Source organism: Pseudophryne corroboree, chromosome 10, assembly GCF_028390025.1.
Source record: "Pseudophryne corroboree isolate aPseCor3 chromosome 10, aPseCor3.hap2, whole genome shotgun sequence".
NCBI lineage: Eukaryota > Metazoa > Chordata > Amphibia > Anura > Myobatrachidae > Pseudophryne > Pseudophryne corroboree.
In genome coordinates, this window is record NC_086453.1 from 356197977 (window position 1) to 356342155 (window position 144179).

The following is a 144179-nucleotide window of genomic DNA, read 5'->3' on the forward strand; positions in this document are numbered from 1 at the left end:
ACCGTACTGCGTCTGCTAGTATAGAGATGATAATGATATAAAAAATATATATATATCACTACTGCAGGTATATATAATATATAATGACGGACCTGCTGGACGCTGTCAGCAGACTGCTGAACTACTAGTATGAAGAAGATAGAAAAAAAAAACCCCACCACAGGTAGGTATACAATTATGGACGAGCACTGACGACACAGAGGTAGCCACAGCCGTGGACTACCGTACTGCGTCTGCTAATATAGAGATGATAATGATATAAAAAATATATATATATATCACTACTGCAGGTATATATAATATATAATGACGGACCTGCTGGACGCTGTCAGCAGACTGCTGAACTACTAGTATGAAGAAGATAGCAAAAAAAACACCCACCACAGGTAGGTATACAATTATGGACGAGCACTGACGACACAGAGGTAGCTACAGCCGTGGACTACCGTACTGCGTCTGCTAATATAGAGATGATAAAGATGATAGAGATGAACAAAAAAAATATAACACTACTGCAGGTAAATATTTATATAATATAATGAATGACGGACCTGCTGAACACTGTCAGCAGAATGCGTTTATAGAATAAAAAAAAAAAACACCACAGGAGTGTTTGTTTAACTTTTTCAGGCAGACAATATACTGGTGGTCAGTGGTCACACTGGCAGCAAAAGTGTGCACTGTACTCCTGCTATAACTGCTCCCCAGTCTCCCCCACAATTAAGCTGTGTGAGCAGCACTGGCAGTGAGCACTCAGCACAGTCAGATATAATACATACATAGATGATATATTATCATTATCATATTATCATGCAGCACACTGAGGCTGAGCACAGATATGGTATGTGACTGTGTATCGTTTTTTTTCAGGCAGAGAACCGATTAAAATTAAACTGGTGGTCAGTCACACTATCAGCAAAACTCTGCTGCACTGTACTGAGTACTCCTCCTAATGCTCCCCAAATTAGTAAATCAACTCAAGTGTCTCTGACTCTCTAATCTAATCTAAACGGAGAGGACGCCAGCCACGTCCTCTCCCTATCAATCTCAATGCACGTGTGAAAATGGCGGCGACGCGCGGCTCCTTATATAGAATCCAAGTCTCGCGAGAATCCGACAGCGGGATGATGACGTTCGGGCGCGCTCGGGTTAACCGAGCAAGGCGGGAGGATCCGAGTCTGCTCGGACCCGTGCAAAAAAGTCTGAAGTTCGGGGGGGTTCGGATTCCGAGGAACCGAACCCGCTCATCTCTAATAGAATGTAGATGGATAGTATACTTAATGGATGACGAGTGACGACACAGAGGTAGGTACAGCAGTGGCCTACCGTACTGCTATATATAGTATACTGGTGGACACTGTCAGCAAACTGCAAAACTAAAATGCACCACAGGTATAGAATGTAGATGGATAGTATACTTAATGGATGACGAGTGACGACACAGAGGTAGGTACAGCAGTGACCTACCGTACTGCTGTATATAGTATACTGGTGGACACTGTGTCAGCAAACTGCAAAACTAAAATGCACCACAGGTATAGAATGTAGATGGATAGTATACTTAATGGATGACGACACAGAGGTAGGTACAGCAGTGCACTCTGCACTTTACTCCTCCTATATAATTAATTAATTATACTGGTGGTCCCCTGTCCCCACAATAAAGCAGCACACTGAGCACAGATATGGAGTGTTTTTCAGGCAGACAACGTATACTGGTGGTCACTGTCAGCAAAACTCTGCACTGTACTCCTGCTATAGCTGCTCCCCAGTCCCCACAATTAAGCAGTGTGAGCACTCAGCACAGATATATTATGCAGCACAGATATGGTATATGGATCGTTTTTTTTCAGGCAGAAAACGGATAAAAACTGGTGGTCACTTATCAGCAAAACTCTGTACTGTACTCCTCCTAACAGCTGCTCCCCAGTCCTCCCCACAATTAAGCAATAAACCAATCAACTTCTACAATAAACGGAGAGGACGCCAGCCACGTCCTCTCCCTATCATCTCCAATGCACGAGTGAAAATGGCGGCGACGCGAGGCTGCTTATATAGAATCCGAATCTCGCGAGAATCTGACAGCGGGATGATGGCGTTCGCGCGCGCTCGGGTTAGCCGAGCAAGGCGGGAAGGTTCGAACCTGCCTCGGACCCGTGTAAAAAGGGTGAAGTTCGGGGGGGTTCGGTTTCCGAGAAACCGAACCCGCTCATCACTAGTTAAAAGGAAGATGGCGTTGTTTGATGAAGCGCAATGATGTGGACCTAAAGACTATGCCTAATGTAGTAGCTGCGTGCTGTATACTGCACAACATCTGTGAACTGAAAAATTAGGTATTCCTTCCTGAGTGGACTGTGCAGGACCCTGAGGTTATAAACCCACTTGTGGAAGGTGCTTTGTTTGGAACTGCCTCAAACTCCGCTGCAGAACAAATACGTCACACTATTACGTCCAACCTTGCAGCACTGGTACAATAGTGTTTAAAAATCAGAACAATGGTGAATTAAAAATGTTTTATTTTGTATTCCACCTTTGATCTTTGGTTTCAAATCTCAATATTAATGATTTCCCCCCAAAAAAAACACATTGCAAGCAACTGTGTATATATGGAGAAACAATGTAGAAAACATTGAAAACATGGGGGTATATTTACTAGAGATGAGCGGGTTCGGTTCCTCGGAATCCGAACCCGCCCGAACTTCAGCTTTTTTTACACGGATCCGAGCGACTCGGATCTTCCCGCCTTGCTCGGTTAACCCGAGCGCGCCCGAACGTCATCATGACGCTGTCGGATTCTCGCGAGGCTCGGATTCTATCGCGAGACTCGGATTCTATATAAGGAGCCGCGCGTCGCCGCCATTTTCACACGTGCATTGAGATTGATAGGGAGAGGACGTGGCTGGCGTCCTCTCCATTTAGATTAGAAGAGAGAGAGTGAGATTGAGACAGAGACACTTGATTTACTGGAGCTTAGGAGTACTAGAGAGTGCAGAGTTTACTAGTGACTGACCACTGACCAGTGACCACCAGTGCAGTTTTATTTAATATAATCCGTTCTCTGCCTGAAAAAAACGATACACAGTGACTCAGTCACATACCATATCTGTGCTCAGCCCAGTGTGCTGCATCATCTATGTATAATATCTGACTGTGCTCACACAGCTTAATTGTGGGGGAGACTGGGGAGCAGTTATAGGTTATAGCAGGAGCCAGGAGTACATATTATTAAAATTAAACAGTGCACACTTTTGCTGCAGGAGTGCCACTGCCAGTGTGACTGACCAGTGACCTGACCACACTGACCACCAGTATAGTATACTATATTGTGATTGCCTGAAAACGTTAAACACTCGTCGTGTGACTTGTGTGGTGTTTTTTTATTCTATAAAAAACTCATTCTGCTGACAGACAGTGTCCAGCAGGTCCGTCATTATATAATATATACCTGTCCGGCTGCAGTAGTGATATATATATATTTTTTATATCATTATTTATCATCCAGTCGCAGCAGACACAGTACGGTAGTTCACGGCTGTAGCTACCTCTGTGTCGGCACTCGGCAGTCCATCCATAATTGTATACCACCTACCCGTGGTTTTTTTGTCTTTCTTCTTTATACATACTACATCTCATTATCATCCAGTCTATATTAGCAGCAGACACAGTACAGTACGGTAGTCCACGGCTGTAGCTACCTCTGTGTCGGCACTCGGCAGTCCATCCATAATTGTATACCACCTACCCGTTTTTTTTTTTTTCTTCTTTATACATACTACACCTCATTATCATCCAGTCTATATTAGCAGCAGACACAGTACAGTACGGTAGTCCACGGCTGTAGCTACCTCTGTGTCGGCACTCGGCAGTCCGTCCATAATTGTATACCACCTACCCGTGGTTTTTTTTTCTTTCTTCTTTATACATACATACTACATCTCATTATCAACCAGTCTATATTAGCAGCAGACACAGTACAGTACGGTAGTCCACGGCTGTAGCTACCTCTGTGTCGGCACTCGGCAGTCCATCCATAATTGTATACCACCTACCCGTGGTTTTTTTTTTCTTCTTTATACATACTACATCTCATTATCATCCAGTCTATATTAGCAGCAGACACAGTACAGTACGGTAGTCCACGGCTGTAGCTACCTCTGTGTCGGCACTCGGCAGTCCGTCCATAATTGTATACCACCTACCCGTGGTTTTTTTTTCTTTCTTCTTTATACATACTACATCTCATTATCATCCAGTCTATATTAGCAGCAGACACAGTACAGTACGGTAGTCCACGGCTGTAGCTACCTCTGTGTCGGCACTCGGCAGTCCATCCATAATTGTATACCACCTACCCGTGGTTTTTTTTTTCTTCTTTATACATACTACATCTCATTATCATCCAGTCTATATTAGCAGCAGACACAGTACAGTACGGTAGTCCACGGCTGTAGCTACCTCTGTGTCGGCACTTGGCAGTCCATCCATAATTGTATACCACCTACCCGTGGTTTTTTTTCTCTTCTTTATACATACTACATCTCATTATCATCAAGTCTATATTAGCAGCAGACACAGTACAGTACGGTAGTCCACGGCTGTAGCTACCTCTGTGTCGGCACTCGGCAGTCCGTCCATAATTGTATACCACCTACCCGTGTTTTTTTTTCTTTCTTCTTTATACATACTACATCTCATTATCATCCAGTCTATATTAGCAGCAGACACAGTACAGTACGGTAGTCCACGGCTGTAGCTACCTCTGTGTCGGCACTCGGCAGTCCGTCCATAATTGTATACCACCTACCCGTGGTTTTTTTTTCCTTCTTTATACATACTACATCTCATTATCATCCAGTCTATATTAGCAGCAGACACAGTACAGTACGGTAGTCCACGGCTGTAGCTACCTCTGTGTCGGCACTCGGCAGTCCATCCATAATTGTATACCACCTACCCGTGGTTTTTTTTTTTCTTCTTTATACATACTACATCTCATTATCATCCAGTCTATATTAGCAGCAGACACAGTACAGTACGGTAGTCCACGGCTGTAGCTACCTCTGTGTCGGCACTCGGCAGTCCATCCATAATTGTATACCACCTACCCGTGGTTTTTTTTTCTTTCTTCTTTATACATACTACATCTCATTATCATCCAGTCTATATTAGCAGCAGACACAGTACAGTACGGTAGTCCACGGCTGTAGCTACCTCTGTGTCGGCACTCGGCAGTCCATCCATAATTGTATACTAGTATCCATCCATCTCCATTGTTTACCTGAGGTGCCTTTTAGTTGTGCCTATTAAAATATGGAGAACAAAAATGTTGAGGTTCCAAAATTAGGGAAAGATCAAGATCCACTTCCACCTCGTGCTGAAGCTGCTGCCACTAGTCATGGCCGAGACGATGAAATGCCAGCAACGTCGTCTGCCAAGGCCGATGCCCAATGTCATAGTACAGAGCATGTCAAATCCAAAACACCAAATATCAGTAAAAAAAGGACTCCAAAACCTAAAATAAAATTGTCGGAGGAGAAGCGTAAACTTGCCAATATGCCATTTACCACACGGAGTGGCAAGGAACGGCTGAGGCCCTGGCCTATGTTCATGGCTAGTAGTTCAGCTTCACATGAGGATGGAAGCACTCAGCCTCTCGCTAGAAAAATGAAAAGACTCAAGCTGGAAAAAGCACAGCAAAGAACTGTGCGTTCTTCGAAATCCCAAATCCACAAGGAGAGTCCAATTGTGTCGGTTGCGATGCCTGACCTTCCCAACACTGGACATGAAGAGCATGCGCCTTCCACCATTTGCACGCCCCCTGCAAGTGCTGGAAGGAGCACCCGCAGTCCAGTTCCTGATAGTCAGATTGAAGATGTCAGTGTTGAAGTACACCAGGATGAGGAGGATATGGGTGTTGCTGGCGCTGGGGAGGAAATTGACCAGGAGGATTCTGATGGTGAGGTGGTTTGTTTAAGTCAGGCACCCGGGGAGACACCTGTTGTCCGTGGGAGGAATATGGCCGTTGACATGCCTGGTGAAATTACCAAAAAAATCAGCTCTTCGGTGTGGAAGTATTTCACCAGAAATGCGGACAACATTTGTCAAGCCGTGTGTTCCCTTTGTCAAGCTGTAATAAGTAGGGGTAAGGACGTTAACCACCTCGGAACATCCTCCCTTATACGTCACCTGCAGCGCATTCATAATAAGTCAGTGACAAGTTCAAAAACTTTGGCCGACAGCGGAAGCAGTCCACTGACCAGTAAATCCCTTCCTCTTGTAACCAAGCTCACGCAAACCACCCCACCAACTCCCTCAGTGTCAATTTCCTCCTTCCCCAGGAATGCCAATAGTCCTGCAGGCCATGTCACTGGCAATTCTGATGATTCCTCTCCTGCCTGGGATTCCTCCGATGCATCCTTGCGTGTAACGCCTACTGCTGCTGGCGCTGCTGTTGTTGCTGCTGGGAATCGATGGTCATCCCAGAGGGGAAGTCGTACGCCCACTTGTACTACTTCCAGTAAGCAATTGACTGTTCAACAGTCCTTTGCGAGGAAGATGAAATATCACAGCAGTCATCCTGCTGCAAAGCGGATAACTGAGGCCTTGACAACTATGTTGGTGTTAGACATGCGTCCGGTATCCGCCGTTAGTTCACAGGGAACTAGACAATTTATTGAGGCAGTGTGCCATTGTTACCAAATACCATCTAGGTTCCACTTCTCTAGGCAGGCGATACCGAGAATGTACACGGACGTCAGAAAAAGACTCACAAGTGTCCTAAAAAATGCAGTTGTACCCAATGTCCACTTAACCACGGACATGTGGACAAGTGGAGCAGGGCAGGGTCAGGACTATATGACTGTGACAGCCCACTGGGTAGATGTATGGACTCCCGCCGCAAGAACAGCAGCGGCGGCACCAGTAGCAGCATCTCGCAAACGCCAACTCTTTCCTAGGCAGGCTACGCTTTGTATCACCGGTTTCCAGAATACGCACACAGCTGAAAACCTCTTACGGCAACTGAGGAAGATCATCGCGGAATGGCTTACCCCAATTGGACTCTCCTGTGGATTTGTGGCATCGGACAACGCCAGCAATATTGTGTGTGCATTAAATATGGGCAAATTCCAGCACGTCCCATGTTTTGCACATACCTTGAATTTGGTGGTGCAGAATTTTTTAAAAAACGACAGGGGCGTGCAAGAGATGCTGTCGGTGGCCAGAAGAATTGCGGGACACTTTCGGCATACAGGCACCACGTACAGAAGACTGGAGCACCACCAAAAACTACTGAACCTGCCCTGCCATCATCTGAAGCAAGAAGTGGTAACGAGGTGGAATTCAACCCTCTATATGCTTCAGAGGTTGGAGGAGCAGCAAAAGGCCATTCAAGCCTATACAATTGAGCACGATATAGGAGGTGGAATGCACCTGTCTCAAGCGCAGTGGAGAATGATTTCAACGTTGTGCAAGGTTCTGATGCCCTTTGAACTTGCCACACGTGAAGTCAGTTCAGACACTGCCAGCCTGAGTCAGGTCATTCCCCTCATCAGGCTTTTGCAGAAGAAGCTGGAGACATTGAAGGAGGAGCTAACACGGAGCGATTCCGCTAGGCATGTGGGACTTGTGGATGGAGCCCTTAATTCGCTTAACAAGGATTCACGGGTGGTCAATCTGTTGAAATCAGAGCACTACATTTTGGCCACCGTGCTCGATCCTAGATTTAAAGCCTACCTTGGATCTCTCTTTCCGGCAGACACAAGTCTGCTGGGGTTGAAAGACCTGCTGGTGAGAAAATTGTCAAGTCAAGCGGAACGCGACCTGTCAACATCTCCTCCTTCACATTCTCCCGCAACTGGGGGTGCGAGGAAAAGGCTCAGAATTCCGAGCCCACCCGCTGGCGGTGATGCAGGGCAGTCTGGAGCGACTGCTGATGCTGACATCTGGTCCGGACTGAAGGACCTGACAACGATTACGGATACGGACATGTCGTCTACTGGCACTGCATATGATTCTCTCCCCATTGAAAGAATGGTGGAGGATTATATGAGTGACCGCATCCAAGTAGGCACGTCACACAGTCCGTACTTATACTGGCAGGAAAAAGAGGCAATTTGGAGGCCCTTGCACAAACTGGCTTTATTCTACCTAAGTTGCCCTCCCACAAGTGTGTACTCCGAAAGAGTGTTTAGTGCCGCCGCTCACCTTGTCAGCAATCGGCGTACGAGGTTACATCCAGAAAATGTGGAGAAGATGATGTTCATTAAAATGAATTATAATCAATTCCTCCGCGGTGACATTGACCAGCAGCAGTTGCCTCCACAAAGTACACAGGGAGCTGAGATGGTGGATTCCAGTGGGGACGAATTGATAATCTGTGAGGAGGGGGATGTACACGGTGATATATCGGAGGATGATGATGAGGTGGACATCTTGCCTCTGTAGAGCCAGTTTGTGAGTTTGTGCAAGGAGAGATTAATTGCTTCTTTTTTGGGGGGGGTCCAAACCAACCCGTCATATCAGTCACAGTCGTGTGGCAGACCCTGTCACTGAAATGATGGGTTGGTTAAAGTGTGCATGTCCTGTTTTGTTTATACAACATAAGGGTGGGTGGGAGGGCCCAAGGACAATTCCATCTTGCACCTCTTTTTTCTTTTATTTTTCTTTGCGTCATGTGCTGTTTGGGGAGGGTTTTTTGGAAGGGCCATCCTGCGTGACACTGCAGTGCCACTCCTAGATGGGCCCGGTGTTTGTGTCGGCCACTAGGGTCGCTTATCTTACTCACACAGTCAGCTACCTCATTGCGCCTCTTTTTTTCTTTGCGTCATGTGCTGTTTGGGGAGGGTTTTTTGGAAGGGACATCCTGCGTGACACTGCAGTGCCACTCCTAGATGGGCCCGGTGTTTGTGTCGGCCACTAGGGTCGCTTATCTTACTCACACAGTCAGCTACCTCATTGCGCCTCTTTTTTTCTTTGCGTCATGTGCTGTTTGGGGAGGGTTTTTTGGAAGGGACATCCTGCGTGACACTGCAGTGCCACTCCTAGATGGGCCCGGTGTTTGTGTCGGCCACTAGGGTCGCTTATCTTACTCACACAGTCAGCTACCTCATTGCGCCTCTTTTTTTCTTTGCGTCATGTGCTGTTTGGGGAGGGTTTTTTGGAAGGGACATCCTGCGTGACACTGCAGTGCCACTCCTAGATGGGCCCGGTGTTTGTGTCGGCCACTAGGGTCGCTTATCTTACTCACACAGTCAGCTACCTCATTGCGCCTCTTTTTTTCTTTGCGTCATGTGCTGTTTGGGGAGGGTTTTTTGGAAGGGACATCCTGCGTGACACTGCAGTGCCACTCCTAGATGGGCCCGGTGTTTGTGTCGGCCACTAGGGTCGCTTATCTTACTCACACAGCTACCTCATTGCGCCTCTTTTTTTCTTTGCGTCATGTGCTGTTTGGGGAGGGTTTTTTGGAAGGGACATCCTGCGTGACACTGCAGTGCCACTCCTAGATGGGCCCGGTGTTTGTGTCGGCCACTAGGGTCGCTTATCTTACTCACACAGCGACCTCGGTGCAAATTTTAGGACTAAAAATAATATTGTGAGGTGTGAGGTATTCAGAATAGACTGAAAATGAGTGTAAATTATGGTTTTTGAGGTTAATAATACTTTGGGATCAAAATGACCCCCAAATTCTATGATTTAAGCTGTTTTTTAGGTTTTTTTGAAAAAAACACCCGAATCCAAAACACACCCGAATCCGACAAAAAAAATTCGGTGAGGTTTTGCCAAAACGCGGTCGAACCCAAAACACGGCCGCGGAACCGAACCCAAAACCAAAACACAAAACCCGAAAAATTTCCGGCGCTCATCTCTAATATTTACTAAGATACGTATTTTCCCGTTTGAGGTCAAAGTTCAATCACGAATGACATCGAAAGTGTAAAGTTGCAACTTTTTGAATTTAGTACGACTAATTTACTAAGCTGCCGTATTCTGCATTTTCGGATTTACCGATGTCGATGTCATTCGTTTTTTTTGGCAGTGTTTTACGTGAGTGACTTGTAAAACACTGCCGACTTTAATACAATGAATCTCGGCCGGATCTGAGAGATCCGTGCTGGGCTTCATTGTGCACCTTTGTAAAAAATGAAATCAGTGTTAAATTAAAAATAAAAATTGCGTGGGGTCCCCCCTCCTAAGCAAAACCAGCCTCGGGCTCTTTGAGCCGGTCCTGGTTGCAAAAATATGGGGGAAAAAATGTCAGGGGTTCCCCCATATTTAAGCAACCAGCACCGGGCTCTGCGCCTGGTCCTGGTTCCTAAAATACGGGGGACAAAAAGCGTAGAGGTCCCTGTATTTCTGAAACCAGCACCAGGCTCCACTAGCCAGATACATAATGCCACAGCCGGGGGACACATTTATATAGGTCCCGGCGGCCCTGGCATTACATAACCAACTAGTCACCCCTGGCCGGGGTACCCTGTAAGAGTGGGGACCCCTTCAATCAAGGGGTCCCCCCCCTCCAGCCACCCAAGGGCCAGGGGTGAAGCCCGAGGCTGTCCCCCCCATCCAAGGGCTGCGGATGGGAGGCTGATAGCCTTTCTGACAAAAAATTAATATTGTTTTTAGTAGCAGTACTACAAGTCCCAGCAAGCCTCCCCGCAAGAGAACCACAAGTACCAGCATGCAGTGGAAAACCGGGCCCGCTGGTACCTGTAGTAGTACTACTACTAAAAAAATACCCTAATAAAAACATAAGACACACACCTTGAAAGTATAACTTTAATGCATACATCCACACCTCCATATACACATACTTACCTATGTTCACACGAGGGTCGGTCCTCTTCTCCATGTAGAATCCATGGTGTACCTGTTGAAAAAATTATACTCACAAAATCCAGTGTAGATGGCTCCTCTTTTAATCCATTTGTAATCCACGTACTTTGCAAAATAACAAAACGGATACCCAACCTCGCACTGAAAGGGGCCCCATGTTTTCACATGGGACCCCTTTCCCCGAATGCCAGAAACCGCCTCTGACTTATGTCTAAGAGGGTTCCATCAGCCAATCAGGGAGCGCCACATTGTGGCACCCTCCTGATTGGCTGTGTGCTCCTGTACTGTATGACAGGCAGCACCCGGCAGTGTTACAATGTAGCGTCTATGCGCTCCATTGTAACCAATGGTGGGAACTTTGTGGTTAGCGGTGAGGTTACTTTCGGTCAACCGCTGACCACAAAGTTCCCACCATTGGTTATAATCCACCTACACACTAGCTACTCTGCAACATTGAACTATTTATAAAAAATACAAAGCCCCCCTGGGTGGGGGCAGAAATTGCAAAGCGTGCCAGCAGCGTGGCGAGCGCAGTGATCCTGCAAGGGGCTCATTTGCGCTCGCCACACTGCCGCCACACTGGCCACTCATACTACACACATAACCGGATGATTAACAATTGTGGATTTGTGCTATGAGTGTTAATTTCTAAACATGTACTTACTGTTTTTCTGTAAAGTTGGGGTGACGGTGACGGCACTTTGTACAGTCCCACTGTCACTGGTCTGAGCATCCACGACGTCTTCAATGGTTGCAGTTATGCTGTCGTCATTTCTGGATGTGTTTATGGACGGCTGGGAGGATGTGTCCTGTCCTCAGGTGTGTCGTCAATTAACAACGGTGATGACGGGCAGACGTCACTGCTTGTCTGTGTCTCTTCTGGAGTGCCTTTTGTAGCAGTGTACTGTGAACTGGAAGACAGACTCACCGGAGTGCATAAAGCTGTGTTTCCAAAGATATTGGCGCAGATGTCATAGTACTGCCAGTCGATACGGCCAACACCGCTCTTTTTCCTGTTGTTGTCATGCACCTTCAGGAACTGCTTTTTAAGAGTTTTCATTTTGATTAACACTTGCGCTCTGTGTGCGGATGATTCCTCTGGCTTCCAGCATCATGGAGATGTTTTTATAAATCACTGCATCTTTAACTGTGCCTGTGATCTGCCTCATTATTTCCTCCTCTCTCTAATGCTCAGCAACTCTCTAACCTCCTGGTCTGTCCAGGTCGCCATGCTGCCTTCCTCACACGCATCCAGGACGCTCCCCTGGGCTCTGAAAGATGACATCATCTTTTCTGAGCCCAAGAAAGCTCCAATCAGAGGCCTTTTAACAGTGCCGGGTAGTAAATCCCGGGACGGGCCCTTTCACACTACCCAGCTTCCCGGGACGGTCCCGGATTCAACCCAGGTCTCGACCTGGGTTGAAATCCCGGGATGCTCGACCCGGGAAATTGTCCCTGTACCCTTTCACACTGAGAAAAATCCCGGGATGATGCGCGTTCACGTGCAATATCCCGGGATTTTCATGCGAGTGTAAAAGGGGTATAAATGTGCAAAAAAGGGGACTATGCTGCTGTACTGTGTAAAAAAGGGGGACTACACCACACAGGGCAAACCCTGTAACAATTATTTGGATTAAATATTAATAACCCCTTTAGTTGGAGTAAATAATATACAGCACATGACAGCACCACTGACCTTATATGGTAGCACCACAGGACTGGACTTGTACGGCAGTACCACTGGACTGGATTTATACGCCAGTACCACTGGATTTATATGGCAGTATCACTGGATTTATACAGCAGTATCACTGGACTGGATTTATATGGCATTACCACTGGACATATACAGCAGTATTACTGGAATTATATGGCATTACCACTGGACATATACGGCAGTATCACTGGATTTATACGGCAGTACTGCTGGAAATATATATGGCATTGTCACTGGACTTATACAGCAGTATCACTGGACATATACGGCAGTATTACTGGACTGGATTTATACACCAGTACCACTGGACATATACGGCAGTATCACTGGAATTATTTGGCAGTACCACTGGACATATACGGCAGTATCACTGGAATTATATGGCAGTACCACTGGACATATACGACGGTATCACTGGACTGTATTTATCTGCCAGTACCACTGGATTTATATGGCAGTATCATTGGACATATACGGCAATATCACTGGGCATAATCAGCAGTACCACTGGACATATACGGCTGTATCACTGGATTTATATGGCAGTTCTGCTGGACATATATGGCAGTATAACTGGACCTATACGGCAGTATCACTGGACATAAACGACAGTACCACTAGACATATACAGAAGCACAGGGACACCACCACTGGACTGATGCAGGATAACACAGCACCATGGCAGTATCACTGGAATTATATGGCAGTACCAATGGACATATACGGCAGGATTACTGGACTGGATTTATATGCCAGTGCCACTGGATTTATATGGCAGTACCACTGGACATATACGGGAGTATCACTGGAATTGTATGGCAGTACCACTGGACATATACGCCAGTATCACTGTATCTATACGGCAGTACCACTGGACATATACGGCAGTATCACTGGACATATTTAAGCAGTATCACTGGGCATATACAGCAGTACCACTAGATATATACGGCTGTATCACTGGATTTATACGGCAGTACCGCTGGACACATTAGGCAGTATCACTGGACATACTGTATACAGCAGTATCACTGGACATATACAGCAGCACATATACAGCAGCACAGGGACACCACCACTGGACAGATACAGGATAACACAGCACCGCTGCAATGGACTGGACTTATACAGCAGCACTGGACATATGGCAGCAGTGGACACCACCACTGTTACTGGACTGATGCAGCACAAGACACCACCACTGGACTGATGCAGCACAACACAGCACCACTGTACTGGACTTATACAGCAGCACTGGACATATGGCAGCAGAGGACACCACCACTGTGACTGGATTGATGCAGCACAAGTGAATCTGCAACCTAGAAAGGAAAAGAGTCACGAACTGGAGCCATCGCCAACTCATTCACAATTAGGTTCACATTTGTGACTTACAAAACACAAATAAGAGGCACATCAAAGCTAAGGGTATCCCAATAACAAAGCAGACTGGATACAGCAGTAGGAATTCAGACTAGAGATGAGCGGGTTCGGTTTCTCTGAATCCGAACCCGCACGAACTTCATGTTTTTTTCCACGGGACCGAGCGACTCGGATCTTCCCGCCTTGCTCGGTTAACCCGAGCGCGCCCGAACGTCATCATGACGCTGTCGGATTCTCGCGAGGCTCGGATTCTATCGCGAGACTCGGATTCTATATAAGGAGCCGCGCGTCGCCGCCATTTTCACACGTGCATTGAGATTGATAGGGAGAGGACGTGGCTGGCGTCCTCTCCATTTAGATTATAAGAGAGAGAGATTTACTGGAGCTTAGGACTAGGAGGAGTACTGTAGAAGTGTAGAGAGTGCAGAGAGTTTACTAGTGAGTGACCACCAGACAGTGCAGTTTATTTAATATATCCGTTCTCTGCCTGAAAAAAGCGATACACACAGTGACTCAGTCACATACCATATCTGTGTGCACTGCTCAGGCTCAGCCCAGTGTGCTGCATCATCTATATATATTATATATCTGTCTGACTGCTCAGCTCACACAGCTTATAATTGTGGGGGAGACTGGGGAGCACTGCAGTGCCAGTTATAGGTTATAGCAGGAGCCAGGAGTACATAATATTATATAGTGAGTGACCACCAGACAGTGCAGTTTATTTAATATATCCGTTCTCTGCCTGAAAAAAGCGATACACACAGTGACTCAGTCACATACCATATCTGTGTGCACTGCTCAGGCTCAGCCCAGTGTGCTGCATCATCTATATATATTATATATCTGTCTGACTGCTCAGCTCACACAGCTTATAATTGTGGGGGAGACTGGGGAGCACTGCAGTGCCAGTTATAGGTTATAGCAGGAGCCAGGAGTACATAATATTATATTAAAATTAAACAGTGCACACTTTTGCTGCAGGAGTGCCACTGCCAGTGTGACTGACCAGTGACCTGACCACACTGACCACCAGTATAGTTAGTAGTATACTTATATTGTGATTGCCTGAAAAAGTTAAACACTCGTCGTGTGACTTCACTTGTGTGTTGTTGTTTTTTTTATTCTATAAAAATAAAACTCATTCTGCTGACAGACAGTGTCCAGCAGGTCCGTCATTATATAATATATAATATATACCTGTCCGGCTGCAGTAGTGATATATATATATATTTTTTATATCATTTATCATCCAGTCGCAGCAGACACAGTACGGTAGTTCACGGCTGTGGCTACCTCTGTGTCTGCACTCGGCAGGCAGTCCGTCCATAATTGTATACCACCTAACCGTGGTTTTTTTTTCTTCTTTATACATACATACTACTACGACATCTCTTTATCAACCAGTCTATATTAGCAGCAGACACAGTACAGTACGGTAGTTCACGGCTGTGGCTACCTCTGTGTCTGCACTCGGCAGGCAGTCCGTCCATAATTGTATACCACCTAACCGTGGTTTTTTTTTCTTTCTTCTTTATACATACATAGTTACATAGACATCTCTTTATCAACCAGTCTATATTAGCAGCAGACACAGTACAGTACGGTAGTTCACGGCTGTGGCTACCTCTGTGTCTGCACTCGGCAGGCAGTCCGTCCATAATTGTATACCACCTAACCGTGGTTTTTTTTTCTTTCTTCTTTATACATACATAGTTACATAGACATCTCTTTATCAACCAGTCTATATTAGCAGCAGACAGAGTACAGTACGGTAGTTCACGGCTGTGGCTACCTCTGTGTCTGCACTCGGCAGGCAGTCCGTCCATAATTGTATACCACCTAACCGTGGTTTTTTTTTCTTTCTTCTTTATACATACATAGTTACATAGACATCTCTTTATCAACCAGTCTATATTAGCAGCAGACACAGTACAGTACGGTAGTTCACGGCTGTGGCTACCTCTGTGTCTGCACTCGGCAGGCAGTCCGTCCATAATTGTATACCACCTAACCGTGTTTTTTTTTCTTTCTTCTTTATACATACATAGTTACATAGACATCTCTTTATCAACCAGTCTATATTAGCAGCAGACACAGTACAGTACGGTAGTTCACGGCTGTGGCTACCTCTGTGTCTGCACTCGGCAGGCAGTCCATAATTGTATACTAGTATCCATCTCCATTGTTTACCTGAGGTGCCTTTTAGTTGTGCCTATTAAAATATGGAGAACAAAAATGTTGAGGTTCCAAAATTAGGGAAAGATCAAGATCCACTTCCACCTCGTGCTGAAGCTGCTGCCACTAGTCATGGCCGAGACGATGAAATGACAGCAACGTCGTCTGCCAAGGCCGATGCCCAATGTCATAGTACAGAGCATGTCAAATCCAAAACACCAAATATCAGAAAAAAAAGGACTCCAAAACCTAAAATAAAATTGTCGGAGGAGAAGCGTAAACTTGCCAATATGCCATTTACGACACGGAGTGGCAAGGAACGGCTGAGGCCCTGGCCTATGTTCATGGCTAGTGGTTCAGCTTCACATGAGGATGGAAGCACTCAGCCTCTCGCTAGAAAAATGAAAAGACTCAAGCTGGCAAAAGCAGCACAGCAAAGAACTGTGCATTCTTCGAAATCCCAAATCCACAAGGAGAGTCCAATTGTGTCGGTTGCGATGCCTGACCTTCCCAAAACTGGACGTGAAGAGCATGCGCCTTCCACCATTTGCACGCCCCCTGCAAGTGCTGGAAGGAGCACCCGCAGTCCAGTTCCTGATAGTCAGATTGAAGATGTCAGTGTTGAAGTACACCAGGATGAGGAGGATATGGGTGTTGCTGGCGCTGGGGAGGAAATTGACCAGGAGGATTCTGATGGTGAGGTGGTTTGTTTAAGTCAGGCACCCGGGGAGACACCTGTTGTCCGTGGGAGGAATATGGCCATTGACATGCCAGGTGAAAATACCAAAAAAATCAGCTCTTCGGTGTGGAGGTATTTCACCAGAAATGCGGACAACAGGTGTCAAGCCGTGTGTTCCCTTTGTCAAGCTGTAATAAGTAGGGGTAAGGACGTTAACCACCTCGGAACATCCTCCCTTATACGTCACCTGCAGCGCATTCATAATAAGTCAGTGACATGTTCAAAAACTTTGGGTGACAGCGGAAGCAGTCCACTGACCAGTAAATCCCTTCCTCTTGTAACCAAGCTCGCGCAAACCACCCCACCAACTCCCTCAGTGTCAATTTCCTCCTTCCCCAGGAATGCCAATAGTCCTGCAGGCCATGTCACTGGCAATTCTGACGATTCCTCTCCTGCCTGGGATTCCTCCGATGCATCCTTGCGTGTAACGCCTACTGCTGCTGGCGCTGCTGTTGTTGCTGCTGGGAGTCGATGGTCATCCCAGAGGGGAAGTCGTAAGCCCACTTGTACTACTTCCAGTAAGCAATTGACTGTTCAACAGTCCTTTGCGAGGAAGATGAAATATCACAGCAGTCATCCTGCTGCAAAGCGGATAACTGAGGCCTTGACAACTATGTTGGTGTTAGACGTGCGTCCGGTATCCGCCGTTAGTTCACAGGGAACTAGACAATTTATTGAGGCAGTGTGCCCCCGTTACCAAATACCATCTAGGTTCCACTTCTCTAGGCAGGCGATACCGAGAATGTACACGGACGTCAGAAAAAGACTCACCAGTGTCCTAAAAAATGCAGTTGTACCCAATGTCCACTTAACCACGGACATGTGGACAAGTGGAGCAGGGCAGGGTCAGGACTATATGACTGTGACAGCCCACTGGGTAGATGTATGGACTCCCGCCGCAAGAACAGCAGCGGCGGCACCAGTAGCAGCATCTCGCAAACGCCAACTCTTTCCTAGGCAGGCTACGCTTTGTATCACCGCTTTCCAGAATACGCACACAGCTGAAAACCTCTTACGGCAACTGAGGAAGATCATCGCGGAATGGCTTACCCCAATTGGACTCTCCTGTGGATTTGTGGCATCGGACAACGCCAGCAATATTGTGTGTGCATTAAATATGGGCAAATTCCAGCACGTCCCATGTTTTGCACATACCTTGAATTTGGTGGTGCAGAATTTTTTAAAAAACGACAGGGGCGTGCAAGAGATGCTGTGGGTGGCCAGAAGAATTGCGGGACACTTTCGGCGTACAGGCACCACGTACAGAAGACTGGAGCACCACCAAAAACTACTGAACCTGCCCTGCCATCATCTGAAGCAAGAAGTGGTAACGAGGTGGAATTCAACCCTCTATATGCTTCAGAGGTTGGAGGAGCAGCAAAAGGCCATTCAAGCCTATACAATTGAGCACGATATAGTAGGTGGAATGCACCTGTCTCAAGCGCAGTGGAGAATGATTTCAACGTTGTGCAAGGTTCTGATGCCCTTTGAACTTGCCACACGTGAAGTCAGTTCAGACACTGCCAGCCTGAGTCAGGTCATTCCCCTCATCAGGCTTTTGCAGAAGAAGCTGGAGACATTGAAGGAGGAGCTAACACGGAGCGATTCCGCTAGGCATGTGGGACTTGTGGATGGAGCCCTTAATTCGCTTAACAAGGATTCACGGGTGGTCAATCTGTTGAAATCAGAGCACTACATTTTGGCCACCGTGCTCGATCCTAGATTTAAAGCCTACCTTGGATCTCTCTTTCCGGCAGACACAAGTCTGCTGGGGTTGAAAGACCTGCTGGTGACAAAATTGTCAAGTCAAGCGGAACGCGACCTGTCAACATCTCCTCCTTCACATTCTCCCGCAACTGGGGGTGCGAGGAAAAGGCTCAGAATTCCGAGCCCACCCACTGGCGGTGATGCAGGGCAGTCTGGAGCGACTGCTGATGCTGACATCTGGTCCGGACTGAAGGACCTGACAACGATTACGGACATGTCGTCTACTGTCACTGCATATGATTCTCTCAACATTGATAGAATGGTGGAGGATTATATGAGTGACCGCATCCAAGTAGGCACGTCACACAGTCCGTACTTATACTGGCAGGAAAAAGAGGCAATTTGGAGGCCCTTGCACAAACTGGCTTTATTCTACCTAAGTTGCCCTCCCACAAGTGTGTACTCCGAAAGAGTGTTTAGTGCCGCCGCTCACCTTGTCAGCAATCGGCGTACAAGGTTACATCCAGAAAATGTGGAGAAGATGATGTTCATTAAAATGAATTATAATCAATTCCTCCGCGGAGACATTGACCAGCAGCAATTGCCTCCACAAAGTACACAGGGAGCTGAGATGGTGGATTCCAGTGGGGACGAATTGATAATCTGTGAGGAGGGGGATGTACACGGTGATATATCGGAGGGTGATGATGAGGTGGACATCTTGCCTCTGTAGAGCCAGTTTGTGCAAGGAGAGATTAATTGCTTCTTTTTTGGGGGGGGTCCAAACCAACCCGTCATATCAGTCACAGTCGTGTGGCAGACCCTGTCACTGAAATGATGGGTTGGTTAAAGTGTGCATGTCCTGTTTTGTTTATACAACATAAGGGTGGGTGGGAGGGCCCAAGGACAATTCCATCTTGCACCTCTTTTTTCTTTTCTTTTTCTTTGCATCATGTGCTGATTGGGGAGGGTTTTTTGGAAGGGACATCCTGCGTGACACTGCAGTGCTACTCCTAAATGGGCCCGGTGTTTGTGTCGGCCACTAGGGTCGCTAATCTTACTCACACAGTCAGCTACCTCATTGCGCCTCTTTTTTTCTTTGCGTCATGTGCTGTTTGGGGAGGGTTTTTTGGAAGGGACATCCTGCGTGACACTGCAGTGCCACTCCTAGATGGGCCCGGTGTTTGTGTCGGCCACTAGGGTCGCTAATCTTACTCACACAGCTACCTCATTGCGCCTCTTTTTTTCTTTGCGTCATGTGCTGTTTGGGGAGGGTTTTTTGGAAGGGACATCCTGCGTGACACTGCAGTGCCACTCCTAGATGGGCCCGGTGTTTGTGTCGGCCACTAGGGTCGCTAATCTTACTCACACAGCTACCTCATTGCGCCTCTTTTTTTCTTTGCGTCATGTGCTGTTTGGGGAGGGTTTTTTGGAAGGGCCATCCTGCGTGACACTGCAGTGCCACTCCTAGATGGGCCCGGTGTTTGTGTCGGCCACTAGGGTCGCTAATCTTACTCACACAGCTACCTCATTGCGCCTCTTTTTTTCTTTGCGTCATGTGCTGTTTGGGGAGGGTTTTTTGGAAGGGACATCCTGCGTGACACTGCAGTGCCACTCCTAGATGGGCCCGGTGTTTGTGTCGGCCACTAGGGTCGCTTATCTTACTCACACAGCGACCTCGGTGCAAATTTTAGGACTAAAAATAATATTGTGAGGTGTGAGGTATTCAGAATAGACTGAAAATGAGTGTAAATTATGGTTTTTGAGGTTAATAATACTTTGGGATCAAAATGACCCCCAAATTCTATGATTTAAGCTGTTTTTTAGTGTTTTTTGAAAAAAACACCCGAATCCAAAACACACCCGAATCCGACAAAAAAAATTCGGTGAGGTTTTGCCAAAACGCGTTCGAACCCAAAACACGGCCGCGGAACCGAACCCAAAACCAAAACACAAAACCCGAAAAATTTCAGGCGCTCATCTCTAATTCAGACATTATGTATTAGCATGTATGGCCTCGCAGCTGACTGCAAATTCATGTCCTGAAAAAGGGTCATGACACGCCTGCATTTTTCCTACCCCTCCTCGATAATGACTCCAAACGGTTACTTCCTGTCAATATATTTCCCCTTGAATCTTCATTGTGAGAAAGATCCCAGCAGCACCTTGGCACATGGGCATTGTGATTGCAGCACATGCACAGTCTGCCGATAATCACTTCATTACATGAACATCGGCAAAAGCATACAAACATGAATTAGGCCCCATCTCCTGATCATCTTGCACTGACACAAGACTATAATTGAACATCTTCTATTTACATCAGATCATAACCTTATTATCGCATACTGACTCGAGAGCAGCTGCTGCTTATCTCATATGAATACAAGACCATCTCATAATCATCTCATATGTAGAGAAACCTGTCACCTGATAATCTCACACTGATAGAAAATAACCTCCTGATCATCCATCTGATGCTGACACAAAATAACCTCAAGCTTATCTCATAATTACATAGGAAAATCATCAGATCATCAGACACTGACACATGATCAACTCCTGATCTCTTGGTACATATTTGTGTGTTTTACAATATCTGTTGTGGTGAGAGGGGTGGTCTCTCACCTGAATTGCCCACATTTCTGTGGGATCAGCTCTCTTCAAGGGAGAGGAAAGCAAATCCTGTGCACTCTTCAGCAGCAATGGTGGTTTGAGACTCTGGGTTTTCCAGGCTGCCAAAGACAGCTGGGAATAATCACCAAAGAACAAGAAGAGCTTAAAACTCTCATCAGCCCAGTGTTCTGGGCACTGATGCTGGATAGTGGCCAGTGAGTAGGCCAGAGTGTGCTAGGAAGCATGGCAGGAGATGGCTGCACTCCAGGGCAGCAGAATGATCTCTAGAGAATCTGGTGCTGGGTTGTTTGAGTACACCAGTTTATTTAATTACTATGCCTGTTTTGAAAGCTACTGTCTGTATTTGATGAAGTACAGTGTCTGCTTCCAGTAAAAGACACTGTTACACCAGGAATGTGCCTGTGATGTGTTTTTATTTCCTCAACCCTGTTATACTATATAAATGACAGGAATCCCAGGTTATTGAGTAATAAAGATACATTGTTACATAATATATCAGAGTCTTCATCATTTCAAAATAATGGACACCAGCTCTTGTAATGAGAATGAGGTGCTTTCTGATCCTTTTTATAAAATATTTACAGGGTGGCTCAAAGGTAGGTATTACACTACTGATATTTCTTAATTTCTTCTTTTTTGATAGAGAATTGGAATGATGGCAGGGAATCCAAGTGAAGTAGAACAAAATACACTATGTAGTGTAAATATACAGCAGTATAAATATCTAAATACAGATGGAGCTGCGCTCATCTGAGGTGGCTCCATCGCAAGCGCGCACTCCCAGGGTGACTAGGCAATCCATCTGCCTAGCCCCGCCAGGAGTGCACAGATACGCTCTCCAATTCACTAGAATGGGGCGCGTTTCCGTCTCCGGACCTGCGCGCGACCCGGATGGAGACACTCTCCCATTCTAGTAAATGGGGCACATCTCCATCACGGGCACATGCGCCTGCCCGGACGTAGATACTGTAGTCGATAGGCACAGATGGAACCACAACTAACGTGGCACCATCTATATTAATAGAAGACTGACAACTATTATGAGTGACATATTTCTATTATGGCGTTGTCTGAGCAGGTCACATCAAATATCAAATTAAAGGTCCTGGTCCGTAGATTAGCAGAAAAATATCGGCATGGTAATTGGTTGCTTAATTTCGGAGATATGTGGCAAAACGCCCACCTGCCATTTGCAAACTTCACCATTGTGCTCTGGAAAATGTGGCAGTTGGTGAACTCTCCCTGTGCACCTACTGGTTGACCTGGAACATGTGACCTGCTGAATGGTCTGAAAACTGTGTCAGCTATTTGCAGCCACCCAATAAACAGGGATTGAAAAGGGAAGGTGGTGAAAAGGGATCAAATGTTTTGCCCAGCAAATCTTTGCCCAGTTGAAACCAGGCACATCAGCCAGTAGTAATATAATTATACACGGGGGTCAAGTCACATTATTATGACCACCTCCTACATTTTACGATGGCAGTACGTCATATAGAGTTATAGTGATGGTATCAGGATCCCAGTGCTTGGAATGCCGGCAGCCATATTAGGAACAGCAGCATCCAAACGCTTAGGATCCAGACATCTCGTAGGTAAGTTAAAACACGCAGATTTTGACCACGCGCTTATCAGCTTCATTCCTGTTCTGCTAGTAATATAGGGGTTGCCCAACCCTACAGATTGTCAAAAACAAAGAAAGAAATATTGTACAGCACTCAGGAATTACTTTATACATTTTATAAAAAAATACAGTATTTATAAAAAGTTTATAAAAGAAAAACATAAAATCCACCGGCCGGTTAATTAGCTTTCAAAAAAACTGCAGCTATTTCTGCAGTCAGATACATACAACAACATCAATTTCACAACGTAGCAAAAGGTTTTCTTCTCTGTAGCCTAATAATATGTGGCTTCTTTTTCAATAGTGCTATATCATCATCAGAAGTTTCATTTGTCTCATTTGTAACAGATGTTTGTAAACACTGCTGCAGCAATCAATAATAAAGGGCCTAATTCAGAGTTGATTGCAGCAGCAAATTTGTTAGCAGTTGGGCAAAACCATGGCCCTCATTCCAAGTTGTTCGCTCGCAAGCTGCTTTTAGCAGCATTGCACACGCTAAGCCGCCGCCTACTGGGAGTGAATCTTAGCTTAGCAAAATTGCGAACTAAAGATTCGCAATATTGCGAAAAGACTTCTCTGTGCAGCTTCTGAGTAGCTCGAGACTTACTCTGCCAGTGCGATCAGTTCAGTGCTTGTCGTTCCTGGTTTGACGTCACAAACACACCCAGCGTTCGCCCAGACACTACTCCGTTTCTCCAGCCACTCCCGCATTTTTCCCAGAAACGGTAGCGTTTTTTCACACACTCCCATAAAACGGCCAGTTTCCGCCCAGAAACACCCACTTCCTGTTAATCACATTACGATCACCAGTACGAAGAAAAAACCTCATAATGCCGTGAGTAAAATACCAATCTCCATAGCAAATTTACTTGGCGCAGTCGCAGTGCGAACATTCGCACTGCGACTGCGAATCGCTGCGATGCGAAGAAAATTACAGAGCGAACAACTCGGAATGACCACCCATGTGCACTGCAGCGGGGGGCAGTTATAACATGTGCAGAGAGAGTTAGATTTGGGTGTGTTGTGTTCAAACTGAAATCTAAATTGAAGTGTAAAAATAAAGCAGCCATTATTTACTCTGCACAGAAACATAATAACCCACCCAAATCTAACTCTCTTTGCAAATGTTATATCTGCCCCCCCCTGCAGTGCGCATGGTTATGCCCAACTGCTAACAAATTTACTGCTGCGATCAACTCTGAATTAACCTCAAAGTCGTTACACAGACTCCTCTGTATTCAAAGTCTGTAGGAATCCAGTAGCAGGATTAATGACAATTATTGTATGTCTGGCCAGACAATTTAGAGAGCTGTATTCTCACCACTCCTGTCATGTAAAATGTCTTCACCGGCTGCTGGTGCTAATTAACCTTTGAATGCAGACATCTCTGGGAGACAGATGAGCAGAACAGTTGACAATGCTCCAGCTTGCTTAGCAAAAGCACTCTCCAGCATAGATGGTTTGTAGTGCAGAAATAAAGTGCTTAATGCATTTCCCCGCCTCCTTGAGGTGTCAGCGGCTTCCTCAGAAGTATCTCACTGCCACCTTGTGCCCTCCTTTTAAAGTCTGCGGTTAGTGGTGCCGTGTTTCCTTGTAGGTAAGTGTTCTATCCCTAATCCATAACCTCCCTAACCCTTCATTTTAGCAGCATAACCCTAACCCTCCCCAGTGGTGTGTAACCCTAACCCCCTCCCCAAAGCCTAACACTAACACTCCTGGTGGTGTGTAACCCTAACCCCCTCCCCAAAGCCTAACACTAACACTCCCCCCCGCAGACAAACCCTAATCATCCACCACATCCTGAACCTAAACCTCATCCACCAGCAGACCTTCATTCAGTGCCAGGATTGTATTCCATGTCAGGATTCCAGCATCAGTATTCTAACTTCCGGGATCCCATGTGTCGGGAATTTGGTAATTTGGTGCCGTCACCCATGTCTCTGCAGCAGCCTGTGCCCCCCGGTTGTCTCTACAGCACAGCCTGTGCTCCACCTTCTTATATCACTGCAGCAGCCTGTGTCTTCCCCCATATCACTACAGCAGCAGCCTGTGTTTGTGCTACCCCTCCTCCAGCCACCACTTACTGTACCTGGATCTTCTCCTTGCTCCTCCTTGAGGCAGTGACAGCAGCATACTCCTTACACACTGTTCTTCAGTGCATGTGATATTATGACACCATGTGCATAGCGTACATAGGAAAAAAAAATATTGTGTCAAGTGATCCCAGTCCCTTTATACCTACGCTCTGCTGATTAGTCCAGAGGTGAAGGTATGGAGCCTGGTTACAATCATTAGACAGTACGTCAGCTAAAAATGGGTTGGGGTGCTTCGGCCAGTGGGCCCCCAGAGAGAGGGAGGCCTGGGGGCCCTTACCTCCTGTTTGCCCACTTAATCCAGCCCTGGTCTACCTACTAAATCATACCCCCAGCACCAAGGCATGCTTCTGACACATCACAGGTTTCCTACTGTTTTTCTTCGACCATCTCAGCAGCCCCTCCCCTCCCATTGCAGAGTAGTTTTTGTTTTAGGTTTAGAGTCTGCATAGCAATGGACTTATAATAATGCATACCTGCCAACATCCGGAGGTCGGCCGCTGAAAAGGGGGTGCTACCTGTTGGAAAGGGTGTGTGGTTTCACATGAATGACACGATCACAAGCCCCACCTCCCATTTTTGTCACAGTGGGTGTACAGCCAGCGCTCTGTGAGCTGCTGGCCATGCCCCCAGTCCCTCTGGCTCACTGGAATAGATGCTGTGCACAGAGCAGCAAGTGATAGGGAACCTCCTAACTGCCTCCGCACTGTGGGACACTGCGACCTGTGGGAGGGACAGCAGGACAGACATAAAAAAGGGACTGTCCTGCAAAAATTGTTACAGTTGGGAGGTATGATAATGTATCTACTGTATGTATGTTCATATGTATAGAGATGCCCTGCAAGAGTACACAACCAATAAAATTGTCCTTGAGATCTCAAGTTTTTCCTGAATTCCAATTAGTCAGAACCAATTTACAAACATAACAGGGAACATGTTCGCAAGACATAATGTCAGTGTTGGTTAAACACATTCTATTGGTCCTAGATGAATGTAACAAGGAGATTGAATTACTGGGCGAAAAAATTGAAGTTTTGCAGATAGACCAATGTTTTCAGAAGTGTTTTGCAAAACTAAATCAGATTTACAAGAAAATGAACTGATGATCCCTTAGAAGAAAAGGCAGAATTTCGCTAGAAACAAATCGAACTTCACGAGTAGAAAGATTTTCAGACAGAGTTACAAATCCAACAGTGAAGCCCCAACACCCTGCAACAATCAGTACTTGGCTAATCTAATGCAGAGGAAGCAACAAAATCCCACTCTATCACCTCAGGTCTATCTTCTTTAGAGATTCCTCAGGGATCCAAAGGAAGGTATCGAACACTCAGAAGCTGTGCATTAGGAGATCCAGTCAGGATCCTGGCGGTCAGGATCCCGCCAGTCAATACGGATGCCAGAATCCTGGCACTACATGGAATGCTGACACCGGAATCCCGAATAGAGTTGCCAGCCTGCTGCCAGGATACCAACTGCTGGGATCCCGAGTGAGCATCCACCGGCCACAGGAGAAGTAAACCGCAGGGCAGGGAGGGCAGAGTTAGGTTTAGGATGCAGGGGAAGGTTAGGGTTAGGCTTCAGCCCAGTGGGGTCGGATTAGACTGTGGGGATGGGGGCTTAGGTATAGTCACCCCCAGGGACGGTTAGGGAAATTTGAGGGTTAGGTTTAGGCAGTGGGGAAGGGAATATAGGTCTAGGCACTACCACGGGGGTTAGGTTTTGGCTGTGGGGAGGGAGGTTAGGTGTAGGCACCCCCATGGAGGGTTAGAGTAAGGTTGCAGGGGGCGAGGGTTAGGTTTAGGCAGTGGAGTAGGGAATATAGGTTTAGGCACCACCACAGACTGAGGAAGCCGCCGAGTACAAAGGCGGAGAAACGCGTAACCAAAGAGCACCGGAGTTCCGCTGAGCACAATACCCACATCATCTACACACAGCACTGACGTCAGCGAAGAGAACGGGACCACGGAGCACAACGGGTAAAATCACCCTCCTCCATTGTTGTAACACGCTGGCAGGTCCAGTAGGAGTATTACAGAGGTGAAGCACCAGTGCCGTGGGACCCAGGTAACTCTATCATAGAGACTGTGTATTAAGGATTCCTTTTTTCCAAAGGATACTTCATTCAGCTGGATCCGTACTGCTACAGTGTGATATATGTGGACGATACCATATCAAATTATATAAATCTTCATGAAAAATGAAACTATGTTTCCTTTTGGCTAACAACTAATAACCATCTGAACTATTCCAAGGGACTTTGCTATCAAGCGAGGACATTGTGCAATATTAATCTAGCCTGCACAGGTTTTACAAATGTTTCAAGTCAATTAGATCAAATTATCATTGATACATATCTTTTTCTGGTATTCCATCTCAGTACTAGTTTTTAACATTGGTGTTATTAATACTGCTTTATTTATTGTTATCTATTTTTCATTTTTCTTTTTTCCTTTTTACTTTTTCATTTTTGTTTTTTCATGTTATCAATTAAAAGTCTATTGATTATTTATACCGCTAATGAGTATTAATTATATGATTAAAGTAAGTTTTATTTTCAGGGTTAGAGTAAGGCTTCAGAGAAGAATTAGGTTTTGGCTGCAGGGAGGGGGGTTAGGTTTAGGCACCACCATGGAGGGTTAGGCTGCGAGGGTGGAAGGGTTTAGTTTATGCTGCTAGAATGGTGAGTAAGCTTCAGTGGGTCAGAGGGGGAAGGTGAGTATGCAAACCTTTCCCTTTCAGGAATCTGATCATTGGGATGCAGAGTTCGGTATTATGACCACTGGTATCCCAACCGCTGGCATTTCAATCCCAACCCATGCATGAGAAGTGGAAGGAAGAACAAGTGAAGAAAGGCTAAGGGACACACCAATTCCCCTGCACCAATAACAAGGGACCAACAGGAGAGAATAGGTGACAAAAATAATTTACAGGTGATCAATCTTACTAGGACTGTGTTTACTCCTGACCACATGGAGAGAGGCATTTGTCAGGGATGCCAGACACAGTAGTAGAAGTTTACAGTAGTCCAATATGGAGATGATCAGTGAGTGTATAAGGGTCTTAGTGGTATCCTAGGTGAGAAAGGGTCTTATCCTATAAATATTTTTGAGATAAAAATGATTTTGAGAGAGGTGCTGAATGTGTGGTTTGAAGGAGAGGGAGGAGTCAAGGATTACTCCAAGAAAACATACTTAGGGGCTAGAGGAGATAGTAGTGCCATCAATAGATAATGAAATTGTGTGAGGTGAGATAGTGTGAGAGGGTGGGAAGATGATCAGCTCAGTCTTAGATATGTTAAGTTTAGGAAAGTGCTGGGACATCCAGGAAGAGATAGCAGAGAGACAATTGTATACACGAATGAGGAGAACAGGGTAGAGGTCAGGGGAGGAAAGGTAGACTTGAGTATCATCAGCATAGAGATGATATGGTAAGTCAAAAGAGGTAATGATTTCACCTGAAGAGGATGTTTATAGAGAAAAAAGGAGCAGACCAAAAACAGACACTTGGAATACACCTACAGTCAGTGGAAGTGGTGGGGAGGTGAAGTCATGAGAGGAGACAGAGAACAAATGGTCAGAGAGGAAGGAGTATAGCCAGGAGAGGCCTGTATCTCGCAGACCAAGGGAATGACAATTTTGCAGAAGGAGCTGGTGGTCCACAGTGTTGAAAGCAGCAGAGAGGTCAAGGAGAATAATCAGAGAGTAGTGGCCCTTGCATTTAGCAGAAAGGAGGACATTGCAGACTTTCATGATGGCAGTTTCAGTGGAGTGGTGAGGATGGAGGCCAGACAGAAATGGGCCAAGCAGTGAGTGGGAATAAAGTCAGTAAGGTGGTTGTAGACAATACGTTCAACAAGATTTTAGACAAAAGGGAGGAGAGAGATGGGTCTATAGTTGGAGAGAGTGTGTGGATCAAGGGTAGCTTTTTTAAGAATAAGGGAGATGAATGCATGCTTAAAGGCAGGGGGAACAGTGCCAAATGACAGGGTGAGATTGAGGAAGTGGGTAAGATGGGAACGAGCAGAAAGATAGAGGAAGCGGAGGAGGTGGGAGGGGATAGGGTCAAGTGGGGAGGTGGAGGGGGGAGGAATGGATAAGGGCCATATCTTCCTCACCAGATACATGGGAGAAAGATGTCAGAGTTGGTAAGAGGTATGGGGATAAGTGTCAAGGGAGAGGAGGTGGCTGGTTGCTGTTGGTTTGGTTAGATGTGATGTCCTGACGTATGGAGTCAATTTTGAAAGTGAAATAAGTGGCAAAGTCAAGAGCAGAGAGTAAGGAGGGGAGACGAGGTGGGGGAGGGCAGAGGAGGGAGTTGAGGGTGGCAAAGATGTGCCAGGGGTTTGAAGACTGGGAGGAGATGAGGTTCTTGAATTATTACAGTTTAGTAAGGGAGAGTGCAGCACCGAAGGGTGAGAGTATAAGTTTAAAATGGAGGAAGTCTGCCATAGAGTGTGACTTCCCCCACTTTCACTCAGCAGTACCTAAGCATTTTACAAGATGTTCTGGAGCATTTGGTGGTGGTTTGTGGAGCGACAGAGTTAAGAGCAGAAGTAAGGGAAACATTGCATAGGGAAGTGGCATGTTCAGGGCATGAGAGAGACAGTATAGGAGAGAGAAGGAAGTCGAGCAGGAAGGATAGGAAAGTGGTGTCGATGTCACTTCTTTTTCACTGTTTTATCACTTGTCCAGGCTGGGTGTAGTATGGCTGACCGGCGGTCAGGAGACCGCTGGTCAGCTTACTGACGGTCAGGAGACCGCCGGTCAGCTTACCGATGCCGGGATCCCGGCAGCATACTGACGCCGGGATCCCGGCGGGGAGGGGCGAGTGCAGCAAGCCCCTTGCGGGCTCGCTGCGCTCGTCACGCTGCGGGCTCGGTGGCGACCTACGGTCGCCACGGGTTCTATTCCCACTCTATGGGTGTCGTGGACACCCACGAGTGGAAATAGTCCCTGTTGGTTGGCATGCCGACCATCGGGGTAGTGAGGAGTCGGGATGGTGGAGGAGGTCATGTGACTGTCAGTCTCCCGACCGCCGGTCACATGAATCCCACCCGTCCAGGCTTAATACATCTACCCCTACATTAGCCAATTAACAATTGATTATTGGTTTTCTCGTTCAGAATCTTCTACTCATGAATTATTCACTTCTGATGAGCAACTTGAAGACCTGGATGAATTTGGAGGAGCTTCACTGACTTTCTGTAAATGCAAAAGAATTTTCCCATTGTACCACCCAAACAAACATCTGATCAGAAGTGAGTATATTAATTTAATCTTTACAGAAATAATATTCTAATAAATAGGACTAGGAGATCTTGAGCATATATGATTCACAATATTAATGAGGGGACCTTTAATTAAAATCAAACAATGGCCTGATGTTGTGATAAATCCTTCAGATAAAGGGTGCAATGTTGTATTATGGCCAACAAAACTATATCTCAAAGAAGCCTAATATCAATTAGAGGACAAACTGTATTACCGACACATTAACTTTAACCTCACTGAGTATTTCTCCATCCTCTATAATCAGATCATCAATAAGGTCAAGGTAGACCACATTATAACAAAACCTGAAAAATTATTTCTCCATGTAGCCCTCCCAAAGATACCCATGTTTTACCTCCTGCTAAAGATGTATGGATATCTCACCGGCCCACTGGATAGGACAATTGTGTCTGGCATAAGGGGAATCTCAAAACAGGTGAGCGTCCTTGTGGATACACATTTCAGGCATGATATAACCACCTTATCCTTTAATGCCCAGGATACTGCATACTTTCTGAAGAGGATTAAAACCTAGTACTGAACAAAGATTACATGCTAGCCAGTATAGACATCAAATCTCTCTACACCATCAGCATTTATTTACTGGGAATGGAAGCCATCAATTTTTTTCAGGATAGAAAAAAGGATATCGGACTTCCATAGTTAATTCTGAATCTACAGGAATTCATACTAAACATGAATTATTTTGTTTTCAATAACAATTTTTTCCTCCAAACCAGGGCATTGTATGCTCACCCACTTATGCAAATCTGTTCATAGGGTGGCAGGAACATGTCTTCAATGATGAATTAACCACTTATACCAATATGGATTCATTACATCAATGATATTTTACTGATTTGGAATTGAACAGAAATTCCATGACTTCATGATGAAGCTCAACAATAAAACTTGAACATGAAATTCACATATGCCATTCATTTTCTAGACCTTAATCTTACAATTTATGAAGAGGGCAATCTCTTTTCTGATCTATATAGGAAGCCAACTGCAACAACAGTCTTCTCCACAAAAGCTATCACTTTCCACCAATACAAAATGCCCTGAAGGGTGAGTTTATAAAATTATGAAGAAACTACTCCAATGATCTCAACTTTAAAATGCAAAGCAAGGACTTAGCTAAGAAATTATGCAAGAGGGGGTATTATAATATACTGATAAAAAATAAAAATAAAAATACATGGTTGCCAAAACAGCAAGTGACTCACTTATCTTCACTCATAAAAAAGGCTGCTGAGAATCAAAATTAACCCTTATTGATAACTACTGTAACAAGTGGCAATATTTGAATGACTATGATTATCATCACCGTGATCTCTTAGGTATTTTTTTTCTATATTGTTTGAATATCCAATTATTCTTCTTTTCTTTCTTTTCTTTTTCTACTTTCTTTTTTCATCTTCCTTCTCTTTTTCACTTTTTCTTCTTTTTGTATTCCCCACGTGTTTCCCCTTTCTCTCACAATTATATCCTGGTTGGCATACATCTATTATTAGTATTCTACTGTCACTGTTCAAATGTTATTTATTTTTTTTAAACAAATGACTATGGCTTTAAATTTTGATTCCACTATGACATGCCCAATATCTGTATACAGTATGTGTTTGCGCTAGAAATATTTTAATTAAATTGCTTAAATATTTGACAATATTTAAATATAAAATTGAAAGATAATTAATATGAGGAATTGTTCCACTAGATGATCACACTGTCACCAGCATTCCCATGACAGCTCATGAGGCTGATAAACCACCATGTGATAACACTGATATCCTGGTTACTGATGAATATACATAACTGGATCCTAGTGAATATAAGCAGTATTCCTGAGCCAGTAAATTAATAGACGTGAGAGTCAGCCAGTCTGTGACACAGTCATACAAGATGGATTCCAGCTCACATAAATTCTATCCTGTACACGGCTTTGATTCTAGAGAACATCTGGAAACATATTTTTCTAACAAACCAGACATGGCCTTTGGAGACGATACAATGAAATTTCCAATGGAATGTTTACACCGTGTATTCAGTGAGGGTATGTATATTATACTGACAGTGTGTATACTGTACTGACCAGCTTACCCTAGTGTGAGTAATTGCATGTACATGATTGTGTGTAAGGGAATTTAGACTGTATTCTCTAATGGGGCAGGGACTGATGTGCATGACAAATATATCCTCTGTACAGCGCTGTATATAATGCTCAGACTATATAAATACATTGTAATAATGATACTTTATGATGGATCTAAGATTATATATTTCTATGCAGTTGTTAAAGTGAAGAATTACTTTTTTAATTTACTAAATACAATGCCTATGACTCATTCTTTGATGACGGAACATGACTGTGTACAGTACATACTGATTGCCATTGAGTGTTAGGAATGTGCATTACATCATTAGATCTGCCCACTTACATACTGTAGTTATAGTGTATTGAGCGAGGATTGAAGAACCCTGTGTAATCACACTGTCAGGCAAAATGAGCACTTGAAATGGCCTCAGATATGACCAACTAAAAAGTAGGTGGAGTTGACCAGGGCCAAAACTAGATTTTGTGTCACCCAGGGCAAGGCAGCAATTTTACACCCCTCCCCCCCTTTTTCTAATATAAAATTAATATACATCCCCCTCCCTACCACACTTTATAAAGTTCAGAGCGCACTGCAAAAAGAGGGGTCTTATCATATCCCTGGCAGCGATGATTCCTCCAGGTATTACAGTAGGGTGGGAGGATCCCTGGCAGCCATGAGAATTCCAGGTCTTACTCCAGGATCACAGGATCCCCGGCTGCACAGCACCAGACCCCAAGACATGATGCAGGATCTCCTCACCTATGTGTAGCCACCAGCCCATGTACAAGCTACTGTAACTCACCAGCTGGTTCCCTTGTCAGATGTAATTTCTGGTTACACCATCTGGGTCCCCCCTCAGAGGTCAAAGTCAGGGCAGTGGCAGGAACAGGGCCACCATGATGCTACCAGAGCAGGATGTGGGACTGTACCATCGCTAGGGAGTATGGAGTAGAAGACAGTTTAAGTAAGAGAAGGAAAATCACATGAGGGTAGAGGGCCCTGCTCATGAGAGCTTACATTCTAAATGGGAGGGGCAGATAGACAAGGGTGACACAGATGGGGTAAACTGTGGGTGTGGGAAAGAAGGCTTAGGAGGGGAGTTTGCTGGGTTTGGTAAACAAGTCAAGAAACGGGTGCAGGGTGTACAGTTTTATCCCCCCTTAAGCTGCATAGTCCTCATAACAGAATGTAAAACAATGCTCAAAAATCTTCCTACCTAGAGTAGAGCTGAGATGGGAAGGGCTGGGAAAACATATGTGGGTAAAGGAAGTTACTGTGGGGGGGGGGTGCTGCAAGATCCTGGATGTGTGGCCATGCAGCTCTAAAAAAATGAAAGAGGAACACTATGTATACACTATAGACAGGGGCATTCTGCCCCCTCACCAGCTGGACCAGGTCTCTGCCAGTACCCTCAGACAAGCCTGGGCCCTTGTAATGAGTTTCTAAAATTGTTTACAAAGTGCTACAATGTAGCAGAGACAGTTTATTTCCATGCCAAGTTCTGGTGTGCTTCACATACAGACTCATTTGCATACAGATATACATAGTGTGGGTGCATATACAGGTTGAGTCTCCCTTATCCAAAATGCTTGGGACCAGAGGTATTTTGGATATGGGATTTTTCCGTATTTTGGAATAATTGCATACCATAATGAGATATCATGGTGATGGGGCCTAAATCTAAGCACAGAATGCATTTATGTTACATATACACCTTATACACACAGCCTGAAGGTAATTTTAGCCAATATTTTTAATAACTTTGTGCATTAAACAAAGTGTGTGTACATTCACACAATTCATTTATGTTTCATATACACCTTATACACACAGCCTGAAGGTCATTTAATACAATATTTTTAATAATTTTGTGTATTAAACAAAGTTTGTGTACATTGAGCCATCAAAAAACAAAGGTTTCACAATCTCACTCTCGCTCAAAAAAGTCCGTATTTCGGAATATTCCGTATTTCGGAATATTTGGATATGGGATACTCAACCTGTATATAGTGTTAGATATCATATTACTCAGCACAGTCTCCTGGTACAGGCTAAGTGCATTGCATTGTAATAGACACTAGCAGAGGGAACTGGTAACTCACACACGCCAGGCATCAGTGATATGTAAGTGTGCATGTTTCCTAAGAGATTACTTTATGGCACATGCAGGAAAAGTGAATCCAGATACTGGAAATGCTGCCACTTACATACCTCATACATTACAGTGAAGCAGCAACAGGTGTGTTGTGAGGAAGTGGCTTACCTGTATCTAGGGATGTGCGGGTTCTCACTTCTTTTGGATGACCAACAACCTAAATCTGGAAAAATCCGAACTTGAAATAAATTTGGCAAAAAGAACCAAGTAAATACGAGCCGGCACATCTCTACCTGTAACTGGACATTGCAGAATGATGCATAGTAGAGTACTGTAGATGCTACATATTATATTGCACTCTGTAATCATTGGAATCTTTCCCTGCAGGTCACATTAAGGGAGACCTTTTGATTGACATCAGTTATGGATCCTTCATTCATCTTCTCTATACAGCCAGTGGATATTTCAAACAGATCCTTGTGCTGAAGTGCTCTGAGCAATGTATTATGGAGCTGAACAAATGGATTAACACACATACCGGAGCGTTTGATTGGTCTCACATAATGGAATATATTAAATGTCTAGAAGGAAACAGGTAAGAAAACTTATTGTCCAAAACATCTATCAAGAGTAAACCCAGTGTCAGTACTCAGTAAACTTTTCCAAATGCTTTACACTGGGAGTCATTTAGCCTGGGCTGAAAGAAATACCTCTCTTGTACAGCACATGACATGGTCTCCTGTTACATGTAGTTCAGCAGACTTAGCTAATATTACTAAACCCCTTACTGTTTAAATCTTTCATTTGAAACATATTATTAAGTTAGATTGGTTAAAGTGCTGGCATCGACTTTTATAGATGGGATGCAGCCAGTGGAGGGCTGGGATGGGGGGCAGGGTGCCATCTGGCATCTGAGCTCCTGGGCCACGTACAGCCACGCTCTGCTTGCACATGGCCAGCTGTGGGAGGCAGGAAGGAGGTAGGTAGAGATGATGCTTCCTGCCTGGCTGCTCTGCACTATAACACAATAATAGTAGCTGGCCGGGCAGCTCCGCCTTCCTGAGCTCCTCTCTCACTGACAGTCAGGTGTGGCTATGCATGTGCATTGGGCTGCTGTGTCCCACTTCTGGGGAGCTTTTCATCATCAGACAAGAAGAGCTGAGCAGGAGACTAGGCCAAAGTAGAGCAGGTAAGTTTGTGCTGCTAAGGGGTGGTTATTGGACGTACCAGGTAGATTGCTGTGGACTGGGTTGGGGAGAGAGAGTGTGCTGTGGAGTGGACACTGAGGGGGGCTGAGTAGGGTGTTGATATGTTGTGGTTGTTGAAGGGAGATGCTATGAGGTGGACAGTGAAAGAGTTAGGGAGTGATGTGAGATGGACATTGTAGGGGGGTGCTGTGTGAGGTGGATAGTGAAGGGTGAGTTCTGTGATAGCTGGACAGAAAAAGGGGGAGGGGTGCTTTGACATGGACATGGAAGGAGGGTGAGTGCCAGGTAGTGTGCATTGGAAAGGCAGGAGGGGCTGTAAGGTAGTTATTAAAGGTGGGGAGTGCTTGGGATGGACAGTGAAAACTCCAGTGGGAGTGCTGTGAGGTCAATACTGATGGGGCTGGAACGCTGTGGGGTGGTTGTTAGAAGGGGCAGGGTAAGGTGGGATGCTGTGAAATGGATAGTAGAGGAAAGGGGAGGACTTTGAGGTGAACTTTGAAAGGGATGGAGGTGACTAGAGATGTGCACCGGAAATTTTTTGGATTTTGTGTTTTGGTTTTGGATTCGGTTCCGCGGCCGTGTTTTAGATTCAGACGCATTTTGGCAAAACCTTCCTGAAAATTTTTTGTCGGATTCGGGTGTTTTTTGGATTCGGGTGTTTTTTTTACAAAAAAGCCCTCAAAAACAGCTTAAATCATAGAATTTGGGGTAATTTTGATCCTATAGTATTATTAACCTCAATAACCACAATTTCCACTCATTTCCAGTCTATTCTGAACACCTCACACCTCACAATACTATTTTTAGTCCTAAAATTTGCACTGAGGTGTTAGGATCTCCTGCTCTGTGCTGCCACGTCGCCATGGCAACCGGGAGGCAAGTGTTAGCGAAGTAACCTGAGCGCAGCTGATACTCCGGTCCGGGTTTTTACTGTGTAGTGGTTACAGGCTCTGTGCACGGCAGGGAATCCGGCGCTGGTTTTGTGCTCACACTCTGTGAGGTCTGAGTGGGGCGTGGACAGCACCTGCTATATAAACCATCCTCTCAGGCTAGGCAAATGCTGCTGAATCTTTGTTTGTTAGTCAGTTCCAGAGAGTTAGCTAGTACTGTGTGACTTTGTATTTACTTGTTGCTTACTGCGAATAGGCCTTGGGATTCGGTACTTCATTCTGCCAATCCGGACCTAGCAGTAAGACTGGAGTCAGTTGTTTGACCTGCTGGGGTTCTTTTGCTATTCTGTGAACCCAGCAGGTTTGCGGCTGTACTCTCAGACCTGCTTGCTTAATCCTCCCTCACTGTGCAGGGCGTTCAGGTGTCAGTTTAGTGGCAGTAAGCTGAACCTGTACCCTGCAAGTGGGGGTTAGGATTGTAGATACTCTCATTGCGTCTATATTTCTATCTCTGACTAAGGAGTTTATTCCCACACCCGTTGGTAACCCTTTGGGGTTTTTTCTGTTGCTCTTAGCAACATCATTTCAGGTGCTCCACATGTTAAATCACTACACATCGCTTCATTGTCCGCTCTATTCCATCTGAGCATTCCTGACACTAGGGAGACACCCAATTCCTGAGCCTTTGGGCTTCTCCGTTCACTTTGTGTTTATTAGTTATTCCATCACCTCCTGTGTATGTTATGTTATACTGTCTGTGAGTTCGTTTGCTTCGCTTCCCTCTCTGTTTATACACCGGTATACTCCTGTTAGCACTGGTGTGCGTAACATATTCAGCAGCCCTACTCCTGTTGAAATTTTGTGGGAATATGGAGCATACCCCTCAAAATACTTTGCAACAGGTGGTCGATCAGGTGCAGGTCCTGACTCGACAATTCAATGAGATGTCCATTAAAATGAACACCCCGCAGGCCGCCAGCGGAGCTCCCGCAGCAGGAGCGGCAAGTTCAGGGGTTAAGGAGCCGAAAGTAAATCACCCGGATCGTTTTTCTGGAGATCGCTCGCAGTTCTTTTGTTTCAAGGAGAGCTGTAAGCTATATTTCAGGCTTAGGCCCCAGTCTTCTGGGTCGGAGATTCAGTGGGTGGGCATGGTGATTTCATTGCTACAAGGAGACCCACAGGTCTGTGCATATGGGTTACAGCCTGACTGTCCGTCGCTTAAAAGTGTTGATGCTTTTTTTACGGCACTGGGCATTTTGTATGATGACCCTGACAAGATGGCTTCCGCCGAGGCTCAGATTACGGTTCTTAAGCAAGGGCGACAGCCAGCTGAGGTTTATAGTCCGGAGTTTCGGAGATTGGCTCATGATACCCAGTGGAATGACCCAGCCCTGAGAAACCAGTACCGAAGGGGCCTTTCTGACCAGATAAAGGACCTACTGGTACAATATCCCTCGCCTGATAGCTTAGATCAGCTCATGCAGTTATCCATCCGGGTGGATAGACGGCTGAGAGAGCGTAGGCTTGAAAGGGAGACCACAGTTTCCTTTTTTCCCAAGGGAACCTCAGACTCTGAGGAATATTCCGAGGAGCCTATGCAGATTGGGGCTACCCGCCTCTCCTCGCGTGAGAAGACGCGGAGGAGACAGCAGGGTTTGTGTTTGTACTGTGGGAATAAAGGTCATGTTGTAGTATCATGCCCAGAAAAACCAGAAAACTTCAGGGATTGAGGGTAATGGGAAATATCCTGTCAGGCCAGAAGTCAGAATTTCCTAAAAAGACTTTTCTCATTCCGGTGACTTTGGAGATCCTCGGTCAAACTGTCAAGACTGAGGCCTTTGTTGACAGTGGGGCCGATGGGGTTTTCATGGACCGTCAATTCGCCCTGGAACACTCTGTTCCCTCAGTACCTTTGGCATCAGAGATTGAGATCTGTGGGTTAAACGGGGAACCATTGTCCCAGGGTAAAATTACCTCCTGCACCAGCCAAATTCCTTTGTTTATTGGAGCCACACACTCTGAAAAATTGTCTTTTTATGTGACTGTCTGTTCTTTTGCCCCATTGGTTTTGGGGTTACCCTGGTTAAGGGCCCATAACCCTCAATTTGACTGGGTCTCTGGGGAGATTCTTAGTTGGGGTAGTGATTGTTTCAGGAGTTGCTTGAGCCTTCCAGTCAGGCTCTCGCAGCTAAGTTTGCCAGGATTGCCAGGATGTTATGCAAATTTTGCGGATGTGTTCTCCGAAAAAGTTGCGGAGGTACTACCTCCCCATCGCCCCTATGACTGTGCCATTGATTTGTTGCCGGATGCTAAGCATCCCAAGAGCAGGTTGTACTCCCTGTCACGTCCTGAGACTCAGGCTATGGCAGAGTACATTCAGGAGAACTTGGCTAAGGGATTTATCAGACCCTCACAGTCCCCAGTTGGGTCGGGGTTCTTTTTCGTGGGTAAAAAGGACGGTTCGTTGCGACCCTGCATCGACTTCAGGGAATTGAACCGTATCACGATTAAAAACTCGTACCCACTGCCTCTCATTTCGGTTTTGTTTGACCAGCTTTGTACTGCCACCATTTTTTCTAAGATTGACCTACGCGGTGCTTACAATCTAATCCGAATAAGAGAGGGGGATGAATGGAAGACTGCCTTTAATACCCACTCAGGGCATTATGAATATTTGGTGATGCCTTTTGGGCTCTCTAATGCCCCGGCAGTCTTCCAGGAATTCATGAACGATGTGCTCAGGGAATATTTGGATAGATTCTTAGTTGTTTATCTAAATGACATCCTAATCTTCTCTCATTGCCTGGAGGAACATCGGAAGCATGTACGCTTAGTCCTCCAGAAACTCAGAGACCACCAGCTTGGGGCGAAGCTGGAGAAGTGCGAGTTTGAAGTCCAGCAAATCGCATTTCTAGGGTATATTATCTCCTCAGAAGGTTTCCAAATGGAGGGTTCTAAGGTACAGGCAGTCCTGGATTGGGTGCAGCCCACTAGTTTGAAGGCGCTTCAGCGTTTTCTGGGCTTTGCGAATTTTTATAGACGGTTTATCGCTGGATTTTTGTCTATAGTGGCCCCCTTGGTGGCACTCACTAAGAAAGGGGCGGATGTTGCTCACTGGTCTTGTGAGGCCAAAGCGGCCTTTGCCCGTCTCAAAAGGGCATTTGTCTCGGCCAAGGTGCTGCGACACCCAGATCCAGAGCGTCCTTTTGTGGTAGAAGTGGATGCCTCTGAGATAGGTATTGGGGCAGTGCTCTCTCAGATGGGGGTGTCTGATAATCGCCTTCATCCCTGTGCTTACTTTTCCCGTAAATTTTCGTCTGCTGAGATGAATTATGGTGTGGGTAACCGGGAATTGTTGGCTATAAAGGATGCACTCGGGGAGTGGAGACACTGGCTTGAGGGGGCTAAGTTTGTGGTCTCAATTCTCACCGACCATAAGAATCTGGCTTATTTAGAGTCAGCGAAGCGGCTCAATGCCAGGCAGGCACGATGGGCTTTGTTTTTTGCTCGCTTTAATTTTTTGATAACATATCGCCCTGGGTCAAAAAACATCAAGGCTGATGCGCTCTCGCGGAGTTTTGCTCCAGTTCAAGAGACCACCGAGGAGCCATTGCCCATTGTGTCCCCATCATGTATTAAAGTGGGCATTACCCAGGACCTCTTGTCATTAGTCCTTAGAGCACGGGAGCAGGCTCCTCCAGACTTTCCGGTAGGTCTCTTGTTTGTGCCTCCTAGGTTAAGACAGCGAGTGTTCCTGTAATTCCATGCCAAGAGGTCGGCAGGGCATCCGGGTATTGCCAGAACTCGGGAGTTGCTGTCTAGGGCAGTGTGGTGGCCCTCGGTGGCTAGGGATGTGGATCAGTGGGTTCGGGCATGTGACGTTTGTGCCCGAAATAAAACTCCTAGAGGGGTTCCTGTCGGCCCATTACATCCACTCTCTATTCCGTCTAAGCCATGGACCCACATTTCCAGCCATTTGGGTTGTCGTTGACAGGTTTTCGAAGATGGCGCATTTCGTTCCACTGGTTGGGTTGCCATCGGCCAGATGCCTGTCTGAGTTATTTATGCAGCATGTTGTGCGCCTCCATGGGTTGCCACTTGATGTGGTCTCTGACCGTGGATCCGTGGATCCCAGTTTGTGGCCAAATTCTGGAGGGCATTTTGTTCTGATCTCCAGATTTCTGTGAGCTTGTCGTCAGGCTACCATCCACAGTCAAATGGGCAGACTGAGAGGGTGAACCAGTCCTTGGAGCAGTTCCTCAGGTGTTATGTCTCCAAGTGTCATACTGACTGGGTTGCTCATCTGTCCATGGTGGAGTTTGCCTATAACAACGCGGCTCACTCTGCTACAGGGATCTCTCCCTTCCTTTGTGTGTATGGGCATCATCCTAAGGCCAATTCTTTTGACCCCCTGGATTCCACGTCTGGTGGTTCCTCTGTTGTTTCAGTCCTTAGGGGTATTTGGAGGAAAGTGAAGAAAGCCCTTGTGTCTGTGTCATTAGTGACCAAAAGGGTTTTTGATAAGCGGAGAAGACCCTGCAGCTTCAAATTAGGAGACTTCGTCTGGTTGTCCACCAAGAATTTGAAGTTGAGACAGCCATCTCATAAGTTTGGCCCCCCGGTTCATCGGCCCTTATAAGATCACCAGGGTTATCAATCCGGTGGCATTTCAGTTAGATCTGCCCCGTTCATTGGGTATCAATAAAACATTTCATTGTTCCCTTTTAAAACTGGCGGTTAGTAATCCTTCTTTCAGTGGAAGACCTTCTCCTCTTCTGATACGGGGTCAGAGGGAGTTTGTGGTTGAAAGGGTTCTTGACTCCAAGATGGTTCGGGGTCGGCTGTCATTTTTGGTGCACTGGAAGGGGTATGGCCCGGAGGAGCGGTCGTGGGTGCGCAGTTGTGATCTTCATGCCCCCAGACTGATACGCTCTTTCTTCTCGCAGTTCCCCGATAAACCCGGTGGTAGGGGTTCTTTGACCCCTCGTCAGAGGGGGGGTACTGTTAGGATCTCCTGCTCTGTGCTGCCACGTCGCCATGGCAACCGGGAGGCAAGTGTTAGCAAAGTAACCTGAGCGCAGCTGTTACTCCGGTCCGGGTTTTTACTGTGTAGTGGTTACAGGCTCTGTGCACGGCAGGGAATCCGGCGCTAGTTTTGTGCTCACACTCTGTGAGGTCTGAGTGGGGCGTGGACAGCACCTGCTATATAAACCATCCTCTCAGGCTAGACAAATGCTGCTGAATCTTTGTTTGTTAGTCAGTTCCAGAGAGTTAGCTAGTACTGTGTGACTTTGTATTTACTTGTTGCTTACTGCGAATAGGCCTTGGGATTCGGTACTTCATTCTGCCAATCCGGACCTAGCAGTAAGACTGGAGTCAGTTGTTTGACCTGCTGGGGTTCTTTTGCTATTCTGTGAACCCAGCAGGTTTGCGGCTGTACTCTCAGACCTGCTTGCTTAATCCTCCCTCACTGTGCAGGGCGTTCAGGTGTCAGTTTAGTGGCAGTAAGCTGAACCTGTGCCCTGCAGGTGGGGGTTAGGATTGTGGATACTCTCCTTGTGTCTATATTTCTATCTCTGACCAAGGAGTTTATTCCCACACCCGTTGGTAACCCTTTGGGGTTTTTTCTGTTGCTCTTAGCAACATCATTTCAGGTGCTCCACATGTTAAATCACTACACATCGCTTCATTGTCCACTCTATTCCATCTGAGCATTCCTGACACTAGGGAGACACCCAATTCCTGAGCCTTTGGGCTTCTCCATTCACTTTGTGTTTATTAGTTATTCCATCACCTCCTGTGTATGTTATGTTATACTGTCTGTGAGTTCGTTTGCTTCGCTTCCCTCTCTGTTTATACACCGGTATACTCCTGTTAGCACTGGTGTGCGTAACATGAGGTCGCTGGACGACTAAGCAAAGCGACCCAAGAGGGCGGCACAAACACCTGGCCCATCTAGGAGTGGCACTGCAGTGTCAGACAGGATGGCACTTAAAAAAATTGGCCCCAAACAGCACATGATGCAAAGAAAAGAGAAAAAGAGGTGCACTGTGGTCGCTGGACGGCTAAGCTAAGCGACACAAACACCTCAATATCACAGGAATTATTCGTTCTAATCAATGGTATTATTGGTCCAAATCACTGGAAGAAAATGACAAAATCACTGGAATTATTCATTCTAATCAATGGTATTATTGGTCCAAATCACTGGAAGAAAATGACAAAATCACTGGAATTATTCGTAAACATTTGTAGAAAGTCGCTGCTTTCTGATTACAGAAATGCTCAGATATTCCTGCGAATCCACAATCCCTTCCCAGAGGAAAAAGAAATTGAGAAACTGTTGTTTGAGAACGTTTGTTCTCTTTCCCTTACAAAGGAACAAACCACTTTCCAAGAAGACTGACGTTTTTGGGATTATGGAAACATAATGTTTTTGAATATAAATCCTAAAGCAGGTGGTGTATGTTACTGTATTTCATAAGCACTCATTCCTAACTCTGCTAAGTACTGTTTGGTATACTGTATCTGGCTTCCATGAGGGAGTTGTCCATTATTTCAGCTTCCATTGACCTTTTTGAAAGTGGTAAAAGTTATCGATTCTTTTTTTTTTTTTTCCCCTATTTTTAATTTTCTCCTGCATAGCCCAGTAAAATGTTGCAATGTTAAGTATTGACTTGTGCCTTCTGGGGGCCCACTTCTTCACCAAACCCAGCTAAATCTCATCCTAACCCTCTGTTCCACGTTCTCTATGTGCCCCATCTGTGTCACCCCTGTCTGTCTACCCCTCCCCTTTAGATTGTAAGCTTTCACAGCAGGGCCCTCTTCCCTCATGTGCTTATCCTTTGTCTTACTTTAATAATCTTCAACTGTACCACATCCAGCAGTCTTCTGCCTCCTGATACTTATTCCAGTGTAATCTGCTGATGTAGCTATGTGTATGTACCCTGTACTTGTCCTATACTGTCATCAACTGTAAATTGCTGTTTTCCTGTTTGATTATTTATGTACTCTGTAATTGGGCACTGCAGAACCCATGTGGCACCATATAAATAAATGATAATAATAATAATAATAATAATAATAATAATAATAATAATATAGGGTGTATAATCCCCAGGTGTATCTCACACATCACACAGTACAGTATATAGGGTGTATAATCCCCAGGTGTATCTCACACATTGCTCAGTACAGATTACAGGATGTATAATCACCAGGTGTATAACACACGTCGCACAGTTCAGTATACATACTGGAGACAACAATGCAGCAGATATTGAGCACTTATCAGGATACTAGAAGTGACACAGAGCTGCAAGATACAGCAATGGCCTACTGTACTGTACCATATATGTATACTGCTGGTCACCAAAATGCTGCACTGTCCTACTATATACTGCTCACAATAATGCAGCACAGATATGGAATGGATACTTGCAGTGACACAGAGCTTCAGGATACAGCAATGGCCTACTGTACTGTACAATTATATACTGTTGGTCACCAAAATGCTGCACTGTAATACTATATTTACTGCTTACAAAAATGCAGCACAGATATGGAATGGATACTTGCAGTGACACAGAGCTGCAAGATACTACAGCAATGGCCTAATCATGTACTGTACAACAATATACTGTTGGTCACCAAACTGAAGCACACTGAGCACAGATATTTGCAGCACACTGAGCACAGATATGGAGCTTTTCAGGCAGAGAACATAGATATTTTCAGTACACTGAGCACAGATATTTGCAGCACACTGAGCACAGATATTTGCAGCACACTGAGCACAGATTACGGAGCTTTTCAGGGAGAGAAGGTAGCCATGTCCTCTCCGTTCAATTTCCAATGCACGAGTGAAAATGGCGGCGACACGCGGCTCTTTATATAGAATACGAATCTCGCGAGAATCCGACAGCGGGATGATGACAATCGGACGCGTTCGGGTTAACCGAGCAAGGCGGGAAGATCCGAGGCTGCCTCGGAACCGTGTAAATAGTAGAGATGAGCGCCTGAAATTTTTCGGGTTTTGTGTTTTGGTTTTGGGTTCGGTTCCGCGGCCGTGTTTTGGGTTCGAACGCGTTTTGGCAAAACCTCACCGAATTATTTTTGTCGGATTCGGGTGTTTTTGGATTCGGGTGTTTTTTTCCAAAAACACTAAAAAACAGCTTAAATCATAGAATTTGGGGGTCATTTTGATCCCAAAGTATTATTAACCTCAAAAACCATAATTTACACTCATTTTCAGTCTATTCTGAATACCTCACACCTCACAATATTATTTTTAGTCCTAAAATTTGCACCGAGGTCGCTGTGTGAGTAAGATAAGCGACCCTAGTGGCCGACACAAACACCGGGCCCATCTAGGAGTGGCACTGCAGTGTCACGCAGGATGGCCCTTCCAAAAAACCCTCCCCAAACAGCACATGACGCAAAGAAAAAAAGAGGCGCAATGAGGTAGCTGTGTGAGTAAGATTAGCGACCCTAGTGGCCGACACAAACACCGGGCCCATCTAGGAGTGGCACTGCAGTGTCACGCAGGATGGCCCTTCCAAAAAACCCTCCCCAAACAGCACATGACGCAAAGAAAAAAAGAGGCGCAATGAATTAGCTGTGTGAGTAAGATTAGCGACCCTAGTGGCCGACACAAACACCGGGCCCATCTAGGAGTGGCACTGCAGTGTCACGCAGGATGGCCCTTCCAAAAAACCCTCCCCAAACAGCACATGACGCAAAGAAAAAAAGAGGCGCAATGAGGTAGCTGTGTGAGTAAGATTAGCGACCCTAGTGGCCGACACAAACACCGGGCACATCTAGGAGTGGCACTGCAGTGTCACGCAGGATGTCCCTTCCAAAAAACCCTCCCCAAACAGCACATGATGCAAAGAAAAAAAGAGGCGCAATGAGGTAGCTGTGTGAGTAAGATTAGCGACCCTAGTGGCCGACACAAACACCGGGCCCATCTAGGAGTGGCACTGCAGTGTCACGCAGGATGTCCCTTCCAAAAAACCCTCCCCAATCAGCACATGATGCAAAGAAAAAGAAAAGAAAAAAGAGGTGCAAGATGGAATTATCCTTGGGCCCTCCCACCCACCCTTATGTTGTATAAACAAAACAGGACATGCACACTTTAACCAACCCATCATTTCAGTGACAGGGTCTGCCACACGACTGTGACTGATATGACGGGTTGGTTTGGACCCCCCCCAAAAAAGAAGCAATTAATCTCTCCTTGCACAAACTGGCTCTACAGAGGCAAGATGTCCACCTCATCTTCACCCTCCGATATATCACCGTGTACATCCCCCTCCTCACAGATTATCAATTCGTCCCCACTGGAATCCACCATCTCAGCTCCCTGTGTACTTTGTGGAGGCAATTGCTGCTGGTCAATGTCTCCGCGGAGGAATTGATTATAATTCATTTTAATGAACATCATCTTCTCCACATTTTCTGGATGTAACCTCGTACGCCGATTGCTGACAAGGTGAGCGGCGGCACTAAACACTCTTTCGGAGTACACACTTGTGGGAGGGCAACTTAGGTAGAATAAAGCCAGTTTGTGCAAGGGCCTCCAAATTGCCTCTTTTTCCTGCCAGTATAAGTACGGACTGTGTGACGTGCCTACTTGGATGCGGTCACTCATATAATCCTCCACCATTCTATCAATGTTGAGAGAATCATATGCAGTGACAGTAGACGACATGTCCGTAATCGTTGTCAGGTCCTTCAGTCCGGACCAGATGTCAGCATCAGCAGTCGCTCCAGACTGCCCTGCATCACCGCCAGCGGGTGGGCTCGGAATTCTGAGCCTTTTCCTCGCACACCCAGTTGCGGGAGAATGTGAAGGAGGAGATGTTGACAGGTCGCGTTCCGCTTGACTTGACAATTTTGTCACCAGCAGGTCTTTCAACCCCAGCAGACCTGTGTCTGCCGGAAAGAGAGATCCAAGGTAGGCTTTAAATCTAGGATCGAGCACGGTGGCCAAAATGTAGTGCTCTGATTTCAACAGATTGACCACCCGTGAATCCTTGTTAAGCGAATTAAGGGCTGCATCCACAAGTCCCACATGCCTAGCGGAATCGCTCCCTTTTAGCTCCTTCTTCAATGCCTCCAGCTTCTTCTGCAAAAGCCTGATGAGGGGAATGACCTGACTCAGGCTGGCAGTGTCTGAACTGACTTCACGTGTGGCAAGTTCAAAGGGCATCAGAACCTTGCACAACGTTGAAATCATTCTCCACTGCACTTGAGACAGGTGCATTCCATCTCCTATATCGTGCTCAATTGTATAGGCTTGAATGGCCTTTTGCTGCTCCTCCAACCTCTGAAGCATATAGAGGGTTGAATTCCACCTCGTTACCACTTCTTGCTTCAGATGATGGCAGGGCAGGTTCAGTAGTTTTTGGTGGTGCTCCAGTCTTCTGTACGTGGTGCCTGTACGCCGAAAGTGTCCCGCAATTTTTCTGGCCACCGACAGCATCTCTTGCACGCCCCTGTCGTTTTTTAAAAAATTCTGCACCACCAAATTCAAGGTATGTGCAAAACATGGGACGTGCTGGAATTTGCCCATATTTAATGCACACACAATATTGCTGGCGTTGTCCGATGCCACAAATCCACAGGAGAGTCCAATTGGGGTAAGCCATTCCGCGATGATCTTCCTCAGTTGCCGTAAGAGGTTTTCAGCTGTGTGCGTATTCTGGAAAGCGGTGATACAAAGCGTAGCCTGCCTAGGAAAGAGTTGGCGTTTGCGAGATGCTGCTACTGGTGCCGCCGCTGCTGTTCTTGCGGCGGGAGTCCATACATCTACCCAGTGGGCTGTCACAGTCATATAGTCCTGACCCTGCCCTGCTCCACTTGTCCACATGTCCGTGGTTAAGTGGACATTGGGTACAACTGCATTTTTTAGGACACTGGTGAGTCTTTTTCTGACGTCCGTGTACATTCTCGGTATCGCCTGCCTAGAGAAGTGGAACCTAGATGGTATTTGGTAACGGGGGCACACTGACTCAATAAATTGTCTAGTTCCCTGTGAACTAACGGCGGATACCGGACGCACGTCTAACACCAACATAGTTGTCAAGGACTCAGTTATCCGCTTTGCAGTAGGATGACTGCTGTGATATTTCATCTTCCTCGCAAAGGACTGTTGGACAGTCAATTGCTTACTGGAAGTAGTACAAGTGGGCTTACGACTTCCCCTCTGGGATGACCATCGACTCCCAGCGGCAACAACAGCAGCGCCAGCAGCAGTAGGCGTTACACGCAAGGATGCATCGGAGGAATCCCAGGCAGGAGAGGACTCGTCAGACTTGCCAGTGACATGGCCTGCAGGACTATTGGCATTCCTGGGGAAGGAGGAAATTGACACTGAGGGAGTTGGTGGGGTGGTTTGCGTGAGCTTGGTTACAAGAGGAAGGGATTTACTGGTCAGTGGACTGCTTCCGCTGTCACCCAAAGTTTTTGAACTTGTCACTGACTTATTATGAATGCGCTGCAGGTGACGTATAAGGGAGGATGTTCCGAGGTGGTTAACGTCCTTACCCCTACTTATTACAGCTTGACAAAGGGAACACACGGCTTGACACCTGTTGTCCGCATTTCTGGTGAAATACCTCCACACCGAAGAGCTGATTTTTTTGGTATTTTCACCTGGCATGTCAACCGCCATATTCCTCCCACGGACAACAGGTGTCTCCCCGGGTGCCTGACTTAAACAAACCACCTCACCATCAGAATCCTCCTGGTCAATTTCCTCCCCAGCGCCAGCAACACCCATATCCTCCTCATCCTGGTGTACTTCAACACTGACATCTTCAATCTGACTATCAGGAACTGGACTGCGGGTGCTCCTTCCAGCACTTGCAGGGGGCGTGCAAATGGTGGAAGGCGCATGCTCTTCACGTCCAGTGTTGGGAAGGTCAGGCATCGCAACCGACACAATTGGACTCTCCTTGTGGATTTGGGATTTCAAAGAACGCACAGTTCTTTGCGGTGCTTTTGCCAGCTTGAGTCTTTTCAGTTTTCTAGCGAGAGGCTGAGTGCTTCCATCCTCATGTGAAGCTGAACCACTAGCCATGAACATAGGCCAGGGCCTCAGCCGTTCCTTGCCACTCCGTGTGGTAAATGGCATATTGGCAAGTTTACGCTTCTCCTCCGACAATTTTATTTTAGGTTTTGGAGTCCTTTTTTTACTGATATTTGGTGTTTTGGTTTTGACATGCTCTGTACTATGCCATTGGGCATCGGCCTTTGCAGACGACGTTGCTGGCATTTCATCGTCTCGGCCATGACTAGTGGCAGCAGCTTCAGCACGAGGTGGAAGTGGATCTTGATCTTTCCCTAATTTTGGAACCTCAACATTTTTGTTCTCCATATTTTAATAGGCACAACTAAAAGGCACCTCAGGTAAACAATGGAGATGGATGGATTGGATACTAGTATACAATTATGGACGGGCTGCCGAGTGCCGACACAGAGGTAGCCACAGCCGTGAACTACCGCACTGTACTGTGTCTGCTGCTAATATATAGACTGGTTGATAAAGAGATAGTATACTCGTAACTAGTATGTATGTATAAAGAAAGAAAAAAAAACACGGTTAGGTGGTATATACAATTATGGACGGGCTGCCGAGTGCCGACACAGAGGTAGCCACAGCCGTGAACTACCGCACTGTACTGTGTCTGCTGCTAATATATAGACTGGTTGATAAAGAGATAGTATACTCGTAACTAGTATGTATGTATAAAGAAAGAAAAAAAAACCACGGTTAGGTCACTGGTATATACAATTATGGACGGGCTGCCGAGTGCCGACACAGAGGTAGCCACAGCCGTGAACTACCGCACTGTACTGTGTCTGCTGCTAATATATAGACTGGTTGATAAAGAGATAGTATACTCGTAACTAGTATGTATGTATAAAGAAAGAAAAAAAAACCACGGTTAGGTGGTATATACAATTATGGACGGGCTGCCGAGTGCCGACACAGAGGTAGCCACAGCCGTGAACTACCGCACTGTACTGTGTCTGCTGCTAATTTATAGACTGGTTGATAAAGAGATAGTATACTCGTAACTAGTATGTATGTAGAAAGAAAGAAAAAAAAACCACGGTTAGGTCACTGGTATATACAATTATGGACGGGCTGCCGAGTGCCGACACAGAGGTAGCCACAGCCGTGAACTACCGCACTGTACTGTGTCTGCTGCTAATATATAGACTGGTTGATAAAGAGATAGTATACTCGTAACTAGTATGTATGTATAAAGAAAGAAAAAAAAACCACGGTTAGGTCACTGGTATATACAATTATGGACGGGCTGCGGAGTGCCGACACAGAGGTAGCCACAGCCGTGAACTACCGCACTGTACTGTGTCTGCTGCTAATATATAGACTGGTTGATAAAGAGATAGTATACTCGTAACTAGTATGTATGTATAAAGAAAGAAAAAAAAACCACGGTTAGGTGGTATATACAATTATGGACGGGCTGCCGAGTGCCGACACAGAGGTAGCCACAGCCGTGAACTACCGCACTGTACTGTGTCTGCTGCTAATATATAGACTGGTTGATAAAGAGATAGTATACTCGTAACTAGTATGTATGTATAAAGAAAGAAAAAAAAACCACGGTTAGGTCACTGGTATATACAATTATGGACGGGCTGCCGAGTGCCGACACAGAGGTAGCCACAGCCGTGAACTACCGCACTGTACTGTGTCTGCTGCTAATATATAGACTGGTTGATAAAGAGATAGTATACTCGTAACTAGTATGTATGTATAAAGAAAGAAAAAAAAACCACGGTTAGGTCACTGGTATATACAATTATGGACGGGCTGCCGAGTGCCGACACAGAGGTAGCCACAGCCGTGAACTACCGCACTGTACTGTGTCTGCTGCTAATATATAGACTGGTTGATAAAGAGATAGTATACTCGTAACTAGTATGTATGTATAAAGAAAGAAAAAAAAACCACGGTTAGGTCACTGGTATATACAATTATGGACGGGCTGCCGAGTGCCGACACAGAGGTAGCCACAGCCGTGAACTACCGCACTGTACTGTGTCTGCTGCTAATATAGACTGGTTGATAAAGAGATAGTATACTACTAATATTATATACTGGTGGTCAGGTCACTGGTCACTAGTCACACTGGCAGTGGCACTCCTGCAGCAAAAGTGTGCACTGTTTAATTTTAATATAATATTATGTACTCCTGGCTCCTGCTATAACCTATAACTGGCACTGCAGTAGTGCTCCCCAGTCTCCCCCACAATTATAAGCTGTGTGAGCTGAGCAGTCAGACAGATATATAATATATATAGATGATGCAGCACACTGGCCTGAGCCTGAGCAGTGCACACAGATATGGTATGTATGTGACTGAGTCACTGTGTGCTGTGTATCGCTTTTTTCAGGCAGAGAACGGATTATAAATAAAAGTGGTGGTCACTGGTCACTATCAGCAAAACTCTGCACTGTACACTACTGAGTACTCCTAATGCTCCCCAAAATTAGTAAATCAAGTGTCTAAACGGAGAGGACGCCAGCCACGTCCTCTCCCTATCAATCTCAATGCACGTGTGAAAATGGCGGCGACGCGCGGCTCCTTATATAGAATCCGAGTCTCGCGATAGAATCCGAGCCTCGCGAGAATCCGACAGCGTCATGATGACGTTCGGGCGCGCTCGGGTTAACCGAGCAAGGCGGGAAGATCCGAGTCGCTCGGACTCGTGAAAAAAAACATGAAGTTCTGGCGGGTTCGGATTCAGAGAAACCGAACCCGCTCATCTCTAGTAAATAGGTGACGTTTTGGGGGGGTTCGGATCTTGAGGAACCGAACCCGCTCATCTCTAGGGGTGACACATTGTTGACAGTGAAGGGGAAATTGAGTGTTGGTGAGGGTACTTAGTAGGGATGAGTGGGTTCGGGTTTTACTCGATTTTACTCAGATTTACTTGGTTCTCAAAATGGCATCTTATAGGCTGTTCAAAACATGAGACATCCGTGAGCCAATAAGATGCCATTTTGATAACTGAGTAAAACCGAACCCGCTCAACTCTAGTTCTGAGGTGGACAGTGAGTGCTGTTGTTGGTACAGTGAGGCCAACGTGTGCTGTGCAGTCAGTGAGTAAACTGTGGGGGAGGGGTCAGTGGGTGATCTGTGAGGTCAGTGAGTGCTGCAAGGGGCTCATGTTATATGGAAGAAACTGACTGAGAGCGAGAGATATAGAGGGGGGTAATGAGATACAGCTTTGGAGGGGAAAATTGAGGATATATGCGGGGAGGACTAAATGAGACAACTATGGAGGGGAGAGTCAGGGAGATATGCAGGAAAGTGCTGGTAGGAAAGCAGGTGCCAATTGGTTGCATTTGCCCTACAGGCTGAAAGTTGCCAGCCAGCCCCTGGATGCAGCATTCTGAACCGGTATATGAGGGAAGAATATCATCTGCACAGAACTTACAGTAAATGTCTGTTTCTCTATTTATGTATTTAGTAGAGATGAGCGGGTTTGGCTCTCAGAGAACCAAACCGTTCCGAACTTCACCATTTCAGTCCAGTTCCGAACCCGGCTCGGGTTTTCCAGCCTGACTTGGAAACCTGAACGAGGCAAAACGTCATCACCCCGCTGTCGGATCTTGCTGGATTTGAATTCCATATAAGGAACCGTGCATCATGGCCATTTTCACTCCAGTCTCGGAGAGTGTAGTGAGAGGACGTGTCTCTGTCTTCAGTGTCTGTGTGGAGGTAGGAAAGTGGGGTGGCGAGTCTTGTGCTGTGTTGTGCTGCTCAGTCCAGTCCAGTGTAGTCAGTGTATTATGCTGCTTCAGTCCAGCCACACAGTGTTGGTGTCCTCTACTGATATATCACCCCAGTGCTGCTGGCTGCTAAATAAGTCCCTTGCATTTTTGCTGTGTTGTCTTGCATCAGACCAGGGGTAGTGTCTTGTGCATCATCAGTCCAGTGACCAGTCACAGTAGTGGTGAGCTCTGCTGCCATATATCCAGTGTAGCTGTATAAGTCCATTTCAGTGGTGCTGTGTTGTCCTGCATTAGACCAGGGGAAGTGTCTTGTGCATCATCAGTCCAGTGACCAGTCACAGTAGTGGTGAGCTCTGCTGTCATATATCCAGAGTAGCTGTATAAGTCTCTACCGTGGTGCTGTGTTGTCCTGCATCAGACCAGTGGTAGTATCCTGGCCATCAGTCATTCCAGTGACCAGGTAGTCACAGTGGTATATACGCATCTGCTATCTGTTCACTGCTACAGTATAATAATAATAATAATAATAATAATAATAATAACAACCACAAGTCCCTCACAGTGATGCTGTGTTGTGCTGCATCAGACCAGTGGTAGTGTCTTGGACATCAGTCATTCCAGTGACCAGGCAGCCACAGTGGTATACGCTGCTGCTATATGTCCACTGCTGCCATATAGAAATAATAATAATAATAATAATAACAACAACAACAACCACAAGTCCCTCACAGTGTTGCTGTGTTCTGCTGCATCAGACCAGTGGTAGTGTCCTGGTCATCAGTCTGTCCAGTAACCACGCAGTCACACTGGTATACGTTGCTGCTATATGTCCACTGCTGCCGTATAATAATAAAAATAACAACAACAACAAGTCCCTGACAGTGTTGCTATGTTGAGCTGCATCAGACCAGTGGTAGTGTCCTAGGCATCAGTCAGTTCAGTGACCATTTACAATGGTGTTGTCATCTGCTGCCATATGCCCATTGCTGCTGTAAGTTTATCTGTGTTGTCCTGTATCAGACCAAAGCTAGTATCCTGTGCAACAGTCAGTCCAGTGACCATTCACAGTGGTGGTGTCCTCTGCTGCCATATGTCCAGTGCTGCTTTATAATAAGTCCCTTACATTGTTGCTGTGTTCTCCTGCATCAGACCAGTGGTAGTGTTCTGGCCATCAGTCATTCCAGTGACCAGGCAGTCACAGTGGTATACACTGCTACTATATGTCCACTGCTACAGTATAATAATAATTAGTGATGAGCGGGTTCAGTTTCTCGGAAACCGAACCCCCCCGAACTTCAGCCTTTTTACACGGGTCCGAGCCATGCTCGGATTCTCCCGTGTGGCTCGGGTAAACCGAGCGCGCCCGAACGTCATCATCCCGCTGTCGGATTCTCGCGAGACTCGGATTCTATATAAGCAGCCGCGCGTCGCCACCATTTTCACACGTGCATTGAGATTGATAGGGAGAGGACGTGGCTGGCGTCCTCTCCGTTATAGTAGAAAAGACACAGAGTGACTTAGTTATAATTGTGGGGAGGATTGGGGATGGGGAGCAGCTGTTAGGGAGTACAGTGCAGGGTTTACCACCAATGATTTTAATCCTTTGTTTCTCTGCCTGAAAAAAACGCTCCACCATATCTGTGCTCAGTGTGCTGCACTGCTGCATGATATATCTGTGCTGAGTGCACTGCTCAATCTGCCTAATTGTGGGGACTGGGGAGCAGTTATAGCAGGAGTACAGTGCACAGTTTTGCTGACAGTGACCACCAGTCCAGTATACGTTTGTCTGCCTGAAAAACACTCCTGTGGTGGCTTTTTTTTCCTTCATACTAGTTTAGCAGTCTGCTGACAGTGTCCACCAGGTCCGTTATTATTATACAGTATATATATATATATATATATAGCAGTACGGTAGGCCACGGCTGTACCTACCTCTGTGTCGTCAGTGCACTCGTCATCCATAAGTAATATAATAATACTATACTATCCATCCATCTACATTGTATACCTGTGGTGGCTTTTTTTTTCTTCATACTAGTTTAGCACTCTGCTGACAGTGTCCACCAGGTCCGTTATTATTATACATTATATATATATATATATATATATATATATATATATAGCAGTACGGTAGGCCACGGCTGTACCTACCTCAGTGTCGTCAGTGCACTCGTCGTCCATAAGTAATATAATAATACTATACTATACATCCATCTACATTGTATACCTGTGGTGGCTTTTTTTTCCTTCATACTAGTTTAGCAGGCTGCTGACAGTGTCCACCAGGTCCGTTATTATTATACATTATATAAGTATAGCAGTATGGTAGGCCACGGCTGTACCTACCTCTGTGTCATCAGTGCAGTCGTCGTCCATAAGTAATATAATAATACTATACTATCCATCCATCTACATTGTATACCTGTAGTGGCTTTTTTTTTTCTTCATACTAGTTTAGCAGTCTGCTGACAGTGTCCACCAGGTCCGTTATTATTATACAGTATATTATATATAGCAGTACGGTAGGCCACGGCTGTACCTACCTCTGTGTCGTCAGTGCACTCGTCGTCCATAAGTAATATAATAATACTATACTATCCATCCATCTACATTGTATACCTGTGGTGGCTTTTTTTTTCTTCATACTAGTTTAGCAGTCTGCTGACAGTGTCCACCAGGTCCGTTATTATTATACAGTATATTATATATATATATAGCAGTACGGTAGGCCACGGCTGTACCTACCTCTGTGTCGTCAGTGCACTCGTCGTCCATAAGTAATATAATACTATACTATCCATCCATCTACATTGTATACCTGTGGTGGCTTTTTTTTTCTTCATACTAGTTTAGCAGTCTGCTGACAGTGTCCACCAGGTCCGTTATTATTATACAGTATATTATATATATATATATATAGCAGTACGGTAGGCCACGGCTGTACCTACCTCTGTGTCGTCAATGCACTCGTCGTCCATAAGTAATATAATAATACTATACTATCCATCCATCTACATTGTATACCTGTGGTGGCTTTTTTTTTCTTCATACTAGTTTAGCAGTCTGCTGACAGTGTCCACCAGGTCCGTTATTATTATACAGTATATTATATATAGCAGTACGGTAGGCCACGGCTGTACCTACCTCTGTGTCGTCAGTGCACTCGTCGTCCATAAGTAATATAATACTATACTATCCATCCATCTACATTGTATACCTGTGGTGGCTTTTTTTTTCTTCATACTAGTTTAGCAGTCTGCTGACAGTGTCCACCAGGTCCGTTATTATTATACAGTATATTATATTTAGCAGTACAGTAGGCCACGGCTGTACCTACCTCTGTGTCGTCACTAGTCCTCCATAAGTAATATAATACTATACTATCCATCCATCTACATTGTATACCTGTGGTGGCTTTTAGTTGTGCGCATTAAAATATGGAGAACAAAAATGTGGAGGTTAAAAAAAATAGGGAAAGATCAAGATCCACTTCCACCTCGTGCTGAAGCTGCTGCCACTAGTCATGGCCGAGACGATGAAATGCCATCAACGTCGTCTGCCAAGGCCGATGCCCGATGTCATAGTAGAGAGCATGTAAAATCCAAAACACAAAAGATCAGTAAAAAAATGACCCAAAAATCAAAATTAAAAGCGTCTGAGGAGAAGCGTAAACTTGCCAATATGCCATTTACGACACGGAGTGGCAAGGAACGGCTTAGGCCCTGGCCTATGTTCATGGCTAGTGGTTCAGCTTCACATGAGGATGGAAGCACTCAGCCTCTCGCTAGAAAAATGAAAAGACTTAAGCTGGCAAAAGCACAGCAAAGAGCTGTGCGTTCTTCGAAATCACAAATCCCCAAGGAGAGTCCAATTGTGTCGGTTGCGATGCCTGACCTTCCCAACACTGGACGGGAAGAGCTTGCGCCTTCCACCATTTGCACGCCCCCTGCAAGTGCTGGAAGGAGCACCCGCAGTCCAGTTCCTGATAGTCAAATTGAAGATGTCACTGTTGAAGAACACCAGAATGAGGATATGGGTGTTGCTGGCGCTGGGGAGGAAATTGACAAGGAGGATTCTGATGGTGAGGTGGTTTGTTTAAGTCAGGCACCCGGGGAGACACCTGTTGTCCGTGGGAGGAATATGGCCATTGACATGCCTGGTCAAAATACAAAAAAAATCAGCTCTTCGGTGTGGAATTATTTCAACACAAATGCGGACAACAGGTGTCAAGCCGTGTGTTGCCTTTGTCAAGCTGTAATAAGTAGGGGTAAGGACGTTAACCACCTCGGAACATCCTCCCTTATACGTCACCTGCAGCGCATTCATCATAAGTCAGTGACAAGTTCAAAAACTTTGGGCGACAGCGGAAGCAGTCCACTGACCAGTAAATCCCTTCCTCTTGTAACCAAGCTCATGCAAACCACACCACCAACTCCCTCAGTGTCAATTTCCTCCTTACCCAGGAAAGCCAATAGTCCTGCAGGCCATGTCACTGGCAAGTCTGACGAGTCCTCTCCTGCCTGGGATTCCTCCGATGCATCCTTGAGTGTAACGCCTTCTGCTGCTGGCGCTGCTGTTGTTGCTGCTGGGAGTCGATGGTCATCCCAGAGGGGAAGTCGTAAGACCACTTGTACTACTTCCAGTAAGCAATTGACTGTCCAACAGTCCTTTGCGAGGAAGATGAAATATCACAGCAGTCATCCTGCTGCAAAGCGGATAACTCAGGCCTTGGCAGCCTGGGCGGTGAGTAACGTGGTTCCGGTATCCATCGTTACTTCAGAGCCAACTATAGACTTGATTGAGGTACTGTGTCCCCGGTACCAAATACCATCTAGGTTCCATTTCTCTAGGCAGGCGATACCGAAAATGTACACAGACCTCAGAAAAAGAGTCACCAGTGTCCTAAAAAATGCCGTTGTACCCAATGTCCACTTAACCACGGACATGTGGACAAGTGGAGCAGGGCAGACTCAGGACTACATGACTGTGACAGCCCACTGGGTAGATGTATTGCCTCCCACTGCAAGAACAGCAGCGGCGGCACCAGTAGCAGCATCTCGCAAATGCCAACTCGTTCCTAGGCAGGCTACGCTTTGTATCACCGCTTTCCAGAATACGCACACAGCTGAAAACCTCTTACGGCAACTGAGGAAGATCATCGCAGAATGGCTTACCCCAATTGGACTCTACTGGAGATTTGTGGCATCGGACAACGCCAGCAATATTGTGCGTGCATTACATCTGGGCAAATTCCAGCACGTCCCATGTTTTGCACATACCTTGAATTTGGTGGTGCGAAATTATTTAAAAAACGACAGGGGCGTGCAAGAGATGCTGTCGGTGGCCAGAAGAATTGCGAGCCACTTTCGGCGTACAGGCACCGCGTACAGAAGACTGGAGCACCACCAAAAACACCTGAACCTGCCCTGCCATCATCTGAAGCAAGAGGTGGTAACGAGGTGGAATTCAACCCTCTATATGCTTCAGAGGATGGAGCAGCAAAAGGCCATTCAAGCCTATACATCTGCCCACGATATAGGCAAAGGAGGTGGAATGCACCTGTCTCAAGTGCAGTGGAGAATGATTTCAACGTTGTGCAAGGTTCTACAACCTTTTGAACTTGCCACACGTGAAGTCAGTTCAGACACTGCCAGCCTGAGTCAGGTCATTCCCCTCATCAGGCTTTTGCAGAAGAAGCTGGAGACATTGAAGGAGGAGCTAAAACAGAGCGATTCCGCTAGGCATGTGGGACTTGTGGATGGAGCCCTTCATTCGCTTAACCAGGATTCACGGGTGGTCAATCTGTTGAAATCAGAGCACTACATTTTGGCCACCGTGCTCGATCCTAGATTTAAAACCTACTTTGTATCTCTCTTTCCGGCAGACACAAGTCTGCAGGGGTTCAAAGAGAAAATTGTCAAGTCAAGCGGAACGTGACCCGTCAACAGCTCCTCCTTCACATTCTCCCGCAACTGGGGGTGCGAGGAAAAGGCTAAGAATTCCGAGCCCACCCGCTGGCGGTGATGCAGGGCAGTCTGGAGCGAGTGCTGACATCTGGTCCGGACTGAAGGACCTGCCAACGATTACTGACATGTCGTCTACTGTCACTGCATATGATTCTGTCACCATTGAAAGAATGGTGGAGGATTATATGAGTGACCGCATCCAAGTAGGCACGTCAGACAGTCCGTACGTATACTGGCAGGAAAAAGAGGCAATTTGGAGGCCCTTGCAGAAACTGGCTTTATTCTACCTAAGTTGCCCTCCCTCCAGTGTGTACTCCGAAAGAGTGTTTAGTGCAGCCGCTCACCTTGTCAGCAATCGGCGTACGAGGTTACTTCCAGAAAATGTGGAGAAGATGATGTTCATTAAAATGAATTATAATCAATTCCTCCATGGAGACATTCACCAGCAGCAATTGCCTCCAGAAAGTGCACGGGGACCTGAGATGGTGGATTCCAGTGGGGACGAATTAATAATCTGTGAGGAGGGGGATGTACACAGTGAAAGGGGTGATGAATCGGACGATGATGATGAGGTGGACATCTTGCCTCTGTAGAGCCAGTTTGTGCAAGGAGAGATTGATTGCTTCTTTTTTGGTGGGGGCCCAAACCAACCAGTCATTTCAGTCACAGTCGTGTGGCAGACCCTGTCGCTGAAATGATGGGTTCATTAAAGTGTGCATGTCCTGTTTATACAACATAAGGGTGGGTGGGAGGGCCCAAGGACAATTCCATCTTGCACCTCTTTTTTCTTTCATTTTTCTTTGTGTCATGTGCTGTTTGGGGAGTATTTTTTTGAAGGGCCATCCTGCGTGACACTGCAGTGCCACTCCTAGATGGGCCAGGTGTTTGTGTCGGCCACTTGGGTCACTTATCTTAGTAACACAGCTACCTCATTGCGCCTCTTTTTTTCTTTGCGTCATGTGCTATTTGGGGAGTATTTTTTGGAAGGGCCATCCTGCGTGACACTGCAGTGCCACTCCTAGATGGGCCAGGTGTTTGTGTCGGCCACTTGGGTCGCTTATCTTAGTCACACAGCTACCTCATTGCGCCTCTTTTTTTCTTTGCGTCATGTGCTGTTTGGGGAGTATTTTTTGGAAGGGCCATCCTGCGTGACACTGCAGTGCCACTCCTAGATGGGCCAGGTGTTTGTGTCGGCCACTTGGGTCGCTTATCTTAGTCACACAGCTACCTAATTGCGCCTCTTTTTTTCTTTGCGTCATGTGCTGTTTGGGGAGTATTTTTTGGAAGGGCCATCCTGCGTGACACTGCAGTGCCACTCCTAGATGGGCCAGGTGTTTGTGTCGGCCACTTGGGTCGCTTATCTTAGTCACACAGCTACCTAATTGCGCCTCTTTTTTTCTTTGCGTCATGTGCTGTTTGGGGAGTATTGTTTTGAAGGGCCATCCTGCGTGACACTGCAGTGCCACTCCTAGATGGGCCAGATGTTTGTGTCGGCCACTTGGGTCGCTTATCTTAGTCACACAGCTACCTCATTGCGCCTCTTTTTTTCTTTGCGTCATGTGCTGTTTGGGGAGTATTTTTTGGAAGGGCCATCCTGCGTGACACTGCAGTGCCACTCCTAGATGGGCCAGGTGTTTGTGTCGGCCACTTGGGTCGCTTATCTTAGTCACACAGCTACCTCATTGCGCCTCTTTTTTTCTTTGCGTCATGTGCTGTTTGGGGAGTATTTTTTGGAAGGGCCATCCTGCGTGACACTGCAGTGCCACTCCTAGATGGGCCAGGTGTTTGTGTCGGCCACTTGGGTCGCTTATCTTAGTCACACAGCTACCTAATTGCGCCTCTTTTTTTCTTTGCGTCATGTGCTGTTTGGGGAGTATTGTTTTGAAGGGCCATCCTGCGTGACACTGCAGTGCCACTCCTAGATGGGCCAGATGTTTGTGTCGGCCACTTGGGTCGCTTATCTTAGTCACACAGCTACCTCATTGCGCCTCTTTTTTTCTTTGCGTCATGTGCTGTTTGGGGAGTATTTTTTGGAAGGGCCATCCTGCGTGACACTGCAGTGCCACTCCTAGATGGGCCAGGTGTTTGTGTCGGCCACTTGGGTCGCTTATCTTAGTCACACAGCTACCTCATTGCGCCTCTTTTTTTCTTTGCGTCATGTGCTGTTTGGGGAGTATTTTTTGGAAGGGCCATCCTGCGTGACACTGCAGTGCCACTCCTAGATGGGCCAGGTGTTTGTGTCGGCCACTTGGGTCGCTTATCTTAGTCACACAGCTACCTCATTGCGCCTCTTTTTTTCTTTGCGTCATGTGCTGTTTGGGGAGTATTTTTTGGAAGGGCCATCCTGCGTGACACTGCAGTGCCACTCCTAGATGGGCCAGGTGTTTGTGTCGGCCACTTGGGTCGCTTATCTTAGTCACACAGCTACCTAATTGCGCCTCTTTTTTTCTTTGCGTCATGTGCTGTTTGGGGAGTATTGTTTTGAAGGGCCATCCTGCGTGACACTGCAGTGCCACTCCTAGATGGGCCAGATGTTTGTGTCGGCCACTTGGGTCGCTTATCTTAGTCACACAGCTACCTCATTGCGCCTCTTTTTTTCTTTGCGTCATGTGCTGTTTGGGGAGTATTTTTTGGAAGGGCCATCCTGCGTGACACTGCAGTGCCACTCCTAGATGGGCCAGGTGTTTGTGTCGGCCACTTGGGTCGCTTATCTTAGTCATCCAGCGACCTTGGTGCAAATTTTAGGACTAAAAATAATATTGTGAGGTGTGAGGTGTTGAGAATAGACTGGAAATGAGTGTAAATTATGGTTATTGAGGTTAATAATACTATGGGATCAAAATGACCCCCAAATTCTATGATTTAAGCTGCTTTTTAGGGGTTTTTGAAAAAAACACCCGAATCCAAAACACACCCGAATCCGACAAAAAAAATTCGGTGAGGTTTTGCCAAAACGCGTTCGAACCCAAAACACGGCCGCGGAACCGAACCCAAAACCAAAACACAAAACCCGAAAAATTTCCGGTGCACATCACTAATAATAACAACCACAAGATCCTCACAGTGTTGCTGTGTTGTGCTGCATCAGACCAGTGGTAGTGTCCTGGCCATCAGTAATTCCAGTGACCAAGCAGTCACAGTGGTATACGCTGCTGCTATATGTCCACTGCTGCCATATAATAATAATAATAATAATAACAATAATAACATCCACAAGTCCCTCACAGTGTTGCTGTGTTGAGCTGCATCAGACCAGTGCTAGTGTCCTGTGCATCAGTCAGTCCAGTGACCATTCACAGTGGTGGTGTCCTCTGCTGCCATATGTCCAGTGCTGCTTTATAATAAGTCTCTTACAGTGTTGCTGTGTACTCCTGCATCAGACCAGTGGCAGTGTCCTGGTCATCAGTCATTCCAGTGACCAAGTAGTCACAGTGTTATACGCTGCTGCTATATGTCCACTGCTGCCATATAATAATAATACCAACCACAAGTTCCTCACAGTGATGCTGTGTTGTGCTGCATCAGACCAGTGGTAGTGTCCTGGTCATCAGTCATTCCAGTGACCTGGCAGTCACAGTGGTATACGCTGCTGCTATATGTCCACTGCTGCCGTATAATAATAAAAATAACAACAACAACAACAAGTCCCTTACAGTTGCAAAGAAGAAATGTTCAGCGCTCTCCCTTTCCCCCTTCCTGAGATATACAATGTATTAAATAATTTACACAATCAAGAATGGAGTATAAAAAATATATATTTTTATTTAAAGTATATGTATAAAAACGATGAATGTAAATTCTTCTCAAATAATTGATCAATTAATTAATTAAGATGCAATAAAAATAGATGAAGAGGACTTGTAAGGTGATAAAATGCACTATACCTATACTAATACCCAGTTGATATCAGATAAAGATAAAATGAACCAATTAAAATAATGACTAAGTTTAAACGACCTGAATGAATATGTTACACACCTAATACCGGTATACAAAAACAGACATGCAACACAGATGTGGACACAAGTGGATGCTGCAGTATTTTCACCTGTGGGTACACTTATTAGCGTTTTACCCCGTTAGGTGCAGGTAAAGTCTCTATAAGGTGCAGTAATCTATGGGCAGTCTGTAGAAATAACGTGATAAAATTCACTTTGGTCTTTGAAAGTGGAGATGTTCCAGGAAGGTACTAAATGCCTTGCTTGGAATAAGTCTTTGTTTGTACCTTAATCCGTTGGTGGAGTGGTGAGGTTCTCGTGGTCTGCCGGCAGACACCCGCTGCTCCGTGTTTTTTTATTACAAATTCATATAAATTATATTATTATTTGTAATATGAATATTAATTTATATAATATAATTTATATGAATTTGTAATAAAAAAATCCCTTCAATACTTTTAAACAGACCTTTGAATCTCTTAATATAAACCTTTAAAGAATTTTTGTGTTTTGTGTTTTGTATTTGTTGCATGTTGTTTTCCCTCCCTATGTCCATCTATGTCTCCATAAGGGATCCTCACATTTATGTGATCAAATCCAAACGGCTGTAACCAATAGCAACCAAGGCGGAGATTACAAATAAGGATCAAAAATCATTTTGGATACAGTTTGCTTTACTAAACCGCCATAGATTATAAGCATTCAAACACAAAGAAACATTAAATATGACTATTTCTAATGTATGGGCAAAAAACACACTCCAACCAAGGCAAGAACATAGTGTGGCCATCTTAAGTAAGGGCGGAAGAGAACGGAGCCCAGCAGTAGCTATAAAGACGGAGGGGATCCGTGAAATCGATTATCCAGCCATCCTGACGAAGCCTGTACCTAGGCGAAACGCGTCGATTGCGGAACAATCGATCCCTGCACGGAGTCCGGAGTTAGAGAGACACGGAGCAGCGGGTGTCTGCCGGCAGACCACGAGAACCTCACCACTCCACCAACGGATTACGGTACAAACAAAGACTTATTCCAAGCAAGGCATTTAGTACCTTCCTGGAACATCTCCACTTTCAAAGACCAAAGTGAATTTTATCACGTTATTTCTACAGACTGCCCATAGATTACTGCACCTTATAGAGACTTTACCTGCACCTAACGGGGTAAAACGCTAATAAGTGTACCCACAGGTGAAAATACTGCAGCATCCACTTGTGTCCACATCTGTGTTGCATGTCTGTTTTTGTATACCGGTATTAGGTGTGTAACATATTCATTCAGGTCGTTTAAACTTAGTCATTATTTTAATTGGTTCATTTTATCTTTATCTGATATCAACTGGGTATTAGTATAGGTATAGTGCATTTTATCACCTTACAAGTCCTCTTCATCTATTTTTATTGCATCTTAATTAATTAATTGATCAATTATTTGAGAAGAATTTACATTCATCGTTTTTATACATATACTTTAAATAAAAATATATATTTTTTATACTCCATTCTTGATTGTGTAAATTATTTAATACATTGTATATCTCAGGAAGGGGGAAAGGGAGAGCGCTGAACATTTCTTCTTTGCACCTATATATCTCTAGGGGGTGTGTATAGTACACTCTCCATCTGTTCTATAGCTGCTACCCAGACCCTACAGCCGCATCTAGGAGTGGCGCAGTTCCTCACACAACCTTTCTTTACAAAGTCCCTTACAGTGTTGCTGTGTTGAGCTGCATCAGACCAGTGGTAGTGTCCTAGACATCAGTCAGTCCAGTGACCATTCACAGTGGTGGTGTTCTCTGCTGCCATATGTCCAGTACTGCTTTATAATAAGTCCCTTACAGTGTTGCTGTGTACTCCTGCATCAGACCAGTGGTAGTGTCCTGGCCATCAGTCATTCCAGTTACCAGGCAGTCACAGTGGTATACGCTGCTGCTATATGTCCACTGCTGCCATATAATAATAATAACAACTACAAGTTCCTCACAGTGATGCTGCGTTGTGCTGCATCAGACCAGTGGTAGTGTCCTGGCCATCAGTCATTCCAGTGACCAGGCAGTCATAGTGGTATACGCTGCTGCTATATGTCCACTGCTGCCATGTAATAATAATAATAATAATAATAACAACAACAACCACAAGTCCCTCACAATTTTGCTGTGTTGTGCTGCATCAGACCAGTGGTAGTGTCCTGTGCATCAGTCAGTCCAGTGACAAAGCAGTTACAGTGGTATACGCTGCTGCTATATGTCCACTGCTGCCAAATAATAATAATAATAATAATAATAATAATAATAACAACAACAGCAAGTCCCTCACAGTGTTGCTGTGTTGTGCTGCATCAGACCAGAGATAGTGTCCTGGCCATCAGTCATTCCAGTGACCAGGCGTTCACAGTGGTATACACTGCTGCTATATGTCCACTGCTGCCATGTAATAATAATAATAATAACAACCACAAGTCCCTCACAATTTTGCTGTGTTGTGCTGCATCAGACCAGTGGTAGTGTCCTAGGCATCAGTCAGTTCAGTGATCATTCACAGTGGTGGTGTCATCTGCTGCCATATGCCCAGTGCTGCTGTAAAATTATCTGTGTTGTCCTGTATCAGACCAGAGCTAGTATCCTGTGCATCAGTCAGTCCAGTGACCATTCACAGTGGTGGTGTCATCTGCTGCCATATGTCCAGTGCTGCCGTATAATTATCTGTGTTGTCCTGCATCAGACCAGTGGTAGTGTCCTATGCATCAGTCAGTCCAGTGACCATTCACAGTGGTGGTGTCCTCTGCTGTCATATGTCCAGTGCTGCTTTATAATAAGTCTCTTACAGTGTTGCTGTGTACTCCTGCATCAGACCAGTGGTAGTGTTCTGGCCATCAGTCATTCCAGTGACCAGGCAGTCACAGTGGTATACGCTGCTGCAATATGTCCACTGCTGCCGTATTATAATAATAATAATATTAACAACAAGTCCCTTACAGTGTTGCTGTGTTGTGCTGCATCCGAACAATGGTAATGTCGTGGCCATCAGTCATCAGTCATTCCTGTGCCGCATATTGTGTTATATAACTCCAGAAACATAATGGAGAACAAAAATTTGGAGGATAAAATAGTGAAAGATCAAGAACTACTTCCTCCTAGTGCTGAAGCTGCTGCCACTAGCCATTACATAGATAATGAAATGCCATCGTCATCTGCTAAGGCCGATGCCCAATGTGATAGTAGAGGACATGTAAAATCCAAAAAACCAAAGTTCAGTAAAAAGAGCCCAAAAAAGAAATTGAAATGGTCTGAGGAGAAATGTAAACTTGCCAATATGACATTTTCGACACGGAGTGGCAAGGCACGGCTGAGGCCCTGGCCTATGTTCATGACTAGTGGTTCAGCTGAAGATGTCGATGGAAGCCCTCATCCTTCTGCTAGAAAAATTAAAAGAGTTAAGCTGGAAAAAGCACAGAAAAGAACTGTGCGTTCTGAGATGGTATCACAAATCCCCAAGGAGAGTCCGTGTCGGCGATTGCAATGCCTGACCTTCCCAACACTGGACGGGAAGAGGTGGCTCCTTCCACCATTTGCACACCCCCCGCAAATGCTGGAAGGAGCACCCCCAGTTCCAGATATTGAAATTAAAGATGTCACTGTTGAAGTACACCAGGATGAGGATATGGGTGTTGCTGGCGCTGTGGAGGAAGTTGACGATGAGGATTCTGATGGTGATGTGGTTTGTTTAAGTCAGGCACCAGGGGAGACACCTGTTGTCCATGGGATGAAGAATCCCTTTTTGATGTTTGGGCAAACTACCAAAAAAGCCACCTCTTCGGTGTGGAATTATTTCTCCACAAATCCGGACAACAGGTGTCAAGCCATCTATTGCCTCTGTCAATCTGTAATAAGTAGGGGTAAGGATGTTAACAACCTAGGAACATCCTCCCTTATACGTCACCTGCTGCGCATTCATCAGAAGTCAGTGTCAAGTTGTGAAACTTTGGGTAAGAGAGTAATCAGTCCACTGACACCTACATACCTTCTTCCTCTTGTACCTAAGCTCCTGCAAGCCACACCACCAACTCCCTCAACGTCAACTTCCTCCTCAGTCAGAAACATCAGTAGTACTGCAGGACATGTCACTGTCAAGACTGAGGAGTCCTCTCCTAACCGGGATACCTCCGGAGGATCCTTGAGTGGTACACCTGCGGTTGCTGCCGCTGCTGTTGTTGCTGCTGGGAGTGGATTGTCATCCCAGAGGGGAAGTCGGAAGACCACTTGTACTAATTCCAGTAAGCTATTGACTGTCCAACAGTCCTTTGTAAAGAAGATGAAATATGACAGCAGTCTTCCTGTTGCAAAGCGGATAACTGAGGCCTTGACACTTTTGTTGGTGTTACACGTGTGTCCTGTATCCACCATTAGTTCAGTGGAACTTAGAGAATTGATTGAGGTACTGTGTCCCCGGTATCAACTCCCATCTAGGTTCCACTTCTCTAGGCAGGCGATACCGAGAATGTACACAGACGTCAGAAAAAGAGTCACCAGTGTCCTACAAAATGTGGTTGTATCCAGTGTCCACTTAACCATGGACATGTGGACAATTGAAACAGGGCAGACTAAGGACTATATGACTGTGACAGCCCACTGGGTAGATGTATGGCCTCCCGAAGCAACAAAATCAGCGGCAACAATAGCAGCATCTCACAAACGCCAAATCGTTCCTACGCAGGCTACGCTATGTATCACAGCTTTTGTAAGAGGCACACAGATGACAACCTATTATGGAAACTGAGGGATATCATCGCAGAATGGCTTACCCAAATTGGACTCTCCAGGGGATTTGTGATATCAGACAACGCCACCAATATTGTGCGTGCATTACATCTGGGCAAATTGCAGCACGTTCCATGTTTTGCACATACAATTAATTTGGTGATGCAGAATTTTTTGAAAAATGACAGGGGTGTACAGGAGATGCTGTCGGTGGCCCAAAAAATTGCGGGCCACTTTCGACATTCTGCAACCGCGTGCCGAAGACTGGAGCAACAGCAAACACTCCTGAACCTGCCCTGCTATCAACTAAAGCCAGAGGTGTTAATGAGGTGGAATTCAACACTCTACATGCTTCAGAGGATGGAGGAGCACCAAAAAGGCCATTAAAGCCTATACATCCACCTACGATATAGGCAAAGGAGGGGGAATGCCCCTGACTCAAGTGCATTGGAGAATGAATTCTGTCTTGTGCAAGGTTCTCCAACCCTTCGAACTTGCCACACGTGATGTCAGTTCAGACACTGCCAGCTTGAGTCAGGTCATTCCCCTCATCAGGCTTTTGCAGAAGCAGCTGGAGAAATTGAAGTAGGTGCTAAGACAGAGCGATTCCGCAAAGTATGTGGGACTTGTGGATGGAGCCCTTCATTCGCTTTACCAGGATTCAAAGGTGGTCAATCTGTTGAAATCAGAGCACTATATTTTGACCACCGTGCTCGATCCTAGGTTTAAAGCCTATAGTGTATCTTTCTTTCCGGCAGACACAAGTCTCCAGAGGTGCAAAGACCTGCTGGTGAGTAAATTGTCAACTCAAGCTGAACGTGACCCATCAACAGCTCCTCCTTCAATTTCTCCCGCCACTGGAGCTGCAAGGAAAAGGACAAGATTTCCTCACCCACCTGTTGGCGGTGATGCAGGGCAGTCAGCAGCGAAAGCTGACATCTGGTCCAGACTGAAGGAACTGCCAACGATTACTGACATGTCTGCTGTCACTGCATATGATTCTGTCACCATTGAATGAATGGTGGAGGATTATATGAGTGACAGCATCCAAGTAGGCATGTCAGATATACAAGAGTAAAAAAGATTGGTATCACTTATCCGGCGCTGTTGTATACAGGATGGTCTGCAGAGATGGTGCTGATCTGACTCCCTCTTAAGGCAATTAGCAGTTGCACCCAGATTTTATATGCATATAAGAGAAATGGTTCATATAGTGAAGTACAGTACAAAAACCTTTAATTAGATGGTAAACACAAGATATACATGGAAGTCCGGACTTCTTGAAAAAGACCCCAGAACAGGGGTGGAAACGCGTTGGAGACAACAGCAAAAGCAGCCCAGGACAGACGCATGACTGTTACACCGGGAGACTAACTACAGCCAAGTGAACATTAAGGGTGCCCGGGACTCTCTTATATTGTGCTGATTCTGAACTGTTTACTCAGTTCATGAGATTCCGGTAATTACATTCATTACATCTGTGCTGGACATTATGCTGTTTATATGGTCCATGTGGAGCTAATTATTCCATGTATATCTTGTGTTTACCATGTAATTAAAGGTGTTTGTACTGTACTTCACTATATGAACCCTTTATCTTATATGCATATAAAATCTGGGTGCAACTGCTAATTGCCTTAAGAGTGAGTCAGATCAGCACCATCTCTGCAGACCATCCTGTATACAACAGCGCCGGATAAGTGATACCAATCTTTTTTACTCTTGTATGTTGTGGTGGAGGTTGGAGGAATCCTCCTTTTGGGTATTCACAAATTTGGCTGCATATTGACAATATAGCGCACTAGACCGCAGTGTCACATTCTTTTTTGCACACTAGACATGTCAGATAATCTTAAGGAAAAAATGGAAGGATAGGCAGCGTTACAAATGAAGTGATTGAAATCAACAGTGATATAATTTTTTGTCAATTTATTAAAAAACCAAATAAAAACTATTAATCTTATTCTCTACTCAGAGTTAACTGGTAATAAAATACATGCACATTAATCAGTTCATACACGTCTGTCAAATTAGACCAATTAGTGTCTGTTCCTGAATGTATACCCAGGTAAGTCCACAAGTCCCACAGAGGATTTCAATGTATTAGCACAGTTCGGTTGTTGAATATTTACCGATCATCGTATTAGAGGTGGAAAAGCTTCCATATGAATGATTCCATGTTAGAAATTGATGTCCTCATTTGGATGGTGATTGCTGTTGATGTCCTCTTAGTTATGCACAGGGGATTGTTGGTGGATCCGGGGTTGCGGTCTTGAAAACTGAAATGGTGCAGAGTGGTGGGGTCCTGACGCGTTTCACTGCTCCCCAAAAGTTTGCAGCTTAATCCTATATTGAGCGCCTGTTCTTCTTGATAAGAAATTTCCTTGCATGTCAGATAGTCTGTATGTATACTGGCATGAAATAGAGGCAATTTGGATGCCCTTGCACAAACCGGCCTTATTTTACCTAAGTTGCCACCCCTCCAGTGTGTACTCTAAAAGAGTGTTTAGTGCAGCCGGTAACCTTGTAAGCGATCGGCGCAGAGGGTTACTTGCATAAAATGTGGAGAAGATGATGTTCATCAAAATGAATTTTAAATTCCTCCAGGAAGTAATTTACCAGCAATTGCCTCCAGACAGTACAGAGGGACCTGTGATTGTGGATTTCAGTGAAGACGAATTAATACTCTGTGAGGAGGAGGATGTACCCAGTGAAAGGGTTGAGGAATCAGAGGATGAGGATGAGGTCGACATCTAGCCTCTGTAGAGCCAGTTTGTGCAAGGAGAGATTGACTGCTTCTTTTTTAGTGGGGGGATTAATTGCTTCTTTTTTTGTGGGGGCCCAATCAAACCAATCATTTCAGCCACAGTTGTGTGGCAGACCCTGTCACTGAAATGATTGGTTTGTTAAAGTGTGAATGTCCTGTTTATACAACATAAGGGGGGGTGGGAGGGCCCAAGGACAATTTTATCTTGCACCTATTTTTCTTCTTATCAACAACATGTGCGGTTTGGGGGCTATTTTCTTTAAAGTGGCATCCTGTCTGACACTTCCATATACAGATATGTCCTGATATATCATTGCTGCGTACCGCATAGCGGGCGCCATGCAACTCGCGCCAGCTCCTTGCGCTATAACTCCCGTTATAAGTTGCGTTGTAAATGTGACGTCACGTTATAATTGTTACATGCATTCTACTTTCTGTCCACCAGATGTAGTTTTTCCTAAACTCTATGGCGAATGCCTCAAATAGCCAACGGACCCTTCGTAGCGCTACCTGCTGATTGGCTGACGGGTTCGAATCCTAGCGGGACCAGAATTATTTTTTTTTGTGGATTCTTAATGTCATTTTTAATGGAATGGGAAAAGTCAGAAAAAAAAATGCGTGGGGTCCCCCCTCCTAAGCATAACCAGCCTCGGGCTCTTCGAGCCGGTCCTGGTTCTAAAAATCCGGGGGGAAAACGGACAGGGGATCCCCCGTATTTTTAAAACAAGCACCGGGCTCTGCGCCTGGTGCTGGTGCTAAAAATACGGGGGACAAAAAGAGTAGGGGTCCCCCGTATTTTTTACACCAGCATCGGGCTCCACTAGCTGGACAGATTATGCCACAGCCGGGGGTCACTTTTATACAGTGCCCTGTGGCCGTGGCATTAAATATCCAACTAGTCACCCCTGGCCGGGGTACCCTGGGGGAGTGGGGACCCCTTCAATCAAGGGGTCCCCCCCCCAGCCACCCAAGGGCCAGGGGTGAAGCCCAAGGCTGTCCCCCCCATCCAAGAGCTGCGGATGGGGGGCTGATAGCCTTGAGAAAATAGGAAGAATATTGTTTTTTCCAGTAGTACTACAAGTCCCAGCAAGCCTCCCCCGCAAGCTGGTACTTGGAGAACCACAAGTACCAGCATGTGGGAGAAAAACTGGCCCGCTGGTACCTGTAGTTCTACTGGAAAAAAAAATACCCAAATAAAAACAGGACACAGACACCATGAAAGTAAAAGTTTACTGCACACTAGAGATGAGCGCCTGAAATTTTTCGGGTTTTGTGTTTTGGTTTTGGGTTCGGTTCCGCGGCCGTGTTTTGGGTTCGAACGCGTTTTGGCAAAACCTCACCGAATTTTTTTTGTCGGATTCGGGTGTGTTTTGGATTCGGGTGTTTTTTTCAAAAAACACTAAAAACAGCTTAAATCATAGAATTTGGGGGTCATTTTGATCCCAAAGTATTATTAACCTCAAAAACCATAATTTACACTCATTTTCAGTCTATTCTGAATACCTCACACCTCACAATATTATTTTTAGTCCTAAAATTTGCACCGAGGTCGCTGTGTGAGTAAGATAAGCGACCCTAGTGGCCGACACAAACACCGGGCCCATCTAGGAGTGGCACTGCAGTGTCACGCAGGATGTCCATTCCAAAAAACCCTCCCCAAACAGCACATGACGCAAAGAAAAAAAGAGGCGCAATGAGGTAGCTGTGTGAGTAAGATTAGCGACCCTAGTGGCCGACACAAACACCGGGCCCATCTAGGAGTGGCACTGCAGTGTCACGCAGGATGTCCCTTCCAAAAAACCCTCCCCAAACAGCACATGACGTAAAGAAAAAAAGAGGCGCAATGAGGTAGCTGACTGTGTGAGTAAGATTAGCGACCCTAGTGGCCGACACAAACACCGGGCCCATCTAGGAGTGGCACTGCAGTGTCACGCAGGATGTCCCTTCCAAAAAACCCTCCCCAATCAGCACATGATGCAAAGAAAAAGAAAAGAAAAAAGAGGTGCAAGATGGAATTGTCCTTGGGCCCTCCCACCCACCCTTATGTTGTATAAACAAAACAGGACATGCACACTTTAACCAACCCATCATTTCAGTGACAGGGTCTGCCACACGACTGTGACTGATATGACGGGTTGGTTTGGACCCCCCCCAAAAAAGAAGCAATTAATCTCTCCTTGCACAAACTGGCTCTACAGAGGCAAGATGTCCACCTCATCTTCACCCTCCGATATATCACCGTGTACATCCCCCTCCTCACAGATTATCAATTCGTCCCCACTGGAATCCACCATCTCAGCTCCCTGTGTACTTTGTGGAGGCAATTGCTGCTGGTCAATGTCTCCGCGGAGGAATTGATTATAATTCATTTTAATGAACATCATCTTCTCCACATTTTCTGGATGTAACCTCGTACGCCGATTGCTGACAAGGTGAGCGGCGGCACTAAACACTCTTTCGGAGTACACACTTGTGGGAGGGCAACTTAGGTAGAATAAAGCCAGTTTGTGCAAGGGCCTCCAAATTGCCTCTTTTTCCTGCCAGTATAAGTACGGACTGTGTGACGTGCCTACTTGGATGCGGTCACTCATATAATCCTCCACCATTCTATCAATGTTGAGAGAATCATATGCAGTGACAGTAGACGACATGTCCGTAATCGTTGTCAGGTCCTTCAGTCCGGACCAGATGTCAGCATCAGCAGTCGCTCCAGACTGCCCTGCATCACCGCCAGCGGGTGGGCTCGGAATTCTGAGCCTTTTCCTCGCACCCCCAGTTGCGGGAGAATGTGAAGGAGGAGATGTTGACAGGTCGCGTTCCGCTTGACTTGACAATTTTGTCACCAGCAGGTCTTTCAACCCCAGCAGACCTGTGTCTGCCGGAAAGAGAGATCCAAGGTAGGCTTTAAATCTAGGATCGAGCACGGTGGCCAAAATGTAGTGCTCTGATTTCAACAGATTGACCACCCGTGAATCCTTGTTAAGCGAATTAAGGGCTGCATCCACAAGTCCCACATGCCTAGCGGAATCGCTCCCTTTTAGCTCCTTCTTCAATGCCTCCAGCTTCTTCTGCAAAAGCCTGATGAGGGGAATGACCTGACTCAGGCTGGCAGTGTCTGAACTGACTTCACGTGTGGCAAGTTCAAAGGGCATCAGAACCTTGCACAACGTTGAAATCATTCTCCACTGCACTTGAGACAGGTGCATTCCACCTACTATATCGTGCTCAATTGTATAGGCTTGAATGGCCTTTTGCTGCTCCTCCAACCTCTGAAGCATATAGAGGGTTGAATTCCACCTCGTTACCACTTCTTGCTTCAGATGATGGCAGGGCAGGTTCAGTAGTTTTTGGTGGTGCTCCAGTCTTCTGTACGTGGTGCCTGTACGCCGAAAGTGTCCCGCAATTTTTCTGGCCACCGACAGCATCTCTTGCACGCCCCTGTCGTTTTTTAAAAAATTCTGCACCACCAAATTCAAGGTATGTGCAAAACATGGGACGTGCTGGAATTTGCCCATATTTAATGCACACACAATATTGCTGGCGTTGTCCGATGCCACAAATCCACAGGAGAGTCCAATTGGGGTAAGCCATTCCGCGATGATCTTCCTCAGTTGCCGTAAGAGGTTTTCAGCTGTGTGCGTATTCTGGAAAGCGGTGATACAAAGCGTAGCCTGCCTAGGAAAGAGTTGGCGTTTGCGAGATGCTGCTACTGGTGCCGCCGCTGCTGTTCTTGCGGCGGGAGTCCATACATCTACCCAGTGGGCTGTCACAGTCATATAGTCCTGACCCTGCCCTGCTCCACTTGTCCACATGTCCGTGGTTAAGTGGACATTGGGTACAACTGCATTTTTTAGGACACTGGTGAGTCTTTTTCTGACGTCCGTGTACATTCTCGGTATCGCCTGCCTAGAGAAGTGGAACCTAGATGGTATTTGGTAACGGGGGCACACTGACTCAATAAATTGTCTAGTTCCCTGTGAACTAACGGCGGATACCGGACGCACGTCTAACACCAACATAGTTGTCAAGGACTCAGTTATCCGCTTTGCAGTAGGATGACTGCTGTGATATTTCATCTTCCTCGCAAAGGACTGTTGAACAGTCAATTGCTTACTGGAAGTAGTACAAGTGGGCTTACGACTTCCCCTCTGGGATGACCATCGACTCCCAGCGGCAACAACAGCAGCGCCAGCAGCAGTAGGCGTTACACGCAAGGATGCATCGGAGGAATCCCAGGCAGGAGAGGACTCGTCAGAATTGCCAGTGACATGGCCTGCAGGACTATTGGCATTCCTGGGGAAGGAGGAAATTGACACTGAGGGAGTTGGTGGGGTGGTTTGCATGAGCTTGGTTACAAGAGGAAGGGATTTACTGGTCAGTGGACTGCTTCCGCTGTCACCCAAAGTTTTTGAACTTGTCACTGACTTATTATGAATGCGCTGCAGGTGACGTATAAGGGAGGATGTTCCGAGGTGGTTAACGTCCTTACCCCTACTTATTACAGCTTGACAAAGGGAACACACGGCTTGACACCTGTTGTCCGCATTTCTGGTGAAATACCTCCACACCGAAGAGCTGATTTTTTTGGTATTTTCACCTGGCATGTCAACGGCCATATTCCTCCCACGGACAACAGGTGTCTCCCCGGGTGCCTGACTTAAACAAACCACCTCACCATCAGAATCCTCCTGGTCAATTTCCTCCCCAGCGCCAGCAACACCCATATCCTCCTCATCCTGGTGTACTTCAACACTGACATCTTCAATCTGACTATCAGGAACTGGACTGCGGGTGCTCCTTCCAGCACTTGCAGGGGGCGTGCAAATGGTGGAAGGCGCATGCTCTTCACGTCCAGTGTTGGGAAGGTCAGGCATCGCAACCGACACAATTGGACTCTCCTTGTGGATTTGGGATTTCGAAGAATGCACAGTTCTTTGCTGTGCTGCTTTTGCCAGCTTGAGTCTTTTCATTTTTCTAGCGAGAGGCTGAGTGCTTCCATCCTCATGTGAAGCTGAACCACTAGCCATGAACATAGGCCAGGGCCTCAGCCGTTCCTTGCCACTCCGTGTGGAAAATGGCATATTGGCAAGTTTACGCTTCTCCTCCGACAATTTTATTTTAGGTTTTGGAGTCCTTTTTTTACTGATATTTGGTGTTTTGGATTTGACATGCTCTGTACTATGACATTGGGCATCGGCCTTGGCAGACGACGTTGCTGGCATTTCATCGTCTCGGCCATGACTAGTGGCAGCAGCTTCAGCACGAGGTGGAAGTGGATCTTGATCTTTCCCTAATTTTGGAACCTCAACATTTTTGTTCTCCATATTTTAATAGGCACAACTAAAAGGCACCTCAGGTAAACAATGGAGATGGATGGATTGGATACTAGTATACAATTATGGACGGGCTGCCGAGTGCCGACACAGAGGTAGCCACAGCCGTGAACTACCGCACTGTACTGTGTCTGCTGCTAATATAGACTGGTTGATAAAGAGATAGTATACTCGTAACTAGTATGTATGTATAAAGAAAGAAAAAAAAACCACGGTTAGGTGGTATATACAATTATGGACGGGCTGCCGAGTGCCGACACAGAGGTAGCCACAGCCGTGAACTACCGCACTGTACTGTGTCTGCTGCTAATATAGACTGGTTGATAAAGAGATAGTATACTCGTAACTAGTATGTATGTATAAAGAAAGAAAAAAAAACCACGGTTAGGTGGTATATACAATTATGGACGGGCTGCCGAGTGCCGACACAGAGGTAGCCACAGCCATGAACTACCGCACTGTACTGTGTCTGCTGCTAATATATAGACTGGTTGATAAAGAGATAGTATACTCGTAACTAGTATGTATGTATAAAGAAAGAAAAAAAAACCACGGTTAGGTGGTATATACAATTATGGACGGGCTGCCGAGTGCCGACACAGAGGTAGCCACAGCCGTGAACTACCGCACTGTACTGTGTCTGCTGCTAATATATAGACTGGTTGATAAAGAGATAGTATACTCGTAACTAGTATGTATGTATAAAGAAAGAAAAAAAAAACCACGGTTAGGTGGTATATACAATTATGGACGGGCTGCCGAGTGCCGACACAGAGGTATCCACAGCCGTGAACTACCGCACTGTACTGTGTCTGCTGCTAATATATAGACTGGGTGATAAAGAGATAGTATACTCGTAACTAGTATGTATGTATAAAGAAAGAAAAAAAAACCACGGTTAGGTGGTATATACAATTATGGACGGGCTGCCGAGTGCCGACACAGAGGTAGCCACAGCCGTGAACTACCGCACTGTACTGTGTCTGCTGCTAATATATAGACTGGTTGATAAAGAGATAGTATACTCGTAACTAGTATGTATGTATAAAGAAAGAAAAAAAAACCACGGTTAGGTGGTATATACAATTATGGACGGGCTGCCGAGTGCCGACACAGAGGTAGCCACAGCCGTGAACTACCGCACTGTACTGTGTCTGCTGCTAATATAGACTGGTTGATAAAGAGATAGTATACTCGTAACTAGTATGTATGTATAAAGAAAGAAAAAAAAACCACGGTTAGGTGGTATATACAATTATGGACGGGCTGCCGAGTGCCGACACAGAGGTAGCCACAGCCGTGAACTACCGCACTGTACTGTGTCTGCTGCTAATATAGACTGGTTGATAAAGAGATAGTATACTACTAATATTATATATACTGGTGGTCAGGTCACTGGTCACTAGTCACACTGGCAGTGGCACTCCTGCAGCAAAAGTGTGCACTGTTTAATTTTACTATAATATTATGTACTCCTGGCTCCTGCTATAACCTATAACTGGCACTGCAGTAGTGCTCCCCAGTCTCCCCCACAATTATAAGCTGTGTGAGCTGAGCAGTCAGACAGATATATAATATATATAGATGATGCAGCACACTGGCCTGAGCCTGAGCAGTGCACACAGATATGGTATGTGACTGACTGAGTCACTGTGTGTATCGCTTTTTTCAGGCAGAGAACGGATATATTAAATAAACTGCACTGTGTGTCTGGTGGTCACTCACTATATAATATATTATGTACTCCTGGCTCCTGCTATAACCTATAACTGGCACTGCAGTAGTGCTCCCCAGTCTCCCCCACAATTATAAGCTGTGTGAGCTGAGCAGTCAGACAGATATATATAATATTATATATAGATAATAGATAATGCAGCACACTGGCCTGAGCCTGAGCAGTGCACACAGATATGGTATGTGACTGAGTCACTGTGTGCTGTGTATCGCTTTTTTCAGGCAGAGAACGGATTATAAATAAAACTGGTGGTCACTATCAGCAAAACTCTGCACTGTACTGAGTACTCCTAATGCTCCCCAAAATTAGTAAATCAAGTGTCTCTCTAATCTATTCTAAACGGAGAGGACGCCAGCCACGTCCTCTCCCTATCAATCTCAATGCACGTGTGAAAATGGCGGCGACGCGCGGCTCCTTATATAGAATCCGAGTCTCGCGATAGAATCCGAGCCTCGCGAGAATCCGACAGCGTCATGATGACGTTCGGGCGCGCTCGGGTTAACCGAGCAAGGCGGGAAGATCCGAGTCGCTCGGACCCGTGAAAAAAAACATGAAGTTCTGGCGGGTTCGGATTCAGAGAAACCGAACCCGCTCATCTCTACTGCACACATGTCGACACATACAAACTTACCTATGTTGACCCGCCGACTGGCACGTCTCCAAGTCTCCGACGATCCGGGGTACCTGTGAAAAACATTATACTCACCTGATCCAGTGTCCGGGAGATAATCCACGTACTTGTCAAAAAAATAAAATGAACACCCGGACCAGCGGACTGAAAGGGGTCCCATGTTTACACATGGGACCCCTTTCCCCGAATGCCGGGACCCCACGTGACTGCTGTCACAGAGGGTCTCTTCAGCCAATCAGGAAGTGCCACGTCGTAGCACTCACTTGATTGGCTTTGTGCGTCTGAGCTGTCAGACAGCGCATCGCACAGCTCCCTCCATTACTTTCAATGGTGGGAACTTTGCGGTTACTGGTGCTGGTTTTAAAAATACGGGGGATCCCCTGTCCGTTTTTCCTCCAGATTTTTAGAACAGAGCCCGGTGCTGGTTTTAAAAATACGGGGGATCCCCTGTCCGTTTTCCCCCCGGATTTTTAGAACCAGGACCGGCTCGAAGAGCCCGAGGCTGGTTATGCTTAGGAGGCATACCCCACGCATTTTTTTTTCTGACTTTTCCCATTCCATTAAAAATGACATTAATGACATAGAGATCCAGTGGCATTGTGCATTACATATTTAGGGCTATTTGAAGCAAATGAACCGGAAATGATGTCCGAAATGTAAATGCTGTTTATGATAGTCAACGGGTGCACCGTGGTTGGTGTTAGTGCTTTGTTACAACGAGCTCAGCTGGAAATAATAAACACACCAAACAAGTGTATTTCTTTAAAAAAAAATATATAAAAATAAATTCACCAAAAAAAAAAAATCTCTGGTGTCGACAGGATTCGAACACGGTAAGCACACATTGCAGGCGGACACTGTAACCGTTATACCACTGCTGACCACAATATGAGTAGGCACTCCAGGTAAATATATGATGTGTTATGATGTGTTCTACTCTTAGTGAACGCGCGGCACCGTGCTTAACATGGAGCATTCGCCACCTAGCGGTGAAAATGTGTATTACATGGCGTGGGACACAACGCACGCCATAACGTTATTACAACTCGCGATTCAGGACCCTAAATAGCGCGCTATGAGCAACGGTGTATGAGAATACATCTGTATGTCCAGTGGTACTGCAATTTAATTTCAGTGATTTGGACGTATAATTCCAGTGATTTTGCCTTTTAATTCCTGTGATTTGGACGTATAATTCCAGTGATTTGGACGTATAATTCCAGTGATTTTGCCATATAATTCATGTGATTTGGACGTATAAATCCAGTTGGAATTGTTTGTGTCACTAGGCTTAGTCATACAGCTACCTCATTGCACCTCTTCAACATCTTTGCATGGGGTCTAGTTTTTGAAAAGTGCCATCCTGTCTGACACTGCCATATGAGTCCAGGGATACTGCCGTATAAGTCCACCAATTGCAGTGGACTGAACAATTGCGGCCCAGTCTCAACATTCAGTCACTGCATGACACTACTAGATGGGCCAGGTGGTTGTGTCGCTTAGTTTAGTCATACAGCAACCTCGTGAACATTTTTTTTCTTCTTTGCATTATGTGTTGTTTGGGGACTAGTTTTTGAATAGTGCCATCTTGTCTGCAACTGCAGTGCCACTCCTAGATGGCCCAGGTGTTTGAGCCGCACACTTTTGTCGCTTAGCTTGGTCATACAGCTCTCAACCTATATGAGTATATAAATGATGATGCTGTGAGACAACGTGAAATATCAAAAATGACTTGGTTTTATTACTAAAAAAGACAAATGCATAGTTGGTATGCATGCATACCGAAATAGCAATTAAGAATTAATCTGTTGAGGATATGTTTTGAGTAGTGATGTAATTACTGTTGGGGACGGTAAATGTATAATAAGATGCTAGAGCAAAGTTATGGGATGCACAACCAGGTTAGTACACCTGCTGAGGAATGTAGTTCTGGTGGTAAAAAATATCCAGTTTAAATGTAAGAAAAAAAGAGAAAACAAGGAAAAAAGTATAAAGTTCTGTTCAGCTGTGACCCAGCTGGTTGTGAGAGATCCAAATGGCAGTAAGGAGTAAAGTCACTTTCAGAATAGTTAGCGGCGTCCCGCTGTCTATTTGCACGAGCTAATGATGATGCCGGCTTACGGTGATTGCGGTATTCCCCCGGGGTTCAAGGTGCGCCGGGTGCGGGGAGGGTGAGGGGACAGGGAACTCCGGACTGACCAGGCCCTGTGGGAAGGGATTCTCCCCTCTCTGTCCTGGTACGGACAGCGATGGGAGATCCGGCCACCGCAGGGATTGGTCTGGCGGCGGTCAGCTAGTGTGGGCTTGTTCAGAGCCGTCACTGCCCACCGTCCACCGGGAACGGAGCTTCTTGGTTCACCTGTCTCTCCCCCCTCCTCCGCTGTTCGACTCGAAAACACCCCACCGGCTTACCTCTTCTCCTTCAGGGTCTTCTTCCAGGGATTAGTGTGACACTAATCCCTGGAAGAAGACCCCTAGAGGGTTGAAACGCGTTGGGCATCTACGACTGATTTCCCACCAACACCGTACAGGCAGTACGGGCCGTGGAACTCTTTCAGACCAGCCGAGCAGGGGTCACGTGACTCCCCTACCCGGAAGATGTCAGCAGCGACGGAGAGAGACCCGAAGGAGAAGAGGTAAGCCGGTGGGGTTTTTTCGAGTCGAACAGCGGAGGAGGGGGGAGAGACAGGTGAACCAAGAAGCTCCGTTCCCGGCGGACGGTGGGCAGTGACGGCTCTGAACAAGCCCACACTAGCTGACCGCTGCCAGACCAATCCCTGCGGTGGCCGGATCTCCCATCGCTGTCCGTACCAGGACAGAGAGGGGAGAATCCCTTCCCACAGGGCCTGGTCAGTCCGGAGTTCCCTGTCCCCTCACCTTCCCCGCACCCGGCGCACCTTGAACCCCAGGGGAACACCGCAATCACCGCAAGCCGGCATCATCATTAGCTCGTGCAAATAGACAGCGGGACGCCGCTAACTATTCTGAAAGTGACTTTACTCCTTACTGCCATTTGGATCTCTCACAACCAGCTGGGTCACAGCTGAACAGAACTTTATACTTTTTTCCTTGTTTTCTCTTTTTTTCTTACATTTAAACTGGATATTTTTTACCACCAGAACTACATTCCTCAGCAGGTGTACTAACCTGGTTGTGCATCCCATAACTTTGCTCTAGCATCTTATTATACATTTACCGTCCCCAACAGCAATTACATCACTACTCAAAACATATCCTCAACAGATTAATTCTTAATTGCTATTTCGGTATGCATGCATACCAACTATGCATTTGTCTTTTTTAGTAATAAAACCAAGTAATTTTTGATATTTCACGTTGTCTCACAGCATCATCATTTATATACTCATATAGGTTGAGCACTGCAAATCACCAATTGTTCACTGCTCTCCGTAGGTCAGTCACCCTACTTTGTAAGCAGCTCGCCGACCTCATTTAAACCTAGTGCGCTGGTACACCCCCCCTTGAGTAAGTTGGTCATACAGCTACCTCGGTGCAACTTTTAGGCCTAAAAACAGTATTGTGAGGTGTTCAAAACAGACTGGAAATGAATGGAAAGGAATGTTATTGATGTTAATAATACCGTAGGAGCAAAATTACCCCCAAATTCTGTGATTTTAGCTGTTTTTATGTTTGTTTGTTTTTTTTAATCATCCAGATCCAAAACCAAAACATGAAAGGGTGGTTTTGGCAAAACCAAGCCAAAACCAAAACATGAAAGTGGAATTAGAACCAAAACAAAAACACAAAACACGAAAAGTGCCCGCCACACTTCTCTAGTATTTAGTAATATTATAAATACTTTCTAGGTGGTGCTCCAAAGAATGTGTCTAAAGCATGTGGCAAAAAAGTAAGTATTACCAATGGTCCTCTGGCTCCGAGGCATAAGATGATCCCAGAAGTGCCTTTTCTTGTGCAGCAAATCTCTGTTACAGCCTCTAAGCTTTAAGACTCACCACAGAGTCCACTCTGAATGTATAATGAGTCCTCCCATGGCCTGAGTCAGTAGTGCATCATGTAGATGGGTCTCAGGCATAACTTATGGCTTCAAAGTACTGGTAAAGAAATCCACTTCTGGCCTAGACCTCACCATAGGGACCTTCTTCATGCATGCCAACGCTCAGTCTTGTCAGTACTGAATACCCGTATTCAGAAATCTCTCAGGCACTATTATCATACAGTATATGAGGCACACTGTTTGTTGTGATCTATTGTAAATGCTGACACCTACTATAATTTCCTGATTTCTGCGTTGAGCAGTTACAGATGTAGCGACACTCATTGTGGCTGCACATAGTCATGTTTGTGACTAAGTTACAGCAATGTGCGTGCACGTCTGTTTGCCCTTACATATATTCACAACCGCAATGAATACGCATTGTATGGACTTAGTCACTGGTGTGAATAGGCTCAGCCAGGCTTGGCTAGTCATTGCTGTTATGCGTACGTACGTACGTACGTACGTACGTACGTACGCAGTGTGGCAATAATGATAATGTACTTATACAGTATAAGTACTTATAATGTACTTATACAGTTGTGCTCATAAGTTTGCATACCCTAGCAGAATTTGTGATTTTCTGGCCATTTGTCAGAGAATATGAATGATAACTCACAAACTTTTCTTTCACTCATGGTTAGTGGTTGGGTGAAGCCATTTATTGTCAAACAACTGGGGCCCTCATTCCGAGTTGATCGGTCGCAAGGCGAATTTAGCAGAGTTACACACGCTAAGCCGCCGCCTACTGGGAGTGAATCTTAGCTTCTTAAAATTGCGACCGATGTATTCGCAATATTGCGATTACTAACTACTTAGCAGTTTCAGAGTAGCTCCAGACTTACTCTGCCTGTGCGATCAGTTCAGTGCTTGTCGTTCCTGGTTGACGTCACAAACACACCCAGCGTTCGCCCAGGCACTCCCACCGTTTCCCCGGCCACTCCTGCGTTTTTTCCGGAAACGGTAGCGTTTTCAGCCACACGCCCCTGAAACGCTGTGTTTCCGCCCAGTAACACCCATTTCCTGTCAATCACATTACGATCGCCGGAGCGAAGAAAAAGCCGTGAGTAAAAATACTATCTTCATAGTAAAGTTACTTGGCGCAGTCGCAGTGCGAACATTGCGCATGCGTACTAAGCGGATTTTCACTGCGATGCGATGAAAAATACCGAGCGAACAACTCGGAATGAGGGCCTGTGTTTACTCTTTTTAAATCATAATGACAACAGACTCTACCCAAATGACACTGATGAAAAGTTTACATACCCTGGAGATTTTGGCCTGATAACATGCACACAAGTTGACACAAACGGGTTTGAATGGCTACTAAAGGTAATTATCCTCACCTGTGATCTGTTGGCTTGTAATCAGTGTGTGTATTAAAGGTCAGTGAGTTTCTGGACTCCTGAAAGACCCTTGCATCTTTCATCCAGTGCTGCACTGACGTGTCTGGATTCTGAGTCATGCGGAAAGCAAAAGAATTGTAAAAGGATCTGCGGGAAAAGGTAATTGAACTGTATAAAACAGGAAAGGGATATAAAAAGATATCCAAGCAATTGAGAATGCCAATCAGCAGTGTTCAAACTCTAAGAAGTGGAAAATGAGGGATTCTGTGGAAACCAAATCACGGTCAGGTAGACCAACAAAAATTTCAGCCACAACTGCCAGGAAAATTGTTCGGGATGCAAAGAAAAATCCACAAATAACTTCAGCTGAAATACAGGACTCTGAAAAAAAGTGGTGTGGTTGTTTCAAGATGCACAACAAGGAGGCATTTGAAGAAAAATGGGCTGCATGGTCGAGTGCCAGAAGAAAGCCATTACTACGCAAATGCCACAAATCATCCCGCTTACAATACTCCAAACAGCAAAGAGACAAGCCTCAAAACTTCTGGAACAAAGTCATTTGGAGTGATAAGACCAAAATTTAACTTTTTGGCCACAACCATAAACGTTACATTTGGAGAGGAGTCACCAAGGCCTATGATGAAAGGTACACCATTCCTACTGTGAAACACGGAGGTGGACCGCTGATGTTTTGGGGATGTGTGAGCTACAAAGGCACTGGAAACTTGGTAAAAATTGATGGCAAGATAAATGCAGCATGTTATCAAAAATACTGGAGGAAAATTTGCACTCATCAGCCCGGAAGCTGCGCATGGGACGTACTTGGACGTTCCAACATGACAATGATCCAAAACACAAGGCCAAGTCGACCTCTCATTGGCTACAGCAGAATAAAGTGAAGGTTCTGGAGTGGCCATCTCAGTCTCCTGACCTCAATATCATTGAGCCACTCTGGGGAGATCTCAAACGTGCAGTTCATGCAAGACAGCCCAAGAATTTACAGGAACTGGAGGCTTTTTGCCAAGAAGAATGGGCAGCTTTACATCTGAGAAAATAAAGAGCCTCATCCACAACTACCACAAAAGACTTCAAGCTGTCATTGATGTTATAGGGGGCAATATACGGTATTAAGAACTGGGGTATGTAAACTTTTGATCAGGGTCATTTGGGTAGTTTCTGTAGTCATTATGATTTAAAAAGAGTAAACACAGTTGTTTGACAATAAATGGCTTCACCCAACCACTAATCATGAGTAAAAGAAAAGTTTGTGAGTTATTCAGATTCTCTGACAAATGGCCAGAAAATCACAAATTCTGCTAGGGTATGTAAACTTATGAGCACAACTGTATTTACTATATGTATACTCATAAATCTCAATCTCTCTCTTTGTAGTGTGTGTGTGTGTGTGTGTGTGTGTGTGTGTGTGTGTGTGTGTGTGTGTGTGTGTGTGTGTATATTCATTTTTTGTTTGTAAGCTTCAATAGTTTTGTTGGATTTAAACAGCAGACACTACAGGGTGTACACATGGAGAGATCCATGTTTAAAATCTAAGCAATCTGACTAGATTGCTTAAAAGTTAAGCACAGATCTCTCATGTGTATGCCCCCCAGAGATAGCCGCGCATCGCCATCACCGGTGCTAGATTGGCCTGCATGCATTCACAATCTAGCACATCGCTCATTTCACCCGCTGGGTGAAATGAGCGCCCCCTCCATCACTCAGCACACATCTCTCTAGTGTTTACTGGCCTTTCTAAAGGCCAGAGGAATTTCATCTTATTAACATGATGTTCTCATCAGTCATTTGAATAACTAATGGAATTGTCTTATTAAAAGTTCCCTCCCATTTCATTGTTTTCTTAGAGTGTCCCCTAGTAAAATAGCTATCCTTTTCTCCAGCTCTGAAACGGAGCATGTGCACTTCATTAAATTTTTTTGAAATGCGATAAAGTGGCAGCTCAAAACAACAGCAGTGTTATACCTGTGTGTCATTAGTTACATATTCAACTGATATTCAAAATTGACTCCCGTCTCTCCTTCTCGTCAACAGGTAATTATTGCAGACCATTGCTCCTTTTTTAGTAAAGATCTACTTGGTAATTATTGCAGACCATTGCTCCTTTTTTAGTAAAGATCTACTTGGTAATTATTGCAGACCATTGCTCCTTTTTTAGTAAAGATCAACTTGGTAATTATTGCAGACCATTGCTCCTTTTTTAGTAAAGATCTACTTGGTAATTATTGCAGACCATTGCTCCTTTTTTAGTAAAGATCTACTTGGTAATTATTGCAGACCATTGCTCCTTTTTTAGTAAAGATCTACTTGGTAATTATTGCAGACCATTGCTCCTTTTTTAGTAAAGATCTACTTGGTAATTATTGCAGACCATTGCACATTACATTGTATGTTTAGAAAATTGTTATAAGTGGATTAATATCTGTAGTGTGCAAAAACTTATAGTGATTGGGGTTTACAAACCTCACATTTGGTAGTTGATTAACACCTTTTGGTGGGAGGGTTGCTGTGTGGGGGAGGGGGTTGTAATCAGAAAGGACATGTGTTTGTAGACTCATTTACTCAGTATAGCATAGGACGCCAGGCCTATTAGGACGCTGCAGTGACTAGTATATGAAGTGGCTAGTTATCAAGTGGCAGCTCAAAACAACAGCAGTGTTATACCTGTGTTAAACCGAAGGAAAACAGAAGGCAAACAAACAAACAAAATAACAAAAGGACTGCATTACAACCAAAACACTGTGGAACTTTATGTGGCCTCTCCTCGCCTCTAACATGAGAACACCAAGACCAGGCTTACCACCTCTCTGGCTGAGAACATCAAGTCTGCCCCTGGGCCTAACCATCAAGATGAACAGGGAACTGTGGGGGCAGAGCACCAGGACCAGGCTCAGCAGGGACATCCCCATTGCTCCTGAGTATGCCCCCCACATTCTCCCACCCACCCGTACTAAGACCTGTTCAAAATGTTATCCCAATCCTACTTCTGCCACTAGTTGCCTGCTATTGTGTTTTTTTTCTCTCTTCATTGCTCGCTTCCACCCGACCATGTGTTTTTCCTGTAATGTTTACCTCCACTGATTGCCCATTCTGCCATTGTGCCCTACATGCAGGGTACATCACACTACTACATAAGCATCAGTCTTCCCATATCTGAACTTGGCCCTTTTATTGCTCACCTCCCACAGTGGAACCTTCAAAGTGTGCCCAACATGGCTGCCCCATATGGTCCACTTGTGGATGGGATGAAAAATACATAGGCCTGATGGTTTTGATGGAACCCTACTCTGAACTGTAGGACTCTGAAATCACCCCCATTTTGTATCATCTCTTCTAGGGATGGACTACTCCACCCTGGGTAATCCTACGCTGAGCGCCCAAGATGGCTGCCGCACCTGGTACCTTGTGAGGGTGGAATACACAACCCTTGGAAGTTATTACCCAAAATGCCTACACCAATCCTGCATTATGCTTTCTGTGTGCTTAAGGTTTTCTTTTATGTCTGTGTTGCTTGTCTATTGTTGTATTACTCAAATCCTCTGTATCATGTGCATTGTTTTTGATATCTGTAAAGCGCCTTGAGTCCTGTTGGAGAAAGAGCGCTATGTAAATAAAATTATTATTATTATTATTATTATTATTATTATTATTATAAAACCACCGAAAAGTATTTGCTATATTACCCCGTTTTCGGTTTTTTTTTGTAATCGCAATCAAATTTTTTTGCTAAAAAATAACGATACATATTTCAGAATTTTTTGGGAAAAAGTCACGATAAGTGACAACATTATTTAGAAACTTCTCATTTTTGATACATCAGCCCCACTATAAGAGTTTGTGTATGAATCTGTCACACCAGAACAAATTGAAAAAAATTGTTACCCCTTATGCAAACTGAAGAACACTAATAGGTATATGGCTCTAGTGGAATATAAGAGCAACAAGATCATTTGTGTACGATAACAGCCGCTGTGCTTGCATAGAATTGATTTAAAAAATGACAAATAGATAGCAGTTAATTTTGGATAATTTTATATTATACAGACTTTTTCTCTTCTTCTCAGTAGCCTTTATTTTATATTTCACTGTTTTAACAATGAAATAATGAGATATTTTAATTAGTGATGAGCGGGTTCGGTTTCTCGGAATCCGAACCCCCCCGAACTTCACCCATTTTACACGGGTCCGAGGCATACTCGGATACTCCAGTATTGCTCGGTTAACCCGAGCGCGCCCGAATGTCATAATCCCGCGGTCGGATTCTCGCGAGATTCGGATTCTATATAAGGAGCCGCGCGTCGCCGCCATTTTTCACCCGTGCATTGGAAATGATAGTGAGAGGATGTGGCTGCCGTCCTCTCAGTTTTGTTCAGGGGGCTGCAAATATCTCTGCTCACTGCTATTGTGGGGACTGGGGAGCAGCTGTATTATATAGGAGGAGTACAGTGCAGAGTTTTGCTGACCAGTGACCACCAGTATTATACGTTCTCTGCCTGAAAAACACTCCATATCTGTGCTCAGTTTGCTGCATATATCTGTGCTCACACTGGTTTATTGTGGGGACTGGGGACCAGCAGTATTATATAGGAGGAGTACAGTGCAGAGTTTTGCTGACCTGTGACCACCAGTATTATACGTTCTCTGCCTGAAAAACGCTACATATCTGTGCTCAGTGTGCTGCATATATCTGTGCTCACACTGCTTTATTGTGGGGACTGGGGACAAGCAGTATTAAATAGGTGGAGTACAGTGCAGAGTTTTGCTGACCAGTGATCAGTGACCACCAGTATTATACGTTCTCTGCCTGAAAAACGCTCCATATCTGTGCTGCATTGTAGTATATAGTAGGAGTACAGTGCATAATTTTGCTGACCACCAGTATAGAATATATAGCAGTACGGTACAGAAGGCCACTGCTCTACCTACCTCTATGTCGTCAAGTATACTATCCATCCCTGTGGTGCATTTCAGTTGTGCGCAGTATATATAGTAGTAGGCCATTGCTATTGATACTGGCATATAATTCCACACATTAAAAAATGGAGAACAAAAATGTGGAGGGTAAAATAGGGAAAGATCAAGATCCACTTCCACCTCGTGCTGAAGCTGCTGCCACTAGTCATGGCCGAGACGATGAAATGCCATCAACGTCGTCTGCCAAGGCCGATGCCCAATGTCATAGTAGAGAGCATGTAAAATCCAAAAAACAAAAGTTCAGTAAAATGACCCAAAAATCAAAATTAAAAGCATCTGAGGAGAAGCGTTAACTTGCCAATATGCCATTTACGACACGGAGTGGCAAGGAACGGCTGAGGCCCTGGCCTATGTTCATGGCTAGTGGTTCAGCTTCACATGAGGATGGAAGCACTCATCCTCTCGCTAGAAAAATGAAAAGACTTAAGCTGGCAAAAGCACAGCAAAGAACTGTGCGTTCTTCGAAATAACAAATCCCCAAGGAGAGTCCTATTGTGTCGGCTGCGATGCCTGACCTTCCCCACACTGGACGGGAAGAGGTGGCGCCTTCCACCATTTGCACGCCCCCTGCAAGTGCTGGAAGGAGCACCCGCAGTCCAGTTCCTGATAGTCAAATTGAAGATGTCACTGTTGAAGTACATCAGGATGAGGATATGGGTGTTGCTGACGCTGAGGAGGAAATTGACAAGGAGGATTCTGATGGTGTGGTGGTTTGTTTAAGTCAGGCAACCGGGGAGACACCTGTTGTCTGTGGGACGAATATGGCCATTGACATGCCTGGTCAAATTACAAAAAAAAATCACCTCTTTGGTGTGGAATTATTTTCACACAAATGCGGACAACAGGTGTCAAGCCGTGTGTCGCCTTTGTCAAGCTGTATTAAGTAGGGGTAAGGACGTTAACCACCTCGGAACATCCTCCCTTATACGTCACCTGTAGCGCATTCATCAGAAGTCATTGACAAGTTCAAAAACTTTAGGTGACAGCGGAAGCAGTCCACTGACAACTAAATCCCTTCCTCTTGTAACCAAGCTCCTGCAAACCACACCACCAACTCCTTCAGTGTCAATTTCCACCTTACACAGGAAAGCCAATAGTCCTGCAGGCCATGTCACTGTCAAGTCTGACGAGTCCTCTACTGCCTGGGATTCCTTCGATGCATCCTTGAGTGTAACGCCTACTGCTGCTGGCGCTGCTGTTGTTGCTGCTGGGAGTCGATCGTCATCCCAGAGGGGAAGTCGGAAGACCACTTGTACTACTTCCAGTAAGCAATTGACTGTCCAACAGTCCTTTGCGAGGAAGATGAAATATCACAGCAGTCATCCTGCTGCAAAGCGGATAACTCAGGCCTTGGCAGCCTGGGCGGTGAGAAACGTGTTTCTGGTATCCACCGTTAATTCACAGGCAACTACAACCTTGATTGAGGTACTGTGTCCCCGGTACCAAATACTATCTAGGTTCCATTTCTCTAGGCAGGCGATACCGAAAATGTACACAGACGTCAGAAAAAGAGTCACCAGTGTCCTAAAAAATGCAGTTGTACCCAATGTCCACTTAACCACGGACATGTGGACAAGTGGAGCAGGGCAGACTTAGGACTATATGACTGTGACAGCCCACTGGGTAGATGTATTGTCTCCAGCAGCAAGAACAGCAGCGGCGGCACCAGTAGCAGCATCTCGCAAACGCCAACTCGTTCCAAGGCAGGCTACGCTTTGTATCACCGCTTTCCAGAAGAGGCACACAGCTGACAACCTCTTACGGAAACTGAGGAACATCATCGCAGAATGGCTTACGCCAATTGGACTCTCCTGGGATTTGTGACTCCGGACAACGCCACCAATATTGTGCGTGCATTACATCTGGGCAAATTCCAGCACGTCCCATGTTTTGCACATACATTGAATTTGGTGGTGCAGAATTATTTAAAAAACGACAGGGGCGTGCAAGAGATGCTGTCGGTGGCCCGAAGAATTGCGGGCCACTTTTGGCATTCAGCGTGCCGAAGATTGGAGCACCAGCAAACAGTCCTGAACCTGCCCAGCCATCATCTGAAGCAAGAGGTGGTAACGAGGTGGAATCTAAGCCTCTATATGCTTCAGAGGATGGAGGAGCAGCAAAAGGTCATTCAAGCCTATACATCTGCCTACGATATAGGCAAAGGAGGGGGAATGCACCTGACTCAAGCGCAGTGGAGAATGATTTCAACGTTGTGCAAGGTTCTGCAACCCTTTGAACTTGCCACACGTGAAGTCAGTTCAGACACTGTCAGCCTGAGTCAGGTCATTCCCCTCATCAGGCTTTTGCAGAAGAAGCAGGAGACATTGAAGGAGGAGCTAAAACAGAGCGATTCCGCTAGGCATGTGGGACTTGTGGGTGGAGCCCTTAATTCGCTTAACCAGGATTCACTGGTGGTCAATCTGTTGAAATCAGAGCACTACATTTTGGCCACCGTGCTCGATCCTAGATTTAAAACCTACGTTGTATCTTTCTTTCCAGCAGACACAAGTCTGCAGAGGTTCAAAGACCTGCTGGTGAGAAAATTGTCAAGTCAAGCGGAACGTGACCCGTCAACAGCTCCTCCTTCACATTCTCCCGCAACTGGGGGTGCGAGGAAAAGGCTAAGAATTCCGAGCCCACCCGCTGGCGGTGATGCAGGGCAGTCTGGAGCGAGTGCTGACATCTGGTCCGGACTGAAGGACCTGCCAACGATTACTGACATGTCTACTGTCACTGCATATGATTCTGTCACCATTGAAAGAATGGTGGAGGATTATATGAGTGACCGCATCCAAGTAGGCATGTCAGACAGTCCGTACGTATACTGGCAGGAAAAAGAGGCAATTTGGAGGCCCTTGCAGAAACTGGCTTTATTTTACCTAAATTGCCCCCCCTCCAGTTTGTACTCTGAAAGAGTGTTTAGTGCAGCCGCTCACCTTGTCAGCAATCGGCATACGAGGTTACTTCCACAAAATGTGGAGAAGATGATGTTCATCAAAATGAATTATAATCAATTCCTCCGTGGAGACATTCACCAGCAATTGCCTTCAGAAAGTACACAGGGACCTGAGATGGTGGATTCCCGTGGGGACGAATTAATAATCTGTGAGGAGGGGGATGTACACAGTGAAAGGGGTGAGGAATCGGACGATGAGGAGGAGGTGGACATCTTGCCTCTGTAGAGCCAGTTTGTGCAAGGAGAGAATGATTGCTTCTTTTTTGGTGGGGGCCCAAACCAACCAGTCATTTCAGTCATAGTTGTGTGGAAGACCCTGTCGCTGAAATGTTGGGTTTGTTAAAGTGTGCATGTCCTGTTTTTACAACATAAGGGTGGCTGGGAGGGCCCAAGGACAATTCCATCTTGCACCTCTTTTTTTCTTTCATTTTTCTTTGCATCATGTGCTGTTTGGGGACTATTTTTTTGAAGTGCCATCCTGTCTGACACTGCAGTGCCACTCCTAGATGGGCCAGGTGTTTGTGTCGGCCACTTGGGTCGCTTAGCTTAGTCATCCAGCGACCTTGGTGCAAATTTTAGGACTAAAAATAATATTGTGAGGTGTTCAGAATAGACTGAAAATGAGTGGAAATTATGGTTATTGAGGTTAATAATACTATGGGATCAAAATGACCCCCAAATTCTATGATTTAAGCTGTTTTTGAGGGGTTTTTGTAAAAAACACCCGAATCCAAAACTCACCAGAATCCGACAAAAAATTTTCAGGGAGGTTTTGCCAAAACGCGTCCGAATCCAAAACACAGCCGCGGAACCGAATCCAAAGCCAAAACCCAAAAAATGTCCGGTGCACATCACTAATTTTAATGCATACCAATAAAGTGATAAACTTTTTTTTTAATTCTTTTTATTAAGCAGGACAATCAGGAGATACAGATAACAGTTGTCACAAAATGTAAAATGGCAAAGATGCAGAGCTTCATAAGAAGACATGGAACATAAAATATATGCACTATTATAAAGTGCAAACAATGAATGAGAAGATATCAAGGCCAGATAGGCTGTAAATTATGACATTAATGATGAGCCAGCAGATCATAAACATGATCAGGATAAGATATAACGATTACCAATATTTGACCCCCCCTTCCTCCCCCTCCCTTTCCATCTGAATTACTAAAATCAAAGAAGAACAGAAAAGAGGGGTAAAAATAGGAGAAAGAAAAGGGAAAAAGGTCTGGCGAAGCAAAACTTAAATACAAAAAAGCTCCCTCCTATAAGCATTCTAACTAAGAGGATAGTTACCATGAGCCAGGGAGCTGAGGAAGCCGCTGAGGGAGCATCAAGGCGGAGAAATGCGTTTTCAAGTGACCGTGGTAATAGGTTTCACCTCCGGACCGTTGTAACACGGGGTCAGCAACACTATCACACAGTGTAAACTGCAATACGGGCAAATACCAGCAGAGGGAGCCTGAGCACTGTGAGCAGAAGCATATGAGGATTGATGTCTGCAATTATTAAAGGAGAACCGTAACAGCAAAGAGTCCAGCACTGGAGGTGAAATCAATATCCGTATGATAAACACCTGTGAAGGTAAAGAATATATATGTGTGCACACATTATTAAAAATCCAAGTAAAATTGGGACAATCTGAAGATTTATACACCTATTAATTGGATCAATCTTGGATCACAGAGATTATGAAATGAAAGGATTTATTATACCTACTGGGACATATTGATGTAATGTGGACATTACCCAGCTAAATTGGTTTTAATATAAGCCTCAGATCCGGATACAAACAAGCCTCCTAGGTTTTTTTGGTTGTAATATTAATTATTATGCTGCAGCATGTATTGTATATGATGAAATTCTTTTTATCTGTGCTTATTTAGAGTACTATTTTTATAAATAAAAAAGATTGAATATAAAACCGGTTGTGAAATAATATAATAGTATAGGAATTGTGGTGGAAGCAGCGCTCTTGGTATACTCCCGAGATTGTATCCCGGGGGGGTATGTTTTTATACCTGACTGGGTAAATCAGTCCCCAAATATTATACAATCTGACGAAGCAAATAACAAGTTGTTGTTTGACAACCTTTAGAATATGAGATTGTTCCTGTGTGGGTAAATAATCAATAAATGATCACCATCTTTTATAAAATTGTTGGACACTTTTCTCAATATGGGGAAAAGCACATTACGTATTGAAATATAGCAATTCCAGCAATAAGGCTCTCACTTCTCCCACCATTGGAACCAGAGCTGTAGCCCAATGTCTCAAAAGAACTTTCTTGGCTGCCGGAATGATAATAGACAGTAGTGGAAGGATCGCTCGCTTGTCTAAGCCCAAGTCCCAGTTGATAAAATTGGCACACAGAATGGCCAAGGGGTGGGTTTTTTTTTTTAGTGGCGGTGAAATAAATCATTAATAAAGGATTTCATCTTATCCCAGAAGCATCTAATTTTAGGGCAGTACCATAAATTATGGAAAAATTTAGCATTATGTCTTTTGCATTTGGACAGCAGCCTCACTCTCCTTCCACCATATGCTTCCTCTGACTCTGTGAAATCAATGTTCTGTGGATAATTTTAATATGGACTTCCTGAAGGAAAGAGGAACAGAGGTAACAAAGTGTAACATTGTAATGATATAATAAGATACCAAGATTAACAAGCTACCACATTAACCAATTCTGAATATAAAATTTTTGTTTTATATTGTAAAGTTTGAGAGGTTTGAAGCAGCCTGTGAATAGTGTGTGAGCTGAACTCTGGTACATCAGGAAGAGTGACTGATAAGGCAAAATGACATAGTTGTAAATACATGTTAAAATGACTATGAGGTATTTGATACTGTTGTTGCAAATCTTGAAAATAATAAATTACCCCACCCAGAACAAATACATCCCGTATTTTACTGATGCCACATTATTTCCACCTCAGGAATAATGCATTATCTATGCCAGGAGTGAACCTGGGATTACCCCAAATAGTAACAAACAGAAACTTCCGGAGAGTTACCCAACTTGGAATTAATCTGCAGCCATTCTCTAAATGTATTTTTAAACATAATATTTGTGAAGATATCTTTTGGAATAGAGTGCAAAAGTTCGGCTAGAGAATATGGAGCAAAAAGAGATACCTCCAGAGACTTATGAGTATAGTATTCCATATCATGCAACCAATCCAATATATATTTAAAAAACACTGAATTGAGAAAGGCCAAAATTTCCAAAAACGCCAAACCTCTTAACCCCTGCTGTCTAGTTAATGAGGACCTAAGTTTAGCATTGCTGGGTTTTCGATTGTTCAAAATAAATTTGGAAAATGTACCTGAGCAGCAGGCCAAGTCAATTCTAGATAATCGGATAGGCAACATTTGGATAGTATATGTCAGCTTTGGAAATATTACACCTTTAATAAGGGCAATCCTTCCCAAGACTGATAACATAAACCCTTCCAATGGTTCAAATATTTTTGTATTTGTCATAAAACAGGGATGAAGTTGGGTTTATACACATTTTCCAATTTCCAGGGAATTTGAATTCCTAAGTTTTTAAATCTTGCCTGGGTCATTTGAAAAGTATGTAGCTGGGGTCTCAAAGAAGGGGTACTATCCTGATTCAAAAACATTGCAGTAGACTTTGCCCAATTAATCCAATATCCAGCAAAAGAGCCAACATCTGCTACAATGATGGTTATAACATAGAGATATATCAGGTTTAGAAACAAATAGCAGCATGTCAATTGCAAATGCTGTAATTAAATCTTTGAACTAAACGTACCAACATTTAATCCATTAAAATCCTTCTCAATTCGTAAATCTATGGCCAATGGCTCTAGTGCTAAGGTGAAAATGAGGGGTGAAAGAGGGCACCCTTGATGAGGTCCCCTATGCATTTAAAAAGACTCCTAAAGATATCTGTTACCCATAATTTGCATCATCGTACAAAAATACAAGACCTGTAGTGTTTCAATACAGCATAACAGGAACCCAAAACGAGCCATCGTCTCATGGAGATGATCCCACGTGACAAGATCAAAGGCTTTCTCAGTGTCCAATGATAAAATCAATACTGGATCACCTATATCAACCAACCCTGCATGCTGGATATTTGCTAGGACTCTACAAACATCAATCACCGAGTGCCTACCTTTAATGAAACCCGTCTGATTAGAATGAATGATAACAGGAAGAATACATTTTAACATTTCCAACAATATTTTTGTGACTAATTTGTAATCCGCATCCAATAAGTAAATGGTATGGTAGGAGCCTGGAAGTTCAGGGTATCATCCTGGCTTGGGAAGGACCTGAATGAATGCCAAAAAAAAATATGGAGGCAAGGGTTTGCCTGCACTAATGGCATTATATACTGCACATAAGGTTGACAAATATTATCCAGCAAAATTTAAAAAAAAACTCTTCTGAAAAACTACCAGGACCTGGAGCTTTAAAGGGTTTGAGATTTTTGATCCCAGTCAAGACCTCTTCTTGATTTATTAAGTCTAAAAGGATATCTGTGTGATCATGCTGTAAATGAGGAACCTCCAACGTGGACCAAAAAATTCTTTTGCGGCCTGGTCAGTAGGGTCCTGACTAAAAAGAGCTGTTTAAAAATCTTTTAAAATAGACAAAATAATCTTGCCATCATGGCTTCTAGACCCATCTTGTTGTTTGATTGTTTTAATATGGGAGGATGTCTGATCTCCCCTTACTTGAAAGAAGCCTCCCTGACTTATTCCCATACCTATGGAATTTAGCATTTTTATGAAACGTATAGCGGCGGTCCAAGATTTTAAAAACTGCATCGTATTTAGCCTTTGCTACTAGATAAGCCTTTTTATGTGTCGAAGATGGAGAGGCCTTATAAGCCTGGTACAGTATTTCTCAATAAAGTCAGTAAGGTCCCCTCTTAAAACTGACTTGGCCATCTGCCAAAATAACATGGGGTCAGAAATATGTTCCTTATTAGTAAATAGAAATTATTGTCACCTGGCTTCAAACATGTTTATAAACTAAATGATGTCTGCTAGGTATGAGGGGAATTTCCATGGGTTAAATGAGCCAGTAGATATCTCAGTAGAGAATCTCAGCCAAACAGAGGCATGGTCGGATAGACAAATTGGGTCTATGCCCGTTTCTACAGCATTGGAAAAGAAAGAGGACGACACTAAGATGTGGTCTATTCTAATAATGTGAATAGGGCTGCCAACAGGCAAGTAAATTCCTGTTAAATGGGCTCTAGCGTACGCCATATATCGATCAAACTGCAAATGATCGGAAACATGTTTAATACCAGTTAGGGGGTTGGGTCTTTTATGTGTAGGTGAAAATTGCTTGGTCCAATTGTGGAGATGCTTCCAAATTGAAATCACCTACTAAAATAATGGTTTTGTCTGAATAAGGGATGAGGTGATGCATGACCTGTTGAAAAAAAGTCTTTGGAGTAGACATTGGGTGCATAATTGTTACAAATACACAATCTAGTATCCTCTATAGACACATCTAACAAGACAAAATGCCCAGCTGAGTCAGAATATTCAGTATGCACTATAGAAGATAGACTATTTTTCAACAAAATAACTACACCTCTTGTTTTAGAGGAATAAGGTGAACCTATAACCTAAAAGCCCAGTGCAATAAGTTTCAATATCTCTGATACAATAAGATGCATCTCTTGTAGTATCACAAAGTTGATTTAATGCTTATGTAAATATAGGAGTACCAGTGGCGGAACTTGTGAGTGGTGGGCCCAGGTGCAAAACTATGCTTTGGGCCCCCCTACTCCACTCCTCCCCACTTCAAGTTCACAATATGCCACAAGACAGTGGGTGTCAGGGTAAGGTATAGGGTGATGAAGATGAAGCAGAGGATGATGGAGATGAGACAGATGGTGACTGGGGTATGGAGAGATGGTGAAAGGAAGAGCCAATGGGTGATAGGAAAAGGGTGACAGGGAGAAGGTGAGAGGAAGCAGCAGTGGGTACCAGGGAGAGGCATTGGAGGATGGAGAGGGTGACAGGCAGAGGGTGACTGGGAGAAGGTGAAGAGGAGAGGTAGATGGTATAAGAGATTTATGTAGGAGGGAGTAAAGGGGGTAAATTGGGTTGACAGGGTTCACTGGTACATGAAGGGAAAGTATCAGTGGGGAGACAGGCAGAAAAAAACAAGCAGCTTTAACATGAGAGCTGATGAGAGACAATACTTATGTTAGGGAAGAGGAGGAATTATGTTAGGAAAGAGAATAGTGAGGGAGGGTATGAGAGACAGAGGGAGGGAGGGAAGGAGAGAGGGGGTTGAAGGTGAAAGAAAAGAAAAACAGAGAAAGAGAGAGACGAGAGACAGAGGGAGAGAGAGGGCAGAGACGGAGAGAGGGAGAGGGGTGGAGATGGAGATAGTAAGGGGAAGACAGAGTGGGGGAGAAAGAGAGACAGAAAAGGGAGTGACAGATAAAGAGGGGGAGGCAGAGAGAGAGGGGAGATGGAGAGAGAGAGGGGTGAAGAGGAAGGAAGAGAGAGGTACAGGAGAAAAGAGAGAGAGATGGGAGATGGAGTGTAAGAAAGAGGGGTGGAGATGGAGATAGAGGGGCAGAGATGGAGAGAGGGAGGGGGAGACAGAGAGAGGGGGAGACAGAGAAAGAAGGGAGACAGAGAGAGAGGTGATAGATGGGCAAAGAGGCAGACAGAGAGAGAGGGAGAGGGAGAGAGAAAGAGAGAGGGGGTATGGTAGGATGGAGAGAGAGAGAGGTGAATGGGAAATAATAGAGGGTGGAGATGGAGGGAGAGAGAGGGCTGAAGATGAATGAAGAGAGGTGCAGGGGAATAGAGAGAGAGATTGGAGACGGAGGGAGAGAGAGAGAAGTGCGGAGATGGAGAGAGAGGGTGGAGATGAGAGCGGAAGGATGGGCAGAAGGTGGAAGAGAGGGTAGAGGTAGAGAGATAGGGGGAGACTGAGAAACAGAGAGATGGGGAGGGGGAAGATGGAGAGAGATAGAGAAGGGAGAGATTGAGAGATGGGGGACAGAGATAGAGGGGGGGATAGTGAGAGGGAAAGAAAGAAAGAGAGGAGGAGGAGAGAGATAAGAGATAGAGGGGGCCAAGGGAGAGAGTGCGCAAGTAAGAGGGCAGAGGGAATGAGAAGGGGGCCAAGGGGGAGAGAGAGGACAGACAAAGAGAGAGAGAGGCTGCACAGCACTTGTCACTTGTAGTACTATAGCATTGTTTTTTTTCTACCTGGCCTCTGGCTAAGGCTAATGCTGCACGTGGAGATGGGCAGTGAGTGCCTCTGCTTCCCTTGCATTCACTTTTAGCACTGGGGACATCAGTGGATGGGGGCGGAATGTAAGTATAAAAGCGGAGTGAGGAGCTGAGAGATCAGTCCCTCTTCCCCCTGTAGCTGAGCTATCCCACGCAGTCTGTATTATTGAGTATGTGGGGAGGAGCAGGGAGAGTGGCCCCTCCTCCCCCTCTGGCCAGGCACTAAGCACACATCGGCAGCAGCACAATATCTAAGAGAGGCGAGTGGAGGAGATGGGAGAATGTCCCTCCTCACCCTTCAACTGCAGCATGGCACCAAGTATGTGCCGGTGTGCTGAGCGATGTTATTGGCAGCCGGTGGAGAAGGTTTGGGCGGCGTCATAATGAGTCAGTGTGACTCATTATGAAGCCAGTAGCTTTGGGCCTCTTCACTGCGTTGGGCCCTAGTGCAATGCACTGGTTTCACTGGCGCAAGTTCCGCCACTGAGGAGTACCTTCTTTCTCTTGATAGGGAAATTAATCCCTACAATGTTCCAAGAACATAGTTTCAAGGTAGCCATTCAAGATTGTCTAGCAAGGTGTAGTATGAAAATAAAAGAATACAGATGTCAAAAGTGATATGGCTCCATACTGGTAAGTGATATGGCTCCATACAGATTCCGACTCAAAGGTAACCCGTACCCAGTCAAAAAACCTCTGGAACTAAAAAATCTCCCACCAATATCAGGAAAATAACAAACAAAAAAAACAGCACCGGACAAACAAATAAATAAAACATAAAAAAATAGTAAAGCGGAAACATCTACGGTAAATAATTTGTGAGCCACTTAGATGGTCAATAATACAAAAACTTAGCCAAACATTTCACACCCTATCCTATAAGGCATATTCTCAAAAAGATCTCCTGTAAATAAAAGTAATAACTCACTGCCTGGTAAGGGCTAATATAGCATCAGTTGTCTTGTCAGATCCTCCTTCTTTATCCATGAATAGAGCTATCCTACTTGGTGACTTGATAGTTCTATACTTTTGAAAGCTCTATTGCAACCAATATTTCTTGCACAACCATTTACTGTACTTGATGCACAGTAGAGAGTAAACTAGGAATATAAAATAGAAGCTGCTCAAGCAATTTAGTAATACTTTCAGGTGCATGAAAGGGAGGGGTTATTCTAAACAAGAAAAAGAAAAAGTTTCTCCCAGCACACCAAGGGGTATCAACAATAACTTGAACACTAAAGGATAATAGCAAATTCAGAGATGATAAATTTATGGTTAATCCACTAGGCCTCGGCAAGGCATCTCTGTAGTATTCAAGTCTTATTGCTAATACTTTTTTACTTTTCTCTCTTTTTAGCTTAGAGAGTAAAATATGCAGTACAATATACCATTCTCTATGTCACAGTTCTTGGATGGAAATATGGACTTTCCTGTATTAGGAGTTGGCTTAACCCAGTACAGAGGAGTAGAGTCTAATGTGCTGGTAGTGTTTGCCAGGTACCCCTGAAAGGAGGTGTTGGCTATACTATGCCCAGCACGCAGGTTGCAGTCCTCTGCCTTGGTCCCTTGTACAGGAGAAGGTATACATTGGAAAATGGAGAGAACACTTTGACCAGACTGAAAGTGGCCTCTCAGAATACTGGACTGGGACCAGAATGGGCAAAACTCAGGCTGGAACCAGATTAGCTTGATGCTGGGTATTGCTGGTATAATGGATCAGGTAAATCTAAACTAGGATCAGAATTTCTGAGAAAGTCTAAGTGACGCTTTCAGCGGCGGGTGTAATATGCGTTGCCAGGCAATGGGGCCGGCGCATCACTTCCGACGCTGAGCATCCGTCTCCGGCTGGTTGCCTAGCAAATGGGGACACTCAGCGGCTGCCCTGCACTCTAGTCCCAGCTTTTACCAGGAGCCGGGACACTGCACAGCTGGACAATTAGGTTTAGGGGGATGGTCTGATGGCTCTCCCATGATAGGTCAGCAGGACCTTTTTATGGGAGCCAGGATCAGGCAGCCTCGCCGGTTATAGCTTCCTGTGGAGCTGCTTCCTGCCCCTGGATAGTTCCTGTGCAGCCTTCCAGTTCTGTGACCCTGAATCCTGAGTCATGGTGTCCGGAGCCTGGTCATTTGGAATCTGATCCAGCCTTCCAGTCCTGCGATCCTGTATTTGCGCCTTGGGGTTCCTATTCCATCTGCGAGGACCTTTACCGGTGTTGTGAGCAGCAGCTCTGCTGCATTTTAGAGCCGTAACCAAATTATTTCTTACTTTCTTGCTTTTGTGTTTTTCTTCTGAGGTTTCCGCCTTTGCTGTCCTCGCTGAGATACGACGGTGTTGTGTTTGGCATTTGGGCAGCATTGCTTTTGTTACGGTTTATCTTCGTGGCCGCGCTGCACATAAATTTGGTTATAGTTTTAAGTAGTTTCCCCTTTTCTTTTGTGTGTCAGTTTTTAGTTAAATATTTTTTGTTTAATGACACATATTATTTACAGACACTGGGGACGGCCATGGGAACCGGATTTGCATCAAGTTTTGCAAATCTCTATATGGGCCGCTTCGAGAAACAACTTATATGGAGTGGTCCATATAGAGATGATCTGGTTCTCTATGGCCATTTTGTAGATTATTTCTTTATAATTTGGAAGGGGGGTCAACACAGAGCACTGGAATTTGTTAATTATTAAGACACTAATAATTTTAATTTGCAATTTACTTACACATTTAGTTTTGACATGGTAGTCTTTCTGGATGTCACATTCTCTGTCCGGGATAGTATCATTGTTCCATCGAATTATTTGATGCCCATGTGTGCCTCTAACTATCTACATTATACTAGCAGTCATCACAGACCATGGATAAGGAAATCCCAAGAAATCAAATAGTGCTCATAAGGCAAAATTGTGCTGGTGATGATGACATTTTTTCCCAAATTGGGATAATTCTGGGACACTTTGAAAGGAGAGGATATCCAGATAAACTCCTTAATAATGCAAGAGTATATGCTAGGAAATTGTGTAGAAAAGACAGCTAATACTATAGTGGAAGGGGAGAGCTTGAGCATCGTAAAGAAGGTGTTGATATGAAGAAGCCAATAAAAAATAGGCTGATATCTGAAAATATTATATTTTCATCTAAATATAACATCAAATCATGAAAAATAAAAAAGATTATTTTTGATAACTTCACATTATTGGAATTGGATCCCATATTGAAGAATGTTATTGAAAAAAGACCAGCAGTAATCTTATAAAAGAACCCAAACTTGGTTGACATTTTAGACCTAAGTATGTTGAAAACTCAGATTGGTATAGAGGAAGGAGGTCAGGTAATTGGCTAGCACATAAATTTGTAGGTAGTCATTGATACAAAAATCTATCTGCTTAACTTACACATTTATGGTAAATATATTAACTAGTATAAATCCAGTGTGACTGGGGAAACATTTGAAATTAAACAATTTATGAATTGTGAATTCAGTTACTGTGTGTATATTCTCCATGGTCCGTGCTCCCTACAATATGTAGGGAAAACCACTAGGACTATTAAGAGCAGGTTCAGAGAACACAGATGCAATATCTTGAATAGAAAATCCATAATTTTTCAAAATACCATGAAGGAGATCCAAAAGGCTTATCTATTGTGGCAACAGAAAAATATAATAACACAAAAATCTGAATCAGAATCAGCTTTATTAGCCAGGTGTACTCTGGTGTAGTCACGTATACTAGATTTTATTTGCAGTACAGTGCATCGCCAAGCAGCAACATGAAGGGGGAATACATAGCATAAGAAGGTGAAAAACGTAGCATACAGTACATTACAAACATTACATGTATGAGTTCATACTGCACATTGCAACTGTATGATAGGGGAGGTAATAAGTTTAGACAGCTCTTTATAGGTGAATCATCTTAGATTTTTAAACTAGAGACGCTCACTCCTAGAGGCCTCAAAGAGGCATTGGATTATACACGTTTAGATGGTTAATTAAGTTTGTGCCATCTACTATGAGATCCAATGTAACCTATTATTTTTGGTATGGATATAGTATGAAGATGATATTGGAAAAGGAACAGGTTGTTCTACACTTTTATCCCACTAAACCATAAAAATAAGTTCAATATGCAACCCAGGGATTTCTTTGAGGGTGGGGGAGAAACTAAGGAGGGGAAAAATCATGTGACATAGTTGAAAATATCCTTTTAAAGAGCTAGTAGTTTTTTCTGTGGATGTAGAACCCAATCTGGCAGATTGTTACTTAGAAGGGTTAATTTATGTGTAAAGTTAGCATTCTAAATTGAGGACTTTAATTATTACACATATATGTAGGTATGTGTTCTTATATTTATAATGTCACATTCCCAAGAGATTTTTCATATATGTGTGTTATTATATCTTGAATAAAGAGCTCTTGGAAATCACAGAGAAAATAGCACTGCTTGTGAATATAAATTTATAGGGATCCGGTCTTTAGGTCGACAGTAAGTAGGTTGACACTGTCTAGGTTAACCACTATTGGTCGACAGTAAGTAGGTCATCAGGGACTCTAAGTCGACATGTTCTAGGTCGACATAACAAAAGGTCAACATGAGTTTTTCCATTTTTTTTTTGCTTTTTAATATTTTATGATCCACGTGGACTACAATTGGGACACAGAGAACTAATTGGGGTTCCTGGTCACTGTACGGAGAAACCGACACCAATAAAAGTAAAAAAACTCATGTCGATCTTTTCTCATGTTGACCTAGTACATGTCGACTTAGAGTCCTTGTAGACCTAGAAACCATGTGACCTACTTACTGTCGAACAAAAGTGGTTGACCTAGACACTGTTTATCTAAATCTAATATACCTAACATACCACACCAAAACTGAAAGGTGCTAGCAAGCAATTAATGAGGTCATTTCTTATAGTTGGGAGACTTATACTTAAGTAGATATATTTTTTATATTGGCATAGACTTTCCATGAGGATTTTATATGAATGTTTTATTGGCCTTATTAGTTTTGAAATCCATGAATGTGGATAACTTACGTATGGACACTCATCAGTTGATACAGCTAAGATTAATTAATGAGGAATTGCAGGTTTAAAAGAGTAAAGGACCAAGGAGTCTGCAGTCTTGAGAAAGTACCAGTGCATTGTGGGATGAAACGCGTTGACACTATCACTCACTGGCTTACCTCTACTGCATCACCAGCACAGGGAGATACACTGCTGTAAGGTGACTGAAACTACCCCGGCACTGTGGTCTGCACTGGCAGCGACAAGCATCAGGCAGCTAACCAAACAGAACTAAATGCTTACCAGCACTGTTACCAGCCCGGGGCGGTGATAGCCTCACCACCGGGAGAAGAGGAATGGGGGCTTGATTGCAGTGGAAGAATCAGTACACGAGTGCAGGGGTAACTATTACAGCGCCACGCTACGGTAATCAGTATTCTGTGTCTGAACTTAGCCTGGACGCCGGCAGCCAGCATTGACTAAGCGGAATATTGTTACCATTAAAAGCCCGTGGGTGCAGTGAGGTAATTCATTTATTTGTAAATTCTAGTGCAACACAAATGCTACTTACTGTAGTTGTAAAAGATATTAAAGCAACAGTTTCACAGTATATTGCTACCTTAGAATAACCACAGAAAGAACTGACATTTGTGGTCATGAAAACGTTTGAGCGTCTGGTTTTAAATCACCTGAAAACTGTGACTGGCCCCCAACTGGACCCCCTGCAGTTTGCCTATCGATCGAATCGGTGTGTCAAGGATGCAGTCAACCTGGGCCTGCACTACATTCTACAACACCTAGACATTCCCAGTACCTACTTGAGGGTCCTGTTTGTTGATTTCAGCTCAGCCTTCAACACAATCGTACCCAGCATCCTCCACCCCAAATTACTTCGCCCAGAAGCTACCTTCTCCCTGTACACAAATGACTGCACCTCAGAGGCACAATCAGTAAAGATCATCAAATTCGCCGATGACACCACTGTCATTGGCCTCATCAAGGATGGGGACAAATCTGCCTATAGACGGGACATAGACCGGTTGGCCCAGTGGTGCATCCACAAAAACTTTGAGCTCAACCCCCTCAAAACTTTTGAGATGATAGTGGACTTCAGGAAGAAGTCATCTAGTGCACCTCCACTAACTATTGCTGACAGTGTGGTATCGCTAGTGGACTCCTTCAAGTTCCTAGTGACCACAATCTCCCGGGACCTTAAATGGGGGTCCAACACTGACGCCACTGGTTGGGAAAGTGCAGCAGAGGTTGTTCTCCTCAGGCATATAAGGAAGTTTAACATCCCATGGAAGCTACTGCTCCTCTTCTACTCCGCAATTGTGGAGTCGGTACTGTGCTCCTCGATACTGGTATGGTACAGCTCCACCAGCGCGAGGGACAGATGCAGGCTCCAAAAGGTGGTCAGAACTGCAGAGAAGATCATCGGGCTGACCTTCCCTCAGTCCAGGACCTGTAGCTGTCCAGAGCTAAAAAGCGAGCAACAAGATAGCAAAAGACAGCTACACCCTGGCCAGAGCATGTTTAACTTGCTTCCTTCAGGCAGGCATTACAGGGCCGTCTCCGCCAAGTCCACCAGAAGCCTCAAAAGTTTCTTTCCCCAAGCGGTCCACCTGCTGAACTCCTGAACATTGACTGACTAGACATACATGTAACTAACTTGTGTCCCTACGGTATACCTATCTGTGTGACTTTACTTGCCCCCCCCCCACCTGCTTATCTTTTACCCACTTGGCTGTTGTATAGCAAACCGAAGACAAACTCCTAGTATACACAAGTATACCTGGACAATAAAGCTGATTCTGATTCTGATTCTGAACACTAGGGAGCATTAAGAACCATTAATGAACTGTATATGTCCTGCAAGTCACCAGGGACACTTAATGAACAAGTCTCATGCAATAATATTTGTATTTTATTGTGTGATTTTTTTGAATTTTAATATGTATGTTTAAAATAAATGTACAGGTATATTTTATAAAGTAAATGTCTCCCAATGTTTACTGCTGAGCATGCAGCCACTTTATTATATATTTATTGCAGTTTACAAGTAGCGCAGTGCTTTACTTTAAATTAATTTGTCTGAATGGAAGACACTACTAATCTTATGGTTCATCATAACATACCTCAGCTGTCAAATTAGATAATGTTAATTAATTAATTTGGGCAGTGGGTTGTGGGTTTGATTGCCACCATGGCCCTTTGAGGAGTTTTTATGTTCTCCCTGTACTTGCATGAATTTCCTCCGAGTACTCTGATTTCTCCCACACCTATATATAAATAATATATTGGTTGGGTAATTGAGTTTCTATATTTTTTTTAAATAATGCAGATGCTACAGTTATGTGATTTCAGCAGGTCTGGTAAATCAAACTTGGTATTTTATCATGTATTTTATGATATTCTAGTCCAGAGGTTCTCAAACTCGATCCTCGGGGGCACACACAGTGCATGTTTTGCAGGTAACCCAGCAGCTGCACAGGTGTATTAATTACTCACTGACACATTTTAAAAGGTCCACAGGTGGAGCTAATTATTTCACTTGCGATTCTGTGAGGAGACCTGCAAAACATGCACTTTGTGTGCCCCCGAGGACCGAGTTTGAGAACCTCTGTTCTAGTCATTTCTCCATTCACTATGACAACAAGAACAAAAATAACACCTACCTGCTAAATGGGGTAAAATTAGGGGATTCTGTACTGGAAAAGACTTAGGTGTCCTCATAGATAGCAAACTAAGCAGTAGTACCCAAAGTAGGACTGCAGCAAAGAAGGCTAGTAAGATATTAGCATGCATAAAATGGGGAATTGATGCTAGGGACGAGAGTATTATACTCCCGTTATATAAATCACTTGTGAGGCCACACCTTGAATACTGTGTACAATTCTGGGCACCTTACTACAAAAAGGATATCCTTGAGCTAGAAAAGGTTCAAAGGCGGGCGACCAAACTAATTAAGGGTATGGAGACGCTGGAATACGAGGAAAGGCTTGCAAGACTAGGCATGTTTACACTGGAAAAGAGGAGATTAAGAGGGGACATGATCAACATTTACAAATATATAAGGGGAAAATATACAGATCTTGCGCAGGACCTGTTTTTGGATAGATCAACACAGAGAACTCGTGGACACTCACTCAGGTTAGAGGAGAGGAGATTCCACACAATACGGCGTAAAGGCTTTTTTACGGTAAGGACGATACGTGTTTGGAATTCCCTGCCTGAGGGAGTTGTAATGGCCAACTCAGTCAACACCTTGACTACTACAACACCTTCCTAATGGATAAGGATATCCAGGGTTACGGGGCATAGTCACGCACTATGGTTATTATAAAAAAGAGGGGTTAATCGGAACGGCAGTCATCAACTTCAGTCAAAATTTTATACAAAATAATCGTGCATAGGAAACCACAAATAGGTTGAACCCGATGGACAATTCTTTTTTCTCAACCTTAGATACTATGTTACTATGTTACTATGTTACTAATGGAGGTCATTCTGACCCTATCGCACGCTGCAGTTTATCGCAGCGGTGTGATTGGGTCAGAACTGCACATGTGCCGGCGCAGCAGTATGCCGGCGCATGCCAGACGGCCAAAGGCCGTCGCTGCAGTACGATTGCCTCTGCCTGATTGACAGGCAGAGGTGGCCGCTGTTTCGTGGGCACTGTCCGCCAACGCAGCCATGGCCGTACCATGTGGGGGGCGGGCTGCCGCGCTACCTGATGTCACACGCAGCTGCTTCGGGCTGGGGAGTGACAAGTAGCTCCCGGTCAGCACGCTAAAGCTGCGCTGGCCGGGAGCTTCTCCTAAAGTGCAAAGGCATCGCCGCTGTGCAATGCTTTTGCACTTTTGCGGGGGGGGGGTGGCACTGACATGCGGGTCAGGATAGCCCTGTGCTGGGCGTCGTCCCCCCCCCCCTCATGTCTATGGACATGATCGTAGCCCTGCAAAATTTTGCAGGGCTACGATCAACTCGGAATGACCCCAAATATCCAAAAATGATATTCTTCCTGAATCAAATCTATAACACAAAAGAAATAAATAGGTTTTATGCATTTCCTGAGTAGAAATTAGTCAGAATTCGTAATCCCCCAATATGTGTTAAATGCCGCCTGAAGCTGTTATGTTCGCTTCCGAAAGGGAGGCAATTACAAGACTACCTGTCAGGATCCCAGTGATCACAATGCCGACACCGGAATCCCAACGGGTGGTGAAATGCTGCCACCGGAATAGCAGTGCAACAGTCATTATTTCACTTTCCTCCCCTTCCCTCTGGCACAGCCAATTATGCAGACTTTGCCTCACAGGCTATACAAGAATGAGGAGGTGAATGAGCAGCAAGAGCTAAACAAGGGACCCTTTAATGGGTTCTTGATGAGTGATTGAGGTTAATGGGTGCTGTGACAAGGGGAGTTAATGAGTGCTGGGAGTGAATGGATTAATAAGTGCTAGGTGACAGGGTTAATTGGTGTTGAGCATTAAAGGATAAATAGGTGCCGGGAAGGGTGGAGGGTAATTTTTGCTGTGAGGTGGATAATGAGTGCTTGGAGTGAAATGATTAATATGTGCTGGGAGGGTGTGGGGTAGGAGGTCATTTGTACTGTGTGGGGACTTAATGAGTTCTCAGGTAATTGGATTAGTAGGTGCTGGGTTCTGGGAGAATAGGGGGTGCTGACAGTGTGGACAAATGTGTTAATGGGTGCTGTGAGGATGAGTTGATAAATGGATGTGCATATGAAAAATGACTCCCCCATTGTCATAGACCCAGTGTGGTTTTATGGAAATGGACTGAAGGATGGTATTGGGGAATTAGGGCAGTAATGTAAATATTTGCCTAGGGTGCCTAGAAAACTCACACCGGCCCACATGCCAATTATAATTGTTCATTCCACTAAATGCTTCCACTATCCCAAAATTGGCACAAATGCTCTGAGATCCACATATACTTCTTGTATTGTAGGATAAGCAATAAAGAAATCTGATGTTCTGATCATCTTCAGTCTTATTCTCTGTTTTATAATTGATTCTAGCTGGATTTTAAGTAGAGAATAAAGCAAGTAGGAGCTGAGTGTTCCAGATAGAGGTATCCAATGGCAACCTGTTTCCCACCACTGCCATATAAAATGCTCCTGAAAGATTAAAGGGGTGTCTGATTGAAAGTGTAGAATATTGACGAATCTCCACCACTTTCTAGGAACCCTTCTAGAAAACAAACAATGCCTTCCTACGTTATATCTTCGCACCCATTTAATCTCCATATAAAACTATATCCTATTTCTCATGTGGTGGCATGGCTAGTCCTAGATCCCAGTGAACATTATTGTGTTTGTATATTTCAGTGACCAGTGTCAGGACAAAGGCATGACATTGAAGACAGCAATAACAAAGATCATGAAATGTGACATTGACAAAGAGAATCTCACAGACCCGGAGGTGCTCCCACCAGCAGACTGTGTCATCAGTACAGGGATGTTGGATTTAATCAGCAAAGACCAAGATGATTATAAAAAGAATATCAGAAAATTTGTGAAGCTACTAAAACCTGAAGGATACCTGATATTGATAGGGGCTTTAAATGCAACTTATATGATGATTGGGCAGGACAAGATACATGCGTTCAGATATGATGAGAATTTTGCAAGAAAAGTTCTCACTGATGAAGGGTTTGTTATTGACCACTGTGCAGTCCATAAAAAAACAGTAGATAGTGACCTTACTGACTATGAGGCATTTATGTTTATTACAGCTCATAGAGAGTAATAAGGGCCTGATTCTGAGTCACATGCTGTGTCAGGTGCAGTTACACATTTTCTTTATACTGCGCATGTGTCTAAATTGCACTGTGTATACATCCTGATTGTGTTTGTACATAGTTGAAGTAGCTTTGACATACGCACGTAGAAGTTTTTTGAAAATGTATTAGATGTTCCCAGGTGTGAGAGGAGGGGGCCCGTATACAGGTTCCGTATGGGCCACTTTTTCTCCGGTGGTGCAGTAGACTCTGGCTTCATGACACAGTTTGCTCTGCATGCGCAGGTCTCTGAGAACTTGGCACCTGCACCTTGTTCCCAGGGAAAATCTCTACTGCACAAATCACAAGAATAATGGCCATGACAGACTCTTTCCCTGTGATTTTTGCAGCTCTGCAGCCAGTGCGGGGACAGCGGAGTGATAAGTATAATTATATGTGTGCCGGGTGTGCGGTGTGCGGGCTTGAAAGCAGGGGGCGTGGATCACAATCACATCATTCCTGTGAAGCCATGTCCCCTTTTGCCAAATCCATGTCCCCTTTTTGGGCACAGGAGTCCCTATGTCACCATGGTGAATGTTGGGTGGTATGTATGTGAGTGTCATGGAAGTGTTGCAGGTACAGATGTGTCCACTTACACCTTTTCTATACATACCACGACTAAACTTTTTTCTACATGCAGCGAGTGGATGGATTTAATAAAAATATTGTTTCCCATAATAGAATATGTATAAAGTAGCATAATAAAGCATGGCTAATCTCTGACTCTATGGCATGCCAAACCATAATATACATGGCAGGATATAGGAAAGGTGTATGAGGACACATCTGTATGTCGGTGAAGTGGCTGTGTATAGAGACATTTAGACACTCACATTGGAGATCACACTCAGATGGAAACTCTGCACCTAGCATGGGGCTGGGGTAAGTGTCTATGGTGTGACTGATGGTGACATGTAATGATGTACTGAGTGGTGTTACAGTGTCTACAGATGCTGGAGGTCAGCGTCTCAGTCCTGGCACAGTCAGACGCAGCTTGTACACCAGGGGAAGGGCTATTACCCGCATTAGCATATAGTCACAGACACAACTACACCAACAGAAGCGGCCGCAGCGTGTGACTCAGATCAGCCCCTACTGTAATTCTGAGATACAAATAGACATAAATATCCCAGATCTTCCTGTCAATTTACAAATGATAAACCTTAATAATAAATAATCACATATATTACTGTACATTTGTATTGAGCTGATGTTAAAACCTGATCAAAAAATAAAGTAATTGTAATTTCTTGCAGTTTACTGTTGAATAAAGAGCCTGAGATTCATGTGTGATCTGTGAGTGGTTCTGTCACCCACCAGGGATCATTGGCCCTCATTCCGAGTCGTTCGCTCTGTATTTTTCTTCGCATCGCAGCGTTTTTCTGCTTAGTACGCATGCGCAATGTTCGCACTGCGACTGCGCCAAGTAATTTTGCTATGAAGATAGTATTTTTACTCACGGCTTTTTCTTCGCTCCGGCGATCGTAGTGTGATTGACAGGAAATGGGTGTTACTGGGCGGAAACACGGCGTTTTATGGGCGTGTGGATAAAAACGCTACCGTTTCCGGAAAAAACGCGGGAGTGGCTGGAGAAATGGGGGAGTGTCTGGGCGAACGCTGGGTGTGTTTGTGACGTCAAACCAGGAACGACAAGCACTGAACTGATAGCAGATGCCGAGTAAGGTTGAAGCTACTCTGAAACTGCTAAGTAGTTTGTAATCGCAATATTGCGAATACATCGTTCGCAATTTTAAGAAGCTAAGATTCACTCCCAGTAGGCGGCGGCTTAGCGTGTGTAACTCTGCTAAAATCGCCTTGCAAGCGAACAACTCGGAATGAGGGCCATTGTTGTCATTCACTCAGCAGACTTTTAGTTACTACAATAACCCACATATCATTTTATTATCCCACTGATATATGAAATAGAGAAAAGGAATAGATGAGGATTCATGTCACAGAGAACAAGATACTTTAGGGGGAATTCTGAGTTGATCGCAGCAGGAAATTTGTTAGCAGTTGGGCAAAACCATGTGCACTGCAGGGGAGGCAGATATAACATGTGCAGAGAGAGTTAGATTAGGGTGTGGTGTGTTCAATCTGCAATTTAAATTGCAGTGTAAAGATAAAGCAGCCAGTATTTACCCTGCACAGAAACAAAATAAGCCACCCAAATCTAACTCTCTCTGCACATGTTATATTTGCCCCCCCCCCTGTAGTGCACATGGTTTTGCCCAACTGCAAACAAAGTTCCTGCTGCGATCAACTCAGAATTACCCCCTTAGTGATTTACTTTAATGTATCCTTATAACATTTTCGATTGATTTTTTTTGTTCAATTACTGTAGAACTTTGATTCTTCTAAGTAACTCCCCGATTCTTCCAGCCAACATACATTTACAGCAAGACCCCACGTCTTTATAATAGGACCCACCCTGCTAGGCAGCTGGAATTAGGACCTTTAGACAAGGGACTGTAATTTACCACATGTATGTCATTCATTAGCAAATTTACTGGCACAGTTAAGTGGTGAATTCAATTGTGTCCAATAATTATTGACATGAAAAAATGGGCTTTAACCACAGTTTTTGCCCATTGGTCTGTATTGGGCAACTCAATTTAAGCACTGTTTTTGTCATATGAAAACTGACCCATTTTCTTGCAAAAACACGTGGATCTGGGATAAGTTGTCAGATTTATGTATTTTCATAGGGTCGATTGTGAAAATGGGTAAGTTCTCAAGGTTTTTCTCATGTCTGTTTTCAGGATTTTTCTCAGGTCAGTTCTCAGGGATTTTCTTAGCCTTCCTCCAAGTCAGGTGAAAAGAATCATTGATAGCACTGTCTTTAGGGCTACTTGGATAAACCCCGGGGGATCCATTAACCATGTTAAGATATCATCAACAATTTTTATTAAAAGCACAAGATGCATTTTTTTTTTTATGGGTGAATAGAATACAGAAAAGAAAAAGAGGGGGAGAACAAAACCATGGAAAAAGGATGTAGCAAACAATCCAGACAAATCAAACATACAAATACAGCGAGCATGTTAATCAGAGAGTACATACACAATAAGAAATAATTATACAAGTAAGCATTAGGCATACTATAAAACTGAACAGTAGGTAATAACCCCATAAACTCAGTGAGAAATAGAGAAAAAAGGGGTCTAGGGACATTTAAGATGGAGAGGAGGCTCCTGCACCACCTGATATATATTCATGCCAAGCCATCCATTTCACCATAGGTGAGGATGCCAGAGATGAATAGGGCATAAATTCAGTTTCCATAGTATAATGAAATTGAATCTTTTTAACAACCAGAGAAAGGGACGGAGGAGATAGTTGCTTCCAGCACTGAGCTAATGCAGCTCTAGCAGCTATACATATATGTCCCAACAGATATCTCTGATGAGGCAATACTTTGGCAGGGAAAATGTGTAATAAAGCCAAGGCCTTAGAGGGAATCAACAACAAATTCAACACCTCATGAATTAGTTGAAATATTGCTGACCAAAAGCTTTGGATAGATGGGCAAGTCCAAAAAATATGAAAAATATGACCCACCTCCTCACAATTCCTGCAGCAAAATTTCGAACATGAGGGCCAAAAAGTATGAATTCTATCAAACGTTAGGAACAACCTATGTATGAGTTTAATGTGCATCTCCGTGTGAATCAGACATCTCGACCTGCGATAGGATGAAATAAATATTCTTACCCGGTGACCCTCAGATTATGGAATCCCCAGGTCTGTCTCCCATTTCAATTGCACCCTAGATTTTGTGGTTTTTAATAAATCTAAAAAAAAATTATACCAAAAAGAGATATATTTATTTGAGTTAAGAAGTCCTAAGCATGCTACAATGACTGAGCTGAAGTTCCCGGGTTAACTAAAGATCTAGGCAAACTTTTAAACCAATGTAGTACCTGAAGGTAGTAAAATAGTTCCCTGTCAGTAAGGTTTGCAGCAATGAAAAGGGGAACATGACAGTACCATCCAAAATATGTATTTATTTATTTATTAACAGTTTCTTATATAGTGTAGCATATTCCGTTGTGCTTTACAATTAGAACAACAGTAATAGAACAAAACTGGGTAAAAACAGACAGACATAAAGGTAGGAAGCCCTGCTCGCAAGTTTACAATCTCCCCTAGGGACTGTAGGTTACATATATACCAAGTGGAGAGATTAAGGTTGGGGATTAATTTAGCTACAGAGCGCAATGATAAAGCTGAGTATGGATATAAATGCCCAGGGAGGCGGCCTACCAATTTTACCCAAACCTGTAGGGACGATTTTACATACTGAAGAAGTGTCAATGATGAAGGTCTTAAGCTTGATGGTATTTTGAGAAGGTCTGCTAGGGGAAGATCCAGACACCCCACTCTCTTAATAACTACCCAGCTGACAAGAGAAGGTCCACCCAACCAATATTTAAGTTGCGCTAGCACACAAGCTTCCTGATATAAAACAAGATCCGGCAGAGCCAAGCCTTCATTTCTGTGGGGAAGGATCATCCTAGAGTTAGCCAGTCTAGGGGGTTTGGCCTTCCACACATAATGCAATAATATAGTGCGACCCTTATCTAAATATGTTTTAGGAAAGGAAAAGGGTATTGTGCAATATAAACACATAAGTTTTGGGAGGTTACTCATTTTAAAAGCTGCCAATCTCCCCGACCACAGATCTCATAAGAGAGCTGAGATGTAGTCAAGGCCAATCAGGCACACTGACATGTGAGGGGACGCCCGGCACAGGGCTAGTCTGCCCCACATGTCAGGCCCAGGCCCGTTGCACAAGTACAAAAGCATTGCACAGTGGTGATGCTTTTGTACTGTAAGAGTAGCTCCCAACCAGCGCAGCTCCTGTGCGCAGGCAGGGAGCTACTTATCGCTGTGAGGGTTGCAGCGGCTGCGTGTGACATCACACAGCCACCATGGCTCGCCCACCACATGTACCGGGCATGCCTGCATTGCCTGGACGATGCTCTCTAAAAGGTGGCCAAACACCACCGGCCCACCCCCTCCCACCCAGCAATAGTCTCTGCCTGTCAATCAGGCAGAGGCGATCGCAGGTCTAAGACAGCCATCAGCTGTCTGCAATGCACAAGCACAGTACGGTGGCAGCACATGCGCAGTTCAGAACTGATAGGCTGGTATGAATTAGGCCCCGAATCACCGCATGTGGAGTTTTTGCAGTTGGCCCCTAATAGCAGTCAGTTCTCTACAAAGGGAAATAGAGTGGCACAACTTATATATATCCTCAACTTCCTTATGTTTAGCTTCTAAATCATTTTGTTGTAATGCCTGTCTTTTAAGCCTGGCTCCTGCCTGGATTGTTGCACCCCATACTACTGCCTTAAGCACACACCAAAAAGTGGACGAGGAGGTATCTGAGGGGGAACTAGTGGACAAATAAGTTAAAACACAATCAGTTATCGCCTTCTTAGATAGAGGATCTGAAAGAAGGTGGGGAGATAAGCGCCAAGGTCTTGGGGGAACAACATGATGGGAAACATTCCAGGACCAGAGGAGAGGGGCATGGTCAGACCATGATATAGGTGAATGTTGTAATGTCCATTTATCACACCAAATAATTTATATGCGGAAGTAAGAATTGTGGACAGGTGAAGAATATGTATAGTCCCATCAAGACAGATCCTGAACCCTCCATAGATCATTTAGATCGTATTCAGACAACAAATTACAATAGGCTAAAGAGGAGCTATTGCGGGACTTGGCAGACTGTGTAGTGGGATGGTTAGATCTATCCAATTTTGGGACTACCACTGAATGAAAATTGCCCAAAACAATCAATGCACCATAGTGGACCTCCATGACCGCAGAGCAAACTTTAGTTAAGAAGGGGACCTGATTTGAATTTGGGGGGAAAAAAGAGACTAATGTAACCGGCCTATCCTTCAGTACTCCAGTTAATATAAGGTAACGGGCATTCTTATCTGCTGTATGGGATTTCAATTCAAAAGAGACTGAATTTCGGAAGAGGATGGCCACTCCATTGTGTTTAAAGGGGCCATTTGCAAAAAATCCTACTTGATATCTCTGATTTTTCAAAGTGGTTGGCCCCAATGCTGAGAAATGGGTTTCCTGCAACACCACTAAATCAGCCCTATGCTGGAAGTCAGAGCTAACCTACTGTACATTTATGAGGAGAATTCAATCCTTTAACATTTAAGGAATAAACTTGTACCATTCAAAAAGTAAAAGTATGATAACAACTAAATTCCATAGAGGTGGGGGGGGGACAAAACACAGGGAAGGAAAGGACAGGAAAAGGAATAAAAAACCAAAAGGACCCAGGAAATTGGATCTGCATCAATTCCAAAGGGGAGAGGAGAGTGGTAGGAAAAAAAATGGAGGGTAGCGGCAATAGCTTCACCACCGCGGGGCACCAAATATATATGTATATACATGTTAAGTGCAGAAATATACCCTATTGAAAAGCAGCAATGAGGGTAGAATTGGACTGCAAACACTATAAAATATAGCCTACAATGTACCTCAATCTTCCACTGTCAATACACAAAAAAGGGGAATATCAGGGAGAAAACACACATATATACACACGGTCACTTATATAGCAACTAAAGGAACCAACAGTGTACATAAATGCAGCAAAGAAACTCACATATCAGGAGCATAACTCTGGTATCACTGGAAACTCAGCTAAAAACAGAAAAAATATGAAAAACCACATCAAAACATACTGTAAGTGAGGAATACAGTCAAGAAGTTGACCATTCAATTGAAGCCAGAGTCTGCTTCTTGGATTTAGAATGTAGTGTGACAGGGATATCCCAGTCAGCAAGCAATTGGTGGCCCGTGTACAAGTTGGATACCACATAAGTGAGAGATCTCGTAGGTGATCAGCAATTTCACCAGAAAACTCCATCTATATCTGATTTCCTGAGAGCGTAATACTGCAGTGATAGGGGCTAAATTCCTTCATTTGGAGATAGTCAACGTGGTATTAATTGTAGACCTTCCAGATCATCGGAGTCGGAAGCAGATCTTGCGGCATGGATTTGCTCTTAATGGTGTAGAAGTGGATCTGAAGGAGCGTATCCCAGGAGTATGAGGAAGAAACTGACCTGGGTCTGAGGAGCCGATGAATTTGGTCGATGAGAATATCCTTGTCCTCCACCTTCGGCAGCAGTTTATGGAATAAAGACATAGCATAGTCCTGCAGTTCCAAATTAGCCACTGATTCCGGGATCCCACGAATTTTAATATTATTCCTCCTTGACCTGTCCTCCATATCGGCCATTGTCTTTAAACGCCTCCATCTCGGCACGCTGCGAATCATGGGGCGAAATAAGCTCATTATGGGAGGCCACCAGCTCCTCCATTTTATGCTCCAAGTGGTCCATTTGGTCCACGATAGCAGTTAGCTACACTTTAACCTCATGAACAGCGGCAAAGAGATCTTGATTAAGCTCAGATTTAAAGGCCGCTTGGACCTGGCACAGTGTCTTACCATAAGAGTTGGGGTCCATGCCAGGAAATGCTAGAGTAGGGGCCACGCCAGCCTCCACGAGTTCAGACCTACCAGATGGAGCATGATCTCCTGCCGATGATGAGGATGCATGTGTGGATTTTTGGCTAGGAAAGGACACCGGTGGAGGTACTGACCCTTTAAGTTTCTTAGGAGGCATTTCCAAACAAATTAAAATATCAAAGCAAATCTGCAGGAAGATAAGGTAACAATATATCAGGAGTCCAGCAGACACAAAGGTATGTCAGTTTCAATAGAAACTAAGATTCATACATGTAAACCCTGGGTGGGTGCATGGAAAGGATGGATTACATCAGACACACACCCAAAAATGATCACATGAGATAGACAGCATTAATGCATTCAGCAGGCCGGGCACACACAGAAAAGAGGAAAGTCTCAAACTGGTACCTTGCGATGGAATAAGAGAGCCCAAAAATCCAGGGTTGACTCCAGCTGATATTGACTCTAGTGAAGAGTAATGGACAGGAGGAGCAGCACCATAGAGGACACCCCTTGTCCCAGTCCTGCCTAGGGCTGAGGCTCAGGGGAAGAGATACAAACTGCTGTATAGATGGCCTCTGCCAGATGCCAGCTCCACTTCAGACAGAGCACCCCACAAAGCACTCCCAGCCTGTGAGCAGCCATGGAGGTAGAAAGCAAGGGGCATAGACTCAGGGCACCACTGGGAACACTCCAGGGGTAGCAGCAAGCAGTAGTAGCCTGCTCGATCCCGGAAGTCAGGCCCTGATCACCCATGGACTTTAGTACCTGGCTTCAGCTTGTGAGTAGGCCACAATCCGCTGGAGTGTATACAAACATTCCCCAATTCCGCGGACCTCTCACAGTGGTCCCTGCTAGCAGCCTGAGGGTATAGGAAGGAGAGGGAGCAACAGAGGTTAGAAATTGAGAGGTGTGCAGGGAGAAAGGAGCTGGAATCTCAGGAGCTCCTGATCTGCATGTCCTTTCTTAGCAGCAGCCAGGCCAATCTCCTAATCATTTACATCTTATAAGGTGGGGATAGATTGCTTAGGATTGGAGGTAAGGATAAGAATTTCATCTGCAAATGCCACAATTTTCAATTCCCGATTACAAATTTTCATACCCTGGAAAATAGATGAATGGGTGATATAATGAATGAAGGGATCTAAAGCTTCATTAAAAAGAGGGGGGAGGACATCCCTGTCTGGTCCTCCTTTTGAGGGTGAAAGTGGCTGAAGAGATAATGTTAACTATGACCTGCACAGTAGGGTCGGTGTATAGGGATTGAACTAAGCCACAAATTTTTATCCCAAAGCGTTGATAATTAAAAACTGTGTCAAGATGCGGGCAAGCAATTTTGTCCAATACTTTTTCAGCATCAAGATTAATTATGATGTTATACTTAAATTTGTGAGTATGAGTGTGGGTAATCGCAGTCAGAGCAGCCCTCATACCTTGTACCAAATGTCTGTATTTAAAAACAAACAAATGTGCAGGTAATATAATTCGAGAGAGGCATAACTAGAGGCGAGTAGCCATTAATTTAGTCAGAATCTTGAAATCTTAATTGAGGAGGGAAATTGGCCTATATGAGCTATTCAAGGAAAGGTCCTTGACAAGTTTCACTATTACAATAATCTTGGCCTCATTAAACCTGAGTGGGATCCATTTGGAGGTGTGAATATGATTGTATAGGGTGGATAAAGTGGGAGCCATTTCAACCTGAAACATTTTATAAAATTCAGCACTGTGTCCATCAGGGCCAGGCTTATATTGTTTGATAAGCTGTAAATTGTGTCAATGACCTCCTCAGTAGTTATGGGGCCATCCAGCTAGTCCCTTTCCTCTTGGGAAAGGGCAGGGAGTTTAGCCTCCTCGAGAAAGGAATGACCCTCAATAATATCATCATGATCTTTGGTGTAGAGAGAGTGATAAAACCGCATGAACTCTGCACAAATGGTATCTGGGTCCTAAACAATTTTCCCGAACTATTAATGGCATTAACCCATATGTGGGACTTAGGCCCCTTAATCAAGTTAGCCAATAATCTGCTCGATTTGTTACCCCATCTGTGAAACTTATTCCTCCGATAATCATAAGACAATTGGGCACATTCAGTGAGGAAACTGTCATAAATTTGTGTGGCTGATAGATAAGCTTCTTTGTGACCAGGGGTGTCATGTTGTTTATACCGCCAGTACGATGAGGTAAGTGTCGCGTGCAGTTCTTGCAGTTAAGAAGAGAATGTTTTCTTTTTGGAATGAGTGTAAGACATAATGTGGCCCCTGAGGACAGCGTTAGCAGCACCCCAAAACAACAGCATATCTGCCTCCTGTTCACTATTATCTAAAGCATTATTAAGCCAAGTCTGTTTGAGGTGAAGAAGAAAATCAGTGGAGTGGTGTAGATTTGCAGGGAAGCGCCAACATGTAGAAAAATGTTGGTGCAGTGCTAACTGGATATGTAGAGATATGGTGGCATGATCTGATATCACAATATCAGCAATGGACAAGTAAGTGATCTTAGAAGCAAGACATGTAGAAGTAAAGAGATAGTCAATATGGGAGTGAGACGAGTGAGGGTGAGAGTAGTAAGACTAGTATTTTTGAGTAGGGTGTAAAATGTGCCAAGGGTCAAACAAATCAAGTTGTAAGCAGGAGGGAAAAAGGTGACATAGAGGAGCTGCAGTGCAAGTACTCACCTGAGATCTGTCCATGGATGGGTTGACGACAAGGTTAAAGTCTCCACAAACAATCAGGTTCTGACCACCCAAAGAGAGAAGCATCATCAAAACAACTGCAAAAAAAGAGTCAGAATAAATTTTGGGAGTGTACAGGTTAAGAATGATATAAACAGTATTGTCAATGAATACATCAAGTATTCATTGACAATATTGGACCACTTTTGTTCAATATATTCATCAACGACCTAACAGCAGGTCTAGAGAGCATGGTGTCAATATTTGCAGACGATACCAAATTGTGTAAGGTTATAAATACGGAGGGAGATGCTGAGTCTCTTCATAATGACTTAAATAAACTGGAAGCATGGGCAGCAAAATGGAGAATGAGATTCAACACAGACAAGTGTAAGGTAATGCACTGTGGGGGAAAGACCAAAAATAACACCTACATACTAAATGGGGTAATATTAGGGGATTGTGTATTGGAAAAAGACTAAGGGGTTCACATAGATAACAAATTAAGCAGCAGTACCCAAAGTAGGAGCGCAGAAAAGAAGGCTAATAAGATATTAGCATGCATAAAACGGAGAACTGATCCAAGGGACGAGAGTATTATACTCCCATTATATAAATCACTAGTGAGGCCACATCTTGAATACTGTGTGCAATTTTGGGCATCATATTACAAAAAGGATATCCTGGAGCTAGAAAAGATTCAGAGGGGGGTTACCAAACTAATCAAGGGAATGGAGACGCTGGAATACTAGGAAAGGCTTGCAAGGCTAGGCATGTTTACATTGGAAAAGAGGAGACTAAGGCCCTCATTCCGAGTTGTTCGCAGCAGTTCATCGCATCGAAAACAGCAAAAAATTGCAAACTGCGCATGCGTGAAAGCAGAAATGCGTGTGCGCAAAGGGAGCGATACGACGCTTCTGCAAAATTACTAACTGAAAATCAGCTCGTACTACACCACCGAAAACAGGGAGTGACGGAGGCGTGACAGAGGCTCGGCTTCGCTATCTAACGAAATGGGCGTGAAAGTGGGCGGCTAGTGTGGGAGTATGCAACCAGCAGTAGGCGTGTTTTTTGCAGAAATGAGTATCTGATGGTAAAATGTACACAAGAAATGTTCGCTATCTTGTCGCAGCCGAGGAGTAAGTCTGCAGCTACTCAGCACTTGCGAAGTACTGTTACAAGTGTGTCTGCCCTAATTAGCAATTAATTTGCCAATGAATTCACCTGTTGACCAATTACTTGCCAAACACTGCTCTTACAAAATACTACAAACAGCAATTGTATGGGCACATAACATTTTTATTGTTAGCACGTATAAATCTGACACGCTCCCAAGTAATGCACTGTATTTGTTTTGTTTTTTTAAATACTTTGATGTTAAATGCATGTTTTAATTATTTGTTTAATACTATCAAATATAATCAAGTGGGAATAAACCAACTTATAAACTACATCAGCTAAATCTTCTCGACATAGACATATTCCTTTGTACATACCAAATAACATGAACAACATAATGCAGCCTACACTTAATGTTACTTAATACAATTTTTTATTTATTTTGTGGGAATCTGTGTCCATATCTAATACTATGCCATGTTGCCCCTAGTAACCCAAGGTCCTCATTTTTTTATTTATTTATATGCCCACTTAAGTGTTGTGCAAGGCATACATGTTTTAAATTATAATATGCAATGTTTGTATGAATATTCTGATTGTTCCCTTGTTCCACAAATGTCTATATGCCATGTTACAGTTTACAGGGCACAGTTTTCCATAGTGCATAACCTTTAATAAAACACACAAGCAATAAAGTAAATCAGCAACATAACATGGCTACAAATGAGCATCACATACAAAGATGGACATAGCAACAAGCAGATGCCAGTGCCAAAATTCACATAGCAGAACCCAGTACTATGGTAACACCATCTTCTGACAAAATATGATGTTTAATATTTACTAAGTATACGTTGTGAACCCCCAGCCAGTTTCGATTCTGGAACCAACACACAAACACAACCATACACAGCACGCTAGGAAGAGGAAGATGGCTCAGGTGTAGATGAAAATAACTCACAGGCTACAATTTAAATAAACACAAATATACCCTTTAACTTTGAGGGAGTTGTACATTCTGGCCACACAAGCTAAAAAAAAAAAACATTGAGGCAACATGTAAAACATGGGTGCTGCCCATCTGGAGAGACATCACTTTCTCTTCTTTTTCCCCGCCTGATGTAGTTCTTCACTGCTCGGTCTGCGAAGCGACCTTCGAGGGCCCTGCCCAGTGGGATGTTCTTCCTGGGCAGAGGGAGGGGAGGGAGCAGATGTGGCTGGCTCTCTGCCACTGTGAGCAAGGGAGACAGCGATGTCCTGGAGCCCTTGCAGAATAGAATTTGCTATTTGTTGGAAGGAGGAGGCGAGTTGCTCTTGGCCCTGCCTGATCTCTGCCAGACCTTGGCAGAGTTGAGCTACACCTTGCTCCACACTGGTTCTGTGCTCAGTGAGCCGGACATGTATCTGGCTGACCTCCCGGATCATCCTGTCCTGAAAAGCATTCAGGCTCTCACCATACCTAGCAAATTGAGACAGGATGTCCGGGTAGCAGAGGGTTGGGGGGGGGGGGCAGTTGGAATCTGGACGGATGGAATCTGTGGTCCCACAGTGCCAGAGACACTAGGTCCACCCACCTCAGCCTCAGCCACATAACCCTACTATGACTCTACCTGCTCACCCACCTGTGCTGTGTTATGTTCAAAGCAAATAGAAGAATGAGTGGAAAAAGAGTATAAAAAAACAACATGAGACTTTTGGAACCACTAAATTATTTGTTTAGGAATATGTGTGTAAACTTACCTGGCAAGTCTGGTGTACTCAGTATTTCAGGCAGGTCCGTATCAGACACCCCAACCCCCTCCTCGTAGCTCACACAGTCCATCGCCATCTCCTCAAGATCTGTGTACTCCACAATGGCAGCTGGACCTCCCCCTGTTGCCCTCGAGGCATTCCACTCCGCAGACCTCTTGCCCTTCAGGCGGGATTTGAAGTTGGCCCAACTACATATGTGATTAAAAATAGGGGCAAGGTACAGAAAAGTTATGAATACCTGCTATAATTGATAGTATACATGTTATGTATTTGTTTGCTATAGGCAACATCACATCTAGCTAAGTTTTTAATAATATTTGGCTCAGAAAATGGTGTGTCAATATACACTTACCGTCTTCTCACTTCCTGTGAGGTACGGACTATTGAGCCGACTTCATTAACAGAATCAGTGATGTCCCTCCAGATTCGATCTTTGGATGCAGCACCCATGTTTTTGGGGCCTCGATGAATTTTTTCCATGGCTTGTGTGACCAAAACACGTAACTCCCTCTTAGTGAAGGCGGGCTGTCTTTTTTTTTTTTTGGATGTAGCCTGTGAGCTATCGTCCTGTCCCTCCTCATCATCTTCCTCTTCACTAGCTGCTTGTGTACTTTGTGTTTGAGATGGTAGGCCAGAATCTCCCTCAGTTTCCCCAGTATCTATGTCTGGCAGGGGATTCACTCCTAACTCCTGGGTATCAGAAGATGGAGTTTGTACAGTACTGGGTCCTGCAATTTGAACATCCGCACTTGCAGCTTCCAGCATCTGCCTCCGCAGCGCTAGGCGCCTATGTGTCAAAGCGGACATCTGCTGCTGCACCTGGTCCATCTCTGCTGCCATCTGCTCACGAGTAGCCATATTGCTGGTGGCATGTGTGTTTGCACAGGTGTCTAGCGATTTATAGCTGCATGTGTTTTCCAGTGCGTTAATTCGCACAGGTGTCAATTATGCTAATACTTCCAGTAATTGATGTACAACCTATTTAAAAGCCTGGATTGCAGCCTGTGTGAGTGGGTGTATGATGCTAAATGCTGTTTGAAGACACAAGCAAGGTGGACGTGTTTCCTCACACATTTCAGAGTGAATTTTTATTGCAGTATATAGCATAAAAATGTGCGTTTGTTTGCTTGCAAATGTTTTACTGTTGTGTTGTGGAGGGCGTATTTTCATCATATTTGTTTTTTTTTGTTATAAAAAAATTAGGATATTAACCAACCAAGTATGTATGGGTGTGCAATGGTCCTTTGTAGTGGTATAAATGGGTATTTGTAGTTTGTTGGTTAATGTTTTTTGCTTAAAATTTATTAACATGTACTACATAATAGTTTTGTTACCTGTAATTTACAGTGTGTCCATTCTAGTTTTGAGAGTGTTTATTTTATTTCTTATTGGCCATTTCTGTCTCTTGTAGGTGTCTCTCTTGTTTGTTTTATTTATCACATTTTTTTGTGCCAAAGTAGGCCAGATTTTCTTTCTTTTTTCATAAAAAGGAGCACCTTTATATAGTGAGCAGGTAAGTTGCCTGTCCCTTGGTGTCATGGTGTGTGTTTGTTGCGAGTGTGTATCTTATTTTTTATACCAATTTCTCTCTCTTGTAGGTGTCTCTTTTCTTGGATTTTTCATTTCCATTTGGTTGTGCCAATGTAGGCCAGATTTTCTTTCTATTTTCAAAAAAAGGAGCACCTTTATTTAGTGAGCAGGTAAGTTGCCTGTCCCTGGGTGTCATGGTGTGTGTTTGTTGCGAGTGTGTATCTTATTTCTTATTGCCCATTTCTCTCTCTTGTAGGTGTCTCTTTTCTTGGATTTTTCTTTTCCATTTGGTTGTGCCAAAGTAGGCCAGATTTTCTTTCTATTTTCAAAAAAAGGAGCACCTTTTTTTCGGATCTGGTAATGTTTTTGATTTTAATGTTTGCATGTTTTTTTATTTTTAAAATAATACATACTTAGTACTTTTTTAATATATTGTTGCAGTAATTTTATGTGTATGTTTTAAATCTCAAAAAGTTTGTGATTTGTGATGTTAACCTATGTTGTAGGTACTTAGCTAACTGTTTTTTTTTTGTTTTGTTTTTTTTACATTTATGTGATTTGGTTCCGTATTTTCATCTTGTAGATACGGAGTACGTTCCTGCAGTAAGTGAACACCCATACACTTTGAATTATATTTTGGTTGAGAATGTGTGTTGTTAATTTTTTGTTTTTTAATGATTCTTACCTTCATTTTAAGTTGGTGATGTCCATTCATGTGGCAGCTGAAGCCCTCCCACCACAACCCACGGAACCACTCCCACCCCAACCGTCGCAAGCCCTCCAACCCCAACCGGCTCCTCATCCTTCCAGGCAATGGAGGCATGCTAGGCCACCAATTTTCCGTACCCGTGTCCTCCTTTTTGGGATGCCTGATGATGTAGTGTTGCGCAGATACAGACTGCCACCTCATCTAATCCTAGACACTCTCTCCATAATAGAGAGTGATCTAGAACAATCCATTAGGTATCCTACAGCAATACCAGCATTGACACAATTCCTTGCTGTGTTACATTTTGTGGCCACTGGTTCGTACCAGCATGTGGTAGGAGATCTGGTTGGCATGTCGCAGGGCCAGTTCAGTAAGGTCCTGCGGCGTGTCAGCCAAGCTTTCATAAAGCGAGTGAAGCAATTTATCGCAATGCCTTTGGATGTTGGTGCCCTGGCTGTGGTGAAGCGGCAATTTCAGGAAGGTGGTAGTCACTTCCCACGTGTTATTGGGGTTGTGGATGGAACACATGTAGCTTTTGTTGTGCCAAGACATAATGAAAACATTTATAGAAACAGGAAACTGTTTCATTCTCTGAATGTAATGGTTGTTTGTGGGCCATCCCTCCAGATCCTGTCCCTGAATGCTAAGTTCCCTGGGAACTCCCATGATGCACATGTCATTAGACAATCAGGGATATGGCAGAGATTAAGAATGATGGAAGGCCAAGACATGTGGCTATCGGGTGAGTTTTGTATTTTTCATGATTTGAACAGTTATATTTTTGGTATTACATTATTTTTTATTTTTTTTATCCTTTTTCTATTTTCATCTTATCAAACAGGAGACCGTGGATATCCTTGCACCCCCTGGCTCATGACTCCTTACAGTAAACCCAGGCTATCCTAGATAACATCGCTGTAAGGAGTCGCGTAGAGCTTCTCCAAATGGAGGAATTGCCGGATGAGGAGCCAGGGGTTGGCCAGACATTCGGTGGGGGGAGTGTGTCCCGCTGGGGGAATGCAGTAAGGGCAAGAATTGTCCGTGATTATTTCAGGGATTGTTTTATTTTCGTTCTTTATTTTTTTTAACAAAAACTCTCTGTATTTGTTAAATATTTTTAGACTGATGTCATTTAGGTAGCTTGGAAAAGTTCATAGTGTGTTGGTTTGGTTTTGTGAGTCTATATTATTGTTTCATTAATAAATTAATCTGTAATGTTCTCCTTATCATGTTTTTTTTGTCTAATATTGTTGTTGACAATGTTATTTTTTTAAATTAATTTATAATTAATTCTATTATGGTTAATTGTGTTAATAACCATATTTTTTTCATGTTTGGCTTGTGCATCTGTTTACATTACAAATGACACAACATATGATCCTAAATGTCGAAAACTTTGTGACTTTGTGCAGCTGATTGTTCATGCAAAATGTGGTGAGTACACAGATTGTAACAATTACTTTTCAATTAGTGTGTATGTGTGTGGTTGTGTGTGTGTGTGATTGTGTGTGAGTGTGATTGTGTGAGTGAGTGAGTGTGTTTGTTTGTGTGTTTTCTTTTTATTTCTGCAGCGGGTGCAATTTTCCGCTAATGCAAACTGTACCCACTGTACTTCACATTAATGCACACATATCAATAAAGTTTATTACAGATGACACCATCAATTTACAACCAATCAAATGGCAACACACACTATAAATATATGCCCATGTATGGAAAACGCCACTGGCACCATGCGCGCAGCTGCATTCTCACGACAGGAGCTGCGCGTGTTGGTCGCGGTAATGGACTGCCGCGTAGGCCGCGCAGGACCCTTTATCCCAAATATGGTAAAGCGCGAGGCCTACGCGGAGGTCCGCCGCTTACTGCGCACACGCACCCGGAGCAGAAGGACTATCATCCAGTTGGAGAGGCACTGGAGCGACCTCTGCCGACGCACGCCAGACCTGTTGGCGGAAATTCACCAACAAATCCGCGCAAGACGTATACGCAGTAAGTTTCACATATAACATTAAATAAGTGTATTACACTGAGAATATTAGCATACACTTTAAATGTAAAGACTGCACATTTTCACTAATAAGTTATATAGTGAGAAAATTAGCAGACTGTTATTACACTATTGTAGAACAAACATGACAAGTTTACACAGTGTGTGTGGTTATGGCAAGCAGTACTGACTGTGTAGCAAAGTGCTTTGGAAACAGTTAATGTTGTTGTACTGAGTTGCTACACAGGCTGTCGACTGAACCCAATAACTTGCTCTGTGTCTTTAACATGGGACAGAAGAATGTAATTTTAAAATGCTGATGTAATATTTTTTTAAGCCACTACCTAATTATTACATATCTCATTCTAGCAAGCACAACGTCGAGCAGCGTCTGCAATGCGGAGAATTAGAGGCCCAGGCCAAGCACCTTCTCCACACCCCTCCCCTTCTGTGGCCCACTCCCCCTCTCCGGCCCCCTCCCCCACTCTTTCCCAATCCCCCTCTCCACCCCACTCTCCCTCTCTTTCCCAAGCCCCCTCTCCGGACCCCTCCCCCTCTCTTTCCCAATCCCCCTCTCCGGCCCACTCCCCCTCTCTTTCCCAAACCCCCTCTCTGGCCCACTCCCACTCTATTTCACAATCCACCTCTCTGCCCCCTCCCCCTCTGTGTCCCAAACCACCTCTCCGCCACCCTCCCCCTCTCTTTCCCAAGTCATCTCTCTGCCCCCCTCCCCCTCTGTGGCCCAACCCCCCTCTCCACCACCCTCACCCTCTCAATCTGACCCACCCTCTGTAAGCTCCTCCCCCTTCCATCCTCTTTCCCAAATTGACCCTACTTCCCCCATCCTGCCTCCTTCCCCCATCCATCCGCCATCCCCTATCCATCCAACATCCCCCATCCAGCCTACATCACCCAGCCAGCCCACATCTTCGCCAACGGAATGGGCAGCAGAGGCCCCGGAGACACTTGAGGGAGGTGGGCAAGTGGCATAGGAGAGTAAGTTCACACACATTGACATTTCTTTTGGAAACATATTTATCGTCACATTCTAATAAATGCAGTGTTATATTGTGGCCAATCTTTTGTCAAGGTTAAATGCTTGTCTTCTTCATCATGGTATGGATGATGCATTAACATTTGTGTGAGGAACATTAGATGTACAGTGTCTATGTCTGCAATGTTGAGGATGCCCACTCTAGGTCGACAATCATTATGTCGACAGGGTTGCCTGCACAACAGGGTTTGTATGTGATACATTATATGCAAAACATTTAGACCTGAGTGGAGTTTAGTTTGTGGTTTAACTTTTACACTTGTGTCTTGGTATTCCAATATTTGCACATTGAATTCGCAGGAGTCACTTTGTTAGGCAGGCTAAGGACACAGTGATAGGTGTTGTGGAAGTTACACTCCTACTATTTAGGATTTTTACATTTTTAAAGCTGTTAGACCTTATGTAGTAAGGCAGGCTTTCAGGGAGTGTGGGCATACTAGGATATGTTGTCCTTCTGAAGATGTTGATATGCAGAGTGATGATTTAGGAACAAACTCAAAAAAGATAAGTCTGCTTCACTGCAGATGTGAATTAATCCAAGCATGGTGTTACATTTACTAAGATGGTAGTTCTATTTTAGATGGGATGTTGACCATAGCAACCAAGCAGATTCTACGTCTCATTTTTTATACATCTTCTACAAGATAATATGTTTAATGCTATTGGTTGCTATGGGCAAAGACCCATCTAAAATAGAAATCACATATTAGTAAATTTTCCCCATGGTGTGGTACACTTTCTTAAAAATATTATTTAAAAAATAAAAACATTTCTGAGCAGGCTTGTGTGTTTTTCTGCTACTGTTTTCTCATTTAAACATCCGTGATGTAGTCACTTTGCCATTAAAGCAGGCCTGTCAAAACTTTGGGCCTCCAGCTGTTGAGAAAGTACACATCCCAGCATGCCCTGAAACAGCTTTAGCATTCTCTGACTGTAAAAATGTGTCAAGGCATGCTAGTATATGTAGTTTCAAAACAGCTGGAGGGCCACAGTTTGGACATGCCTGCATTAAAGTGTGCTTTGTGCCTTGCTTGTATAATAGGTAATGTGAGTAAGTTAGTAATGTTTTCTTTGCCTCTTCATTTCAGATGTTGCAGTTGGAGATCCCACCAGTTTGCCTGGGATTCTGGCCAGCTTGAAAGCCAACCTGAGGGCCGTGCTGGCTGATATTGAAAAATGTGATTTTTTTTTTTTTTTTTATTAAAAAAAGTTTGTTTCTCAAAAAAAAAAATCTAAAAATTCTGAAAAATATTACAGAATAAAAAAAAATTGTTCAAGTTAAGCGGGTGTTGTGTTTATTAATGCTAAAAAGGAACAGCAGATTAGTGTGCAGAAATTGGTGACGTAAAACAGTTCACACATCTTACTTATGAATATTTTTAAAAATTACAAAAAAAAACAAAACAATTTATTACAGTTAGGAGCTTATTGTTTAGAAAAACATGTAAACCCATTTATTCACACACTACACCTCTACACAAAAAGAAGCTAATTAGCATTAGACCAGGCACATTTACATTTATTTCTTTAAAATTAAAAAGAAATGTTGATGGCCAATTATGCCTATAAAGTGTTATGCAGGTATTCTTTGAAGACTTAATTGGTCATATGAACTTTCAGACCGCTTGATACAGAAGGGGATGAACTTTCAGACCGCTTGATACAGAAGGGGATGAACTTTCAGACCGCTTGATACAGAAGGGCTATGCATCGGAGACACTTGATTTAGCTAGAAAGAAAGTGGATAACATCGACAGGGTCTCTCTGTTAGAAATAAAAGAAAAAACTACCACTGACAATAACCGATATAAGTGGGCAATCATTAGCCAGTTCAGTAAATCTCATAAAGGGATAGAAAAAATAATTATAAAAAATTGGAATATTCTCCAACAGGATACAGTACTAGGTGATGTAATACCTGAAAAATCCACCTTTATTTATAGGAGGGCATCATCGTTAAAAAAACCAGCTAGTAAAAAGCAGTCTGGACACAGAGATAAGGCAGAGTGTTAGGAAGAAAGGGTTTCATCGCTGCGGCGACTGTTTGATGTGTAAAACGGTCAAAGCACCAGTGAGAAAGTTTACTGAGTACACCGTTAATGGTCGAGTTTACCCCATTCGGGATTTTATTACATGCCACACAAAGAATGTTGTGTATGTGCTCGAGTGTGTATGTGGCCTTGCGTATGTTGGTAGAACAGGGAGGTGGGCCAAGCACATACAGTATACAACATTCGTAAGGGTTTAAACACTTACAATGTCTCTTCACATTTTAAAAAGTACACGGCTCCAAAACTTGTTGTTTGCTGAACTTTTGGGGTGTGCAAGTGGTTAAACAGAAATGTAAAACGAAAGACCTAGAAAAAAGGCTTGCTCAGGCTGAGATGAAATGTATACATCGTTTGGGGACTATGGTCCCTAAAGGTCTTAACGAGGACTTTGAACTGTATATGCGTATAAGACCCGTTTTGTATTATCCTGCATTTTTTATTATTAGTAATTGTTTTTTAATTTTGTTTTTATGTCATTTTATGAGTCCAGGACTCACTTGTTGGGACTCTGTATAGATTCAGTTGACACATGGAGTCCTAACATCCTCCCCTTAAGAATAAAGCATATCCCCATTGAGGTGATGGAGGGCGGCCTTCAGGACTTCCTGATAAATGGAACGCAAATAGAGCTGACCGTCGCGGCTATGGGGAAGCAAGTAAATCACTTCCTGGAACACATGTGGAACGCAATACGTATTTCCGGTTCCGGTTGGTGACGACGGCGGCGCATGCGCCTCTCCAGTAGTGCGGAGTTTAATGGGGAATCAAAGACAGCTGAGTCTATCACTAATTGATGTGCCTTTATAAACGGACTAACGGAGCCAATGAACCACGCTTCTGATGAAGGACTTAACGTCCGATATGCGTTAAGCGTGGCTCCTTTTGCACCTTGTCTTGGACACATACGGACTGTAACATCTGCCTGGGGACTGTTCCTGCATGCTGCCTGGCATCCGGAGAGCCAGCCAGTATTCCACACTCTTTACAACTGTGGTTCTGGGATACTCATGGTGGAGAGCCAGCCAGTATTCCACACTCTTTACAACTGTGGTTCTGGGATACTCATGGTGATATGTCCGCTGTGCCATTTGATGGAATTTTCCATGCTGTTTTAAATCATTCTTCTTGTGAGTGTAATCTGTAGTATTAAAAACTGTGCGTGTTTTTTAAACATACTACACTATGGTCTGTTGCCTTTAATACCTCTCATTCCATCCCATCCCACCTGGGGAAAGAGGTATCTATCTTTTCAGGTCCTGTAAAGGATTAATCAGTCCTGCCCATACCCTCTATGTGAAGGAAAAAGGATCTCTAAAGAGAGAAAAAAGAATCCTCCGTCCATTCTGATATTGAGGAGTATCATCCTATTAAGGGTGAATGTTTTTATTTCCTACCACCATGTTCATCATGCACGTGGGTTATCATGGTATTTGGTGAGGAAGGCTTGTTGAGTTAGAACTGAAAGGTGTAATTTAACTTAAAAAAAACATTGCTGTGCATTTTTTAGCAAAAGCGTGTGCAATTTTAAGAAGAATGTGTAAATCTACGAGAAGTTTGTATTTTTACGATGAGGTTTGTGGTAATGCGATGGGTTCGCATTAGTGCGATGTCATTTGGCATACGCCTACTTTGTGTACTACTGCGTACGAAATAGCAAAAACACGTTGGGGGCGGATTTTCGCTATTGTGCAACGTATTCGCAATTTTGTGAATATGTTGTGCGAACGAAAAAAATAGCGATCAACTCAGAATCACCCCCTAAGAGGGGCCATGATCAACATCTACAAATATATAAGGGGCCAATACACAGTGCTTGGGACGGACCTGTTTTCTATAAGATCAGCACAGAGGGCATGTGGATACTCGCTTAGGTTAGAGGAGAGGAGTTTCCGCACATTGAGGCGAAATGGTTTTTCAACAGTAAGGACAATACGTGTTTGGAATTCCCTGCCTGAGAGAGTAGTAATGGCGGACTCAGTCAACACCTTTAAGAATGGGTTAGATAATTTCCTATTGGATAAAGATATTCAGGGTTATGGTGCGTAGGCACGCATTATAGTTAATATAACTAGTCCTAACATAAACATAACTAGTCCTATAATAATACTGCATAGGAGACCAGAAATAGGTTGAACTCGATGGACCATTGTCTTTTTTCAACTTTAGTTACTATTTTAAAACAAATCTGCCATCAGGATTTAAAACCTTCCTGTGAATTAAATATTGTAAATTGGCGTGAAAGAGAATAGCCACCCCTCTAGATTTAGTTTGGTGTTGTGCTGAGATACACTCACCAATGATTTTTGGTCATTAGGTCGACAGTCGTTATGTTGACAGTCATTAGTTCGACCACTATTGGTCGACATGCAGTAGGTCAGCAGGGTTGTAGGTTGACATGCTCTATAGGTCGACAAGTGCAAGGTCGACACGAAAAAGGTCGACATGATTTTTTCATAATTTTTTCAATTTTCCAACTTTTTTCAACTTTACGGTCCATGTGAACTGCAATTGTGAACAGTAACCTGACATGCTCTATAGGTCGACAAGTGCAAGGTCGACACGAAAAAGGTCGACATGATTTTTTCATAATTTTTTCAATTTTCCAACTTTTTTCAACTTTACGGTCCATGTGAACTGCAATTGTGAACAGTAACCTCTGTCGAGCATAGCGAGGCACCTTGCCATTTGAGAGGACACAGTACACATATTGGGGTTCCCGGTCACTCTACAAATAAAACAACACAATTTTTTTATTTAAATAAAACCCATGTCGACCTTTTTTCATGTTGACCTAGCACGTGTTGACCTATAGACCATGTTGACCTAGAAACCATGTAGACCTACTGCATGTCGACCAATAGTGGTCGACCTAATGACTTCAACCTAAGTGTGGTTGACTCAATAACCCATACCCCTCACCAATCCAGGGTACATATAGGGTATGTCTTGGGTCATCCAACAATGTGTTTCTTGAAGAAATGTAAAATGGGGGGCCAAATGTTTTAAATGAGAAACCACTTTCCTACATTTAACCAAGTGGTTAAGTGCTTTCACATTCCAAGATACAATTCTTAATAGACTATCACGAGAATCTCCATCTATATGAGATTGTGGGGAGTTATGAAATGTTATACTAACATACTCCCACAACATGAAAAAGTGTTGAGAGTGAAATTAGGATGAAATAGGGTCCTTCCCCATCCCAGCGAGTGGGGAGAAGAAACCCCAGGAGAAGTAGGGGGCTCCGGCTTAGGCAGACATAATATGAAAAATTTAAAAACAGCAATAAGAATATCAAATAAGTCAAACATAAATAAACCAAACTAGAAGTGTCACATATATCCAAATCATCGATTTTGTCAGATACAGTATGCTTGAGATCTCTAGTTGCTTAGCCTGTATGGCTTGTTGAGCCATGAACAGGTCATCTTCCAAAGATGATATCAACTGCTTTGCCCCATCCAGGCGACCAGAGTGCTGGTTAAGCTGAGTTAGAGTGGACTCAATCTCATTGGCTTCTCTGATACCAGCCAGTTTTCATCCAAAAGAGTTCCTAAGACAGTCAACAGGTTGGTAGGTCTCATTATTGGCTGTTTGGTGGGTGGTCTGGACTTGCATGTGTGCTGGGAGGCAGAATGTGAGGTCGAGTGATCACAGTCAAAAGAGTTACCACAGAGAATGTCTTCCCTGGGTGGTAATGCAGCTCCGGTAGAGGTCATTGATGTAGGTACTAGAAACTTTTCCATGCATATGTTCCAGACTAAGGGATAAATAAAAATAGGAGCACGCAGAGAGTATGACATGAAAACAGTATGTCGGGTCTCATATATGTAGTACAAAGTTGTCAATCTGTCACATCTTGAACATTGGCACAGTGAGATACAGAACAGTATGGATATCCTGAGAATTGGTGGATATCACATAGTGAGTGTATTTAGCACCAAAAAGCTAGAAGTAGAGGACAATCAATGTATATGGGGGTATACAGATACCAATACAGTTCCGCCAGGAAGGCAAGGCCATATAGCTGAAGTAGAGCAATTATCCAACACATGGAGTGTAGAAGAACAAACAAAGGGCAATGCCCTGTAAAGTTGCTTCAGTGGTGGCAGGAGTGATATGAAGGAGTAGTTATGAGTAGCAAGGATACAGGAGTCAGGGAGGCAAACGGTGGTGACAGTGGTGGAAGGAGCAAAGCCACATTCAGTGTGGTTTACCAGCTATTCTTGAGGAGGAGAGGGGAATCCACACTGAAAAGAGTGTGTTATATGTTCTTTCTGTTATTTTGCTTTGTTCCCGATCAGTATGTTACCCTACCACTAGGGGTCATCAGGGAGCTTATTTGTGTGCTGCAGTTCTGGATTCTGCCTAAGACACTGCAGTTCTGTCTTGGAATTGTGGTCAGGTATCAGGTATTCTGATTTAATTACCAGCATGGAAAACACTTGGTTCCTGGCTTGTTTAATCCCCCTGAGCCCAACATTTGGTGCTAGGTCATTAATGTTGTCTGCCTGAAATCTGGATGCCCGTGTTAGTCCTGTGGATACCATTTTCATGTTTCCAGTCTCGTTCCTGTATTTTGTGATTCTTTTGAACTCCAGTATCAGCCACATGTCTGCTACTCTTAAATAACTTCTTCACCAGTTCAGGTTATCCCTCTGTTATTATTTCTGGACATTTGTTTGCTATTCATTCACATCAGGACTCCTGTTTATCAGTATGTGTCATCCCTGCACTTACAAGCTTGCTTGCATTCTGCTGTAATTATGGACTTTAGTTTGATTATAATTCATACCAGTTACCTGCTCTATCAGTGATTCATTTACTAGAGATGAGCGCCGGAAATTTTTCGGGTTTTGTGTTTTGGTTTTGGGTTCGGTTCCGCGGCCGTGTTTTGGGTTCGACCGCGTTTTGGCAAAACCTCACCGAATTTTTTTTGTCGGATTCGGGTGTGTTTTGGATTCGGGTGTTTTTTTCAAAAAACCCTAAAAAACAGCTTAAATCATAGAATTTGGGGGTAATTTTGATCCCAAAGTATTATTAACCTCAAAAAACATAATTTACACTCATTTTCAGCCTATTCTGAACACATCACACCTCACAATATTATTTTTAGTCCTAAAATTTGCACCGAGGTCGCTGTGTGAGTAAGATAAGCGACCCTAGTGGCCGACACAAACACCGGGCCCATCTAGGAGTGGCACTGCAGTGTCACGCAGGATGGCCCTTCCAAAAAACCCTCCCCAAACAGCACATGACGCAAAGAAAAAAAGAGGCGCAATGAGGTAGCTGACTGTGTGAGTAAGATTAGCGACCCTAGTGGCCGACACAAACACCGGGCACATCTAGGAGTGGCACTGCAGTGTCACGCAGGATGTCCCTTCCAAAAAACCCTCCCCAAACAGCACATGACGCAAAGAAAAAAAGAGGCGCAATGAGGTAGCTGACTGTGTGAGTAAGATTAGCGACCCTAGTGGCCGACACAAACACCGGGCCCATCTAGGAGTGGCACTGCAGTGTCACGCAGGATGTCCCTTCCAAAAAACCCTCCCCAAACAGCACATGACGCAAAGAAAAAAAGAGGCGCAATGAGGTAGCTGACTGTGTGAGTAAGATTAGCGACCCTAGTGGCCGACACAAACACCGGGCCCATCTAGGAGTGGCACTGCAGTGTCACGCAGGATGTCCCTTCCAAAAAACCCTCCCCAATCAGCACATGATGCAAAGAAAAAGAAAAGAAAAAAGAGGTGCAAGATGGAATTATCCTTGGGCCCTCCCACCCACCCTTATGTTGTATAAACAAAACAGGACATGCACACTTTAACCAACCCATCATTTCAGTGACAGGGTCTGCCACACGACTGTGACTGATATGACGGGTTGGTTTGGACCCCCCCCAAAAAAGAAGCAATTAATCTCTCCTTGCACAAACTGGCTCTACAGAGGCAAGATGTCCACCTCATCTTCACCCTCCGATATATCACCGTGTACATCCCCCTCCTCACAGATTATCAATTCGTCCCCACTGGAATCCACCATCTCAGCTCCCTGTGTACTTTGTGGAGGCAATTGCTGCTGGTCAATGTCTCCGCGGAGGAATTGATTATAATTCATTTTAATGAACATCATCTTCTCCACATTTTCTGGATGTAACCTCGTACGCCGATTGCTGACAAGGTGAGCGGCGGCACTAAACACTCTTTCGGAGTACACACTTGTGGGAGGGCAACTTAGGTAGAATAAAGCCAGTTTGTGCAAGGGCCTCCAAATTGCCTCTTTTTCCTGCCAGTATAAGTACGGACTGTGTGACGTGCCTACTTGGATGCGGTCACTCATATAATCCTCCACCATTCTATCAATGTTGAGAGAATCATATGCAGTGACAGTAGACGACATGTCCGTAATCGTTGTCAGGTCCTTCAGTCCGGACCAGATGTCAGCATCAGCAGTCGCTCCAGACTGCCCTGCATCACCGCCAGCGGGTGGGCTCGGAATTCTGAGCCTTTTCCTCGCACCCCCAGTTGCGGGAGAATGTGAAGGAGGAGATGTTGACAGGTCGCGTTCCGCTTGACTTGACAATTTTGTCACCAGCAGGTCTTTGCACCCCAGCAGACTTGTGTCTGCCGGAAAGAGAGATCCAAGGTAGGCTTTAAATCTAGGATCGAGCACGGTGGCCAAAATGTAGTGCTCTGATTTCAACAGATTGACCACCCGTGAATCCTTGTTAAGCGAATTAAGGGCTGCATCCACAAGTCCCACATGCCTAGCGGAATCGCTCCCTTTTAGCTCCTTCTTCAATGCCTCCAGCTTCTTCTGCAAAAGCCTGATGAGGGGAATGACCTGACTCAGGCTGGCAGTGTCTGAACTGACTTCACGTGTGGCAAGTTCAAAGGGCATCAGAACCTTGCACAACGTTGAAATCATTCTCCACTGCACTTGAGACAGGTGCATTCCATCTCCTATATCGTGCTCAATTGTATAGGCTTGAATGGCCTTTTGCTGCTCCTCCAACCTCTGAAGCATATAGAGGGTTGAATTCCACCTCGTTACCACTTCTTGCTTCAGATGATGGCAGGGCAGGTTCAGTAGTTTTTGGTGGTGCTCCAGTCTTCTGTACGTGGTGCCTGTACGCCGAAAGTGTCCCGCAATTTTTCTGGCCACCGACAGCATCTCTTGCACGCCCCTGTCGTTTTTTAAAAAATTCTGCACCACCAAATTCAAGGTATGTGCAAAACATGGGACGTGCTGGAATTTGCCCATATTTAATGCACACACAATATTGCTGGCGTTGTCCGATGCCACAAATCCACAGGAGAGTCCAATTGGGGTAAGCCATTCCGCGATGATCTTCCTCAGTTGCCGTAAGAGGTTTTCAGCTGTGTGCGTATTCTGGAAAGCGGTGATACAAAGCGTAGCCTGCCTAGGAAAGAGTTGGCGTTTGCGAGATGCTGCTACTGGTGCCGCCGCTGCTGTTCTTGCGGCGGGAGTCCATACATCTACCCAGTGGGCTGTCACAGTCATATAGTCCTGACCCTGCCCTGCTCCACTTGTCCACATGTCCGTGGTTAAGTGGACATTGGGTACAACTGCATTTTTTAGGACACTGGTGAGTCTTTTTCTGACGTCCGTGTACATTCTCGGTATCGCCTGCCTAGAGAAGTGGAACCTAGATGGTATTTGGTAACGGGGGCACACTGCCTCAATAAATTGTCTAGTTCCCTGTGAACTAACGGCGGATACCGGACGCACGTCTAACACCAACATAGTTGTCAAGGACTCAGTTATCCGCTTTGCAGTAGGATGACTGCTGTGATATTTCATCTTCCTCGCAAAGGACTGTTGAACAGTCAATTGCTTACTGGAAGTAGTACAAGTGGGCTTACGACTTCCCCTCTGGGATGACCATCGACTCCCAGCGGCAACAACAGCAGCGCCAGCAGCAGTAGGCGTTACACGCAAGGATGCATCGGAGGAATCCCAGGCAGGAAAGGACTCGTCAGACTTGCCAGTGACATGGCCTGCAGGACTATTGGCATTCCTGGGGAAGGAGGAAATTGACACTGAGGGAGTTGGTGGGGTGGTTTGCGTGAGCTTGGTTACAAGAGGAAGGGATTTACTGGTCAGTGGACTGCTTCCGCTGTCACCCAAAGTTTTTGAACTTGTCACTGACTTATTATGAATGCGCTGCAGGTGACGTATAAGGGAGGATGTTCCGAGGTGGTTAACGTCCTTACCCCTACTTATTACAGCTTGACAAAGGGAACACACGGCTTGACACCTGTTGTCCGCATTTCTGGTGAAATACCTCCACACCGAAGAGCTGATTTTTTTGGTATTTTCACCTGGCATGTCAACGGCCATATTCCTCCCACGGACAACAGGTGTCTCCCCGGGTGCCTGACTTAAACAAACCACCTCACCATCAGAATCCTCCTGGTCAATTTCCTCCCCAGCGCCAGCAACACCCATATCCTCCTCATCCTGGTGTACTTCAACACTGACATCTTCAATCTGACTATCAGGAACTGGACTGCGGGTGCTCCTTCCAGCACTTGCAGGGGGCATGCAAATAGTGGAAGGCGCATGCTCTTCACGTCCAGTGTTGGGAAGGTCAGGCATCGCAAACGACACAATTGGACTCTCCTTGTGGATTTGGGATTTCAAAGAACGCACAGTTCTTTGCGGTGCTTTTGCCAGCTTGAGTCTTTTCAGTTTTCTAGCGAGAGGCTGAGTGCTTCCATCCTCATGTGAAGCTGAACCACTAGCCATGAACATAGGCCAGGGCCTCAGCCGTTCCTTGCCACTCCGTGTGGTAAATGGCATATTGGCAAGTTTACGCTTCTCCTCCGACAATTTTATTTTAGGTTTTGGAGTCCTTTTTTTTCTGATATTTGGTGTTTTGGATTTGACATGCTCTGTACTATGACATTGGGCATCGGCCTTGGCAGACGACGTTGCTGGCATTTCATCGTCTCGGCCATGACTAGTGGCAGCAGCTTCAGCACGAGGTGGAAGTGGATCTTGATCTTTCCCTAATTTTGGAACCTCAACTTTTTTGTTCTCCATATTTTATAGGCAGAACTAAAAGGCACCTCAGGTAAACAATGGAGATGGATGGATTGGATACTAGTATACAATTATGGACGGACTGCCACGGTTAGGTGGTATAAAAAAACCACGGTTAGGTGGTATATATTATAATAATAATACAATTATGGATGGACGGACTGCCTGCCGACTGCCGACACAGAGGTAGCCACAGCCGTGAACTACCGCACTGTACACTGGTTGATAAAGAGATAGTAGTATACTCGTAACAACTAGTATGACACTATGACGACGGTATAAAGAATGGAAAAAAAACCACGGTTAGGTGGTATATATTATAATAATAATACAATTATGGATGGACGGACTGCCTGCCGACTGCCGACACAGAGGTAGCCACAGCCGTGAACTACCGCACTGTACACTGGTTGATAAAGAGATAGTAGTATACTCGTAACAACTAGTATGACACTATGACGACGGTATAAAGAATGAAAAAAAAACCACGGTTAGGTGGTATATATTATAATAATAATACAATTATGGATGGACGGACTGCCTGCCGACTGCCGACACAGAGGTAGCCACAGCCGTGAACTACCGCACTGTACACTGGTTGATAAAGAGATAGTAGTATACTCGTAACAACTAGTATGACACTATGACGACGGTATAAAGAATGAAAAAAAAACCACGGTTAGGTGGTATATATTATAATAATAATACAATTATGGATGGACGGACTGCCTGCCGACTGCCGACACAGAGGTAGCCACAGCCGTGAACTACCGCACTGTACACTGGTCGATAAAGAGATAGTAGTATACTCGTAACAATTAGGATGACACTATGACGGTATAAAGAATGAAAAAAAAAACCACGGTTAGGTGGTAGGTATATAATAATAAATAATACAATTCTGGTCGGACGGACTGCCTGCCGTGTGCCGACACAGAGGTAGCCACAGCCGTGAACTACCGCACTGTACACTGGCTGATAAAGAGATAGTAGTATACTCGTAACAATTAGGATGACACTATGACGGTATAAAGAATGAAAAAAAAAACCACGGTTAGGTGGTAGGTATATAATAATAAATAATACAATTCTGGTCGGACGGACTGCCTGCCGTGTGCCGACACAGAGGTAGCCACAGCCGTGAACTACCGCACTGTACACTGGTTGATAAAGAGATAGTAGTATACTCGTAACAATTAGGATGACACTATGACGGTATAAAGAATGAAAAAAAAAACCACGGTTAGGTGGTAGGTATATAATAATAAATAATACAATTCTGGTCGGACGGACTGCCTGCCGTGTGCCGACACAGAGGTAGCCACAGCCGTGAACTACCGCACTGTACACTGGTTGATAAAGAGATAGTAGTATACTCGTAACAATTAGGATGACACTATGACGGTATAAAGAATGAAAAAAAAAACCACGGTTAGGTGGTAGGTATATAATAATAAATAATACAATTCTGGTCGGACGGACTGCCTGCCGTGTGCCGACACAGAGGTAGCCACAGCCGTGAACTACCGCACTGTACACTGGTTGATAAAGAGATAGTAGTATACTCGTAACAATTAGGATGACACTATGATGGTATAAAGAATGAAAAAAAAACCACGGTTAGGTGGTAGGTATATAATAATAAATAATACAATTCTGGTCGGACGGACTGCCTGCCGTGTGCCGACACAGAGGTAGCCACAGCCGTGAACTACCGCACTGTACACTGGTTGATAAAGAGATAGTAGTATACTCGTAACAATTAGGATGACACTATGACGGTATAAAGAATGAAAAAAAAACCACGGTTAGGTGGTAGGTATATAATAATAAATAATACAATTCTGGTCGGACGGACTGCCTGCCGTGTGCCGACACAGAGGTAGCCACAGCCGTGAACTACCGCACTGTACACTGGTTGATAAAGAGATAGTAGTATACTCGTAACAATTAGGATGACACTATGACGGTATAAAGAATGAAAAAAAAAAACACGGTTAGGTGGTAGGTATATAATAATAAATAATACAATTCTGGTCGGACGGACTGCCTGCCGTGTGCCGACACAGAGGTAGCCACAGCCGTGAACTACCGCACTGTACACTGGTTGATAAAGAGATAGTAGTATACTCGTAACAATTAGGATGACACTATGACGGTATAAAGAATGAAAAAAAAAACCACGGTTAGGTGGTAGGTATATAATAATAAATAATACAATTCTGGTCGGACGGACTGCCTGCCGTGTGCCGACACAGAGGTAGCCACAGCCGTGAACTACCGCACTGTACACTGGTTGATAAAGAGATAGTAGTATACTCGTAACAATTAGGATGACACTATGACGGTATAAAGAATGAAAAAAAAACCACGGTTAGGTGGTAGGTATATAATAATAAATAATACAATTCTGGTCGGACGGACTGCCTGCCGTGTGCCGACACAGAGGTAGCCACAGCCGTGAACTACCGCACTGTACTGTGTCTGCTGCTAATATAGACTGGTTGATATTTAAAGAGATATTAGTAGTATACAACAATACTATACTGGTGGTCAGGCACTGGTCACCACTCCTGCAGCAAAAGTGTGCACTGTTAATTAATATAATTGTACTCCTGGCTCCTGCTAACAACCTGCAGTGCTCCCCAGTCTCCCCCACAATTAATTATAAGCTTTTAATTTATACATTGATGACTGTGCAGCACACTGGGCTGAGCTGAGTGCACACAGACTGAGTCACACTGTGTGACTGACTGTGCTGTGTATCGTTTTTTTTTTCAGGCAGAGAACGGATATAGCAGAGAGAAGTGAACGGATATATTATATTAAATAAAAGTTAACTAGCAACTGCACTGGTCACTGACTGTGGTAAACTAACTCTGTCTGCGACTCTGCACAATCTCTCTCTCTCTATCTAATCTATCTCTATTCTAATGGAGAGGACGCCAGACACGTCCTCTCCCTATCAATCTCAATGCACGAGTGAAAATGGCGGCGACGCGCGGCTCCTTATATAGAATCCGAGTCTCGCGATAGAATCCGAGCCTCGCGAGAATCCGACAGCGTCATGATGACGTTCGGGCGCGCTCGGGTTAACCGAGCAAGGCGGGAAGATCCGAGTCGCTCGGACCCGTGAAAAAAAACATGAAGTTCGGGCGGGTTCGGATTCCGAGGAACCGAACCCGCTCATCTCTATCATTTACATTATCAGCATCTGTATTTCAGGTATCCCTGCTCCTGTGACCATCTGTTTGTCAAACATTATTTCATATCACTGGTTTATCCGCAAACCCCTCTTTCTTGCAATTACCTATAATAAACTTCATTTTTTGTTCACCGCCATCACAAGTCAATTGTGGTTTCTCCGTTACCCAGGGGAGTTCATAACAGGATGACCCATCCATAGAAACCAGAGAACATGGAAGAGTCTGTCACTGTGAGTTCTCTAAATCAATTAATAACTGTACAATTCCCTGGATTTCTTAGTCATGTTACCGCCCCCAGTGGAAATGTTTCCTTATGCTCCCTGCAAATGGACATTATCCTGCTATGGACTTAGAATCCACAGAAGTTAATGATTTTGCTTGAACTCCTTATGAAGATTTTTGCAGTTCCCCAGGATTATATTCACATCAGTACTCCTGCCGCTTCAGAACAGCCAGCAGGGAACTACACTCCTGCATCTCACAAATGTCTCACTAGTCATTCCAATTCACAGAGGACTTCTATTTCCTATGTTGCTGCAGACTCAGATGCTGTTTCACCAGTTTCTGTTTTCTTCAAGGGTTGAAATGGTCCTCATGGTCCACGTGCTCCTCTTTCTGAAGCAGAGCGAGCATTTCAGAGTTAATAAACTGTGGTTATATTGTGCCTGCCCTGAATATTTTCTATGCTTCTGTCCTAGCCACAAGCCCAAAATTGGAGGAGGTTTTACATGTTTGGCCCCTGAAAATGGATTCCAGTTTGCCGCTTTCACAGAGGGACTTTGTGCCCAGCCGGAGTCTCCACCCAGAGTTTCCCAGCCGGATTCTCCACCCAGAGCTGCCCAGCCAAGTGGCTATGCCCCAGGAGGGGTTTCGAGTGGCTATGCCCCAGGGGAAGATTCGAGTGGCTATGCCCCAGGATTGGTTTCGAGCGGCTATGCCCCAAGAGGGGACTTGTTTGACAAAGCATCAAGAAGGAACTTGTGTGCCAACACCCCAGGATGGGACTCATGTGCCAAAGCCCCAGGAGGGGACTCATGTGCCAAAGCACCAGGATAGGTCACTATTACCCTGGCCTCCATGCCTGAGGTTCTGTCTGACCAGGCCTCCATACCTGAGGTTCTGTCTGCCCTGGACTCTGGGCCTGAGGTTCTGTCTGCCCTGGCCTCCATACCTGAGGTTCTGTCTGCCCTAGACTCTGGGCCTGAGGTTCTGTCTGCCCTTGCCTCCAGGCATGAGGACCCGGCTGCCTTTGCCTCAGGGCATGAAGATGTGGCTGCCATGCCTGAGGGGTCTTTAAGCTGAGCCATGCCTGAGGGGTCTTTTAGCTGTGACGTGCCTGAGGGGGTCTTTTGAGCTGTGTCATGCCCGAGGGGTCTTTGAGCTGAGCTGTGCCATGCCTAAGGGGTTTCCAAGGTCTGCCGTGCCTAAGAGGTTTCGGAGGTCTGCCATGCCTGAGGGGTTTCTGAGGTCTGCTGTGCCTGAGGGGTCTCCAAGCTCTGCCATGCCTGAGTCATCTCTTAGCTATGCCGTGCCTGAGGGGTCTCTTAGCCCTGCCATGCCAGAGTTTCAGACGATGCTCCCCTTGTCTGAGATTCCATCGCCATTTGAGGATCCTCTTCGGAAAAACCAATCTTTATTTTTTGATGATACAGTATATCCCAGTTTAAGTCATTTGTCCTCCATTATCTGGAGTCATTTGATACTACCCTCACAGACACTGGACACCATCTATACCCCAATGCATTAAGTGAACCCCAGTATCCCTTATGGATGTTAGAGAAAAAAAAGTTATTGTGCCAGGTGATCCCAGACCCTTTATGCCTTTATGAAGGTATGGAGCCTGGTCACAATCATCAAACTGGACATCTTCTAAAAATTGGTCTGGGGAGCTCTGGCCAGTGGTCCTCCAGAGAGAGGGGGCCTGGGGGCACTCATCTCCTGAGTGCCTTCTTAATCCATCCCTGGACTACCCTCTAAAGCATACCCCCACCACCATGGCATGTTTCTGACTCATCACAAGTTTCCCACTTTTTTCTTCAACCATCTCAGCAACCCCCCCAGTAGCAGCCCTACAAGAGTAGTGCTTGTTTTGACTTTAGAGTCTGCACAGGAATGGACTTATTATAATGTATCTATGTATGTTCAAATGTATAGAGATGCTCTGTAAGAGTACACTGGTATTTAATGAGGAATTAGAGCTATTTTAAACAAGAAAATTATCCTAGGGTTATGAGATCTCAAGTTTTTCCTGCTTTACAATTAGTTAGAACCAATTTACAAACAGAATGGGGAACATGTTCGCAAGACCTAATGTCAGTGTTGGTTAAACACATTCTATTGGTCCTAGACGAATGTGCAGATAGAATTACTGGGCAAAAAAATTAGAAGTTTTACTGAAAGACCAAGGTTTTCAGAAGTGTTTTTCAAAACTAAATAATATTTACAAGACTTTGATCATTTAGAGGAAAAGGCAAAAATTTGCTAGAAACAAATGGAACTTCATGAGTAGAAAGACTTTCAGTTAGAGTTACAAATCCAACAGTGAAGCCCCAATACCCTGCAACAATCAGTACTTGTCTAATCTAATGCAGAGGAAACAATAAATTCCACCTCTATCACCTCAGGTCTTTTCTAGAGATTCCTCGGGGATCCAAAGGAAGGTATCGAACACTCAGAGTCTGAGTAATAGGGGATCCTGGTGGTCGGGATCCCGGCAGTCAGAATACTGATGCCATAATCCTGACACTACTTGGAAT

General features: G+C 44.5%; 1 protein-coding gene across 1 annotated transcript; it reads left to right on the forward strand.

Moving 5' to 3' along the window:
* The first annotated feature begins 32083 nt into the window (after positions 1–32083).
* On the forward strand, positions 32084–108746 carry LOC134965642 (nicotinamide N-methyltransferase-like). Its single transcript, XM_063941978.1, has 3 exons — positions 32084–32234; positions 34760–34967; positions 108302–108746. Exons 1-3 carry the CDS (start codon positions 32084–32086, stop codon positions 108720–108722), a joined length of 780 nt encoding a protein of 259 aa, XP_063798048.1. The 3' UTR covers positions 108723–108746.
* Positions 108747–144179: the final 35433 nt, after the last annotated feature.

Excerpts from the sequence above, each read along its gene's own strand:
- LOC134965642 (XM_063941978.1), top strand. The coding sequence starts at position 32,084 with ATGGATTCCAGCTCACATAAATTCTATCCTGTACACGGCTTTGATTCT. Across the intron at positions 32,235-34,759 it reads ACACCGTGTATTCAGTGAGG|GTCACATTAAGGGAGACCTT; the intron begins GTATGTATATTA and ends CTTTCCCTGCAG. Across the intron at positions 34,968-108,301 it reads AAATGTCTAGAAGGAAACAG|TGACCAGTGTCAGGACAAAG; the intron begins GTAAGAAAACTT and ends TGTATATTTCAG.